The sequence below is a fragment of the Salmo salar genome, chromosome 19 (genome assembly GCF_965601325.2).
Source record: "Salmo salar chromosome 19, fSalSal1, whole genome shotgun sequence".
Taxonomy (NCBI): Eukaryota; Metazoa; Chordata; class Actinopteri; order Salmoniformes; family Salmonidae; genus Salmo; species Salmo salar.
This window is the reverse complement of record NC_138309.1, coordinates 20,088,025-20,222,951: the sequence shown is the minus strand read 5'-3', so window position 1 is coordinate 20,222,951 and position 134,927 is coordinate 20,088,025. Positions and strand designations below refer to the sequence as shown.

Here is a 134,927-nt window from a genome sequence, read left to right as displayed (position 1 = left end):
TACTCTAGTATTATGGGTGGAACAAGTAATTTACTCTAGTATTATGGGTGGAACAAGCCATTTACTCTAGTATTATGGGTGGAACAAGTACTTTACTCTAGTATTATGGGTGGAACAAGCCACTTACTCTAGTATTATGGATGGAACAAGTAATTTACTCTAGTATTATGGGTGGAACAAGCCATTTACTCTAGTATTATGGGTGGAACAAGTCATTTACTCTAGTATTATGGGTGGAACAAGTCATTTACTCTAGTGTTATGGGGGAACAAGCCATTTAGTGTAGTATGGTGGGTGGAACAGGCCATTTACTCTAGTATTAGAGTACACCCAACCCCAATAAGAGGTTCAATGGGTCCTGAGGGCCAGGACCAAGACACACAGCTCAGAGTTATACAGACAGTATGGTAGCAGATTCTCAGCAGGACCAAGCCATCCACACCATGGATGTAAATATAAATACATCAATAATAACAACAGAAGCAACAACACCAGTCAGGCAATGAATTTACAAGTCCAAAGGAGTCTGGCCTTTGTAGGTGCAATGAAATACATAATTTTTTTCCTTTTAATTGAATCCTGCAGCCATCGACTGTACTTGGGTGAAACAACTAATTTACTCTAGAATTAAGGGTGAAACAATTGATGAGATGATGGTTGAATTTTTAAGTATGCACCTGTCTTTCTTTTTTCTTTCTTTCTCCTCTTTCTCTCCTTTCTCTCTCTCTCTCTCTCTCTTTTTCTGTCTCTCCGCTCCTCTCTTTCTCCTCCCAACGATGAAGTCAAGGAAAGGCAAGATGCCCTCTCTCAACCGTAAAACATTCCAATGAAACACTTTTCTCAACTTTTATTTTCAAGGTTGAGGTTGGGCTGCAAGACATTTTCAGTAAGTCGTAATGGTGTGACTTTTGGTGTATTGCTTGCTTTATTCAAATCAAATTGTATTTGTCACTTGCGCTGAATACAAAGGGTGTAGACTTTACCGTGAAATGCTTACTTACGAGCCCTTCCCAACGATGCAGTAAAAAAAATTACAAAACTAAAAATAGTAACACAACAGGAATAAAATACACAAACATTTAGCTATATACAGGGATAACAGTACCAGGATAGGGTCAATGCACACAGTCCGGGTAACCATTTATTTAATTATTAAGCAGTCTTATGGCTATATAGCAGTCTTATGGCTTGGAGGTAGAAGCTGTCTCGGAACCTGTTGATCCGAGAGCCGATGCTCTGCCGGACAGTAGCAGAGCGAACATTCTCTGGCTTGGGTGGCTCAAGTCTTTGGCAATTGTTTGGGCTTTACGCTGACACCGCCTGATATAGAGGTCCTGGATGGCAGGGAACTCAGCCCCAGTGATGTACTGGGCCGTCAACACAACCCTCGGTAGCGCTTCGCGGTCAAGGCAGAGCAGTTGCCATACCAAGCGGTGGTGCAGCTAGTCAAGATGCTCTCGATGGTGCAACTGTAGAACGTTTTGAGGATCCGAGGGGAAGAGGCGCTGTCGTGTCCTCTTAACGACTGTGTGGGTGTGTGTGGACCATTTCAAATCTTTAGTGATTTGGACACCGAGGAACTTGAAGCTCTCAACCTGCTCCACTGCAGCCCTGTCGATGTGGATGGTGGTGTGCTCTCCCCCTTTTTCCTATAGTCCACGACCAGCTCCTTGGTTTTACGGATGTTGATGGAGAGGCTGTTGTCCTGGCACCACACTGCCAAGTCTCTGACCTCCTCCCTGTAGGATGTCTCATCGCCGTCGGTGATCAGGCCTACCACCGTCGTGCTGTCAACAAACTTATTGATGGTGTTGGAATTGTGCATGGCCATGCAGTTGTGGGTGAACAGGGAGTACAGGAGGGAACTAAGCATACGTACCTGAGGGGCCCCCATGTTGAGGGTCAGCGTGGTGGAGGTGTTGTTGCCTACCCTCACCACCTTGGTCCGGCCCATCAGGAAGTCCAGGATCCAGTTGCAGAGGAAGATGTTCTGTCCCAGGGTCCCGAGCTTGGTAATGAGTTTGGAGGGGACTATGGTGTTGAACGCTCAGCTGTTGTCAATGAATCCCAGTGTCACATAGGTGTTCCTCTTTTTCTGTTGAGACAGAGAGCAGCGTGAAGTGCAATTGAGATTACGTAATCTGTCGATCTGTTTGGGCGGTATGCAAATTAGAGTGGGTCCATGGTGTCTGGGATGATGGTGTTGATGTGTGTCATGACCAGCCTTTCAAAGCCCTTCATAATTACAGATGTGAGTGCTACGGGACAATAGTAATTTAGCCTGGTTACCTTGGAGTTCTTGGGAACAGGGACAATGGTGGTCAATTTGAAATATGTTGGGATTACAGACTGGGACAAGGAGAGATTGAAGACTAAAATGTAAACGTAAAATGTCTGTGAAGACGCCTGGATTATATGTACACTGAGTATATCAAACATTAGAAACAACTTCCCCCCTTGCAGTCCTTGACACAAACAGGTGCGCCTGCGGCCTGGCACCTGCTACCATACCACGTTCAAAGGCACTTACATTTTTGTCTTGCCCATTCACCCTCTGAATGGCACACATACCAATCCATGCCTCAATTGTCTCAAGACTTAAAAATCCTTCTTTAACCTGTCTACTCCCCTTCATTTACACTGATTGAAGTGCAGGTCTGTGTTGATAACCCACCTTTCCTTCCTTCCTTTCACACAATTTATTACAAGCTGTGTGTGATCATTTTGGATCCTCACAAAAGCCATTTAGTGCTGTAGAAGGTTTCTGTCCCACTTTCTGTCAGCGAAGCCATGAATTATTGGGAGAGGCAGGATTAGGCACCAATTATAGAACTCATGCACTGCTGAACTTCTATTTCCCCCCCGTTTACAGTCTTTATTATGAATAATAAACGAGAATATAATTGTAACATGTTTATTTCCAGCTAGCCCTTTGACAATGTTGTGTTATTACAGTCCTTTCCTGCTCTGGAATTTAAACGGTGGCTTCTGAGTTTCTTTACCCATACTCCCCGGCAGTCCCGTAACCCTTTCAGCACCTCTCCAGTCGGTGCTTGTAAAGTTGTGGGTGGTCGGGCTCAGCCTTAGTCAGGGGTTTGGACCCTGTGGTGGACGTGTGGATATTGAGCTGTGAAATTGCATTAAGTCGCCAGTTCTAAAGTCGTAATGGTGAGGCAGGGAGGCAAATGGCAATCCTTCCTTTAATGAAACCTAAGCTACTTTACAAAGCAGAGTAGAGGACCAAAGAAGGCCTGCTGGAGTTGGACAACTGGGACTTATAAGGGGGAAGTTGAATGGAGGGAAACTGCAGATATTCACATGCATTTATGCTTAATGTCAACTAAAATGAACAAGTACTTTATGACTAGGCAGACTACTGCCGTTATGTATTTATTTGGACAGTGAAGCTAAAACTTTTAATTTGGCTCTATACTCCAGCATTTTGAATTTGAGATCAAATGTGTTATGTGAGGTGACAGAATGTCACCTTTTATTTGAAGGTATTTTCATACATATCTGTTTAACAGTTTAGCAATTAATGCACTTTATGTATCTAGTCCCCTCATCTACATTTCTTTACTTTACTCTAATACAACTGTGGTTTGTCACTGCTATGCTTTCCCATTGTGGCCGATTCAATTGCAATCATTCTGTTACAGATTTTTCAGTCACTCTGTTACCGATTTGGTAACAGTGACACGTTTTAATCCCTTTCTAATTTATGAACAAAATTGTTATCAGTAAAAACACCACAACTAATTGATAGATCTACCTTTTCTTTTGACTTCTGTAAACTTTCATAATCCTCCCTCCTCATGAGGGAGAGAAATTAGAAAATATATTAAAAATATGTTTTTTATTTCACCTTTATTTAACCAGGTAGGCCAGTTGAGAACAAGTTCTCATTTACAACTGCAACCTGGCCAAGATAAAAACAACACAGAGTTACACATGGGATAAACAAACGTACAGTCAATAACACAATAGAAGAATCTATGTACAGTGTGTGCAAATGTAGTAAGATTATTTTTTTTTACCTTCATTTAACTAGGCAAGTCAGTTAAGAACAAGTTCTTATTTTCAATGACAGCCTAGGAACAGTGGGTTAACTCCCTTGTTCAGGGGCAGAACAACAGATTTTTACCTTATCTGCTCGGGGATTTGATCTTGTAACCTTTCAGTTACTAGTCCAACGCTCTTACCACTAGGCTACCTGCAGCCCCAATTAGGAAGGTAAGGCAATAAATAGGTCATAGTTGCAAAATAATTACAATTTAGCATTAACACTGGAGTGATTGATGTGCAGATGATGATGTACAAGTGGAGATACTAGGGTGCAAAAGAGCAAAAAAATAAATAACAATATGGGGATGAGGTAGTTGGGTGGGCTATTTACAGATGGGCTGTGTACCGGTGCAGTGATCGGTAAGCTGCTCTGACAGCTGATGCTTAAAGTTAGTGAGGGAGATATAAGTCTCCAGCTTCAGTGACTTTTGCAATTCGTTCCAGTCATTGGCAGCAGAGAACTGGAAGGAAAGGCGGCCAAAGGAGGTGTTGGCTTTGGGGATGACCAGTGAAATATACCTGCTGGAGCGCGTGCTACGGGTGGGTGTTGCTTTGGTGACCAGTGAGCTGAGATAAGGTGGGGCTTTACCTAGCAAAGACTTATAGATGACCTGGAGCCAGTGGGTTTGGCGACGAATATATAGGGCCAGCCAACGAGAGCATACAGGTCGCAGTGTTGGGTGGTATATGGGGCTTTGGTGACAATACAGATGGCACTGTGATAGACTACATCCAATTTGCTGAGTAGAGTGTTGGAGGCTATTTTGTAAATGACATCGCCGAAGTCAAGGATCGGTAGGATAGTCAGTTTTACAAGGGTATGTTTGGCAGCATAAGTGAAGGAGGCTTTGTTGCGAAATAGGAAGCCGATTCTAGATTTAATTTTGGATTGGAGATGCTTAATGTGAGTCTGGAAGGAGAGTTTACAGTCTAACCAGACACCTAGGTATTTATAGTTGTCCTCTGAACCGTCCAAAGTAGTGATGCTAGTCGGGCGGGCGGGTGGATGTGGCAGCGATCGGTTGAAGAGCATGCATTTAGTTTTACTAGCATTTAAGAGCAGTTGGAGGCCACGGAAGGAGTGTTGTATGGCATTGAAGCTCGTTTGGAGGTTTGTTAACACAGTGCCCAAAGAAGGGCCAGATGTATACAGAATGGTGTCATCTGCGTAGAGGTGGATCAGAGACTCACCAGCAGCAAGAGCGACATCGTTGATATATACAGAGAAAAGAGTCGGCCCGAGAATTGAACCCTGTGGCACAATATGTGGCAAAATGTGTTAAACAGAAGATGAATAATTTCTGCAAAACTAAATACAAACGTTGATATTAGTTGGCAGGGGGCTTTACTTCAATATTATTGTCACGCCCTGACCATAGAGAGCCTTTTATTCTCTATGTTGGTTAGGTCGGGGTGTGACTAGGGTGGGTAATCTAGGTTGTTCTATTTCTATGTTGGCCTGGTATGGTTCCCAATCAGAGGCAGCTGTTTATCGTTGTCTCTGATTGGGGATCATATTTAGGCAGCCATTTCCCCACTGTGTTTTGTGGGATCTTGTTTTGTTTATGTGTAGTTGCCTGTGAGCACTCCAGAACGTCACGTTTCGTTTGTTCGTTTATTGTTTTGTATTTGCTGAAGTTTCACTTTATAATAAAGATGTGGAACGCTACGTACGCTGCGCCTTGGTCCAGTTCTTACGACGACCGTGACAATTATTGTGTTTTGATGTATTTCTAATAGCTTTCAAGACTTTTTCCTAATAGATGGTTTTTAAGAAACATTTTCCATCTGTGTGACCAGAAATCAAAGCCATTGCTTATTCCAAATCTTTGGGATGGAAAAGTCTTTCATTTCTCAAAAATATAGACTCTTAGCTTTCATTTGACACCAACTTTGATATGCTCCTATAAACTTCACAAGTTGGTGCTTGTGGGTCCTTTCAGATGATAGATCAATGTTAAAGTATAAGGATGGAGGGAGATAGAGAGGAGGGGTCTGGAAAAATATCCTTCCTTCTGCTGTGTAACACCTGAGTAATCATTTTTTTCTCACTACATCTCCCTTCACAGGTATTATTTCATCCCAGAGCGATTTGAAACTGTGAAGATGCTTCCAACAATAACAACACCTTGATATACTGAGCTTGACGTCTTTGCAATATCTACGGGTGGCCGTTCCAGCAACAGCAACAAATGAGCAGTGAAATGCAACAAGCGCCCCAATAAACACAGTATAAATTTCAAACGGTGGTTTCCAGGGGATGGCTGTCTCTTTTGACAATCAGAACAGGGGGAAGACTGGGGAAAGGTTGTCTGGGGCTCAGCGTGTGAGGCACACGTACACAGAGTGTTGTACTGAGCGGCCAAGGTAAGAATGTATCTTGGATAGTTTGGTTGACAGACAGTACTATATTCAACCTGAAGTCAGAAGACCTCAGTCCCTCAGCTAATGACACAGTCAGTAGATTCATATGTCTGAGCTTTTGTGTTTGTTTAAGTGTGTGTAGAGGGGTGTGTAGAGGGGGGATGCTGGACTTGTCATGACCCTATCTGTCACATCTGGGCCTTTATCCAAAACCTTTTCCAGATTTCCAAGTCTCATCCTGTAGAGAAATAAAAATATGCATTTGAATGCTATTTGCAAATGAATAGAAGGTGGTGCACTCAGATGACCAGTACTGTACTGCAGAACTCCAGAACAATTTGTGAATGCTTCAGGGTTTCTTGTATTTTAGTTAGGCCCCGAATCTTTCCCTGACCCCTGTCCTGACTAAGATGTTTGGGGTGTGGCTCACTCTGAACAAGTGTGTCAGTCCGCTACTTCCTGGTGAGGAGAAAAATCCATAAAGCAGGGAGGAAGTGAGGTCATAACAGACAGGAAGTGAGTTCAGAATGACCAGACGTTTAGGAGGGAAACGGACCGAGATTTACATCTAGTCCTCAAAACATTGGACATTGTATTGTTGGTTTTGCAGGGCCTCCGTGTGTGTTGTGATCAAATGAATTGGTATTTGTCCTGGAATGTTCCTTTCCAAGGGTTGGGTTTGACTTCCTGAGAGAGACTCAGAATTTTGGTCCCAGAGTATGAGAATATGAGAGAATTTCAGGCAATATGATTTGTTTATTTGTATAATTTATTGTTTATTTATGTCAATCAATCTGGTAATTGATATGGTAAATTGATTCAAGTCTACATTGGTATTTTGGTACTAGTAACTATCATTGCTTATTAGTAATGGATCTTTCTATGATCAATAACCATCTGTGCCCCACCTGGGCTGCTGGGGGTGTGCAGTGCATTCTCTTTTAGTTTGTTATCTATCAGCTATCACTTCAGCTCTGAGTGTGATGTGGTGAGCTAAGTGCTGTGTTGATGCTGTTCTGTGGGGGATGTGTGTGAAAAGGAAGGCCTGGGCCTCACATTTAGCTGTGGTCTCCTGGGAGAGATTAGCTAGTTTAGGCTCTGGTCTCTCTCTCTCTCTCTCTCTTTCTCTCTCTCTCTCTCTCTCTCTCTCTCTATCACTGCCACACTCTCGACTGCTCGATGCTGGTCTCTCTTTGTTTGGAACCAACAAATGGTTATTCTATTCTCTCTTTCTCTCACTCTTCCACTCTCTTTTTTGCACTTTCTGTTCCTCTCTTTACTCTATTCTATATTCCTCTAATCTCACTTCCTTTCCTATTTTAACCCCCATTTGTCTGTCTCTACCTAAACTGTTTCTATTTACCTTTCAGTGTCTATTTCTCCTTTACTCCCTCATATCTCTCCCCCTTTCAGTTTTCTTGGAGTGTGCCAACACTCCCCCTTTCTCTCTTTACCCCCCTTCTCTCTCTCTGTCACTTAATTCAATTCAATTCAAAGGGCTTTATTGGCATGGGAAACATTATGTTTACATTGCCAAACCAAGTGAAATAGACAACTCAGTCAATCACCCACACAACTGATGCTCTTAGCTAACAGCCCAGGTGGCTTGGTGGTATTCAGGCCCAGACTGCACCCCTCTCTGCAACCCACCCCCATCAGGCCTCCTGTCCTGCTCCAGAGCCCTCTACTACAGGTCTGTCCCAAACGGCACCAGATTGTCTATATAGTGCACTACTTTTGACCAGGGCCCTGGTCAGTAGTGCACTATATAGAGAATAGGGTGCAGAGCCCTCCACAAATGGTCCCCAGGCCCACCGGCAGGTTGCTAGCCAGGCTCCGGCCTCCCTCTCTGGCTGGGGCAGTTGGAGCTCCACTGCACCACAGCACCACTGTTAGCGTTCATCTTCTAAACGATCCCAGCCCTAAGAGGATCAATACTCATTTTCAGGGAGCAGCATGATCCCTTAATGTAGTGGAGGAGGATTGCTTCTTAACCCCCCCCCCCCCCCCCAGCGCATGCAGCTAGAGCCAGCGCATGCAGCTAGAGCTGTACTTTCATTTCTCTCACCTCCTGGGGACGGGGTTAGTTAGGTAGTTAGTTAAAGACATTGTCCTTTTGTGTTGCTGATGTCATTATTTCAGTCAATTGTGTTATGCCGTGTAGGGAGAATTTTGATTTATGGGATTACTATATCACTATCTGTATTACTAGCTACAATTTTGGTTTTAGTCCTCTGTAGCAATTGTTATCAATTATATCAATGCATTGAAATTGACTTCATTGAACCATATTACTCTAGCTATAGGGTCAACTTGAAGGGTTTATGTATGGAACGGAATAACCACCAGCTTCCATCCAATTCCGCCAGTGTATGAATTTGCCCTTGTTCGAAATCCTAATGCTTATGCTGCCAGAGAAAATAGATGGTGCTGTTTTATTCTACTTGCTTTTAAACACATCAGAGAGTTCAGTTCTCCCTCTTTTCAGACTGTTTCATTATTGGTAGTCATATTATTATTATTCTTTGTTTTCCACAGACGTTCTGTTTGAAAAATGACTTCATGCTAACAGTGGCATGATCCAAGGAAAATGGAAAAGATTTGAGAGAGTTTCCATTGGATAACAACCATCTCTTTTTCCAGTCAGACGTCTCTGTACGGTTGGAGGGTATGAACAGGAACAGAACGTGGTTTAGCTAAACGCCTCATAATTGATCTTTGCTGATGTAGACTGTTTCTGGCCCTTTTTTCATCAAGGAGGGTGGGAGAGAGGGGAGAGGAGGAGGGGGGGGGGGGTTCAAACCATTCCTCTTTCTCACCTCCCCCCACCCCCTACACAACAGGTCCTGGCTGGCTATTGGCTGAAACAGGTTGGGAGGAACTCATTGGGTATGCTAAAGCTATTTTTCTCCGTCAGGCCAACCCAGGCAGCACCGCGTGGCCCTTCACTGTGGACTGACCGACTGACCACTCTCCTCTGCTAAATTATTCAGCCCGCAGTCCGCAGACCCACACCATAAACAGCCATCTTTTTTCTTCTTGTATGTAGGTGATAAGGGACTCTTCTACGAGTGTTTGACCAAACAGGGAACAATATACTTTTGCTAACATGGTAATAAATGACTTACAAGCTGAGCAGGTATCATTTCCTTGCTGTAAAAAAAAACATTTGCAAGTGAAGTCTGTGTTACGCTTAAAGCTGAGTGTTTTTTTTTTCTTTTAACTCTTGGCTCAAATACACTAAGTAGACATAATGACAAGCTCTCTCCACACAAAAGATATGCTTCAAGCTTGTACACAAGAACCCCTATAATAGTCTGTAGGTACAAGAATAGACTGGCCAAGCAACAACAGTTGCTCCTGTATGTGACCTATAATTGCCTGCCTATCATGGGATCTTAAGAAAAATAATCATTTCATTTTGTCCCTAGCTAGCTAGATTATACAACTTTTAAAAAAAAATTCTGGTCCATATTTTTACGAAAGCCTGGAATTCACCTCGCCAGCAACTAAGCATGTGATCAGTTCTTTCCATTTATCCAGAAGAGAATCTGTGCATCCTAAATGTCACCCTTTTCCCTTTATAGTGCACTACTTTTGACCAGGACCCATAGAGCTCTGGTCAAAAGTAGTGCTCTATATAGGGAATAGGGTGCCATTTGGGACGCAATCTGTGGGTGATAAGAGGTGTGTGACAGGTCTGATTGGATGCAGTCAGACCTGCTGATTGTTTTGGCATGCCCCTGTCTTCCTTCCGTATGCCACACCTGGGTTCAAACACTTCCAAATCTTTCAAAATACATTGAGCGTTCATTCTAGCCTGTTTGTGGAGTGCAAGATGGGTGGGATTTAAAGTTTTGGGACTATAATATTGGTTCATTAAGCCAGGCAAGCTCAATCAAGCACAGATAAAGCAGTTGAAGTGATTTGGAATAGTATTTGAACCCAGGTGTGGGCCCTGCCCTCCCTAGAGCTGCAGTAAAGCGTGTGCTACAGGAGAACAGCCAGGCCTTTCTTTAGGTAAGAGGCAGGAGGATTGAATCACCGCCGGGCTGGCTGGCTGACGGTCTCATGACTCTCTTTCTCTCTCTGCTGTCTCGGTCTGGTCCCATCGCATTCCTTCGTCCATCCCACATGCACTCTCTCCTCTCCCGGAGTTGGCATAAGATTTGTGGAGAGAAAAACTTGTTTAGATGCATCATACCGTTTCTGGTAAAAGTATCCCAATTTTGGTGAAAAACCTCTAAATCTTGTAAATGTATATTACTTTCTATATTTTTCTTTCTATAATGATACATAATGATATGATTTATTACTATATACATACATTTTCTCTATAAGTAGAAATGTGCTTTTTTAAATGTTAACCATGTTTTTAGGTAGATAAATCTTCCTCCATGTAATAGCCTAATTCAGTCCATGCAAAAAAAAAAAAAACGCCCGCAGAGGGTGATATACAGGTGCAAATAGCCATCTAAGCTCCACCCACTACTACATGTACGAGCGTTAGAGCAGGTTTCCCCAACTGGCAGTGGTTTTATTTGGCCACCCAAGTTTTCTGAGAAAAAATACAAATGTATACAGTATCAGTCAAAGGTTTGGACACACCTACTCATTCCAGGGTTTTTCTTTATTTTTACTATTTTCTACATTGTAGGATAATAGTGAAGACATCAAAACGATGAAATAACACATATGGAATCATGTAGTAACCAAAAAAGTGTAAACAAATCAAAATCAAATGTTATATATGAGATCCTTTAAAGTAGCCACCCTTTGCCTTGATGACAGCTTTGCAGATCTTGACATTATGTCAACCAGCTTCATGAGGTAGTCACCTGGAATGCATTTCAATTAAAAACTACATATAGCAACAACAGCTCAAATAAGCAAAGAGAAACGACAGTCCATTATTACTTTAAGACATGAAGGTCAGTCCATGCGGAACATTTTAAGAACTTTGAACGTTTCTTCAAGTGCAGTCACAATAACCATCAAGCGCTATGATGAAACTGGCTCTCATGAGGACCGCAACAGGAAAGGAAGCTCCAGAGAGGATAAGTGCATTAGAGTTAACTGCACCTCAGATTTCAGCCCAAATAAATGCTTCATGGAGTTCAAGTAACAGGCACATCTCAACATCAACTGTTCAGAAGAGACTGCGTAAATCAGACCTTCATGGAAAATTTGCTGCAAAGAAACCACTACTAAAGGACACCAATAAGAAGAAGAGACTTGCTTAGGCCAAGAAACACGAGCAATGGACATTAGACTGATGGAAATATGTCCTTTGGTCTGATGAGTCCAAATTTGAGATTTCTGGTTCCAACCGCTGTGTCTTTGTAAGACGCAGACTAGGTGAACGGATGATCTCTGCATGTGTGGTTCCCACCGTGAAGCATGGAGGAGGTGTGATGGTGTGGGGGTGCTTTGCTGGTGACACTGTCTGTGATTTATGTAGAATTCAAGGCACACTTAACCAGCATGGCTATCACAGCATTCTGCTGCGAAGCGCTTAGTCATTTGTTTTTCAACAGGACAATGACCCAACACACCTCCGGGCTGTGTAAGGGCTATTTGACCAAGAAGGTATCAAGGCACAAGGCGAGACCCAGATGCAGACACATGAGGTAGATGGTTGGAGTCTTACAACGTTTATTAATCCAAAGGGGTAGGCAAGAGAATGGTCGTGGACAGGCAAAAAGGTCAAAACCAGATCAGAGTCCAGGAGGTACAGAGTGGCAGACAGGCTCGTGGTCAAGGCAGGCAGAATGGTCAGGCAGGCGGGAACAAAGTCCAGAAACAGGCAAGGGTCAAAACCGGGAGGACTAGAAAAAGTAGAATGCAAAAAGCAGGAGAATGGGAAAACCGCTGGTTGACTTGAAAACATTCAAGACGAACTGACACAGAGAGACAGGAAACACAGGGATAAATACACTGGGCTAAACAAGCGACACCTGGAGGGGGTGGAGACAATAACGAGGACAGGTGAAACAGATTAGGGTGTGACAGAAGGAGAGTGATGGAGTGCTGCATCAGATGACCTGGCCTCCACAATCACCCGACCTCAACCCAGTTGAGATGGTTTGGGATGAGTTGGATCGCAAAGTGAAGGAAAAGCAGTCAACAAGTGCTCAGCATATGTGGGAACCCCTTCAAGACTGTTGGAAAAGTATTCCTGATGCTGGTTGCCAAGAGTGTGCAAAGCTGTCATCAAGGCAAAGGGTGGCTACTTTAAAGAATTTAAAATATAAAATATTTTTTTGGTTAGTACATGATTCCATATGTGTTATTTCATAGTTTTGATGTATTCACTATTATTCTCAATGTAGAAAATAGTAAAAATAAAGAAAAACCCTTGAATGAGTAGGTGTGTCCAAACTTTGGACTGGACCTGTATATACTGAACAAAAATATAAATGCAACATGCAACAATTTCAAAGATTTTACTGATTTACAGTTCATAGAAGGAAATCAGTCATTTTAAATAAATTCATTAGGCCCTAATCTATGGATATCACATGACTGGGCAAAGGTGCAGCCATGCCCTATGCCCTCCCGGGCCCACCCATGGCTGCGCTCCTGCCCAGTCATGTGAAATCCAGCCAATCAGAATACTTTTTGTTCCCACAAAAGGATTTTATTACAGACAGAAATACTCCTCAGCACCACCCCGCCCCCTCGTCAGACGATCCCGCAAGTGAAAAAGCCGGTGGCAGAGGTCCTGGGCTGGCATGGTTACACGTGGGCTGCGGTTGGATGTACTGCCAAATTCTCTAAAATGACATTAGAATTAGTTTATGTTAGAGAAATGAACATTCAATTCTCTGGCAACAGCTCTGTTGGACATTCCTTCAGTCAGCATGCCAATTGCACGCTCTCTCAAAACTTGATACATCTGTGGCATTGTGTTGTGTGACAAAACTTCACATGTTGCGTTTATATTTTTGTTCAGTATAACAGTACCAGTCAAAAGCTTGGACACACCTACTCATTCAAGGGTTTTTCTTTATTTTTACTATTTTCTACTTTGTAGAATAATAGTGAAGACATCAAAACTATGAAATAACACATATGGAATCATGTACTAACCAAAAAAGTGTTAAACAAATCAAAATATATTTTATATTTCAGATTTTTCAAAACAGCCACCCTTTGCCTTGATGACGACTTTGCACACTCTTGGCATTCTCTCAACCAGCTTCACCTGGAATGCTTTTCCAACAGTCAAAGAAGTTCCCACATATGCTGAGCACTTGTTGGCTGCTTTTCCTTCACTCTCCAGTCCAACTCATCCCAAACCATCTCAATTGGGCTCAGGTCAGGAGATTGTGGAGGCCAGTTGGAACCAAAAATCTCAAATTTGGACTCATCAGACAGCGTCACCAGCAAAGCACCCCCACACCATCACACCTCCTCCATGCTTCACCTTAGGAACCACACATGCGGAGACCATCCGTTCACCTACTCTGCATCTTACAAAGACACAGCGGTTGGAACCAGAAATCTCAAATTTGGACTCATCAGACCAAAGGACAGATTTCCACTGGTCTAATGTCCATTGCTCGTATTTCTTGGCCCAAGCAAGTCTCTTCTTCTTATTGGTGTCCTTTAGTAGTGGTTTCTGTGCAGCAATTCAACCATGAAGGCCTGATTCACGCAGTCTCCTCTGAACAGCTGATGTTGAGATGTGTCTGTTACTTGTACTATGTGAAGCATTTCTTTGGGATGAACTTTCTGAGGCTGGTAACTCTAATGAACTTATCCTCTGCAGCAGAGGTAACTCTGGATCTTCCTTTCCTGTGGCAGAAGGACAGAAATTCCACAAATTAACTTTTAACAAGGCACACCTATTAATTGAAACGCATTCCAGTTGACTACCTCATGAAGCTGGTGAGAGAACGCCAAGAGTGTGCAAACCTGTCATCAAGGCAAAAGGTGGCTACTTTGAAGAATCTCATATATAAAATTGATTTTGATTTGTTTAACACTTTTTGGTTACTACATGATTCCATATGTGTTATTTCATAGTTGTGATGTCTTATTCTACAATGTAGAAAATAGTAAAAAAATAAAGAACAACCTTTGAATGAGTAGGTGTGTCCAAACTTTTGACTGGTACTGTATATATATATCATTGTTGGACATAAAGACTGTAAAAACACCAGGAAATCAGCTCCAATTGATTTTAATTTTGGAAATCTGTTCCTAAGTATTCCAGCTTATAATACATAATAATAATAATATACATAATATAATAATAACATAATATAATACACTATAAAAGTATATGGACACCAGCTTGTGGAACATCTCATTCCAAAATCATGGGCATTAATTTGGAGTTGGTCCCCCGTTTGCTGTAATAACAGCCTCCACTCTTCTGGGAAGGCTTTTCATTAATGTTGGAACGTTGCTGCGGGGATTTTCTTCTATTCAGCCACAAGAGCATTAGTGAGGTCGGGCACTGATGTTGGGCGATTGGGCCTGGCTCGCAGTCGGCGTTCCAATTCATCCCTAAGGTGTTTGATGAGGTTGAGGTCAGGGCTCTGTGCAGGCCAGTCAAGTTCTTCCACACCGATCTCGACAAACCATTTCTGTATGGGCCTCGCTTTGTGCACAAGGTCATTGTCATGCTGAAATAGGAAAAGGCCTTCCCCAAACTGTTGCAACAGAGTTGGAAGCACAGAATCGTCTACAATGTCATTATATGCTGTAGCATTGAGATTTCCCTTCACCGGAACTAAGGGGCCTAGCCCGAACCATGAAAAACAGCCCAAGACAGTTATTCCTGCTCCACCAAACTTTACAGTTCGCTCTACACATTGGGGCAGGTAGCGTTCTCCTGGCACCGGCCAAATCCAGATTAGTCAGTTGGACTGCCAGATAGTGAAGCGTGATTCATCACTCCAGAGAATGCGTTTCCATTGCACCAGAATCAAATGGCGGTGAGCTTTAAACCACTCCAGCCAACGCTTGTTATCGCGCATGGTGATCTTAGGCTTGTGTGCAGCTGCTCAGCCATGGAAACCCATTTCATGAAGCTCCCAACAGACAGTTATTGTGCTGACGTTGCTTCCAGAGGCAGTGTGGAACTCGGTAGTGAGTGTTGCAACCAAGGACAAACTTTTTTACGCGCTACGCACTTCAGCACTTGGCGTTCCCGTTTTGTGAGCTTGTGTGGCCTACCACTTCGTGGCTTAGCCGTTGTTGCTATTAGATGTTTCCGCTTCACAATAACAGCACTTACAGTTGACCAGGGCAATTCTAGCAGGGCAGATATTTGATGAACTGACTTGTTGGAAAAATTACATCCTATGATGGTGCCATGTTGACAGTTATTGAACTCTTCAGTAAGGCCATTCTACTGCCAATGTTTGTCTATGGAGATTGCATGGCTGTGTGCTCGATTTTATACACCTGTCAGCGACGGGTGTGGCTGAAATAGCCAAATCCACTAATTTGAAGGAGTGTCCACATACTTTTGTATATATAGTGTACATGTGATCGTATACAAATGTAAGCAAGGTTTGAAATGATTGTGTTTTGGTCAAATATTATTTATGTTTGGGATTCTTGCGGTCAAATGGGCAGTCTACAAATGATTTGTAAATATGTTCTGGCCCCCGACCATTCACTCAAGAAATCTAGTTGATGATCCCTGCTCTAGAGCTGTGACACTGTCTGTCATCATGCATCGGTATAGGCTCTACTAGGTTGAGTGTGTTTTAGTCAATTACCTGTAGATTCCCGTAATGATATGGCCCCAACCATACCAGAAACTCAGAAGAAAATATTCATATTTTTTTCAAAATATAATCATGTATAAATGGTGCGATGATCAGAAAGAACGCATAGAGTAGGAGTTTAGGGTGGTCGGTCCTACGGTTTAGGAGGTGTAGAAGGTAATGTCGTAAAGCAGAGTGTCGTAAACCAGGTGCAGGGAGGGGAGGTGAAGCAGAGGGAGGAGGGGGAGTGGGGGCGAAAGAGGAGGTGACTCTCCAACAGCATTTAGACACAGCGAAAGGATCATGGCGGATGGCCCCAGGTGTAAGCGCAGAAAGCAGGCGAATCCGAGGAGGAATAACGGTAAGTAAAACTACTCCAATGTCCTTCTTTCGTGTGGTGAAGTGGACTAGAATGAGTTCTATCGAATTCTCGATTCTCCGAAGACTTTGGGTCCCCCGGAGTCGCGTTTTTAGTGGGTCAAAGTGCTGGAAAGTAGCAAGTAAGCGCACAATTATAGCCCTCTGTGGTGTACCGTTATACCTGGCTCGCGACTCTCCCACCGCCTAGCGGTTGAGTGCACCACCCTGGACCGTTATACGCACCTAATCTCGTCCCTGCACTCGCTTTTGTTCCCCGTTCAGTCCCTTTTCGATTTGATTTAAATCCTCTTTTCGTATTTTTTTTAGTTTTCAACTTGATAGCTTGTTTCACCTTCTCTCGCCTTCCATTTGGCTAGCTTTCTAAAACCGGTGTCTGGGAAAATAACCTTACCTGGTTGTTTTTGCGGACCACGGTAGTTTGTCACCTTCTTTATCAATATAGAAAATAGATTGATGTTCTGAATCTGAATTGAGTGAATATGTGTAAAAGTTGTAATTCCTCAATGCACTTTGGAAAAACTGAACTGTTTCTGTCGCTTTTCTATTCGTTGCACGCACCGTAGCAGGTTGCGCGAGCCATGATAGGACACTTGCTACATCGTGGGCTCGGGCCCACCATCCATGCATTAGAAAATATTTTTAATGTGAAAATTGTACTGTTCTGCTGCTTGATCATCTATTCAAATGAATGCCGTTATGTTATGTAGGCTACACATGCTACTATCTGTCTTATTTTTCGTTGTAAATCATGTGTAGTGGAGATGCACGCTTTTTCACAATTGACAATGGCAAGTGTGCATTAAAAAACATTCGAAAAGTTATTGCTAAGATAAGTAGAAAATATGCAGAATAAGATAAGGTTGTTATATAGTTAATAAACAGAAATGCAAATGAACGTCGAACTAAAAAACGTTGTTTCTGTAGCATGCATTGTTGGGTAATGTTTTAGAGACTGGGAAGGGTAGCTCACGCGCAGTGCGTGTGAACAAGGCACAGCCTATATAAGGAATGTGCGTTTACATCCACAGTCGCGCGCTGGGAATTCAGATTTTATAGGCTTGGTGCCGCGGGAGCGAAACTTACAGTTGGAACCAACCTGTTCATCCATTGTTTTTTATTAGATACATCTTTTTTTGTTGTTTTGTTTTTGTTTGTGTTTTGTGTTTGCGGTTAAAAAGGCTGCACTGTAGTGTTGGCTGGGTAGCCAGTGCGTTTTCTCCGAATCGTTTTTTTTCCCCTGGCAGTAATTTAATTAATGTAATAGTGAAGTGCTTTATCTGTAAATTATATTAAACCCGACTTGCAAAGATCATACTCTTCGAGGTTGCTTGTCATTCCGTTATGCTTTTTCATGTGTTCTCATGTTATATCATGTGTTCTCATGTTATATCATGTGTTCTCATGTTATTTCGTTATTACTAGTGACTTTTGTTTCACCATCAGAGGTGGGCGTTTTTTACGCATAGGAATAATGTTTGTTTTGTAGGCTGTTAGTATAGGTTTTCTGAAAAAATTGCAATTTTATCTTGACGACATGCGTTAGCCTATAGCCTCATGCAAGTAGTCAGCACAGCAGCGCAAGTGTTCGAGCCACCCAGCGGAGCCAGCAGGAATATAAGGGCATGTTTACTTGATCTGGAAAACGGGGCTTTGGTGTTTCTAAACACCCCTCAGTCAAAACAAACTTAAAATCTAATTTCTGGTGACTGAGTACGCTGAGTTAGAGAAGGAATCGTCTAACTGGAATCTGTCTTCCAAAGCAGTGGAGAGCGGCCTCTGTGCTGTGCGCTGCAGCAAATGGCAACTTGTGCAGGTAGAAAAGGCAACGGGTGTCTGTAGGCGCGGCATGCTGTCATCATGTCAATTTGTTATGATTTTTGTCATGGAGGAGTCGCTTGTTGTGCTTACTGTCATTGTTTGTCATTTTATAATATAAACCTAGGATATTTCGTGTGTGCCTTGTCTCTCTGCCAAGGTGTTGATCACAGATCAGTGCATTCCATCATGTCAGTGCTCGGTTGACAACGGTTAATTTGTGCCTTCACACTTTGTAGCGGAGCTGTTCTAGCGTGCATTTGCGGCTCATTCATGGTCCGTCGTGAATATTTACTGCATTCGAGTCACCTCAGAGAAATAAAGACGCACCTGGTAGGTGCTGACAGATGATATAATTTGTACACGGTTTAATATGAGGAATTTATATACAATTCTAGAAAATAATTCAAACGTATTATTTATTGACATTTTTGCATAATTTGTTTTCCTTTTTACACTTATTTTAATTTCTTCACTTATTTTCCATTTTGTGTAAATTACATGTCACTGTAGTGTTGCCCATTTGATGTTCATTTAAAAAATAAAGTGAGTTAGCCTATGTTTTATTCCTTATGTTATCTAATTTAGCATACACACTGCTTACCTCAACTGTGTTATGCTGGGTGTTCAGCCTAAAAATGGGTTGCCAGGTAAAAAGAAAACGCCTTTTAGAGGGGTAGTGATTTGATTGCTTTGGGACAGGACAGGGGGGACAGGAAACCAAAAGGTGTTTGGCGCCAGCCCTGTATTGGTTGTCTTACTGGGCCTGGGGCTGGGCCTGACAGAGCAGAGCAAGCTGAGATCCGGCCAGCAGGCAGGACTACAGGTGTTTGCAATCTGTGGGACACTGTCTCCCTTGGTCACTTCTATCCCGACCAGGACTAGTCCAGATCCCATCAGGAATAGCAGCAACCATTCCCCGGAATGGTAATTTAACACCGCAATTTGGGAATAGAGGAATGCGGGCCTGGTATTAACATTCTTAGCAAAAATAAACAGAGTCACTCTTGGCCTGTCTTTGTAAACGTGTGAAAGTGGAGGTTATTGGGCCTTCATTTCAAAGGAACTTTCCATATAGGTATTTATTTGAATTGATCAAAGGTTCTCTCTCTCTCTCTCTCTCTCTCTCTCTCTCTCTCTCTCTCTCTCTCTCTCTCTCTCTCTCTCTCTCTCTCTCTCTCTCTCTCTCTCTCTCTCTCTCTCTCTCTCTCTCTCTCTCTCTCTCTCTCTCTCTCACTTAATCATCCTAAAGAAGAGGAAGAATGGGTCTGTGGTTCTAGGTTTGGCTTCCGTAAAGCTGTGTGATGTAGAACAGGATGTTTATTTGGCTGGTAAAACTATAATTAGTGTGCTGGACTAATTTTTCCCCCTAAATAATATTGAATGTAACCACACGCTGTAAAGTTGTGTGAGAACAATAAAGAAACACTGTGGTTAAGCTACAGTTCTTAAGAAAATAAGATGTTTTGGCCTTTCCAAAGGCTTCAGGGGAAGAGCGGTGGCGTTCTGTGAGCCGGCATGCTTCTTTAGTGTTTTAAAAGCCATCTGTTAACATTTAAAAGGTGAGTGGAGTTTAGCAGAAGAGAACATTTTCATTTATCAGTTCTTTAACTTTTGAACAACTTCCTCTGCTGCTTACGAAAGTGCCAAGTCAGAGGAACATCCCCCGCCCCCTCGTCTCCTCACCCCTCCTCACCTCCCCCAATCCTTTATTCCGAGGGAAGACACAGTATCCAGGGGTGCTTTTGCTTACCCCCTGACCTAGGCACCCATGTGTGCCTCCACTATGACTTCACTTTCCCCCCTGTGCCATTGTTGGGTCCCTTCCAGCATGTCCAATTGTGTTTGTGTTTAAGTCCCTTCAATGAAAGGATCCCGAGGGGTATAAAAGCATGGGGGTTGGCTCTGGACTTTAGTCTCCTCCCCCTGCTCCCTCAATCCCTCCCTCCCTCCATTCCCCTGACCAGTACAGCCCCTCTGTCCTGTTGAGTCTGGTAGGGGAGGGAGGAGGGAAAGGGAGGAGGGAGGGATATGGGGGTGGGGTGGCCGTGAGAGCTGGCAGGGAGAGATGACACTGAGGTGCTGCTGGAGAGGAGAGCCAGTGGGAAGGAAGGTGGACACTCACTCACTCTGTCAAACACAAATGATCGCTCCCTTTACATGAGAATAGTCAGAGTGTTTCCAATGGAAAGGAGTGCAAAGGATTCATTTTGGGTAGTGAGGCAAACTAAGAAGTAGGATATGACAAGTTAACCACAAAACTCTAGTCGAGGAACTGGCTTTACAGCCCGCTTGAAGTTCTGTCTTGTGTTTTGAATAGGTCTAATCATGTTTTCTTCTTTTGTCATTTTTATGTTTCTCCACACGTTTTAAAATGTTTGATATGAAATTCTAATCTCTCCACCATTCAATGCACCATGTCACACATTTCAATGATTTCCCAGCAGACAATTCTGTTTGTGCCCATAATCTGATGACACTCAAACCCTTTCCCACTGTTGTTGAGGCAGCTTAATGATTAGCAAGCTCCTATAGAGGAATTGCATTAGCCTATAAAAATGTGCTCTCCCTTCTCTTAGAAAAGCAGTTTTAAACCCCAAGTCAGTTTCACTAACCCCCTTAACTACGCTTGGATGTCCTTTATTGGGGTTGTGTGTGGGATGAATGCTTAAATGAACCATTGTGTGTTAAAGCTTTGGTTGGAGGAAAGCCTGAGGAGAAAGAGCCTAGTTACCTTTGCAGTCTGCTCGCTCTACCACATACACTGTCAGTGGAGGAAGAAAAGGCCCATTGAGTGGGGCCGGCGTGGGGAAGGAGAGGCCTTTTCACACTCTGCTTGTGGGAAACTTCTCCCCATACTGGGCATGGCTATTTGCATATGACCCATTCTCTTCCCAGAGACCCCAATACTGACAGAGGAATCTGTGGAAGGCTCTGAGAATTCATCACAATCTCCCTCAGTCTCACGACACGACACTCAGGTTTTTGCGTTTGCGTTTTTTTGTTGTTGATACGCCAGCCTTTTTTGTTTTTCGGATGTGTTTTGTCCGTGTCATGCTCACTTTTTGCTGAAGGTTTGTCTATGCCTCCGGACTGTATCATTTTGTGTCGTGTTTTTCCTGTGTGTAGTCTAAGCCCTGTATTTAGTGTTAAACTGAGGCTACGTCCTACAACGTGCTCCAGCAGCAGGCTGGAGTTCCCCCCTATATAACCCAGATAGGGCCCACGACGGAGCTGCGTGACTGAGCAGCCTGGGCTGGACGTGCCGGGGGGCCATGCGGGGGCCAAGGCTGACATAATGAATGAGGAGGAATGAGGGATGGAGTGTCAATAATGTTGTTGAAAGGACAGAAATATCCTTGAGTTGTTCAGTTGGGGGTTGGCGGAGGAAGAGGGGGGAGGTTGGGTGTGTAAAGGGGGAGACTATGCACGTCAGGCCCAGTGAACTGAACAAAATCATGACGGGGGGGGGGGCTCAGAAAGAGCAAGAGGAAGACCGGGCCCCAGAATAGGCTTTCGTTGTAGCAAGATCAGGAGCCTTCCTCAGTGGCTCAGATCCAACCAGGGGACTGAGTATACAAACTTATAGATGGAATCTGCAGTACGGGGAAACAGCGCCACTGTCCGCCCAACAGCCATTGTTATTGGTTTTGGTTTTGTTTCGTTGACGTAACAGAGGTGGGGAGCGTAGGGGGAGCGTCACACATCGGGCTAACAAATAAATTGCAGTACATATGCTGCTGTTCTATCGCACGTGCAATGATGTAAGAGGGGAAAAAACTGTGTTCGTTGTTGGCAGTAACTTCTTTGTTGTTGTAACATCGCAAACGGATGTGGCAGTTTCACCATTGTCCGTCAGCAATGGAAAAAACGCATTGATTTGACCAATGGAACTTCTGCATGTAGTGTGTGCGCTCAGCTGTTTACAATACAATGGGCTTACAGTATCCGTATCCAGCACTGGGACTAGAGAACACTTTAGTGTGTTGTTGTGACCATACAGGAAGTGCCTCCAACCTACACTCTCCTCTTCCTCTCCTCATTACTGACTCCCCAGAGTGAGTCATAGACAGACAGGTGTGTTGGTTAGATGACCTCACCCATCCCACAGCCTCACAATTTATGTGTCGATTCGAAAGGGCAAGAAATGAAATGCCTTCCTCTCTTCATCTCGCTCTCTCCTTATCTCTCCTCCCTCGCTCTCTCCTTATCCCTCCTCCCTCGCTCTCTCCTTATCTCTCCTCCCTCGCTCTCTCCTTATCTCTCCTCCCTCGCTCTCTCCTTATCCCTCCTCCCTCGCTCTCTGTCCTTACATGGATATTGAGACAGGTGCGATAAAAATAAGTCCAAAAACAAATAAAGTGTCTACTCCTCCCTCTCGCTCTCTCTCTCTCTCATTATTTCATTCCTCCTACTGATACCATATTACATAGAAACAGGTGGGAGTTGAAATGATAGTCTGAAACAAAATAAAGCTTCTACTCCTCCCTCTCTTTTTCTACCTGTCCCATAGACCCCGCCATGTGAGAGCTGAAATGATAGTGTCCCGTTGTGTATAGTTTATAGCCGGGGGAGATGGCAGCTCCAGGATCAGTTGGTGTATAATTTATAGCCGGGGGAGATGGCAGCTCCAGGATCAGTTGGTGTATAGTTTATAGCCGGGGGAGATGGCAGCTCCAGGATCAGTTGGTGTATAGTTTATAGCCGGCGGAGATGGCAGCTCCAGGATCAGTTGGTGTATAGTTTATAGCCGGGGGAGATGGCAGCTCCAGGATCAGTTGGTGACACGTCTTTTTTAATAATGTGTTTGGTGGCTGCTCTTTAGGCTGGGCTAGTCGTGTTGGGAGTTGACAGTGACCCTACTGTCTGTTGCCTCAGCCTCCCCTCTCCTCCGTCTCCTCTTATCCCCCCTGTTCCTCTGTGTCTGCATCCTCTCTTCCCTCTCCCTCCTTCTCGCTCCCCTCTCACGCGATCGCCTCTCTCCTTCACCTGCCTTCCCCCCCCCCTCCTACTTTCATATTGCCTCAGCCTCCCCTCTCCTCCTCTCCTTCCTCCTCCTCTCCTCCCCTGTTTCTCAGTGGAGCGGTTAATGAAAGGTCTGTGTTAACAATAGACAGGCAGCAGGCGCTGAGCCGCCAGCCCTGATCATGCCAGTTTGTGGTCGGGCCACAAACTCATCAGTGGAATCTTTGTTCCTCACCTTTAACCTGACAATTCATTATCAGTTTCCCTCAAAACGTGACAGTACAAAGCCAATGGAGCAATATGGCGACTTTATGCTGACAGATCATAACGTTTCTTGTAGTGTGTCTTTTTGAGTCACTTATTATTGCTTATCATTATTACCCCCTGGCCTGCATGTACTATAGCTGTGATGATATCAGGCAAGACAGGCATTGGCTGGGGTCAAAAGTAGTACACTGTATAGGGAATACCGTGCTATTTGGGATGCGGCCCAGAGGGACGTGTGTGTCAAGAGCTATCCTAATGATGTAAAAATGTTGACAGAGTCTAAAACGGCTCCTGTGATGTCCCTATCCCCAGGCCACAGTTAGTGACTTACACAGGGGCCACACAGTCAAGTAGCTAGCTAGCACACTGCTTTAACAGAAACCCTAGTCACCTTGTTTATTAGTCAGGCAGAGAGGAGAGGAGGGAGGCTACGCTGAATGTCAGAGTCTGTAAACATCACAACACACAGGAGTAATGAGAGAGAGAGACAGACAGAGAGAGAACGAGAGAGATAGTAGGCTGAAAACAGAGCGTGGTAGGTAGGTAGGGAGGGGAATGGGACAGGCTGGAGGCTTGAGACAAGCGTAATGTCCACAGCATCGTCCCTGGACCCAGCGTCACTGAGCATGTGCAGCTGAGCTGGCCTGGCCCTGCTAGTGCAACATAGATATAGTGAGTGAATAGTATTGTTTCAGCAGAGCTCAGTCTGAGACAGGAGTGCTCTCACATTTAGTCATTGAGGCTTCCGCCCAAATGGCAAGATTTCCCCTATAACGTGCACTAGTATGGGCCCCTACAGGCCCTGGTCAAAAGTGGTGTACTTAGGCCTAATAGGGAATAGGGTGCCATTTGGGACACATCCCTGGGTGATGAATGAGTTTGGTCTGTAAACAGCTTTATAAACGGTTTATTCCCCTAGCTGTTACATCGCCACCACCCCATATGCTGCTTTCCCTGATGTCATTGTTCTCTGTGTTAAGTACACGTCTCTGGGGAGTTGGTGAGCTGTAAGCACATCTCTTTGGTGTTTTTTGCTCTTCATTACTGTAGGCCTGTTGGTCAAAGGCAGCATTGCATTTTCTTGCTTACTGTCCTCATTTGATCAGGTTTCTGTGTGTCTAGCTACCTACCAATACTCACCTGATGTCATTGACTCTAGACTAGAGCAAAGTACAACTACCTACTGTAGCTACCTCTCCAAGCTCCACCCCTCAGACTCTCTGTCAACTCTGGGAGCAGAGAACCCTGATCGAACCACTGACTACCCTTTTGACCTGTCCCCCTCGCCACACTGTTATCGTTCAGGTGTTTGGCCTCAGCCTCGCTACACACACTTCATCCGCAGAGTTGGGGTGGAGGGAGAGAAGGAGTACAAAAGTGGTCGCTATAGCCAGACAGTCCCACATCTGTCCTCCTCTTAGCCATAATGACATCATCCTGGCCGCGCTCATTACTCAGGCACCGAGCTTCCTGTCCCGCTCACACAGAGGGAGAGCCAATGAACCGTGGGTTTTAATTGATCATGTTTAGAGTCATATGACACCATTAATTAGTGCTTGTGGTTGTTTGTGTGTTTGTTTGTTGTTTCCTGCTGCCGGCTCGTGGTGTGTTCTAAACAGAGGAACAGGCATCATTAGGTGTCTCATCTGTTAGCCGCGCGCCACTGAGCTAACATCACATTATTTTGTAGCCTGGCACTGGTGGTGCGCTACCTCTCTCTCTCTCTCTCTCTCTCTCTCTCTCTCTCTCTCTCTCTCTCTCTCTCTCCGCTCTCTCGCTCTCTCTTGCTCTCTCTCGCTCTCTCTCTCTGTCTGTGTCTCTCGCTCTTCTTTCTCTCTCTTTCTTTCTCTCGCTTTCTCTTTCTTTCTCTCTCTCTGGCAGCTGCCAGGGTTCTCCCACTCCAACATGAGCAGGTGCTCCAGGCATGCAGGAACTCACTACAGCACTCATAAATAACACCTGACAGAAGTATTGGAGAGAGTAGGAAGGAGGGATAGAGAGAGAGAGAGAGAAGCAGAGAGAGAGGAACAAGAGAGAGATAGAGAGAGAAGAGTGAAAGAGATTTAAAGTTTCCTCTGGCATGAGAGCTATATCAAGGAGAGCAGGGCGTGATTCATGGTCAGCTCTGTTCCTCAGCCTCCTGCAGAAGGAGATGCTGCTGTTCACCGGGAGCAATGTGAATGAAGTGCCTGCCTACCCTGCCTGCCCTTCTCCAATGTATTTGTTCACTGCCTCTACTCCCTTTCTTCTACCAACTACCCATTAAAAATGTAAGCCAAATAACCCACACTTTCATTCTACATCAAATTATTTAAAAAATTAATTTTACAAAGATAAGGGCACCACACAGACAGGGGGTATTGTCATTGAGGTATCTTTTGCTGCAATTAAGAACCGAAGAGCTTCTGAACAATGCTAATTGTCCGGCACTCTAAAAGCAAATGAAGTGGTTAAACAGGAATTACATTTCATGCACAATTTAATAATCTCTCACTATAATGAACTTGTACCGCAAAGAAATTAAATAAAAATGATAATGCAAGAACATGCGTTTATAGCCTAGGCTACTTCAACTCTTCAGTCTGTCTTTAGCCACTTCAGGACAACGATCGATCACTCATTCAGTCAATCACTTCTCTGATTGGCTAACCTATGAACAAAACCAGGAAGTCTGTAAGATTACCCAGGATGCAACCTGAGCAGTCTTTATAAAAAATGGTGGGTAAATGAAGGTAGTTCACTCAGGCCGGTCTACTTAAGGGGGTGGCTCTCCCATAGACACCAATGTGATAGCAGCTGGGTCTGGTCTTCTTAGTTCATTAACTTCCATTGAAAGAGAAGAAATTAGGGAGTGGAATGTCTCGCTTCCTCTTCTGTCTCTGGTCTTTATCTCTGTCAAAACAACAGTGTTCCTTGCCTGGGTTGCGCCCCAAATGGCACCCTTTTCCATATTTAATATAGTACACTACCACTTTTGACCAGAACCATATGTGCCCTAATCAAAAGTAGTACACTGTATAGGGAATATGGTGCCATTTAGGATGCAGACTAGGTCTGGTCCTAATCAGCTAAAGGCAGCAACACCAGCCCCTGTGGAAGGCAGGGACCTATTTAAGGCTTCTTGTTGGGAGTTGGAAACAACATAAAAGACTTGGGTTAGGAGGACTAGCTGTGCTGCCATATAGTTTTAAAAGCTCTGTGAACCTAGCAGAAGAAAACAACTTTTGTGAGAACAGTATCAAAATGTTAGTTGCGTCAATTGAGGGGTACTGCAGGAATTAGAGGTCATGTTTTCCTCAAATAGCTGCAGACACAGGTTTATAAAAGAGGTCTGATTCTGGCCTCACACGGTATAGAGCTGCCATCTGTAACCTCAGTCTCAGTCCCGGCAGTGTTGAAGTGAGTTTTCCCTTTTCTCTTACATAGACCTTGGTGTGCCGACTCAAGATGGTTGGTTTTTATTTGGTGGAAAAAGTTTGTCATCATTTGTTTGATAGGAAATTGTCTATTAACCCTGTCACCCATTGCTTTATCAAGCCAAATTCTCACCCATTGAAAATGACACAATGTGTCCCATCCTCCTTTTTTTTGAGTGTGTGCCTCTGGCATCAAATGTTTCCCCAACACCAACCTGCCTTCAATACAAATGACCCGGTCCTTATTCTGCCATCTATGCTAACTGCCCTCATTCACTGTAGCGCCCTCCTGACTTCTAAACAGGGCTAGAAAGACGCTTCATTCAACCAGTAAAAAGCCCCTCGGCCCAATGTGTGTGTGTACCCCCCTGCACAGTGTGACTGTGGCCTTCCTTGTTCTAGTGCCAGGATGTAGCCAGTCTTCCTTGGCATCGTTGCCATCGTGGCACCATGTACAATTCACTGATAATATATCTGTGTTATGTAGGGTTATCCTATATTATAGGATGTTGTTACTGTATGTAGTGTTAAGTCTATTCGACACTGAAAAGAGAATGGTTCTAAAATGGTTTTTCCTCAGCTCTTACGGTTCCTTGGAGAACTCTTGCCCAATAAAGAACCTTTGAGTTAAGTGTGGGGTTCTTGATGTGGCATCTACGGTTCTTCAGAATTCTAAAAGGTTCTTGAAATGTATGGAAACCTGCAGATGTGTCCCTTTCATAGCACACAGTAAATTGGTCAGTGTTAACTAGTGTTGAATTTTCAGTGTAACATTAATAGTGGTGATTCAAGAGTTACATTAACACTTTAAAGATTTTAAGGTGCTACACATAGGATTGTTTTGAATTTAAGCATTGTAATTTCAGAAAATGTCCATATTATATCTGCCGCTAATAGTGGAATGATAGTGTGTCACAGTATTACTTACCCACCAGTGTTGTGATTGGCTGTGATATTCACCTATTGATTTCTACCACCGGAGCGGCGTCTCTTGTCAAACTAAGATGTTCTGACTTTGTGGCTGTGTTATGGAAATCGCTCTGTCATTTCCTGGTTGCTAAAATTCTACACTGTTCGCTCAATTTCAGTTTATGTGAGAAAACAAGCACTGAATAGTGTAGGGAATCATTGTACCATCTAAATCGCTTTGAAATATATTTTCGATAACAAAAAATATAGTTTTTACAGCTGTATAAAGTAATTTTTTCTGATCCTAGATCTGTGCCTGTATGGTCAACTTCACCTCTGGAGTGTAGAAACACCAGGGTCCATATTCACAAAGCGTCTCAGAGTAGGAGTGCTGATTTAGGGTCAGGTACTCCCTCTTATTTATTATTAAAAGACTAAACTGACCCTAGATCAGCACTCCCAGGCCTGAGAGGAGAGGCGAGTCAGGGTTAGTGGAAGCTCACTTCCTGTTGTTGACGCTGCCGTAACTTGTGTTGGGTGAACAAGGTGATGGTGCTGCCATGAGATTACTCGTGAAAGTCACATGGTCTGTCTGCATGTGTTCTAACGTGTATGTGTGTGTGTGTGAGATCTGGTTTGCTAGGCATTCCTGACCTCCACCTGAATGATGACCTGTGAATGAACTGTTTTTTTTCTGAGGCCACATGCCTCGCGCCTGCCACCCAGCCCAGCAGACCTGGGGGGCTGTTACTACCAGAGGTTTGGACCACAGCTGCTTTGCCCCTCAGTAACATGGGAAGGTATTTGTCCTCCACCAGACTTTCTGGAATGGATATTCAGATTTTTTCTGTGGGCACTTTGTTACATTATCCACTAATGTAAAATACCATCATAACTGAAAAAATAAAATGCTTTGCTTGATCAGATTCACAGACTGATCCATCCAAGACTCAGTCAGATTGCATTTTTCTATATATATTAATGTAAATCTTACAATATAAATGATTACGTAATGTTATTTTCCCCCAAATGGAAATGTCTTAATATGGTAAAGGCCAAGTAAGGTTTAGCATGGAGGACACTGACTTTCCACTTAGGCCTTAATTCCCTGGGTCAAGCAGCCCCTGTTTCCTCCCCCTGGCTGGCTAATTTAAAGCAGTGCCTTCTTAATCGAATGCCTGTCTAATAAATCAATTAGATCAAGAGGAATCTCCTAACTCTGACTGGCCTGTGGGAACAGAACGTTTCGACAGGGAGAGAGAATTTTGCTACGCTCTTCTGGAGTCAGAACTGAAGGCATCTTACTGTATCCTCTCTATCAGGAGACATGGAATGACTTGTCAATCAATTCTAGAATTGGAACTAAAGGAATCTTACCTAGCTACAGTATTCTCTGATTGTATCAGCAGTCATGGAATGAGTTGTAATTCAATCAACTCCACATAGCTGTATTTATAGCCTATGCATACCATACGAGTGCCCCTTTAAACCTCTGAAAACGAGGATACTTTTTTAAGGTAGCAGTACCTGTAGCATGTTCTCAAAATGAATTGTTTCTTTTTGCATTAACTGGGGGAAGAGGACCTCCTAATGCAAGTCTCTTGTAGGATTAGAATAATATACGATTATGAAGATTATATATGTGCCCCAATTGTATATGCTGTTGTAGATGATGAGTGTATTGAGATATTTTTACATTTTTTAATTTCACCTTTATTTAACCAGGTAAGCTAGTTGAGAACAAGTTCTCATTTACAACTGCGACCTGGCCAAGATAAAGCAAAGCAGTGCGACAGAAACAACAACACAGAGTTACACATGGAATAAACAAGCGTACAGTCAATAACACAATAGAAAAAGTCTATATACAGTGTGTGCAAATGGCATGAAGAGGTAAGGCAATAAATCGGCCATAGTAGCGAAGTAATTACAATTTAGCAAATTAACACTGGAGTGATAGATGAGCAGGAGGTGGTGTGTAAGTTGTGATACTTGTGTGCAAAAGAGCAGCAAAGTAAATAAAAACAATATGGGGATGAGGTAGGTAGATTGGGTGGGCTATTTACAGATGGACAATGTACAGCTGCAGCGATCGGTTAGCTGCTCAGATAGCTGATGTTTAAAGTTAGTGAGGGAAAAGTCTCCAGCTTCAGCGATTTTTGCAATTCGTTCCAGTCACTGGCAGCAGAGAACTGGAAGGAAAGGCGACCAAAGCAGGTGTTGGCTTTGGGGATGACCAGTGAAATATACCTGCTGGAGCGCTTGCTACGGGTGAGTGTTGTTATTGTGACCAGATAAATATTTAGTCATACTCCTGCCCTATAGTCCTATACCTGGATTGCTAATCTAATCTCCTAGAGATGCATATTAAAGGCCCAGTGCAGTCAAAAATGTGATTACCTGAGTTTTATATATATTTCCACACTATGAGGTTGGAATAATACTGTGAAATTGTGAAAATAATGATAAAGCCCATTTAGTGTAAGAGTTATTTGAAAAGACTGACTGAAATTTCACCCTGTTTTGGTGGGATGGAGTATTGGCCTGCATGGTGACGTCACCAGGTGGTATATTAGTTATTAGACCAATAAGAAAAAAAGTTCCAAACCTCTTTGCCAATAATAGCCAGTTTTCAGTTTTCCCTCCACACTCAGACCACTCCCAGATTCTTGCTTGCGAAATGGCAGTTTTTTCTTTATTTACCATTTTAATTGAAAACAATCGCAATAGGTACTTCATTGTTATCACGAAATTATTTGATATTGAGAGAAAAAACGTCTGTTTTGGAACTTTAAAGCCTGCTTAACCTACCAATATCATGATATAGGCTAGCAGGGGGCTACCCTGCTATTAAAATACAGATATGGAGGATTACTGTCTCTGTCTGTCTGTCCGTGAAAAGGCGATTAGTTGGCGGGGGGAGACAGATTGGATTTAATGTGTGTGTTAGACGAAATAATTGCTGCTGCATCGCAAAGCTCTCATGTAGGGAATGATCTGTTCGTGTCTGCCTCTGACCCCCCTGTGTGCGACGTGTGCATGCACAAACACACACATGCACAAACACCTCCCTTCCCTCATGCGTGGCTGATAATTACAGCATCATAGCATCCCTACTTTAGAAAACACAACAACAATGTGACTAGACAGATCAACATAATTCTATTTGGGATGAAGCTATGGTCTGGCTTCCCCCTAAATAATGCCTGTGACTCAGCATCCCGATTTCCTGTTGAAAAGAAATAAATAACCTCCAGAGATGTATTTATTAAGTCCTGCTTCCTCCCAGTGAGAGGCCTGTCTCTCCTAGATCTCCCCACTCACCCAGCTCTGCTGTAGGCCCCCTCTCTCCTGGACCTCCCCCTCTCAACCACTCATCTGGCTGTAACCAGGGAGGTTTTGACCTCCTCCTCTCAACCACTCACCTGGCTGTAACCAGGGAGGTTTTGACCTCCCCCTCTCAACCACCCACCTGGCTGTAACCAGGGAGGTTTTGACCTCCCACTCTCAACCACTCACCTGGCTGTAACCAGGGAGGTTTTGACCTCCCCCTCTCAACCACCCACCTGGCTGTAACCAGGGAGGTTTTGACCTCCCCCTCTCAACCACTCACCTGGCTGTAACCAGGGAGGTTTTGACCTCCCCCTCTCAACCACCCACCTGGCTGTAACCAGGGAGGTTTTGACCTCCCACTCTCAACCACTCACCTGGCTGTAACCAGGGAGGTTTTGACCTCCCCCTCTCAACCACCCACCTGGCTGTAACCAGGGAGGTTTTGACCTCCCACTCTCAACCACTCACCTGGCTGTAACCAGGGAGGTTTTGACCTCCCCCTCTCAACCACTCACCTTGCTTTTTTTGGTCGTATGTGTTGTGAGATTTTAGGCTGGTGAGAAAGGGAATGTTACGTGGATGTAGTGGGTGTGTTTAAGTGGACACACATGTAGTATCTCAACCTCCAGATGTCCTCCAGATAGGCAATGTGTGGGCTGTGCCCTTTACCTAAGAGATACACACCGTGTGTGGCAGTGTGTGCTTACAGTATGTGTTTGTTTGTTGTGTGTGTGTGTGTTTTCTGTGTGTGTGTGATTCCCACCTTTTGCCCAAGTCTGTCCCGAGCTTGTTTATCCCCAAGGGCGCCTCTTTGTAAAGCAGAGGTTTAATCATCTCACTGACACATGTCCTCGTTATCACCCTAGATTAATGAGCTCGCCATTAATGAAAAAAGCAGGAGTTGCTAACCTCCCTCCTCCCTCTCTCCTCCACATGTTTAACACCAGACTGGAGGAGAGAGGGAAAGCATGGAGGAGGTGGAGAGAGAGAGAGATAACAGGGGTTAAAGAGAGCGAGATGCTGTAGAGAGAGAGAGGGAGGGAGGAGAGAGGGGGAGTAGGAAGATGATGCTTAGCTCTCCCCAGGTGGGATGACATCACTCTGAGGGAGGTATGATGTCTATCAGCTCTGTTTATTATCCATGAGAGAGAGGGTGTGTCTGTGTATTACTAGCCCTTACTGTCTGTTTGTCTGGACACAAGCCTCCAGTCTCTCTTTGTATTCAGCCATCTCTCTCTCTCTCTCTCTCTCTCTCTCTCTCTCTCTCTCTCTCTCTCTCTCTCTCTCTCTCTCTCTCTCTCTCTGTATTGTTGAATGAAAATCCTATTCTCCTATTGTTGAATATCCTTTTGCTTTATGTATCTAGTGTGCTGATGGCTGAGTGAGGTTTCCTATGTGACAAAGCCGGTGTGATGACAGATAAGGGATGAATCCCAAATGGCACCCTATTCACTATATAGTGCACTAGTTTTGACCAAAACCATATGGCCCCTGGTCAAAGGTATTGCACTATATAGGGAATAGGGTACCATTTGAGAAGCAGCCAAAGCCAGTGGGTTGATTGATAAGGTGTGGATGAGACAAGGAGAGACGGGTGGCAGGTGCAGCTAACGGGGAGTGTAATCATCAGATACCAGAAACCAGCAACAGGAAATCAAGGTTGTCGTGGCAACCTGGCGTTATTGATTAAGTGGTCATCTCTGAGCTCATGCTGCAGCAAGGGACCCGGGTGGAGATGGTACTGGCAGACTGCGTCCTTTTACAAGCAGAGGATAGGGGAACAGGAGGAGTGGTGCACTGCTCTCTGTCTCTGGAGAGGGGCTAAAAAAATGTTTACTTCTGTGGACTTAGGCCCTAGTCTTCTCCCTCTCTACTCGTCTTTCTTTCTTTCTTTCTTTCTTTCTTTCTTTCTTTCTTTCTTTCTTTCTTTCTTTCTTTCTTTCTTTCTTTCTTTCTTTCTTTCTTTCTTTCTTTCTTTCTTTCTTTCTTTCTTTCTTTATCTCCCCTCTATCTCTCTCTCTCTCTTTCTCTCTCGCTTGCTCTCTCTCCTCTCCCTCACTTGCTCTTTCTCTCCTCCTTCCCTTCCCTCGCTCTCCTTTCTCTCCCTCCCTCCCTTCGTCCCTCCCTTCCTCCCTCGCCCTCCTTGCTTCTCTCCAGTCTGTGTGTCTCTATATAAGGCTGTGTACTGAGACGTTTCATTGGGTGTTTCCACAGCATTAACTCACATGGTTCAGTCTGATTTATGGGGCTGTGGCAGACAAGGACAGTTTGCTTTTCCATTTTACTAGAATAGAGAACAACTCGACCAGACCAGCCCTGCCCTGCCCTGCATGATCCCAGTGATTTAGGGCCATTGCTGTAAATGCACTGACCACTATGTAGCCTGTAGGTTATTGCCTATATTCATAATTAGCTGATGGCGGTGTATAGCGTACATATTTAGAATATTTCACAGTTTGGCTGACTTGACTTGACATTCTCGTGGTATCTTCTTTCAGTGTACGCCAGATCTTCTCCCCTCTCTCAGGACAGGCTCACTGGTCATCTCGCCCAATCCCAAATCCTTACCAGATGTCTCTCTTCTCCCACTGTCGACACCCAGTGCTTTGGTCACACCTGGCTCTGGCTGTGGAGTACTAGTCTATAGGACACTAAGGCAGTGTCTAATGGAGGAATGATGCATCCTGCAATTCTCTGCCAGATAACAGCTGGGCAGAAGCCTGAGGTAACATGGGGGAACAATGAGGAGGAGGGTTAAACCCCCTCTAGACTGCCCTGGGAATCCAGGGTTCTCCTCCTCTCCTGCTCTCTTTCCTTTTCTTAACTTGGTATAAATGGATCTTCCCTGTTGGGGAGTTTGACCTACAATATCTGGGGGGTTGAGGCTTTCTCTCTGTTAGGGAGAATTTCATCCTACGTAGGCAGACTCCATGATCGTGCGTGGGCTCAAATGGAAATCGAGTCTAGCGAGGCAGAGGCACTCCCTTATGCACAACTGAAAAGAGGGGATTTCCTGCTAGCCTTAACACAGGCCTACTGTGATGATCACAAGTGATTCAGCCCATCTTTCTGATTTATCCCCCCTTCAGGGGTTAGAGAAGATAGCAGCACAGGCTCCTTCTCCTTCCTCCTGGTCATGAGTGGTCTCTCTCTCCTCACACCCTCTCCAGTCACACCAGACTAGAAAACAGAGCAGCTCTCTGTCCAGGGTTCCTCTGTGTGACTCTGTCCTGTTAACCCATGACTGCTGAACTGACTACCAGCCCCCAATACAGTCACTCTTACAACAACGCTGAGAGATGGGTGTGATGGCTGGGTGAAAATCACCCCGATGAGTCACTCACTTCTGGAATGACTAGAGAGGTGAGTTATAGGCAGAATGGCCCCTAGAGAATGGAGCAACAGCAACACCTGAAGGGTCTACAGCAATGTAAACAGAGACCTCTGTCTGTCTCCTGCACCACACTGTAGATGCTTGTGAGTGTGCATGGGGAATGTACCGTTGTTGTCCATTCTGAGCTCAGTAGCACAGCCCTGTTTAATGACGCTATGTGTGACTCAGCGTTCATTAGATGAAGACAGCCAGACCGCATTCTCCTGGAGGCTAGAGAGGAAGCCAGCCAGTCGGTCGCTCTGAGGACGGTCGGTTAAGAGCTCGGTGTAAATGGTCAGGACGTACGAGCACCGCTGTTTAGCCAGTGTGTCGTTTCCCATTAACCTGGGCCAGGCCTGAGTGACAAGGTAGACAGCTGCACCTACGTGGGTACCATTTAGCCACAGTGGTCTTTGTCACAGACGAAGAGATTCTGCCTTACACGTTCATTTATAAAGTACGCAACTCATCTGTCTGTTTTATCGATGAGTGCGTGTTACTCGGTGTGGAAGCTGTGTGTGTGTGTACGTGTCTCCCAGAAATCCCCAGCGGAGGTTCCTAGAGGAATGGAACTGAGAACGTCTGGGTTGTGGCTGTGAGAGAGGGTGTGAGGGTCCAGTCTGCCCAGTTAGTCATTCCCCAGAGAGAGAGAGAAGAGCGAGAGAAGAGAGAGAGAAGCCGTCCGACTGCTCCGGAATGTAAACAGGGGAGGTAAATAAACTGCTGTGTGGGGCGGAGGAGTGCTCTGGGGAGAGAGAGAGAGGGTAAATTGAAATTGAATTGAGAGGGAGAGAGAGCGAGAGAGAGAGGAGAGGGACAGAGAAGGAGAGAGAGAGAGAGAGAGAGAGAGAGTTGACTGTACATTTTTATTGTTATTTCACTTGTTTATCATCTAGTTCACTTGCTTTGGCAATGTTAACATGTGTTTCCCATGCCAATAAAGCCCTTAAATTGAATTGAGAGAGGTTGGGGGAGAGAGAGACTGGAGCCCAGGGAGTTACTTCAGACCGGTGACTGAACCTGAGGGAGCATGGAGCAGGAGTTATGTTAAAGAGCACTAGAGGACTGAATATAGATATATAGAGGAACGGGGGGCCTGTAGAGGGCCAGCGGGAAGCTCCAACAAGCTGCCCCCTTCCCTCCTCCAAGCACCTTATCCACACCCTAAAATAAGATGCTCTGACAGACATGTGACACCTTGCCTTGTGACACCTTGCCTTGTGACACCTTGCCTTGTGACACCTTGTCTTGCGACACCTTGTCTTGTGATACTGGCCCCACAAGTTCTCAAATACTCTCACCCCTTTGAAGTACCTTAATGTTAAAGCAAGTTCCCCAAAGATGATAAGTGGCAGTAGTTTATATATCTTCCTTCAACAGGAGCAGAGGAATACCCTTACTGATGATTGCCCTTGCCTGAGACATGAAGACTTTGTTACCCTTTAGTTCAGCGGGCTAATACAGTCTGATGATAGCGCTGGTTGGTTGGACTTCAGAAGCAGTTGGCCCACATTACATTGTAGCCAGAGGTGAGGTTACTCTGCCGCCAGAGATGTCACAGGAAGAATCTCAAATGCATACTCCTCGCGTCCTCTGTTCCCTCCTTCTCAAAACCCATTGGAAGAGAAGGTCAGAGGGGAGGGACCTCTGTCTTTCTCGAAAGGAACAGAGGTGTTTTTTTCTTTCCTTTTCTTTTTCCCTTTTTCTTCCTTTTTTCGGTTGCCCTTTCCATGTGGAGCTGTTTTTATTTCTTCTCAAGGTGTCACGATCTTGGAAATGAGCGGACCAAGGCGCAGCATGAGTATAGTTCCACATATTTATTTAAGTGAAACTAACAAAACAAAATAACGAAACTTGCAAAGACAGTGAGGACGTAGTGCCCAAACACACTAACAAACAATCAATATCCCACAAAACACAGGTGAGGAAATAGCTACCTAAATATGATCCCCAATCAGAGGCAACGATAAACAGCTGCCTCTAATTGGGAACCATATTAGCACCAACATAGAAATAGACATACTAGATCACCCCCTAGTCACGCTCTGACCTACTACACCATAGTGAACCAAGGGCTCTCTATGGTCAGGGCGTAACACAAGGTAGATCATAGACAAAGGAGTACAAATTATAGGGCCTAGACCCAATGTCAACAAGCGCCCGCTCTCGACCTCCCTTTTCGGAAGGGCATTCTCTTGTAAGGTTCCTATTTGGCCATGGTTTCTTTAGAAATGGTTCTCTGCTTCAGTCTGCTGTACCAATTTGTCTTCTGTTCTGTTCCATTCATTCACCTTTAAATGTGAAGTTTTTAAGGAAGTTGAAAAGTTGTCCCTTTAAAGAGTCATTTCTCTGCTTCAGTTCGTTGTACCATTAAACTATGTTCTGTTCTGTTCTATTCCATCCATGCTGTGTTGGAGGTGATAAACACTACTGTCAGACCTGTAGGTGTCTGAGACGTCATCCTTTATTCATCCCTATTAAAACAGCAGGAGAATTGCCTTTGCCAGTTGTTGCTGTACCGCTCTCCATTAGACAGGAACATGCCCACAGAGAAGTACATTATTGATATGTGTTGAGTGGAGGAGGATGAGGATAGGAAGGGAGGATGAAATATGCATCACGGTGGTTCTCTTAGGGCCCCACTGAGTCGTGTTGGGGACAGGAGGGCCATATGCTGCCGAGGGCCCCAGTGGACACTAGTGGTAGACGACAAAGTTTTTACTACGGCTGGAGAGAGCCAGGCAATCTCCTCCCATTTCCCATCCCAACATGCAACATGCATGACTTGGCATGCACGCACATTTCAGGCACTGATGGACAAATTTGACATCTTTGAACTAATTAGGCCTACGGGTACAAGAAACAATGTCTTCTTTATTCAGCCTACAACTGGATAGGCTAAATCGTTTCACATCGGCGTGACGCCCCTGTCTGTGGTGATGGCGGACAGTAGTGTGTCTGTGTTTATTGGCCTTTCAGACCAAAAGGTTTCATACCATATACGATGCACCAGACAACATCCCCTTCCTACTCAGTAGTTACATGTGCCACAGGGGACTGCTAAAGAGAGAGATAAAGACAGAGAGAGAAAAGAACAGAACGGAAAAAAAGGTAAAGAAAAATGTAGATTGGGGGGGGTGGGGGGGAGTGCTTGGCCAGCGATTCTCCCTGAGCGGCTGACTGTGTTAGCTCGTTCCTCTGGCTGCTGGAATTCATGAGCTAAATTGAATCAGCACTTCCTGTTGGCTCACTCTTAGCTACGCTGATGGTGTCAGCGTGATATCCATCCCCTCTCTCTCTCTCTCTTTAACTCTCTCCTCCCCCCTCTTCTCTGCCCCTCCTCTTCCTGCCCATTGGTTTAATAGGATAGTGGTTTCAGGAATGAGGGGAAAACAAGCGCTGGTGTAATGTGTGGAGGATCTTGACGGCTGCTCCTTGAATTTGTGCGCTGTGGGCCTATTTAAGTGTGCATGTTCTGTGTGAGACACAATTGAGTGCGTGTGTGTGTGTGTGTGTGTGTGTGTGTGTGTGTGTGTGTGTGTGTGTGTGTGTGTGTGTGTGTGTGTGTGTGTGTGTGTGTGTGTGTGTGTGTGTGTGTGTGTGTGTGTGTGTGTGTGTGCGCGCGCGAGTGTGTGGGTTCTGCCTGTCCATGGAGTGAAATTGGACTCAACTGAGCACCTGAGCAGATTATCCTCCTGGTTAATTTAAGAGAGAGCGAGATCATTAAAGTGAGCCGAAAGGAAAGAGGTCAACTTTTTCCTTAATCCCTCTCTCCTCTCCTGTCCTGGCGTTAGAGTAGCAGCACTATTTGAGGGCTTACTTTGGATCGGTGCCTTGCTTAAACCCACCATGGAGTCCAATCTCTTCTGCACTATGATTCCATTCTATCAGAGATGGTGACGCCACTTTAACGTGGAGAGAGATATCAGGCCCTCTAATGCTACATACACACCCACACTCGCATGGGCATACACATGCGTGCAAACACACACACCTTGACACACAATCTGACCAAGTGGATGAGTGAAGGAAGGTAGTGCACTATTTGAGCGCAGACTGTGAGTGCTAGGCAGATATTAGAATCATTTGCTTTTGTTGATATGATAGGCTGGCCTAATGTTTTTCTTTTACCAATAACTTGTGTCAGTGTGATGTCAGCCAAGTTCCCTAATCCCCACTTCCACTTCAATTGGGTTTCTCAGAGGCAATTTAAATCGAAACCCTCTCAGGTTGATAAAACCCTATCTACCTCAATAGATCCCTAGATCCTACCTAGATCCTACTTCTACTCACCCACATGTCCCTTTGTTGTAGCCCTAATCACAATCCTACAGGCATTACAGAAAAGTAGCAGGTGTGTGGCCATCACAATACACGACACGAACAGGCAGGCTGCAGATTATTTGATTCTAATCCGTAATCTGTGATCCTACTTCGATCCTACTGCTTAGTGGATGACAGGTTTGATTGTGTAATAACCTGAGTGTCAGTTTTAAGAGGATGACATTGTGTCATACTTTAACCCTTCACCTTTAGTCATTTTGAGCAACGAGCTTCCTATTTTTGTTGTGAACTTTGATCTGCATGGCTACATGACTAGGAACCTGTTTGTTATCCTGTGTGTGTGTGTGTGTGTGTGTGTGTGTGTGTGTGTGTGTGTGTGTGTGTGTGTGTGTGTGTGTGTGTGTGTGTGTGTGTGTGTGTGTGTGTGTGTGTGTGTGTGTGTGTGTGTGTGTGTGTGTGTGTGTGTGTGTGTGTGTGTGTGTGTGTGTGAGAGAGAGAGAGAGAGCTGACACATTATTAGTATGATCCATAGTTAAAGTGGTCCTCTGCAACAATGACAAACCTTTTGGTCCCTGACCATCTGTTTAAGATGATATGGCTGACTGGTACATATTGTGGTGTGTCGGTGGATGAGGCGTTGCTGAACACTAGGAGGGATGGAGTGCTTTTCAAATATTATGTAAGGGAACACGGCTACCTCTATACGACAGACTGGAGCTGCCTTGCTTTTAGACACACGCACGCACGCACGCACGCACACACACACGCACACACACACACACACACACACACACACACACACACACCACATTGCTGATAGTGTCTATAATAAAAACCAGTGCAGCTAGAAGTGTTACAGTTACAGGTTTGATCCCAACAATTCATAAAACCAAGCCTCCATCACCATATAAATACAGGCCTGGGATCTGCTGACGCCTGCATTTACTGGGACTGTGCTATACAGCTAGCTAGGCAGTAGCCCTGGGCAGGGATAGGGGCTGCACTCTTGCATTTAGAGGCATGTCCACAAACTGTAGTTTACGAAACACCATTCACCATTGTGATGATAGGCTCTATAGCTATAGCTTACACTGAGTATACCAGACATTAGAAACACCTTCTTAATATTGAGTTGAACCCACCTTTTGCCCTCAGAACAGCCTCCATTCGTCGGGGCATGGACCACCAGGTGCCGAAAGCGATCCACAAGGATGCTGGCCCATGTTGACTCCAATGCTTCCCACAGTTGTGTCAGGTTGGCTGGGTGTCCTTCTGGTGGTGGAACATTCTTGACACACACAGGAAACTGTTAAGAGTGAAAAACAGCAGCATTGCAGTTCTTGACACAGAATGGCACACATACACAATCCATGTCTCGGTTGGCTTAAAAATCATTCTTTAACCTGTCTCCTCCCCTTCATCTACACTGATTTGAAGTGGATTTAACAGGAGACATCAATAAGGTATCATAGCTTTCACCTGGTCAGTCTATTTCATGGAAAGATTTAGTGTCCTCCGCATGCTGTAGTGTATGACACAGCTGTGAACTCAGGGCCCTGTAAAGGGACAGTATAGGGTAGTGATATACAGAGCAGAGATGTTCTATAATATAACAGGATGTGTATACAGTACTGTGTGGTAGCCAGGGTTATATCGACTAGCGTAGCAGTGAGCTCAGGATCTGGTGACTGCTGGATAATGTGGATGTGGTTTGGTAGTAAAAGTGCTGTACAGACTGAAAATGGAGCGAGCGGAACAGGGGTGGCTGACTAGCTGTGGCTGGCGACATGGCTCACGGGCGCCACTGTTTTTCTGTGAAAATAATGGACGGCTGCCATGGATTAGTTACTGTGACGCACCGCTAGTGGACCAGACTGCCCTCCCATGTGGAAGGGATTTATTCCAGCATCACTCACTCTCTGTGACTAGTTGGTGTGTGTGTGGGTGGGCGGTGGGTTGTGTGTATGTGTGTGTGTGTGTGTGTGTGTGTGTGTGTGTGTGTGTGTGTGTGTGTGTGTGTGTGTGTAGTACAATGTGTGTGTCAGTGGTACTTTACCCTGACCTTACACACCTACTGTTTGTGTTTAACACAGGAATGTTACGTCAAGGCCCCATTTCAATAACACGGACCACTTCAGCTCGTTAGCTAGCCTTCGGACTAAGTGAAGGAACGCTTGCTTGAGTCAACCATGTTAGTGGATCGACTTAGCCTAGACACGCTCCACCGTCCGCACTTCTTGTTGACATACAGGACATGGTTCACATTGACCAACACCAGTTCCCTTTACAGTGCTAGATGAAAAGGGTTCTGGTTCATACACAGCAGACAGATCTGGTTTGAAAAAAGCCAGCTCGATGAATCAGTCGACGCCCTCTTGCTTACCGGTTGCACAACTCGGTGAGTCGCTGTCGTCCGTCGGTCCGTCTGTCCGTCTGTCCGTCTGTCCGTGTCAGCTGCTGAGTGTGAGTCCAACCGGACACCCACTTCCAGACATAGCTGGTTGAGTAGTCACTGCCCTCCGTAGCTGAGCTGGCCATAGAGACATAGGCTACAGTATGTCCCAAATGGCACCCTATTCCCTATTTCTTATGGGCCCTGGTCAAAAGTAGTGCACTATGAAGAGAATAGGGAGCCATTTGGGACACAGCCGTGGGCTAGAGATGGCGACACTACGGCATCCTAACCCTCAGGTTGTGGAACTGTAGCATCAGCTCTCCAAACATCCTCCTGCTATGACCACTTCCTGTCCCAGTCCTGTGTTGGAATCCACTGCCTCTACAGCCTCTCACACTACAGCCTGAAGGGTAACGTGTGAGTGCTAGGCAGACTGGGGAGAATTTGGTTATGTTTATATGATAGGCTGGCCTACTGTTTATTTTTTATTTTTTACCAATTACGTGTTGACTAGATGTCAGCCGAATTCCCTGATCCCCACTTCAATTGGTTCTCTCAGAGGCTATCTATCTGTAATTTATCAGTTTCTTTATGTGACACTCGTTGTTGTCTTCATTTTGCCCTCTTCTCTCGTTCCCCACCTCCTCTCTCTCCCTCCCTCTTTCTCTCTTTCTCTATTTACGTCCCTGTGAGCACCTGAGAGGAAGCAGCTGGAGGTTCTGATTACACTTCTCCTTCTCCCACCCGTCCGGCGTGTCTCTTACGTCTTTCGCTTTTGTTTTCTCGCAGGTCACATTGTCTTATAGTGTGTTGGGTTTCCTATTATCCTCGGTGCCAGTCTTTACTCCCCAAAATAAATCTGTGGACAGGGCGGAATGAGGAACCAAGAGGTGGTTCCTCACACCAAAACACACTCACATCTCCTCATGTCTGTCTAGCCGCTCCCAAGGCTTTGTCTTTGTCCCTCTCTCAGTGTGTTTTCAGGCTGCGTCTCCATGTCAATAAAATGACTAATTCCCAGACACAGCTCATCAATATGGAGGACAGGACAGGGGCCTTTGCTTGCATGGATGAGCAGAGGGATGAATAATGTTAGCAAAGTGTCAATGTATACCTCCCCTCCCCCTCTCCTCCTTCTCCTCTTTCTGTGTGTGTGTGTGTGTGTGTGTGTGTGTGTGTGTGTGTGTGTGTGTGTGTGTGTGTGTGTGTGTGTGTGTGTGTGTGTGTGTGTGTGTGTGTGTGTGTGTGTGTGTTTACGGTAAGGAGGATCAGTGCTAGACCTACCATTAATCACTCCACCAGGGTCTTTCAGCACACCTCGCATACTGGGTTTATTAAAAGCACGAGTGTGATCGCTGATCTGGCTGACAAAATGCACACACACACACACACACACACACACACACACACACACACCACACACACACACACACACACACACACACACACACACACACACACACACACACACACACACACACACACACACCCCGCAGATTTACACGAGTGTCACACTCGCACCTCACGCAGCTGCAGCAAAACCTACACATCCACAGACTACCATCCACAGACTCACATCCACAGACTACCATCCACAGACTCACATCCACAGACTACCATCACTACTAGTCAGCCTCACATTGGCGTGACCGGTCTAGATGCTTGTCTTTCACTTTGCGTAGAACACTCTTTATATCCTGGAAAGGAAGGCCACTGTTTACGGTCACGTTGCCTCATGGAGTTCCCCTAGGCCAGGGACGTTCACTTCACACATTCAGTGCTCTGTGTGTTCATCGGCAGCCACCGTACTGACCTCCTGATAGAGGACAGGTGACATGGAGAAATGTAATCAGAACTGAATTTGGTTTTAGGCTAGATCAGTATTGATAGCTCATATCCTTGACTTCTCGATGTTTCTGTCAGGTTCTGTCAGATAGGTGAGGCCTGCATAGAGTAGAGCAAGGCACTCATTAATGGTTGGACTCATTAATGGCTGGGTCAGAGGCTGGCAGGGAGGCAGGCAGGGAGGAGGGAATGAGAGATCTGTGCCTATCGACTGCCCCCAGAGAGTGTCGATGCTCTCTTCGATTTCTGCCACAGAAAACGAATGGTTTCTCTGCCAGTGCTAAAGCCCCCCACCCCCTGCACACACACACACACACACACACACACACACACACACACACACACACACACACACACACACACACACACACACACAGAAACACACACACGCACACACACACACACACACACACACACACAGAAACAAACACACACAGACACACACACACACACACACACACACACACACACACACACACACACACACACACACACACACACACACACACACACAGAAACACACACACACAGACAGACAGACACACACAGACACAGACACACACACAGGCACAGACACACACACACCTCCATCTCCAGTGTGTAGTGCAGCACTTATGGGGTGCAATGGACAAAAGGCGGTTGTCAGTATGTCAATACCTGACGACAGAGCTTACCTGCTCGGTCAGCCATTTGACTGGGTTGTTCACATCAGCACCAGTCCAGGGAAAGAGGGAAAGGGCACTTAGAAGACAGTGTTGTTTCATTGTGGGGTCATTTTGTTTTTCTTGGTTTGTCATTCTAATGTTGAGAAATCATGGGGGTTTTGCATCACCTATAGACACCCACTGAGTACAGAGTGTCTTCAGTCACAAACACACACAGCACACAAGACGTCGTCAGGGAAAGGCTTTGTAAAGTCAACCCCGTCATCACTTTCTCTCCCACGCCTCTTTTAACAAGACAGATTTCCCCAGCCAGCCGACGGAGGGTTTAAGTGATGGTTGTCCTGGTCATTTAGGTGTAATGGTATGAGCTTTGCTGGTTGACCGCTCTAGTGATCGGGGCAGGGGTATATGGGTATAGGGGTAGGGTTGAAGGATAGGGTAGGCTGGTGCTGTTTGGGGCTGGAGGGGCTTAACCCAGCTTGATAGGCCAGTGAGGGGGCACTTGGCCTGGGGCAGAGTGGTAGGGAGGTGTGGGGGTCTGTGGGGGTCTGTGGGGGGTATGGTAGGGGTGACAGAAGGGCCCTTTGTTGATGAAAGTTTATGACCCTTTCTTACAGCTCTGCCCAATAACAAGTGGCTAATGTCACTTGACAGGAGAACAGCAGGACAGCTTGAAGCGTTGTGAAGGGAGGGGGCGGGGTGTGTAACTAGGAAGTGAGGTCATCAGATGGTCCTCAGCTGACATTCTAGAACCAAGAGAAAGGGGAGATTTCTCAGACATAAATAAAAAAGTTGTGTCTATGCAGTTTGTGTTGGTGTCAGAATTAGTTAACCTAGGATGTCCACATGAATCCTGGTCGTCAAGGTGTCATAGGTGTGCTGATCTGGTCATTCTAACGTGCAGGTTGCAAGGGTTGTAAAAATACAATTTAGCAGACAAACAAAGTCACTTCTGCTTAGTTATTTCAGCATTTCCTCCTGTGTCAGTATGTGTGTGTGTGGGTGAGTGTGTGTGCACGGGTGTGTGTGTTTTAGCGGCCTGTGTGTTGTGGTTGTGACCTGCCCCTGGGGCTCTGCTCAGCGAGGCATCTGTCATGCCGCCTGACTACAGCCCTGCCACCGCATCAACATCTGACCTTTAACTGGGGGACCAGGGAACCACAGAGAAGAGATGGACAGAGACAGGGTTACATGGACTGCCACCATCACTACAGCCACCCTGGCACTGGTGCTCTGTCTCTCCTCTCTTGTCTCCCAGTCTGTCTATCGTTCTCTACCTCCCTCTCTGGTCGTCGTCTCTCAGACCATCTCTCTCTTTCACTCTGGCAGACTATTTATTCTATTTCGTTTTTATTCTACTTTCTTTTTCTGTTCTTACTCTCCCTCTCTCCCTCTCTCTCTCCCTCTCTCTCTCTCTCTCCCTCCCTCTGCTTGGCAGAGCAGGGAGTCACAGGCTCTGACTGTTTGTGACACTGCCTCCCTCCAGGCTCAGATGAGCATTGTATCTGACAGGCCAGCTTTGTCTTTTTAAGTCATTAGCAGTTTCTTGGTGGATTCTCCCCTCCTCCCCTCCACCCCTTCCTCACGCCTCCTGTCACATAGCCCCCCCGCATCTTCCCTCATCGTTTTTGTTTTATCTCTCTGTCTCCTCTTTACCCTCCATCTGTAGCCAGCGCCCCAGGGGGAGATGGGGATAAACACAGGGGCAGGAGAGCTCGGCTCTGTGATATGGAAGTGATTTCAGATGTCACTTTATTAAGAAAACGACAGAGGTGTGTATGTGTGTGTGTGTGCGTGCGTGTGTGTGTGGAATCTGCATGTGTGTGTCCATGCCTTTTAACAGGATTTTCCTAGATCTGGCAGGTCGGTGAAGTGTGTGACTGCTCTGCTGACTGTTATTGCTTGGACTGCACAGAGCCCAGTAGTCTAGTACTGTACTGCCTGCTCTTCCCAAATCAACTGTGAACCTGTTGTGTTCCATTAGCAGGAGGGAATTGGCTTGACAGGGTGTTGTGGAGGTAAAGGACAATACTGATGACAATAGGGATGTGGGTTTGTATTTGTGTAGTGTACATGTAGTGTTTGCTGCTGTGGAACGGTGGCATCACACCACCTGCCCTACATACTTCTCACCTGACGTCCAAAGGCCTTTCCCCCCGCACCCACTGCCTTACTCTAGTCTACCTCCTGCAGAGTCCACCAACAAGGATCGTTGGGCTTGGAATGTTCAGACACCTGCTCATAGAATGCAACAGCTGAGTGCTAGCCTGGCCTAGCTTCACGCTTGAGCCATGTATAGATGGGTTAGCTGACGATGTCACGAAAACGATGTGTATGCTTCAATGGGGCAGAAGACTGTGTAGCTAGCAACAACGGCAAGAAACTGCCATGTGGGGAATCGTAAGTGGCTCGTTTCAGCTAGTTTTCTCTTGTTCTTCATACCATGTCTTATTTTGAGGTGTTTCGACTGATTTCATTTCAATGCTAATATGGCAACAACAACAAAAATTGCTAGCTAGCTAACCAACAACTGCAACAATGTATTTGAGAGACAAACACATTTGCACAACGAGTACTTATGTTATTTTATGTTTTCAATAAACATTGGAGACGAAATATAGTTTATACACTGTCAACAATCTAAGCCAACGCGGTCTGTTTTGCTCCATAGTTGCACACGCGTCGGGTTTTGATTCTAAACGACGAACCCGTCTATCAGGGGACAGGAACAGTGTATGGACGGACTATGGAGCAAACTCTATAGCTATTCAAAGGGGTGAGAGCAGAGCGTCAGTTGAAACAGCTGATCTGATGCTACTTGATGATAACGCCCCATGCATGTGTGTTCAGACAACCAACGACCCATCACTAGGGGCCTGAAAAGCCCCAGGAAGCTGCTCTAATTATAACTTCAGACTCCTCTGTCCTCTCGGGGGGGGGGGGGGGGGTGTCCAAAGGAAAAAGAGCATCGCGCTGTGCACTCACTGCCCCTGTCTGTCTCTCTCTGTGAGATCTCGGAGTGGAGACAACCACTGGACAACATCTTCTGTTGCCTCCTTAAGGTGGAGTGGTTTGAAGTAGTGCAGTAACTACCAGTGTCTTTAACTGCTCTGTCAGTGTCTGTGGAGCTGTGGAGGTGTTACAGTGAAACCCCTCCCTCTAGAGGTGTTGCAATTAAACCTATCCCCCAGGAGAGGAAGAGTTGTTTATCCAGGTGCGCTATCACAATATTTGGATTGCTGTGTTGCCGGTGTTGTTTTTAGTAAGTGGAGCCATCAGGTTTCTCTCCCACTGACTGACTAAACCAAATTCGCTGGAGAGGTTTTGAAAGGTAGAAAGGAGAATTCTAGAAAAGGAGAGGCAGAGAGACTTGGTGAGAGAAACAGAGCAGGCAGACCAGACGAGAGGTTGCTGGAGCGGGTCAGCAGGTACATTACCTCTCCCAGGCTACACCACCAGATGTTTCTTCTCTCCTCTGCATCTCACGGCTCTGCTAGAACCATCACACCTTGGCTTCGTATAGACAGGCTATAAAAGACAGGACAGTCTCCAGCCAGTACAACATTAATCAATGGAACGATAACATCAGACCTCAGTATGGACCTGCGTAGGAGCTGAGCTTGTGTGTGTGGGGTGGTTGTTTGCGGGGAATTTTCATATTCAGGTGTAAAGTGCTGGGCTTAGTGACAGGGTTGGCCTATAGGTGTACGTGTATGACTGCCCACTTCCTTGCAGCTTGTCCCTGCTGTTACTAACATGGTGAGGTCATGTGACTCAGCGTGCCGCATCTACTGCTGATAGAGGTGGAGGGATCTTTACATGGCAGGCGTGCCATTTATCAGTTTTGTGTAGGCCACGGAATACCGACATTCCCCCTGCCCGCGTACCGTAATGTACTGCCATACACACACATTCCCCCTGCCCGCGTACCGTAATGTACTCCCATACACACACATTCCCCCTGCCCGTGTACCGAAATGTACTGCCATACACACACATTCCCCCTGCCCGCGTACCGTAATGTACTGCCATACACACACATTCCCCCTGCTCGCGTACCGTAATGTACTGCCATACACACACATTCCCCCTGCCCGCGTACCGTAATATACTGCCATACACACACATTCCCCCTGCCCGCGTACCGTAATGTACTGCCATACACACACATTCCCCCTGCCCGCGTACCGTAATGTACTGCCATACACACACATTCCCCCTGCCCGCGTACCGTAATGTACTGCCATACACACACATTCCCCCTGCCCGCGTACCGTAATGTACTGCCATACACACACATTCCCCCTGCCCGCATACCGTAATGTACTGCCATACACACACATTCCCCCAGCCCGCGTACCATAATGTACTGCCATACACACACATTCCCCCTGCCCGCGTACCGTAATGTACTGCCATACACACACATTCCCCCTGCCCGCGTACCGTAATTGACTGCCATACACACACATTCCCCCTGCCCGCGTACCGAAATGTACTGCCATACACACACATGCCCCCTGCCCGCGTACCGTAATGTACTGCCATACACACACATTCCCCCTGCCCGCGTACCGTAATGTACTGCCATACACACACATTCCCCCTGCTCGCGTACCGTAATGTACTGCCATACACACACGTTCTCCCGCACGCGTAGCATGATGTACAGCACACACACTCACACTTCAACTCTAGCACTTACCGTAAGCGCTATACAAAGTCGGTCAGACAGGCCCATTTGTCCAGCATTGTCCTAGAAAAACACACGTACACACACACACACACACATGCTCCTACGCACACACAGAGCTCGTCCACCACCCACCCACACAGTTCATTCCACTCCTTTAGAAAGTACAGATGTAGGATATTAATTTGAGCCAGTTTGCTACAGCAGGAAAATAATCCTGCAACAATATGAAATGGGAATTATTATGTGGATTATAATGAATAGACATTTTTGTAGGGGTTGATACCTTTTTCTGAAGGGAAAATCAAGTCAAATTTCAGACTTAAGAAGCATTTTAAACCTGAAATACACTACAAGTTTAAAATGTCCTGTATTGCAGGAAAGTTTTCCTGCAACAGGGTGATCAAATCAAAACCCAACATCTGTATGAGCAGCTTATTAAGGTAAGCTGTTATTGCGGTGGCTAGGGCTGTCTCACCTCTACTGTAAACAGGCAGTATGTGTGTGAGTGTAAAGGTCTTGGCAGACAGGGGCATTACTGAGGAACGTGTCTGAGCTCTGAGCTGTGGGCTAGCCCAGCTAACCTCGCTAACACCAGTTCACCTGGCCTTATTTAGAAGAGTTCTGGTGAGCCAGTCACAGACGTTACTAGCTGAGAACAGAGACTGCGTCTGTGCGCCTGTGGCTCATCTTAATGTTGTGAGAGTTAGGCCATGTGTTCTTCAGTGATTTCATGTATTTAACCGTAAACACTTCATCGAATCGTTTTGTCATGTTCTGTAATGTCATGTCTTTGTTCTCTTCACCGATACAACAGGGACTTGTCTATTGTGAAAGGCCTTGGTTTTGTTAGCTACTACCTCTGTGGTATTGTGAGAAGTCATTCATTTCCTGGAGTTATTGTGAAGCCGATCTCCTCCTCGGTCACATGGCTCTACAGAACAATTACACCCATTAGCATCTGTGGCATAGCTGTAGCGCCCATCACGACTCTACCTGAAGAGATACTGTGGGAAGAGGATGTGACCTGCGGAGAGACTAATTAGCTTCTATGCTAAACCTGATTAGCGCCATTAAGATGACAAGAGCCTTTGTCTCCTCACTTCTCACGTGATGAATATGAAGGGCCCTCTCTCCCTCGGCAGTTCTTAGATTTGAATGATTAACTCCTTGATTTAAGCCCCCTTGGTGTCCGTGTTACAATTATGGCAACGTGGCGGTTATTCTTTTTAGGGCTAATATTAAACTTAGAATAGTGATTCAGACTTGTATGATTCTTTCTGTGTTGTGTTGGGTAGTCATGGAAAGAGACCTGATGCAGGATATGACTACACTCAGGCTATCTCCACTGAGTCTGGGGCTCTGATATGGCTGGGAGAGCCTACTTGTGGTGGAAGTGGGTGAATGGGTGAGTGTCAGGCTGGGAAGTAGTACCCTGAGAGCCTAGTGCCCTCTACAGCTGGTAGGAAGCTGTGCACTGGGTCATGGCTATAAGAAGGTAGAAGCTGATCGAGGGATCATGGATGCCCATATTATCCATGAATGGAACCAAGCTAAGCATTTTCATTTGTTTTAGTCTCCCTCGGCTCTTGTAGTGAACGTGAGAAAGCCTGAAATCGAGGCTCGTGGTGGTGAATTTATTTTTACCAAGTGAAGTGAGAGGGTGCGTTTAAAAGCTAGATTTTGTTTTGTGACCCACACTGTGTAGATGACCTTCCTGGCTGGGCTTTAGGGGGAGTGTGTGCTATTGTTCTAAATAACAGGAGCGTTGCCTCAGTCAAGTACAGGGTGTCTCACCTTGAGTCTGCATACTTGAGATTTTGAATGGCATGGCTTTGTTTTCATTTGGTTAAATTTTTTGTTGTTGTGGGTTCCGTGAGGAAAGCAAAGTAGCTCACGCCGCAGCAGACTCTGCGACGGCGCTGGTCTATTCTTTAGAGGGGGATGACCGTGGTATTTTCACCATTCGTTGGCTGCCTGGCTGCGGAGCTGCGTGGCCTGTGTGAGATAAATTGTACCTAATAATTTTGTGTGTGTGCGCGCGTGCGTGTGTGTGTGTGTGTGTGTGTGTGTGTGTGTGTGTGTGTGTGTGTGTGTGTGTGTGTGTGTGTGTGTGTGTGTGTGTGTAGAGTACCTCAGCAGAGGACTGTGTATCCTAGCAGGTTAAATTTAGAGGTGCACAATCACGTCTACAGCAGGATGTAACCTCTCCAATCACACACTTAACACTGCTCAGCGTCACACACACACGCACGCACGCACGCACACACACATACACATACACATACACACACACACACACACACATACACATACACATACATACACATACACATTCACATACACATACACACACACGCACACGCAATGCTGTAACAAAGGGCTCTGAACGTAACTCGGCTTAGTGTTCAGGATGAATGCAGAGGATTAGTATAGAGAGAGAGACACGCACACACCCTCAGATCTGTCTCTTTAAGGCCCAAACACTGTGGAGGTTTGACATTCCAGGCATAGTTCAGACACCAAAGTACAGTATGTGTAGAGCTGCAGGTTTCTGCACTCATCCAAATACTTTTCTTACACAGTATTTTCCAATAGGAATCAACTCCACTACTGTATTGGAGTATGTATTGATGCGTGTATTGTTTGAAATCCCAACTGGTTTATCCCCAGACTGTTCCTTCCTGAAGTCCTCTCTACAGACTGACCTAGGTGGGTAGGCCGACTGACCGTCCACCATAGAGCTAAGAAAATAAACCTGTGACATAACATCGGATCAGAATATGTAAGTCTGTTGAAGTGATCCTTCTACGATGGGGTTGCAGGGGCTTGGGAGGGCGTCAGTTAGAGCAGGGTGAGGTGATCCCCAAAGGATTGCCCACCCCCGTTTTTTACAGGCTTTTATTGGTTCACCTTGGCAGGTGTCACAACGGGGTTTCTGAGTACCAGTGGGTATGATACAGTAGTTATGGGGCATAGGCTGGGCAGGGCTGGCATCGGCGTGCTTTAAATAGGCACTTCCTAGGGATTCTGGGAAGAAAGGCTTTATCCGAGTTTTTTGGATGCGTCCAAATGGCGCCCTATTACGTTATAGTGGACTACTATAGGGCTCTGGTCAAAATAAGTGCACTATATAGAGAATAGGTTACCACAAGGGACACGCAATTAAAAAATGTTGGTCTGATACCTGACTGCTGGTCAGTACAGCAGAAAGGCGCGTGAACGTTGTAAAGGCGTTGTGTAATGGTTGGTGAGTGTAGTTCTAGTCAGTCAGAGCTTTACCGACACCAACTTGTTAGGTCTCTTCACCTCCTGCACTAAATACTTTGTGAGAAACACAGTTTTATGCATTGGGCTTTAGGTCAACTGAATTTAACCTAACTTAACCTAAAGTTAGCCAAGTCTCTGTGGAACAAATTTCCAGCTGGTTCTGTATTTGGAAGATACAGAGCAAAGGTGACTGTAAAAATACTTTTCTTTGTGGTATTAAGTTTAAAAGTGGTAGAGCCTCCGATGGGTCATGTTGTCCGTTAGCATGCTAGTGCTAATGAACACAACTGTCTAAACATTCAGCAGATCAGGCGTCCGCAGAGCGGAGAGGAGGGAGAGGGACTTCTGCTGTCTATTTGTTTTCCCTAGGTGTTACCTACCTACTGCTGTTAGAAAAATGCTCTAGGCTAGTAACACTGACCATTTGGCTCAGAGGAATTCACTTCCTGTTTAGCTAATGGTCAGTGTCTGCCTATCCCCATATAACTATATGTTCCATCTTTTTACTCTGTCAGTTTTGAGGTGAAACGAACAAACATGGCTGTTGTGTCTAGTGGGGATTTCTCTTTTTTCTCACTACCAGCAACATCAAACTACTTTGTTTTGTGTTGACTTTCGGTCTGTCATTTGTCTGAGAAAACTCGATCCGTTCTCAGTGGTGCTCCTGTGTTTTTACTGCTGACTTTAGCACCTGTACCTCCGTGACTATGGCCCTAAACAGCCTCTTGGGGCTTTAAATGAGTGCCTTTTGTTTGAGATTGAAGAGTCACTCAGCGCTTCTGCTACTCCAGCCAGAGGGTCTATACATCACCTGACTAAGCCTGACAGGATGGGGAGAGGGAGAGAGGGAGGAAGGGGGAGAGAGAGATGGGGGAAGGAGGGAGGGAGAGAGAGAGAGAGATGGGGAGGGAGAGAGAGAGAGAGAGAGTTGGGGGTGGGAGAGAGAGAGATGGGGAGGGAGAGAGAGAGAGATGGGGGAGGGAGAGAGAGAATTAGAAGAGAGAGATGATAGGTAGAGAGAGCATTTGGCCAGTAACCGAAAGGTCGCTGGTTCGAATCCCCGAGCCGGCAAGGTGGAAAAATCTGACGTTCTGCCCTTGAGCAAGGGAGTTAATCCGCAACAACAACTGCTCCCCAGGCACCTCTCTGATTCGGTTGGGTTGAATGCATTCCGTTTTACAACTGACTAGGTAATCCACCTTCTCTTTCACTAGCTGTGGAATTCTGCAGATGCAGAGCCGTGTTGACCCTGGTCCATATAACAGCCCCCCCTCTCTTCCTGAGCTGTGTGTGTCCCTATGGGGAGTCTCCATGAATATCAACCAGGTGTACTCTATGCAGAAACCTGACCTACCCGTGATTCTCAGTCAGCTCTGCAGAACTATTCTTGTAGATTCTAACAGAAGACGATTCCCCAGCCACAGGTTGCCGCGTCTCACAAAGGGGGGGGGGGGGGGGGGGGGCAGAGATACAGATGGACGGACAGAGATACGGACAGAGAGAGATATGGACGGAAAGAGAGAGATACAGACGAGAGAGATACGGACGGAAAGAGAGAGATACGGAAAGAGAGAGATACGGACAGAGAGAGATAGGGACAGAGAGAGATACGGACAGAGAGTGTGGTCTGGGGAGGTAGTGTGTGGTTTTGTGCAGTGTGTGTGATGTGTGATCTGCGTTTCAGCTCTGCAGCTTGAGCCCATTGCTGACTGGGCGCCTCTCAGTGGGGAATTGATTTGTCTTGAGAGAGGCACAGTGCTGTGAGCTGGGGAACAAAGAGATGGAGAAGGGGAGCGAGAGAGAGAGACAGTCACCACAGGTGGAATAGAGAGAGAGAGCGAGAGACAGGTTAAAATGATGAGAGGCCATATGAAGTGTGATTAGTCCCATGTCCCAAGCTCAATAGTACACAGATGCAAATACACATGCAAGCACACACACATCTGCTGCCGAGTGGCAGCATTATTTAATCATCACCTCTGTAGGCTGAGGCTCTCCTAGCGCTCCAACCCTGTAGCAGTAGAGAGTCACACACACACACACACACACACACACACACACACACACACACACACACACACACACACACACACACACACACACACACACACACACACACACACACACACACACACACACACACACACACACACACACACACACACACCTCTCTCTGACAGTAATGATGGAGAGGTAAAGATGTACACATGGATGGGGGAGGGGAGAGTTCAAGGTTTACTATGGAGGCAGCCTTGGAATAGGTTATGTCATCTATAGGCTATTGGCTAGCAGGAAGCACATGAGGCCCAGTGTATGAATGTTCCCCTTTACTTTACATCCCTCTTATGGGTCTGAACAAGGACTTCATTACACATTTACAACCCATACATATCACATTCATAAACAGTACATGTTCTCCTGCTGTATAATGTCAGCATGCTAGGCTAGGCTAGCACATCCCTTAGCATACAGCAGACGTGACACTTCTATCATGGTAATCGTTGATAGGCAGTGAAATGACCAACCCCTCTCTCTCTCTGCAGTAACCATCTACAGTAATGTGGTGAAGACCCCTGGCTCAGACTCAGATGATGAGGACAAGCTGCACATCGTGGAGGAAGACGGAAGTCTGGCAGACGGGGCAGACTGTGACAGTAATGTGCCCAGTGAAGATCACATCGGAGACCGCTCAGATGAAGGTTAGTTGATGCTGGTCGCTCACACACAAGCACACACACACACACACACACACACACACACACACACACACACACACACACACACACACACACACACACACACACACACACACACACACACACACACACACACACACACACACACACACACACACACACACAAAGATCTCTCTCTCTGTCTCTCTGTCTCCTTCTCCATGTCTGTTTCTCTGTGTGCAACATTTGGTGACTGTCTGCTGTTCTAATACAAATCTATGAATACTTATTCTTCCTTGCACTGAACTCAGTAAAGATGGTGTCAGTTAAGAATGCACTGTCACAGAAAACTGTAATTTTACGAATTATCAACAGTAAAAAAAACTCTGAAACATTTAACTGCAGCGTACTGTAAATGATGGTGCATTGTGGGAAAATTGCTGTATTTCGAATGGTACTGTAATTCCACACCAGCCTTGGAATAGTTTATGTTAACTGAAAACAGTGCCGTACCGTATCTTTGGAGAGCCAAAAACCTTTTGAGCACTAGTGTGTACATGGTATTGTTGTTTCTGGCTCGTTAACGTATTTTGAGGTGTGCCTTGTAAGAGGCTATATTTCTTGCACCTGTTAGTGAGAATGCTGTACCATTTTAACTCCTAGTGTTCCATCAGTTTAAAAAGTATAGGGGACAGATTACAGTGGCAGCAAGTCTTAAACCTGCAATATGTAAGTTTTTGGGTGACCTGACCAAATTAACATAGAAATGTGAGTTATAGATCTGTCATTCTCATTGAAAGCAAGTCTAAGAAGCGGTAGATCTGTTCTATGTGCGCTACTTTTATGCTTCCCGTTCTTAAGTTTCGTTCTTGCGTCTTTTACTTTCAGTTTTGTACACATTCTTCAAATAGCTGAAAAGACAATATTTTTGCTTATTGAAAAGATATTTCAAATCAAATTTTATTGGTCACATACACATGGTCAGCAGATGTTATTGCAAGTGTAGTGAAATGCTTCAAGGCGTTTAGATGGTACAATGATTTTCTACACATTTAGGCAAACTATCACAATTTTAGCATCTAAGAAATGGAAGAGCGATTTCTGCATATTGCACCTTTAAATGTTTGAACATTTTGCCATGTCCTTTTGGTCTGTTTTGTCCTGTAGTCACTGCCCGTTTGGAAGCCTTTTTTAAGGCCTCTATAAGTGCAAGTGATATAAGACACAAATATGAATTAATATGCTGTAATGTGTAAACACTTTATCAAGCAGCCAACCTGCTTGCACCAATCCCTTGTAATTACAGTAAAATACTGTATATCAATTGTATATCAATTCCACCGCAGACGTGGAAGGCCGACATAGGCAGATGTGGTGGATTGAGACGCAGCCCATGTAAAGAAACGGACGGATGTTGATGGGGATTTTTAAAATAATGTTACTTAGATTGACACACGGGTTCGCCAATAGATTTTAATAACTTCACCATATTCAATGTCTGCTTTTTTTTGTACCCATCTACCAATAGGTGCCCTTCTTTGTGAGGCATTGGAAAACCTCCCTTGTCGTTGTGGTTGAATCTGTGTTGTATGTGTGGAGTACAGAGAGAAGGTAGTCATCCAAAAATCATGTTAAACCCTATTATTGCACACCGAGGGAGTCCATGCAACTTATTATGTGACTTGTTAAGCACATTTTTACTCCTGGACGTATTTAGGCTTGCCATAACAAAGAGGGGGTTGAATACTTATTGGCTCAAGATATTTCAGCTGTTCATTTTTTTATTAATTTGAACAACATTCTTTTAACCTAATTCCACTTTGACATTATGGGGTATTGTGTGTAGGCCAGTGACACAAAATCTCAATTTAATCCATTTTAAATCCAAAATGTGGAAAGAGTCAAGGGGTGTGAATACTTTCTGAAGGCATTGTATATTACAGTTGGTGTACTGTACGCCACTGAGCCTCCTCTGTCTCTGTCAAAATCATGGCAACCCCTTTACAGTGAACCTTGACTGGGCTCTGCCTGTGTGTGACTGTGAGATAGTGAAAGAAAATGGGTACTACAGGCTGCAGGGTTAACACTAAGACAGGAAGCCTGGTATTTATGCAGGACAATGCCACCAGGGCAGAGTCCTTCAACTTACTAAAATAGACCGGTGGCAAAAGGCCACGTTGAGAGCTGTATGTTGCTAGTGGGCGTTAGAGGGCTGTACCGCTCTGTGACTGAACTGAGCTTTACTTTACGCACACACGCACACTCGCACAATCCTACATACAGACACACACACACACCTACACACGTACACCTACACACGTATACACACTTGCAAGTGACATCACTGCGGGAAGGGTCTGATGTCAGGTCCCAGAGCACAACAATGTGAGGTGTTAAAGGATGTTAACATTTCAACAGCCGCCCCAAGGCCATCTTGCAGGGAGCATTAGCTCATGGTGTGTGTATGTGTGTGTGTGTATGGTTCTAGGGCCTGTGCCAAGTGTGTAGTGTATATGTAATGTAACAGGTTTATTTAATGGTACATGTCGTTTACAGGGCTATTTAGTTTGGATTGTTGCTTATATGACACTGGTTCAGTTGGCTCGGTGTGTTAGCCAGTGGGAGGGACTGATGTCATGACAGAGTTGTGTTTATATGACTATGTAAACATACTTATAGAACAGTGTGTTCTTCGCAGGTTGACGTTTATTGTCATGACTCTTGCCCTGGAGGCAGAACTCGTCTGTTTCCGCTAGATGGGCTAGGTGCAAAGTCCAAATTGTCTATATCGTAAAAATTCATGAAAACAAACATTTACTTTTTGGTCTTCATTTAAGGTTAGGGTTAGGCATTATGGTTACCAGTGTGGTTAAGGCAAGGATTAAGGTTAGGGTTTTTGTATTACTTTGTGGCTGTGCAGCTAGTGACCACTCTGCAGAGCTGCCTCCATTACATGAGTCATCTCAATAAATGCCAACCTACGCGTTCTTCATTACATTTAGTTGGAAAGATGAGTTTGGTCATCAGTTTAGCTCTCAATACAAAACAGATTTGTGTATTATTTTATGTGGACTGCCTGTGATGTGGACAGTTTTGACGGTCTCAACAGCTCTCTCAGACCTGACTGACCTACTCCCCAGACATATCACTCTCATCAACATAATCCATATCCACCCCTCTCCATCTGCTCGCTCCCTCTTAAAGGGAAAGTTTGGGAAGAATAATGTCATTGGTTTTGGCCAGGTCATGAGAACATTAAACACTTCAAAAGCATGAGTTATACTGAAACGGCCTAAGCCCAAGGGAGCTGGCTTCTGGCCAGGTCCATGCCTGATCAGGCACTTTCCTTCTCCCTCCCTTATCTCTCTCTCTCTCTCCCTCTTAATTATCGCTCTCTCCCGCTTTCTCTCCTCTCCCTACTCTCTTTCTCTCCTCTCCCCCTTCTCTCTCTCTCTCTCTCTCTCCCTCCTTTCTCCCTCCTCTCTCTCCTCTCTCTCTCCTCTCCCTCCTCTCTCTCTCCTATCTCTCTCTCCTCTCCCTTCTCTATCCTTTCCCTCCTCTCTCTTTTCTCAATTACAATTAAATTCAATACAAATTGAAATAGAAAGGGAAATAGATAATTAATAAAAGTGATATAAACAATATAAAATGAACAGTAAACATTACACACAAAAGTTCCAAAGGAATAGAGACATTTCAAATGTCATTATATGGCTATATACAGTGTTAAAACGATGTGCAAATAGTTAAAGTACAAAAGGGAAAATAAATAAACATAAATATGGGTTATATTTTCAATGGTGTTTGTTCTTCACTGGTTGCCTTTTTCTTGTGGCAACAGGTCACAAATATTGCTGCTGTGATGGCACACTGTGGTATTTCACCCAATAGATATGGGAGATTATCAAAATTGGATTTGTTTTCAAATTCTTTGTGGGTCTGTGTAATCTGAAGGGAATATGTGTCTCTAATATGGTCATACATTTGGTAGGAGGTTTGGAAGTGCAGCTCAGTTTCCACCTCATTTTGTGGGCAGTGTGCACATAGCCTGTCTTCTCTTGAGAGCCAGGTCTGCCTACGGCGGTCTCTCTCAATAGCAAGGCTATGCCCACTGAGTCTGTACATAGTCAAAGCTTTCCTTAATTTTGGGTCAGTCACAGTGGTCAGGTATTCTGCCGCTGTGTACTCTCTGTTTAGGGCCAAATAGCATTCTAGTTTGCTCTGTTTTTTGTAGATTCCTTCCAATGTGTCAAGTAATTATATTTTTGTTTTCTCATGATCTGGTTGGGTCTAATTGTGTTGCTGTCCTGGTGCTCTGTTTGTGTTTGTGAACAAAGCCCCAGGACCAGCTTGCTTAGGGGACTCTTCTCCAGGTTAATCTCTCTGTAGGTGATGGCTTTGTTATGGAAGGTTTGGGAATCGCTTCCTTTCAGGTGGTTGTAGATTTTAACAGCTCTTTTCTGGATTTTGATAATTAGCGGGTATCAGCCTAATTCTGCTCTGCGTGCATTATTTGTTGTTTTACGTTGTACACGGAGGAATTCTGCAGAATTCTGTATGCAGAGTCTCAATTTGGTGTTTGTCCTAGTTTGTTAATTCATGGTTGGCCAGCGGACCACAGACTTCACAACCATGAAGGGCAATGGGTTCTATAACTGATTCAAGTATTTTTTGCCAGATCCTAATTGGTATGTCAAATTTGATGTTCCTTTTGATGACATAGAAGGCCCATCTTGCATTGTCTCTCAGATCGTTCACAGCTTTGTGGAAGTTACCTGTGGTGCTGATGTTTAGGCCAAGGTATAGTTTTGTGTGTTCTAGGGAAACGGTGTCTAGATGGAATTTGTATTTGTGGTCCTGGCAACTGGACAGTTTTTGGAACACCGTTATTTTTGTCTTACTGAGATTTATTGACAGGGCCCAGGTATGACAGAATATGTGCAGAAGATCTAGGTGCTGCTGTAGGCCCTCCTTGGTTGGGGACAGAAGCACCAGATCATCAGCAAACAGTAGACATTTTACTTCAGATTCTAGTAGAGTGAGGCTGGGTGCTGCAGACTGTTCTAGTGCCCTCGCCAATTCGTATATATATATATATATATATATATATATATATATATATGTACAGTTGAAGTCGGAAGTTTACATACACTTAGGTTGGAGTCATTAAAACTTGTTTTTCAACCACTTCACAAATCTCTTGTTAACAAACTATAGTTTTGGCAAGTCAGTTAGGACATCTTCTTTGTGCATGACACAAGTCATTTTTCCAACAATTGTTTACAGACAGATTATTTCACTTATAATTCACTGTATCACAATTCCAGTGGGTCAGAAGTTTCCATACACTAAGTTGACTGTGCCTTTAACCTAGTCAACAGCCAGTGGAATCGCGTGGCGCGAAATACAAATACCTCAAAAATGCTATAACTTCATTTCTCAAACATATGACTATTTTACCCCATTTTAAAGACAAGACTCTCGTTAATCTAACCACATTGTCCAATTTCAAAAAGGCTTTACAGCGAAAGCAAAACATTCCTAGGACATTATGTTATACAATACATGCATGTTTTGTTCAATCAAGTTCATATTTATATCAAAAAACAGCTTTTTACATTAGCATGTGATGTTCAGAACTAGCATACCCACCGCAAACTTCCGGTGAATTTACTAAATTACTCATGATTAACATTCACAAAATACATAACAATTATTTTAAGAATTATAGATACAGAACTCCTTTATGCAATCGCGGTGTCAGATTTTAAAATAGCTTTTCGGCGAAAGCACATTTTGCAATATTTTGAGTACATAGCCCGGCCATCACGGCTAGCTATTTTGACACCCACCAAGTTTGGCCCTCACCAAACTCAGAATTACTATTAGAAAAATTGGATTACCTTTGCTGTTCTTCGTCAGAATGCACTCCCAGGACTTCTACTTCAACAACAAATGTTGTTTTGGTTCCAAATAATCCATAGTTATATCCAAATACCTCCGTTTTGTTCGTGCGTTCAGGTCACTATCCGAAGGGTGACGCGCGAGCGCATTTTGTGGCAAAATATGTCAAAATATTGCATTACTGTACTTCGAAGCATGTCAAACGCTGTTTAAAATAAATTTTTATGCTATTTTTCTCGTAAAATAGCGATAATATTCCAACCGGGCGACGTTGTATTCATTCAAAGGCTGAAAGAAAAAAATTGAGAATTCTCATGAACGCGCAGCTCCAGTGTCACTGTTCCCAGGCTGACCACTCACAAATTCTCCTGCTGTTCTTCGCCCAGAGACAGCAGACACCCCATTACACTTTCTGGCGCCTTCTGAGAGCCAATGGAAGCCTTAGAAAATGTCACGTTACAGCAGAGATGCTGTATTTTCGATAGAGATGCAACTGAAGGACAACAAATTGTCAGACATGGCACTTCCTGTATGGAATCTTCTCAGGTTTTGGCCTGCCATATGAGTTCTGTTATACTCACAGACACCATTCAAACAGTTTTAGAAACTATAGAGTGTTTTCTATCCACTATAGAGTGTTTTCTATATGCATATTCTCATTTCTGGGCAAGAGTAGTAACCAGTTTAAATCGGGTATGTTTTTTAACCGGCCGTGCAAATACTGCCCCCTAGCCCCAATAGGTTAAACAGCTTGGAAAATTCCAGAAAATTATGTCATGGTTTTAGATGCTTAGTCATGGTTTTAGTCAATTTGAGGTGTACTTGTGGATGTATTTCAAGGCCTACCTTCAAACTCAGTGCCTTTTTGCTTGGCATCATGGGAAAATCAAAAGAAATCAGCTAAGACCTCAGAAAAAAATGTAGACCTCCACAAGTCTGGTTCATCCTTGGGAGCAATTTCCAAACGCCTGAAGGTACCACGTTCATCTGTACAAAAAATAGTACGCAAGTATAAACACCATGGGACCACGCAGCCATCATACCGCTCAGGAAGGAGACGCGTTCTGTCTGAGATGAACGTACTTTGGTGCAAAAAGTGCAAATCAATTCCAGAACAACAGCAAAGGACCTTGTGAAGATGCTGGAGGAAACAGGTACAAAAGTATCTATATTCACAGTAAAACTAGTCCTATATCGACATAACCTGAAAGGCCGCTCAGCAAGGAAGAAGCCACCGCTCCAAAACTGCCATAAAAAAGCCAGACGATGGTTTGCAACTGCACATGGGATGGAGAAATGTCCTCTGGTCTGATGAAACAAAAGTAGAACTGTTTGGCCATAATGACTATTGTTATGTTTGGAGGAAAAAGGGGGAGACTTGCAAGCCGACGGGGGTGGCAGCATCATGTTGTGGGGGTGCTTTGCTGCAGGAGGGACTGGTGCACTTCATGGAATAGATGGCATCATGAGGGAGGAAAATTATGTGGATATATTAAAGCAACATCTCAAGACATCAGTCAGGAAGTTAAAGCTTGTTCGCAAATGGGTCTTCCAAATGGACAATGACCCCAAGCATACTTCCAAAGTTGTGGCAAAATGGCTTAAGGACAACAAAGTCAAGGTATTGGAGTGGCCATCACAAAGCCCTGACCTCAATCCTAATAAAAATTTGTTGGTAGAACTGAAAAAGTGTGTGCGAGCAAGGAGGCCTACAAACCTGACTCAGTTACACCAGCTCTGTCAAGAGGAATGGGCCAAAATTCACCCAACTTATTGTGGGAAGCTTGTGGAAGGCTACGCGAAACATTTGACCCAAGTTAAATAATTTAAAGGCAATGCTACCAAATACTAATTGAGTGTATGTAAACTTCTGACCCACTGGGAATGTGATGAAAGAAATAAAATCTGAAATAAATCATTCTCTCTACTATTATTCTGACATTTCACATTCTTAAAATAAAGTGGTGATCCTAACTGACTTTAAACAGGGAATTTTTACTAGGATTAAATGTCAGGAATTGTGAAAAACTGAGCTTAAATGTATTTGGCTAAGGTGTATGTAAACTTCCGACTTCAACTGTATATATATATATATATATATATATATATATATATATATATATATATATATATATATATATATATATATATATATATATATTATATATATATATATATATATATATATATATATATATATATATATATATATATATATATATATATATATATATATATATATATTATATATATATTTGACCTTTATTTATCTAGGCAAGTCAGATAAGAACAAATTCTTATTTACAATTACGGCCTAGGAACAGTGGGTTAACTGCCTTGTTCAGTGGCAGAACGACCGATTTTTACCTTGTCAGCTCGTTGAAGAGGGTGGAGCTCAAACTGCATCCCTGTCTCACCCCACGGCCCTGTGGAAAGAAATGTGTGTGTTTGTGTACGTGGATTTTATAATGTCGTATGTTTTTCCCCCAACACCGCTCAGTACGTTGTTTTCACTGAGGAAATGTACAAGTCTTCTGTTAATGATGATCTCTCTCTCTCTCTCCCTCCTAATTCTCTCTCACTCTTTCTCCCTTTCTCACACGCCAGCTCTAAGGGACTCAACTGATTAAACATAATGCGTGTCTCAGCCCTCTTCCTTTAAAACAGTTTTCTGTACTGTAGGTCAGCGTAACCATTGAACGCTGCAGCTACCCGCTAATCTTTCCGTCACTCTGGCTGCCTGGCGCTCAAATTAAAGCCTTGACGCCAGTTCTCTGACCAAGTGAGGAGAAACATACCGTAGGGGTGGTTTTCACTCTGCTGAGCTCCCTCGCTCCCTCCTTCCATTTTCCCCCTCTCTACCTGAATCATTCTTCCTGATTATATGGTATCACCGGCCCCTTGCTCGCTGTCATTACTCATTTAGTTCTAAATGAATATCCACTGTAGCACCGCCAAACCCTGCGAGTAAAACACTGCCTTAACCACCTCAGTGAACAGCCTGGATGATTATTGTTACTGAGGACTGAGGAGGGGGAAGGAGGTATTGACTGACTGGCCATGTGGAAATAGGCAGGGTTCTTTCCACTCTGTGTGATTACTGTGTTAATAGGCATGGCATGTATCTGCTACGGCATGGCATCTATAACTATATAATAAACCCCAGAGTTTTTTCTGCTCACGTCGCAGGATTCGATACACAGTATGATGCCAATCACCTAATAGCTCTTCTGCAATGTCTCATGCGTTTTCCGTGAAGATGAGTCTCAGTAGTACATTTGAATGGGCCTTGACTCAGAATGAATACTACAGTAGGAGTCATAATACATTCCAGTAGGGCTTGTCATGAGTGGACCCTCAGTCATCAAGTTAAGACACCTTGGAAGAACAGGAAAGGAGAGGGAAACCGACAGACAGATAGAGTGCTGGGAAAGTTGTGTGGTGGATCCATCGTGACTGACTAAATCCTCCCAAACAGGTTAAAGAAGGATTTTTAAGCCTTGAGACAATTGAGACGCGGATTGTGTATGTGTGCCATTCAGAGGGTGAATGGGCAAGACAAAAGATTGAAGTGTCTGTGTCTTTGAACGGGGTATGGTAGTAGGTACCAGCGTGTCAAGAACTGCAACGCTGCTGGGTTTTTCACGCGTAACTGTTTCCTTTGTGTATCAAGAATGGTCCACCACCCAAAGGACATCCAGCCAACTTGACGCAATTGTGCGAAGCATTAGAGTCAACATGGGCCAGCATCCCTGTGGAATGATTTCGACACCTTGTAGTCCATGCCCAGACAAATTGAGGCTGTTCTGAGGGCAAAGGAAGTGCAACTCAATAATAGGAAGGTGTTCTTAATGTTTTGTACACTCAGTGTATAGCATAGATAGGATATACCTCACATTCATCCCAGGTTCCACCACACTGGCTTGCATCCTGTTGTTTCAATATTATTTTAATGGACTGGGTCTATGTGAGACTATCACTCACTCTCTGTTGTGAAACTGCTTATCTCTGAGACAGGTTGGCTCCCCCTCTCCTTCCCTTATAGAGGGTACCTAACAGGGCCAGGATGCACGGCCACAGGAAGTAGGGGTCAAAGGTGAGTCCAGTTCAACCAGGACAGGAAATGCTGACGTTGTCATCTTGTAAAGTTAGGAACATGGGATACTGCTGTAAGCTAGGATTTCACTTTTTATTTAAGCACAAGGTTAGAGGGTTTTTACATCAAGGTTTGACGCTGGATGTTGAACGGTATGTATAACAAAATGCATTTTGAATGAATCTTCTTTATAGTTTAGTCAGAACTCCAGAGTCTGTCCAGGTTTTCCACTCGTCCTTCAGTTCATTCACGTCCAATGTGTCAGCACACAAATGGTCTGAGAGGGATGTTTGCCCACTTTTCATGTACTGCCCGACTGGCTTTGAACCATGTAGCCTTCAGTTCTAATTTAGAGAGACAGCAAGGGGGCCTTAACCATAACAACCAGAGACCTGGAAGTGCCGACCCTCAGAGCGACCTCTCACACAGTCTCCCGGGGTAGCTGTGTGTGTTGGAGGGCTGTTACATCATTCTGAGAGCCAGAGTGAGGCAGGGATCAGGTAACTGTAGATACAGCAACAACAAAAAAAGCAATGCGCGTGATTGGGTAAACAGGCTGTTATTTAGCTGTGTCATGTTATTAAAAGAAAGTGGAAATCTTCAAAATCCATCTCAGTGAAGAGCTGTTAAGATGTTCCTGAATGGTTGAGAGAGAGAGAGAGAGAGATGGTTCCACTGAGGTCATGGGAAGTAAAGCTGTGGCTTAATGTGAGGGTTAGGAGGCCCTCATCTGTTTCTGCCTCCTCCATCCCTCCATTCTGTACTGAGGATGCATATAATCCTGCAATCTGACTTTCTCAGCACCTGGCGCTAGAGCTCTCTCTCTCTCTCGCTCTCTCTCGCTCTCTCTCGCTCTCTCTCGCTCTCTCTCGCTCTCTCTCGCTCAAACATACACTGTGTTGGCCACTCTCTTTCACTCACATTCCCTTTCACTCTCTCCTTCTCCTTCCTCTCCCTTCTTTGATGTGAGGCTGCGGGATGGGGGTGGTTCCGCTGAAAGTATTTAATCACCATGGTAACCAGTAACTGTGTTTACCGTGTGGTTGGCGTGGGGATGTGTGTTCCGTGTGTTCCGTGTAGTGGAACCGTCCATTTCTCACCGTGTCTCATCGCTGTTATAATGCACAGGAGAGCGTCAGGAGAGGGCTGGGCCCTGCAGGAGGAGAGCTGTTGGAATTTACTGGGCCTGCCGGGCTTGCTGAGTCACAGAGCGTACAAGTTCTCATTGCTCCCATCTGACACAGCAACACACAGCTGGGTCTCACTGTCAGACCTTTACAGCCCTTCACACTCACAGAACAACCTCAACCCTCAACCCAACACTAAAGAAACTAGCAGGAGAATTCAATTCCCCCGACCTACAGCGTCTGCTCAGTAAATGAAACGGTTGCATAATGTTTTATCTCTTTAGAGAGGTCAACGTTGTTGTTAGGTGTTTCATCATCGCCATCATCCTCTCACTTCCTTCGGTCCAACAGGATAATAGAACTCTCCCCCCCTTGTTTTCACTGGTTTTTAAGGGTTAATAATAATAATACTACTTAATAATAATGATGCTAGGTGTATTTCTGTGTTTTTTAACTGCTGACACACTGTACTCTGTTCCTGTATGTGCTCCAGGATGTGAGGCAGAGAGACGGAAGCTTTTCATTTCCTAACTGTGTCCTCAGGTTACACTGCTGCCTACAGCTCCTTAATTAGCCCTCATTAGTGGAGCGACGGCAGCTGATGTGATGCGGAGGAGAGAACATGCTCCCTGATAACGGATAACGGATCTCATTTACTGGGCTATTGGGATATTAGGCACCACAGTGGGAAAGTTGTTATTTCTTATCCAGAGAGGTTTATGCAGGCCTGGGGATTTAGGAGCTATGGGGATTGGTTGGTTCTGGGGGGTGCATTAGACTGTACTGACTTACCTGTGTATCTGGTTGGAGGTCATAGTTCTAATTAAGAATCATGTTTTTTAGATAGAAGGAACATGATAACATGATGTATTACAATGGTGAGGTCTTAGAACAATGGAGAGGTCCTTGATGTCCTTTCCTCATGTCCTTGTGTAAACAGTCGTCCTGTCTCTGTGGGTTACAGCGAGGGAGGAGTGTGGTTCAGACAGGGAGGACGATGGCAGGACGGATGCTCTGGTGGAAGAGATGCTGCAGCAGGGAGACACGGCCGTCATTTACCCAGAAGCCCCGGAGGACGAGCCACGCCAAGGGACCCCCGAGGCCAGCGGACATGACGAGAACGGTACGTACAACACTCACACCACCTGTTAATCTACTCTCCACTGTTCGACGCTGTACAGGGCCAAACTACTGCTTTTCTTTTCTCACTGGTAGTTCATTGATTGATACATCATTTAACTGATTAGCCAGGGGATTCCACTCACACACATAGCGTCCCAGGTCTGAACTAAGAACAGCAGAGCAAGAGCAGTGCACAAAAAAACAACAACACTGCACTCTTTTCTACCCCTACCCCCCAAATGTGGACTCTACACAGTAGCGCTTTACACACAACGCCTCCACCTCTGGGTCTGCAGGTTTTATGCCTCCAGGAAAAACCTTGTTGTTCTGACTTCCGTCTCTTCCTCTGAAGGTGTTAACCCCCCCCATCCATTAACACAAACACTCTCTCTGCTGTAAATGGACACACACTGGGCTCTTTATGAGTTAAGGGCTTTTGGCTGTTACCTGTCATCCTCACAGGAGGAAAAAACAGCAAAAAGCAACACGTCTGTGTGAGTGATGAGTCACTAGTACCTACCTGGGTGATAATGTGTGTGTGTGTGTGTGTGTGTGTGTGTGTGTGTGTGTGTGTGTGTGTGTGTGTGTGTGTGTGTGTGTGTGTGTGTGTGTGTGTGTGTGTGTGTGTGTGTGTGTGTGTGTGTGTGTGTGTGTGTGTGTGGAGAGAGAGATAATGTGTGTGTGTGTTCACATCCTGAGAGGTTCACCTGGCCAGCAGGGAGGTTTAATACATCACCTGTTAACAGGTAATACTTTACCTGTGTGGGACCCAGTGGAGCATACCAACCCTGGGGACCTGGAGCTGGGTGTTTTTTATGTCTTCTCACCGTGTTCTACCGTGTTTCCAGACGGATTTTATCCAACGTCTGGGCATTCATTTGAAACCAATGGATGTTTTTTTTTTTTTTAAGATATAGGCCTTGAATTCCAATATTTTAAAGACACATAGACTAGTCACGTTACTCATGTAAACTAGTCCAGTTGAGTGCACTTTTCCGACTCCGAGAGCAGGAGTGTTGTGACACCTGTTACGTTACTAATGAATAATCAACAGTATCCAGCCAGCAGGTGAGAGTATGTTGCAGCATCTGTCATGTAGTTAGTGTTTACAGACCCTCTGTTAGTCTTAACAGAGGGTCGGTCAGTACCTGGTGAAATAGGTGAAACAGCAGTCCAATCAACCACATCAAAGAATCCTTACTCTCTATTGACCCTCTGATTAGTCTACAGACCTCTCCACACCCACTCACATGCTTCCTCCCTCCCTATCTCTACTCCCCCCCACCAGGCACTCCGGATGCGTTCTCCCAGCTCCTCACCTGTCCCTACTGCTCCCGCGGCTACAAGCGTTACACGTCCCTGAAGGAGCACATCAAGCTGCGCCACGAGAAGAGCGAGGACAACTTCAGCTGCTCCCAGTGCAGCTACACTTTTGCCTACCGCACACAGCTGGAGAGACACATGACGGTCCACAAAGCTGGTAGAGACCAGGTACTTATAGACACAACCCTATACATAACACTTATAGATAGATACACAACTATACCTGCTGTTTGTTAACTACTAGCTACAGCACTGCGTAGTGTGTAGTAAAGATTATGTACACTCTAAAAAAAACTTGTTTTTACAGTAACTTAACTTAACTGTAAGTTATGGTTAAAAAAAAAGTACATTATGTTACCGTAAATTCCAAAGAAACTTACGGTAACATAATTTTTTACAGTAACTTAGGGGGTTCCTGAGTGGCGCAGCAGTATAAGGTACTGCATCTCAATGCAAGAGGCATCACTGCAGTCCCTGGTTCAATTTTTTTTAACTTTTTTTTTCACACCTTTATTTAACCAGGTAAGCCAGTTGAGAACAAGTTTTAATTTACAACTGCGACCTGGCCAAGATAAAGCAAAGCAGTGCGACAAAAACACTGGGATTGGGAGTCCCATAGGGCAGCGCACAATTGGCCAGCGTAGTCTGGGTTTGGCCGGGGTAGGCCGTCACTGTAAATAAGAACTTGTTATTAACTAACTTGCCTAGTTAAATAAAGGTTAAATAAAACATTTGAAAAAAAAAAAACGTGCAGGTTATTATTGTTACCAATTTTATATTTTTTTTTTTACAGTGTACACTCTTAGAAAAAAAGGTGCTATCTAGAACCTTAAAGGGTTCTTCAGCTGTCCCCATAGGAGAACCCTTTGAAGAACCCTTTTTGGTTCCAGGTAGAACCATTCTGGGTTTGATGTAGAACCCTTTCTACAGAAGGTTCTACAGGTTCTACATGGAACTCAAAAGGGTTCTACCTGGAAAAAAAGGGTTATCCTATGGAGACAGCCGAAGAACCCTTTTGGAACCATTTTTTCTAATAGTATAGATAAAAGGTGATGTGAACTTCGTGTCCGAAACACAGGAAGTGGGAAAGTAGGCTCATGGCATGTGCTCAGTGTTGATCACATCCATGATGAATTTAATATCCTGGTATTTAACCATTGTTTTTAGCCATTGTTTAAAGTGGTTGTTTCATGAATTGAAAGTAGCACAAAGTGCCTGTTTCCATGTGTGTGACTGAAGTGAACTGACCATCCCCCTCACCCTCTCTCCCTTTGTCTGACAGAGGCACGTGACGCAGTCGGGGGGCAACCGCAAATTCAACTGCACCGAATGTGAAAAAGCATTTAAGTACAAGCACCACCTGAAGGAGCACCTACGCATCCACAGCGGTGAGTGGACCCCTCAGTGTGTGTGTGTGTGTGTGTGTGTGTGTGTGTGTGTGTGTGTGTGTGTGTGTGTGTGTGTGTGTGTGTGTGTGTGTGTGTGTGTGTATTTTGTGATGTGGAAAAAAGGTTGGGGTAATTGTAGACGTGAGTTTCTATTGGCCACACCATCCGCACCAATGTTTCTGCCTCCATCCAACAAATATTTATGTTTAGTAACTCTGTGTATTCATGTGTCCTTGATTGTATTTCGGAGCATTGTGCTTCGTCCTAATGTGACATAATTGTGTTTCTTTTGGAGGCTCCGGCCAACAACTAGAGAGTATTTCCCAATGGACCCATTATCCTCAGCCTTTAAGCGTCATTGAAATGCATTAGTCCCTTTTTCCCCGAGGAGATTGATTCATTTAGCTCTGTTGCTAATGGAGGTCATGTGTGTGTGTGTGTGTGTGTGTTGTCTGTGCATGGCCGTCTGTCTCTACAGGAGAGAAGCCGTACGAGTGCTCCAACTGTAAGAAGCGTTTCTCCCACTCGGGCTCCTACAGTTCCCACATCAGCAGTAAGAAGTGCATCAGCGTGATCTCAGCAGTCAACGGCCGCCCCCGGCCCAGCGCCAAGGCGTCCCAGTGCCCGTCCCCAGCCATGCCTGCCTCGCCCTCCTCCACCACACGCACACAGATCTGGGATAAACCTTTACAGGAGCAACTACCCCTCAATCAGATCAAGAGCGAGCCAGTGGACTATGAGTACAAGGCCATGGTGTTGTCTCCAGCAACGACGGGAGGAAACGGTCATGGAGGAGGGGTGTTAAACGGGGTTCCCTCAGCCCCCCTGCAGGGTGCGGTGCAGGCTGTGATGCTCCCCACCATGGGTCTGGTATCTCCCATCAGCATCAACCTGGCAGACCTGCAGAACATCTTGAAGGTGATTTGTAAACTTGTAATAGGACTAAAGTGTACTCTGTATTTAATAATTTAATTGTAGTTCAAATGCAACTTTTTTTTTAAGGGGGTAGATCAGCTTTAACATTGAGAACAGATTGTAGCTGCCATCAATGTAATTGTCTGCATCATCAGTTCAAATACAACTTACAATTCATAAATACTTGTCATGAGCTGCTTGTTGCTATTTGTACAATTATTTGTTGAACAATGAACAAACCATTATCATATTCATCTTGAAGGTGGCGGTGGATGGTAACATGATCAGACAGATGTTGGAGAACAATGCCAAGGCAGCGGGGACCGGCACAGGGGCGACGGGTGTTCCTCACCAGCAGCTCATCTCAGCCATCAGTCTGCCCATCATCGGTCAGGACGGCAACGCCACCAAGATCATCATCAACTACAGCCTCGATCCCAGCCAGACCCAGCTCACTGCCCAGAACCTGAAGAAGGAACCTCAGACCCTGGCTACAATGCCAGGCCAGCCCCAGGCTCAGCCCCCGACCGAGGCTGCCATAGAGCCCTGCAGCAAGGCCCAGCAGAGACTCCCAGAGGACCTGACACTCAGCAGGCCCCCCAGGAACAAAGAGGAGAAGATGGAAGAGAAAAACGAGAAGGAGGAGGGGGAGGAGACCACTAAGACCTGTCTGCTCTGTGACGACTGCCCCGGCGGTCTGGACGTGCTCCACGCACTCGAGCACTGTAAGAAAGCCTCAGGCATCAGGATCAATGGTGACAAATCAGAGTCGGCCATCGCCTCGTTACTGTCCGAGGGGGTCGGGAACCAGCCCAAGAACCTTCTGTCCCTCCTCAAGGCCTACTTCGCCTTAAACGCTGAGCCAACCAAGGAGGAGCTCAGCAAGATCTCAGATTCAGTCAGCCTGCCCACCGACGTGGTCAAGAAGTGGTTCGACAAGATGCAGAGCAGTCAGGTCTCACTAGGAGCTCCGACACCTCCGTCTGAGGAAGAGGGACCCTTGTCTGAGAGTCCTGGGGCCACAGTTGTGTCCCCTAAGGTAAGACCAGAGCAGGACACAGAGGGTCCCACCATGATGCAATCCGGCCCAGCCGAGGCCACTCCGGCTGAGGTTAACGGCTCCATGCGCTCCCCGGCCTCCCCCACACCACTAAACCTGACCGCCGGGGGGCCCGTCCCAGCCAAACCCTCCTCCTCGGACAGCATTGATGGCCCTCTGGACCTGTCATTACCAAAGCCCACCCGAGACGAGGCCGCAGCCACCGCCACTTACCACGCCGCTGTTTACTCCCATCAGGACGAACCCCTGAACTTGACGAAGACTTGCACAACAAAGATAGAACTTCCGCTCGCCAGCGCCTCTGGCCACCACGTGACTAGTCAACCTGTGTCCCTGTACACCGCTAGCCCACAAAGTGCCAACCCCATCAGTATCATGACCACTCAGCTGCCCAGCGGGACCATTTATGCCATCACTGACCAGGGCCGTGCGGGCATGCCCTGCCTCCGGGCAGTTACCACCAGTAACAACCAGACTATCCTCATCCCACAGCTGGCCTATACCTATACCACTACAGCTACAGCCAACAGCCCTGCAGGGACAGAGACACAGGAGAAGACCACACTGCAGGTCAATGGCATCAAGGTTGGTTAATCAATCAATCATTCAAATGTATTTATATAGCCCTTTTTCACAGCAACAGTTGTCACGTTGTGCTTTTCAGTAACCCAGCCACAGGCGGCTGGTGGCACCTTAATGTGGGAGGATGGGCTCAAATATGCTGGAATGGAATAAATGGAACGGTATCAAACACAGCCTCACGTTATAGAAACAGGAGATGGGCTCTTGCTCCTATTAGCCATTCCGGCTCGCAAAAGCCAAGGCTTGTGTAAGGCCGCTTACTTACTTTACTTTACCATGTTCTTGATACCGTTCCATTTACTCCATTCCAGACATTGTTATGAGCTGTCCTCCCCTCACCAGCCTCCTGTGAACCCAGCCTTGACCCCCCCCCAAGGACAAAGCAGCGGGACAGTTTACATTTACATTTTGGTCAATAACAAAGGCCTAGCAGATGCTCTTTTCAAGTCAGTTGCAAGAAAAGCATCTGCTGTGTCTGTATGACTACACATAGAAAAAAGGGTTCCAAAAGGTTTCTTTGGCTGTCCCCATAGGAGAACCCTTTTTGGTTCCAGGTAGAACCTTTTTGGTTCCAGGTAGAACTATTTTGGGTTCCATGAAGAACCCTCTGTGTAAAGGGTTCTACATGGAACTCAAAAGGGTTCTACCTGGAACCAAAAGGGTTCAACCTGGAATCAAAAAGGGTTCTCCAAAGGGTTCTCCTATGGGGACAGCCGAAGAACCCTTTTAGGTTCTAGATGGCACCTTTTTTTCTAAGATTGTACTATGGGAATTTGTTTGTCAGTTAGAGAGAAAACTACATGAAAACAGTCTGGCATGAGTGGTATTGCAGGTGCAATACTGAGAATCATGTTTTCTTGCTTAGTCTCCCTGAACAGCACGTTGCTGTTTGTTCCTCTCTGACTGACTTGGCTCATGTTTAATGAGGGAGGATTTACTGGAAGAATAGGAAGTTCTCAGTATAATCATCCCTCCTATATCTCATTCTACCTGTTTCATCTGCTTTGAGTAAAATAGTAAGGCCTAGGACAGATCCCTCCCTCAACACTTCAGCGTCTATAGGCCCTTTATGGCTTCAGTTCTCTTGGATCTGGCCCACTGCAATTTAGCCATACTAAGAAGGTTAAGCTCCACCTATTGAGCTGGAGATATGGGAACTGTCCTCAGTCTCAGCTGAATGAGTTTCTCTCCTGGAGCTCTGGGTGGAGGCGGTGGTATTTTGGCACCGCTGTCTTTGTCTCCTGTGATGAACTGTTTAGTTTCAGCGCTGGGAGGAGGGGGGTTAAAGGTGGACTGGAGTACTCAAGGGAGGAGTTCTAGCGCTCCTCTCTTCCCTCGCTCTTGGGTGAAAGACGGAGAGAGAGGTGGAATAAAATTAAATTGGGTTTCAAGCTATAGTATACTCCCAACACATTTATTGCGGCTCATGATATGTGAATGTTCAAAATGTGAAATTAGTTAAACTATTAGTGTCAAAATGTTTTAAAAATGTCTAACATGCAGCTATACAACAGAGGAAAAATCCCGGATGCATTATATACAGAAAGTGCCATTCTGAATTCTGCCAAAAAACTCTCATGCAGTAGTATTAGAAGTAAGAGCCAGGCCACTTAATGATCCATAATGATGGATAGAAGAGCCATCACTCCCCCAGCCCAGCACTGTGCTGCTGCTGTCACCGAGCCAGAAGACATGAGGCAGCACTTACTGTAGAGACCTATTGATTGGTAGGAATCTGTTTAAAGGCCCAGCCTCCTGTCTCACCATTGATTTTTTGTTGTTGTATTATGCTTTCCTGTTAAGTGGACTGGCATAGAGCATGCCTTGTTAAAAGCCCTCACTGTACGTATAGGTATTATATATCAGTTCCTTAACGATGCTGATGCTACTGTGCTGTACTTCCTCTCTCTCTCAGTGTCTCAGTGTTGAATACTCAGTTGTAGTATGCTTCCGGAATGGCACCTTATTCTCTATATTAGTGTTCTGACGATAACTGACGAGTTTGGTCTGCTTCGTGTTGTCATTGTTGCCATGGAAAAATTATTATGATACCGGTATCATCCACTACCTTTTGTAGTGCACTACTTTTGACCAGAGGTCACTATAGGCCCTGGTCAAAAGTAGTGCACTATAAAGGGAATAGGGTGCCATTTGGGACAAATCCATATGCAACCTACACCCAGGAAGGGATGGGCGCAGTAAAGGGTGTTTCTGAGGGGTTTTTACTCACCATTGATGAGTCATGATGATGGGGATGACTGGTTTTCAGGGTCAACACCAAGGTGGGATGATATCATCGTGATGGTCTTTTTCACTCAGCCAATAAAAAGTGTTACTAGCCGTTTGGTTCGGATGAGGTTATGGTACCTTGAGAGCTATAGAAAGAATGTGGTATTAGTCAGCCTACACCATCACTTCATGACATGCCGTAGCACTCACGTCTGTAGCCATGAAGTACTTTGAAAGGCTGCTCATGGCTCACATCAACACCATTATCCCAGAAACCTTAGACCCACTCCAATTTGCATACCGTCCCAACAGATCCACAGATGATACAATCTCTATTGCACTCCGCACTACCCTTTCCCACCTGGACAAAAGGAACACCTATGTGAGAATGCTATTCATTGACTACAGCTCAGCGTTCAACGCCATAGTGCCCTCAAAGCATATCAATAAGCTAAGGACCCTGGGACTAAACACCTCCCTCTGCAACTGGATCCTGGACTTCCTGACGGGCCGCCCCCAGGTGGTAAGGGTAGGCAACAACACATCCGCCACGCTGATCCTCAACACGGGGGCCCGTCGGGTGCGTGCTCAGCCCCTTCTGTACTCCCTGTTCACTCATGACTGCACAGCCAGGTACAACTCCAACACCATCATTAAGTTTGCCGATGACACAACAGTGGTAGGCCTGATCACCGACAATGACGAGACAGCCTATAGGGAGAAGGTAAGAGACCTGGCAGTGTGTTGCCAGGACAACAACCTCTCCCTCAATGTGATCAAGACAAAGGAGATGATTGTGGACTACAGGAAAAAGAGGACCGAGCACGCCCCCATTCTCATCGACGGGGCTGCAGTGGAGCAGGTTGAGAGCTTCAAGTTCCTTGATGTCCACATCACCAACAAACTAACATGGTCCAAGCACACCAAGACAGTCGTGAAGAGGGCACGACAAAACCTATTCCCCCTCAGGAGACTGAAAAGATTTGGTATGAGTCCTCAGATCCTCAAAAGGTCCTACAGCTGCACCATCGAAAGGATCATGACTGGTTGCATCACTGCCTGGTATGACAACTCCTCGGCCTCCGACCGCAAGGCACTAGAGAGGGTAGTGCGCATGGCCCAGTACATTACCGGTGCCAAGCTTCCTGCCATCCAGGACCTCTATACTATGTGATGTCAGAGGAAGGCCCTAATAATTGTCAAAGACTCCAGCCACCCTAGTCAGAGACTGTTCTTTCTGCTACCACACGGCAAGCGGTACCGGAGCACCAAGTCTAGGTCCAAGAGGCTTCTAAACAGCTTCTACTACCAAGCCATAAGACTCCTGAACACCTAATCAAATGACTACCCAGACTATTTGCATTGCCCCCCCCCCCCCCCCTCTTTTACACTGCTGCTACTCTCTGTTGTTATCATCTATGCATAGTTACTTTAATAACTCTACCCATATGTACATATTACCTCAACTAACCGGTGCCCCGCACATTGACTGTATATCTACCCCCTGTATATAGTCTCGCTATTGTTATTTTACTGCTGCTCTTTAATTACTTGTTACTTTTATTTCTTATTCTTATCCGTATTTAAAAACTTTTTTTTTACTGCATTGTTGGTTAGGGGCTCGTAAGTAAGCATTTCACTGTAAGGTCCTGTTGTATTTGGTGCATGCGACTAATAACATTTGATTTGATTTGTTTTCCTTGAGAAACAGAATGACAAACCAAAAAAACACGTCCACCAAATCACTTCCATCTCTAAATTGCCTGTATTATTGTCTTGCACATATTGTTAACCGTTATAATCCGGGAATGACACTTCATGACACTTCTCCTGGCCTCTCTATAACTGTATTACTGTAGTACTGTTACAATTGATACTTAAAAACAGTAAACATTATATTACATATATCCATACATATTAGATCTGACATAATACATTATAAATTATATATTCTCATGTATTGATATTTGTTGTTCAGGAGGAGCGTCAGGACACCAGCTCAGAGGGTGTGTCCACCATGGAAGAGCTGAACGACTCAGACTCCGCCCCTTCCAGGAAGAAAATGAGGAAAACGGAGAGTGGGATGTACGCCTGCGACCTGTGTGACAAGATCTTCCAGAAGAGCAGCTCTCTGCTCCGACATAAATACGAACACACAGGTACATCAGGGACTAGATCAATCAGACCTGGGTCATGTTCTTTAGGATGCAACATGCAGCGAATCGCTTTGCAACTGAAAAATAAAATGCTCACATAGTACCTCCCCATTTTAGACAGTTTTCTTCCATTTCATACCTCCTGAACATCAGCCTCACTGCACCTCCCCAGAGAGACCTCAGGAAAACATGAGGCGAAGTGAAACTGAAGGGGGAAATTTCAGAAATCACACACTGACTGCAATGTTGTTATACCAGTGTATATTGCAGAAGGGCGGTGGACACCACCATTCCAGCAACTATTACCCAATAAACACACACACGCACTCCACCAGAACTCCCCCTGCCAACCACATTACCTTCCGGTATGAAATGTTGAAGGGATGTTGCATCAGAGCTCTGTTAGTAATTTTAAATGAGAACATGGGTAGTGTTGTGGCCAAGCACAGGTCAACCCACTCTGAGGCGTTCTGTCTTTATGACTTTGATACCTGCCGTAGAACCACCGTTTTTACATCCAAATTCACTTTGTCCTGTTTTTGTGTTGCATTGTTTGCAATATTTACCATGGATACGTGATGATAAATAATATGGGTTTCACCGACCTTTGGCGCAATAATCAAAACCATTTCACGAGCACAACAGTCTGGGGAATTACAACAGTTTGACCTGTACTTTTCAAGGAGGGTGCAACTCCTGTTACAAGCCCATACGGTGTTACTCTGTGATTTCACTCAACAATAATCCTGAGCCTGAATGTTTTATCACTCTGTTTCAGATACCTTTTTATTGACTGTTTATTTTCTCCCCTGCTACAGGCAAGCGACCCCACGAGTGCGGTATCTGCAGGAAGGCCTTCAAACACAAGCACCACTTGATAGAACACATGCGTCTCCACTCTGGAGAGAAACCCTACCAGTGCGACAAGTGTGGCAAGCGCTTCTCTCACTCGGGCTCCTACTCCCAGCACATGAACCACCGTTACTCCTATTGCAAGAAAGAGGCGCAGGAAGGAAGTCAGGGAGGTATAGGGGAGGAGGTGCTGGAGGAGGAGATGGAGAGCCCTGTGGGGTTGGCCCTGGGCCTCGGAGGGGAGCAGCAGGAGCTGTCAGACAGCAGGCCCACCTCCTCCCACCTGGACTCTGACGAGCGAGGGAGCAGCACCAGGGAGGACGAGGAGGAGAGCGAGGAGGAGGGAGAGGAGGAGGACATGGAGACAGCGGCAGGGGAGGAGGTGGAGGGGGATCCGGACAGAGTTCTGGATATGGATGATATACAGGTGGTGCGGATAGGAGACGAGGGAGGGGACGAGGAGGAAGAGGAAGAGGCGGAGGGGGAGAAGGAAGATGACACTGGTCGAGAGGAGGGAGAGAATGAGGAAGAGCAGGGAGTGGAGAGAGTAGTGGTGGGGGGTGAAGGGGAGGAAGGAGAAGAAGAGGAGGGGGTAGTGGGGGTTGAAGTAAAGGAAGAGCAGGAGGAAGAGGAGGTTACAGGGAAAAAGGCAGACACAAGGCAAGAGGAGGTACAGGAGAACAGGGAGAAAGAGGAGGAACATGGAGGTGAGAAGGAACAGGCTGAGGAGCAGGTGGAGGAGAAGCTGTCTGAGAAGGAGGAGACAATGGACAAGGAAGAGTCAGGGTCGAGGGCGGCGGAGGAAAGTGAGGTCATGAAAGAGAATGAAGGTGAAACAAACAGGAACACTGTTTCAGAAGACAAGAACCAGACACCGACAGGAGAGAAAGGAGATCCGAATTAAAACAGGGAGGAACCAGACCCATGCTTCTTCCTTAATGAAATGGAAGGATCCTTTTTCCCCATGACATTGGGGGAGAGGATAGAGAGCTAAAGTTTGGATTGATCTGACGGACGCTGCATTTCAGTTCACTACTGTGTATGAATCCAGGTGTGCCTGAAAAAATACTAGTGGCTTTTTCCACAGGAGGAGAAACATTTTCAGTGTTAGAAAATGTATTTGTAAAAAACTAAAACACAAAGTTTAACAACAAAAAATGCATTATACGGACTTTGGAAGCTAGAGCCGACACGTTTTAGATAATGTTTTATTACTAAATCAACCTTGGGTCATTTCTTTTTATCAGTGTTACTAATTTTATCCCTCATATTTTAACCTTTAAAAACCTGTACAGTTAGGAGAGATTTCTATATCTTTTTATTGCCAATGAACAAAAAAATATCAGTATTTTATTAAGTTGGAGGAAAAAAGATCCTGTGCACTACAAGTGGCTTGGTTTACTTACGGCACTAACAGTTGTGTTGTCTACCCTTCAGTGTTATGGCACTAGACGTACAGTATACATCATCAGCATGTTAGCTGGTGATGTTAGCATACCTTTTGTTGTACATGGATTGTGAGCCTTAAAGAAGAAAATGATTGTGAGATGAGTTCATCCATGATGATATTCCAGTAGTTGATTACCTTATAGATGAAGAAGAAGACAAGGGGAGTATCGAAGGAGTCTGCATTGATACATTGTTCTAAAATGTTCTGTTCGTTCGGTTGTTCATTTCATCAATCGGTTATCATCAGTGTTACATGTACAGAATCAGATCAAGCAGAATAAGAAAGAAGAACAATCGTGAGATCATTTGCCCCCTGAATCATATTCCCACTCCCAGCCTTATGCAAAACAAAAAGACATGATGCGTATCAAAAGTGCCATTGAATACTGCTGTTTTTCCTTAGCAGCTGTTGTCAGGTTGTTTCGAGGCCTAGATTTGATAGCAGCTCAAACATGTCAACTCTTTCAGCCGATATCCTGTTGATTTTGGCTCACTACCACTAGTCCTGATGTTGTAGATTATAGCGTTACCATGAATTATAGTTTAGACATGAATTACATATTTGAGATAAAAGATCTGCCTCTTTTATAATCAGAGCAATCAAAGACTAAAAGGACTTACAATGCACATGTTTTAACGGAACGATGAAACATGATTTTGAAATATTTCCTGCCTTGAAATGTATAATTTTCCCCAGTCCAGTTCCAGTGCACTTGTTTAACACTTGTGAAACGCTCGTGCTCTCTTCAGGTAACAAAAGTAGGCAAATATGATCCCATAATGGTTATTCAGACAATATTTTTTACCTGTCAGTATTATTTTGTTGTTTTGTTGTTGGATTGTTCTGTATGTTCATGTTAAAATGTGTGTACTGTATGTTTTCAGAAAAGGCAGTATTTTTCCCATTCCCAATGATATGGGTTATCTGTTTAGTTATAGAAACATTTTATATTTATGTGTATTTTTTTTATTTTATATTTCTTTATAGTTATTTATTACACAATGTAGTGTACAATACTGTAGTTTGTATTAATACAATAATATATTTTAGTATGAAAATCATTTCAAATGTAAGCTGACTACAACAAAGGTGGGAACGAAAAAAAAAAGCTCTGGCATTTTGAAGTATGTTTTAGAATGAAAATACATCTAAAGTTGTCAACACACCCCACAAGCCTGAAATTGGAACATGTTACCTTTCTAAATCCATTCATTCTCATGTTAGAATTTACCTTTTGCCCACTTTAATATGAAGCTACTGAAACCTTTTGAGAACTAACTGTGTCTAATAGCATGAGTGTGCTGTTGTATTGAAGGATGACCCTTAACCATGAACCTGTCCTTTTGCCAAGCCAAAATAATATTGAAGTTTTTGTGTTTTATTTGTGCCAATTTGTTACTTTGTATGTATACTACGTCAAGGCCACAACTTCTTTTATATGTATTTGTTTTAATCCATGATCATTTTTATAGTGATAGTTTTTGTTTCTTTTTTTCTATGACTCCCCATCTCACAATAAAATACATCAACTACATCCCCCTGGTTTGATCATCTATTTCTTCATGTATTTGCTTGTGTAATAAAGCTTTAGGCCAGCAATCAATCCGATCGTGCTTGGAGACAATGCGGCTGTTAAAGTTTGCGGAGATCGTATTTCAGGTAAACACTGCAGATGTCGGCTCAATTGGAAATTACCTTTAAATGTCAAATGCACTATAGTGCGGTTTCGGATTGAATCCCGCCCTTAGGGACATAGGCAGAATTTACCGTGAATGCAGTCTCCGCAAACGGGGGAACAATGCCTTTAAATTTCAGTCGAGCAATAACGCGGATCTTCCTCAATACTTCTTGCGATACGGATTGAATCCAGCTCCTAATAAAACTCAGGATTCCCTTCTGGGGTGTATTCAGTGAGGTGAAACATTCAGACCGTTGCAAGCAGATAGAAATGTAATGAATAGAGCTAACATGATCCCCCTATTTACCTGACATGTACAGTATCTCACAAAAGGGAGTACACCCCTCACATTTTTGTAAATATTTGAGTATATCTTTTCATGTGACAACACTGAAGAAATGACACTTTGCTACAATGTAAAGTAGTGAGTGTACAGCTTGTATAACAGTGTAAATTTGCTGTCCCCTCAAAATAACTCAACACACAGCCTGTAACGGTTGTCGTCGGATAAAGCGGACCAAGACGCAGCGGGGAAATGTGCACTCATCTTCTTTTTTATTTAGTTGGCAAAGAAGGTGAACCAAAAATAAACACGTACACAAAAAGAAACAACGACGAATAACAGTCCTGTAAGGCTTGAAGCTATACACAGAAACATCTCCCACAAAACACTAATACAAACACATACCTATATATAGGACCCTCAATCAGAGGCAACTAAAAACACCTGCCTCCAATTGAGAGTCCAACACCCAATTACCTAGACATAGAAATACAAAACTAGAGAGAACATAGAAATACAAAAAACATAGAACATAACCCAAAACCCGGAAATACTAAATCAAACACCCTTCTAAACAAACCACCACCCCGAACCACAAAAACAAATACCCCCTGCCATGTCCTGACCAAACTACAATACAAATAACCCCTATTACTGGTCAGGACGTGACAGTACCCCCCCCCAAAGGTGCAGACCCCGGATGCACCTCACATAAATAAACAAATACCCCTGTCATGACGTTGGCCTCTTTTGGTACAGGGAGGACAGTTGACCCGCTCCCTTTTGCACCACCACCCAACCTACCTTCCCCCCAATCCACCCTGTGTGTAAAGGGTTGTAAAAACTCTACAATTCCAGGAGAGTCTCTGGCCACATGGCCCATAGAGAGACACAGGAAATTCTTCCAACTCATAGAATTGGAGAGCCAAGCGACATTTTGTGTTCTGGAGAAGGTATGGAAGATTGGTGAAGAATCCAGCTACGAACTGATCCGCTTGGTACAATTTTGTGATACTCAGAAGAGACAATATAGCCATATTACCATAAAACTGTTCATATAATAGCATCTTAATGGTTGTATAGAATGTATTAATAAGGATAAAACTTTTGTAAGACATTGAGATGCTATGTACTGATGTAATGTGATAGAATTGTATTTCTGTAACCAAGTCTAGCTCAGTCATGGGCACGCCCCCAGGGACCCATACAGGACCAGGCGTCATTTGACAAGCCTGTTCGATGGGCACTATAAAACACCCCTTGATTTACATTACCCCAGACCCGGCCTCCACTCCATTGCGAGTTGGCCCATAGGTTTGACCATCCAAGTACTCTACTGAAAGTGAACTATACCACGTGGTTAACTTTTAGACTATTGATACTGACAGAATAAGAACAAGTCTTTGATATTAATTATTAGTCTGCAGCTAAGTAAATTATATCATTGAACGCGAAGACCAACGAAACATCCATTCTACAACGACATTAATGAATGTCGCTTTGAAAGATCCTTTCTAACCGAGAGAGAGACTCTCCATCAGAACTACTCTCCAACAAGAATCAGAACGACACACTGAGCGTAAATATATATTGATTGCAATTGTTCCTGAATGAGTGAGCCTTCAATTGTCAATTTTTAATATTAATGAACTCTGTGTGCCACAGCTGACCTTTTATGATCCATTGTTCAACAGGCCGACCTGCCTGTTTAGCCCACAAGGGCACATTCCTCTACCAATCCTTTGTAACGATAATTACTGTTTGTATGTTTTCTGTTAATTACTTAGTGTAGTAAATAAATGATTTTAAGACAATTGATGTATGGATGATTTTAGTAAAGACTGGGTTCGTGCAGATACAACAATTTACGACGTTTGGAATGAGACTGGACTAGAGGTAAAATACACCATTTAAACCAGAAGATAATCGGCCTATACTATAATAGAATAGAATATTATAGTACAGGAAAGTTATATTAGGAAAATTATAGCTTTGTAATCTGAATATTCTCCTTGGTGCCCCGATCTCCTAGTTAATTACAATTAAACGATTAATCAATGTAATTGCGTGATAATAATTACAGGGAGCTAATTGATAAACATATCTTCAGTTTAATGGTACCCCCAAAGACACGACACCCCCCAAAACAAAAAAAATCCCCCTAAACTAAAGGGAGGGGAGCCACCTATACTGGAGGTGGCTCAGGTTCCGGTCTACTACCCCCACCCAACCTGTCCACCCCTGCAGAATACTCAGGGCTGCAGAGCGTCTCTGGGGGCTCCGGACTGTAGACCGACTCTAGCTCCAGACTGCAGGCAGACTCACTCGGTTCCGGACTGCAGGCAGACTCACTCGGTTCCGGACTGGACGCTGTTGCCTGATACTCTGGACTGGACACTGTTGCCGGATACTCTGGACTGGAAACTGTTGTCGGAAGCTCGAGACTGAGCTGACGCACTGGAAGCCTGGTGCGTGGGGCTGGTAGTGGAGCTGCCAGACTGGAGACACGCACTTTAAGGCTAGTGCGAGGAGCGGGAACAGGCTGAGTTGGACTGGGCTGACGTATTGGAGGCCTGGTGCGTGGTGCTGGTACTGGATATACCGGGCCGTGGAGAAGCACTGGCGGTCTCGATCGCACCTCCTGCACAACCCGTCCTGGCTGGATGGAACTAGTAGCCCTGTACGAGCGGAGTGCTAGTACAGGGCGAACTGGGCTGTGCAGGGGCCTGATGGTTGCCGTGCGTAGAGCGGGCGTAGGGTAGCCTGGACCTAGGAGGCGCACCGGTGGCCAGATGCGCTGCGCAGGCATCCTCCTACCAGGCTGGATGCCCACTCTAGCACGGCATTTGCAAGGGGTTGGGATCACTCGCACCAGACTGTGCGTGCGTATGGGCAAGATCGTGCGTACTTCCGCATACCTAGGCGCTCTCCACTCCATACGTCCTTCCCAAAAAGCACGGGGAGCTGGCTTAGGGCTCACCCTTGGCCTAGCCAAACTACCCATGTGCCCCCCCCAAAAAAATGATTGGGGGTGCCTCTCGTGCTTCTCCCTCAGCGCATACAAAGCCTCGTACCGACGCCTCTCCGCCTTGGCTGCCTCTATTTCCTCCCGTGGGCGACGGTATTCCCCAGCCTGATGCCAAGGTTCAGCCCCGTCCAAAATTTCCTCCCATGTCCAATTCCCCTGATAGTCCATATAATTGTTCCCTTGCTCCTTACCCCGCTGCTTGGTCCTTGGTTGGTGGGAGATTCTGTAACGGTTGTTGTCGGATAAAGCGGACCAAGACGCAGCAGGGAAATGTGCACTCATCTTCTTTTTTATTTAGTTGGCAAAGAAGGTGAACCAAAAATAAACACGTACACAAAAAGAAACAACGACGAATAACAGTCCTGTAAGGCTTGAAGCTATACACAGAAACATCTCCCACAAAACACTAATACAAACACATGCCTATAGAAGGATTACTATATCCTATCCCAGGTATTCCTTAAAGAGGTGGGGTTTCAGGTGTCTACGGAAGGTGGTGATTGACTCCGCTGTCCTGGCGTCGTGAGGGAGTTGTTCCACCATTGGGGTGCCAGGGCAGCGAACAGTTTTGACTGGGCTGAGCGGGAACTGTGCTTCCGCAGAGGTAGGGGGGCCAGCAGGCCAGAGGTGGATGAACGCAGTGCCCTTGTTTGGGTGTAGGGCCTGATCAGAGCCTGAAGGTACGGAGGTGCCGTTCCCCTCACAGCTCCGTAGGCAAGCACCATGGTCTTGTAGCAGATGTGAGCTTCAACTGGAAGCCAGTGGAGTGTGCGGAGGAGCGGGGTGACGTGAGAGAACTTGGGAAGGTTGAACACCAGACGGGCTGCGGCGTTCTGGATGAGTTGTAGGGGTTTAATGGCACAGGCAGGGAGCCCCGCCAACAGGGAGTTGCAGTAATCCAGACGGGAGATGACAAGTGCCTGGATTAGGACCTGCGCCACTTCCTGTGTAAGGCAGGGTCATACTCTGCGAATGTTGTATAGCATGAACCTCCAGGATCGGGTCACCGCCTTGATGTTAGCGGAGAACAACAGGGTGTTGTCCAGGGTCACGCCAAGGCTCTTAGCACTCTGGGAGGAGGACACAATGGAGTTGTCAACCGTGATGGCGAGATCATGGAACGGGCAGTCCTTCCCCGGGAGGAAGAGCAGCTCCGTCTTGCCGAGGTTCAGCTTGAGGTGGTGATCCGTCATCCACACTGATATGTCTGCCAGACATGCAGAGATGCGATTCGCCACCTGGTTATCAGAAGGGGGAAAGGAGAAGATTAATTGTGTGTCGTCTGCGTAGCAATGATAGGAGAGACCATGTGAGGATATGACAGAGCCAAGTGACTTGGTGTATAGCAAGAATAGGAGAGGGCCTAGAACTGAGCCCTGGGGGACACCAGTGGTGAGAGCACATGGTGCGGAGACGGATTCACGCCACCCACCTGGTAGGAGCGACCTGTCAGGTAGGACGCAATCCAAGAGTGAGCCGCGCCGGAGATACCCAACTCGGAGAGGGTGGAGAGGAGGATCTGATGGTTCACAGTATCAAAGGCAGCAGATAGGTCTAGAAGGATGAGAGCAGAGGAGAGAGAGTTAGCTTTAGCAGTGCGGAGAGCCTCCGTGACACAGAGAAGAGCAGTCCCAGTTGAATGACCAGCCTTGAAACCTAGTGTTACAAGGTCTCAGGTGTGAATGGGGAGCAGGTGTGTTAAATTTGGTGTCATCGCTCTCACACTCCCTCATACTGACTGGTCACTGGAAGTTCAACATGGAACCTCATGGCAAAGAACTCTTTGAGGATCTGAAAAAAATTATTGTTGCTCTACATAAAGATGGCCTGGGCTATAAGAAGATTGCCAAGACCCTGAAACTGAGCTGCAGCACGGTGGCCAAGACCATACAGCGGTTTAACAGGACAGGTTCCACTCAGAACAGGCCTCGCCATTGTCGACCAAAGAAGTTGAGTGCACGTGCTCAGCGTCATATCCAGAGGTTGTCTTTGGGAAATAGACGTATGAGTGCTGCCAGCATTGCTGCAGAGGTTGAAGGGGTGGGGGGTCAGCCTGTCAGTGCTCAGACCATACGCAGCACACTGCATCAAATTGGTCTGCATGGCTGTCGTCCCAGAAGGAAGCCTCTTCTAAAGATGATGCACAAGAAAGCCCGCAAACAGTTTGCTGAAGACAAGTAGACTAAGGACATGGATTACTGGAACCATGTCCTGTGGTCTGATGAGACCAAGATAAACTTATTTGGTTCAGATGGTGTCAAGCGTGTGTGGCGGCAACCAGGTGAGGAGTACAAAGACAAGTGTGTCTTGCCTACAGTCAAGCATGGTGGTGGGAGTGTCATGGTCTGGGGCTGCATTAGTGCTGCCGGTACTGGGGAGCTACAGTTCATTGAGGGAACCATGAATGCCAACATGTACTGTGACATACTGAAGCAGAGCATGATCCCCTCCCTTCGGAGACTGGGCCGCAGGGCAGTATTCCAACATGATAACGACCCCAAACACACCTCCAAGATGACCACTGCCTTGCTAAAGAAGCTGAGGGTAAAGGTGATGGACTGGCCAAGCATGTCTCCAGACCTAAACCCTATTGAGCATCTGTGGGGCATCCTCAAACGGAAGGTGGAGGAGTGCAAGGTCTCTAACATCCACCAGCTCCGTGATGTCGTCATGGAGGAGTGGAAGAGGACTCCAGTGGCAACCTGTGAAGCTCTGGTGAACTCCATGCCCAAGAGGGTTAAGGCAGTACTGGAAAATGATGGTGGCCACACAAAATATTGACACTGGGCCCAATTTGGATATTTTCACTTAGGGGTGTACTCACTTTTGTTGCCAGCGGTTTAGACATTAATGGCTGTGTGTTGTGTTATTTTGAGGGGACAGCAAATTTACACTGTTATACAAGCTGTACACTCACTACTTTACATTGTAGCAAAGTGTCATTTCTTCAGTGTTGTCACATGAAAAGATATACTCAAATATTTACAAAAATGTGAGGGGTGTACTCACTTTTGTGAGATACTGTATGTTCTAAACAATACATTTCTATCTGAACGTTGTGTAACGATGTGTGACATTACACCCTGCTGAACAGAGCCCAGACCAGCCCACCCAAGGTCATTTCTATTGATCCCGATCAGGTTTCCTTCAGGGAGAGGGAGGGTCCACCCTTAACATGAATTAGTAATGGTATGGACCCAAAATCTATAGTCTGATGAGGAGCTGAACATGATACAATACTCTAACGTCTGTTACTGTTACTCTTCTCCATCTCGGGACTGGAGAAGGGATCCTTTCTGAAGGGATTTTGGTGATTTGGTCCATGTCTAGATCCTCTACATCTTTCTCTATGGTAAAAATTGAGAGCAGGTGTGGGTGTGTTTGTGTGGGAGGGGATTCAACAATTCGCCAAGCCTCTCTTTGTCTATGTTGATAGTGGGTATGATGAATGTGGAAAAGAGAATGTGTGTGTGTGTGTGTGTGTGTGTGTGTGTGTGTGTGTGTGTGTGTGTGTGTGTGTGTGTGTGTGTGTGTGTGCCAGAGAAAGTAATCTGTCACATATTTGGCAGTGTTGATTGTGTTGAGTAGGTGGGGGAGGGAGGGAGGTGGAAGGAGTGCTAATGTCTAATAGTACCACACTACCGTAACATTATATACCAACCCTCACAATTTCACATGTGAAATTTTAACATTTTGTGAAATAAAATTTCACACGAAATTCCACACAAAATAATTATATGAAACCATGTTTTTGCAACATTTCAAATGAAGTTTCACCTGGATTTTCACATGATCACCTAACCTTTTACAAGTGGATTCTAATTTTCACACACGATTTCACAGATGATGCCCTGCAAACAAAAATGAGTCGTTAGGACACACACGCAAACAGTGTGTTTTCAACGTACATATATATTTTTGGTACTTCTACCCCTTTTTCATGATATACAATTGGTAGTTACAGTCTTGTCCCATCGCTGCATCTCCCATAAGGACTCAGGAGAGGCGAAGATCGAGAGCCACGTGTCCTCCGAAACACAACCCTGCCACTGCACGCTTCGCCCGGAAGCCAGCCACACCAATGTGTCAGAGGAAACACCGCACAACTGGCGACCAAAGTCAGCGTGCAGGCGCCCAGCCCGCCACAGGAGTCACTAGAGCGCGATGCGACAAGGAAATCCCAGCCGGCCAAACCCTCCCCTAACCCGGACAACGCTGGGCCAATTGTTCACAGCCTCATGGCTCTCCTGGACATAGCTGGCTGTGACACAGCCTGGGATCAAACCCAGGTCTGTAGTAACACCTCAAGCCCTGCGATGCAGTGCCTTAGGCTACTGCACCACTCAGTAGGCTATTTTTGACACACGTTAACATACATGATTACATTGTGTATGTTTATTTATACAGTAATTATTATTCAACATGTCGTCATCTTGGTTCAGTGCAATGTTCCCTCTAAGCTGCGTGCATGCTTAGCCGTGCACCTCCACCAGGACTGCCGCACAGAAGAAATGCCAGGCAGCACAGAGGTGCAAGAGATTGAACTTCACTGAGTTCGCCCAATGAGGTTGCACTATATAGATCAGGGGTGCAACTTTCATTGGGGACAGGGGGGACATGACCCTCCCACATTCTGAAATTGCATTTTTGTCCCCCCCAGTTTTATCATTGGCATGTGATACAAAACGAGGCAACGGTGTGCTTTAGGACTATGCGGACACCTCCGAGCGGTCGGGTATGCTGTAATAATAATTATGTCCCCCCCACTTCTAAAACCAAAGTTGCGCCCCTGATATAGATCAACATGTTTTCTATGATCTAGTCAACATTGTATCCGCCCCTCTTTAATGCAACAAACCAAAACAAACTGCAAGATTGAGTCAGTGATTTTGTTGTAGGCAGAGCCAGAGCGCAACTGAGTAGAATTCTATTGGTGAGGGTAGCCCAGGAGCAGTCTTTCAATCACCTGTGAGTGAATGAGCTTTTCAGATCAGTACAGATGAGAGCGCAAGGCCACGCATGTGCACATTTATACATATTCTTTGCTAGTTAGTGAGTTATTAGCCCAGTTATAGATAAGTATAGGTCAGCAATGTGGAGTTACTGCTTCCTACAAGAGCACAACATTTGTAGGCTACATTTCAAGCAGTCTTTGAAAAGCCAATCAGGTAAAAATCTAATCTCTTAATTTAAGGGGCAGTGTTGTATATTGAGACAGGCTTGAATATGGAAATAAGCTAATAGGCAGAGCGGTAGCCTACATTGTCTAATTATCTATATGGTAATACTAATGAATTGTCTTTCGTTAAGTGGTTTCTTGCATCATACAACTTAAATACAATGCCATTTACTGTCACCTATTTGGCCCATGGTGTTACAGACCAAGTAAAAAAATCATTAATTAATTAATTAATCCCTTCATAATGTATATATTTTTTTAAAGTCTCATGCAATGTAGGCCTGCATTGAACACCACCTATAAGCTATTGTAGGCTATATCATAGAAATCAAAAGCTATTTCCATGTGAAAATGTTATGGGATTTGCTCCATTGGTTTTGTTGGTAGGCCTACATTATGCTCAAATAGCCACAATAGCCTATTGACTACTGTGTAAAACTGTAAGGGTACAGCCTCAGTGTTCACTGTTAATGTTGAGGACAGACGTTCCGCTAGCAGAACGCCTAGCCAATATCCAATGGAACAGCGTGGCACGATATACAAAAAAACTCAAAAATCCAATCATTTCAATTTCTCAAACATACAACTATTTTACACCATTTTAAAGATACACTTCTCCTTAATCCAACAACATTGTCCGATTTCAAAAAGACTTTACAGCGAAAGCAAAACATTAGATTATGTTAGGAGAGTACATAGTCCAAAATAACCACACAGCCATTTTCCAAGCAAGCATATATGTCAATAAAACCCAAAACACAGCTAAATGAAGCACTAATCTTTGATGATCTTCATCAGATGACACTCCTAGGACATTATGTTACACAATACATGTATGTTTTGTTCAATCAAGTTCATATTTATATCCAAAAACAGCTTTTTACATTGGCGCGTGATGTTCAGAAAATTTATTCCCACCAAAAACTTCTGGTGAATTTACAAAAATACTCATCATAAACGTTGACAAAATACATAACAATTATTTAAAGAATTATAGATACAGAACTCCTTTATGCAACCGCTGTGTCAGATTTTAAAATAGCTTTACGGAGAAAGCACATTTTTCAATATTCTGAGTACATATTCAGACACCTGTCAAGTTCTGGGCAACCTAAACTCAGAATTAGTATTAGAAATATGCTCTTACTTTTGCTGATCTTCGTCAGAATGCACTCCCAGGACTGCTACTTCCACAAGAAATGTTGTTTTTGTTCGAAATAATCCATAGTTATGTCCAAATACCTCCGTTTTGTTCATGCGTTCAGGTCACTATCCAAAGGGTAAAGCGAGCGCAATTCGAGACACAAAAAGTCAAAATGTTCCATTACCGTACTTAGAAGCATGTCAAACGCTGTTTAAAATCAATTTTTATGGTATTTCTAATGTAAAATTGAGAAAATATTCCAACCGGACAATAGCGTATTTTTTCAAGGAGAAAAAGAAAAAACAGCGTGCTCGCAGGAACGCGCATGTCCAATCCCTTTGTTGCCAGGCAGACCACTCAGTAACTGAGCTCCTATACTCTGCCCAGAGACAGGAGAAGGCTCAAACCACTCTCTGGAGGCTTTAGACAGCCAATGGAATCCTTAGAAAGTGCAACGTAACAGCACAGATACTGTAGTTTCGAAAGGGACTAGAAAGAAGAACTACAATTCTCAGATCCTCCACTTCCTGGTCAACTTTTTCTCAGGTTTTTGCCTGCCATATGAGTTCTGTTATACTCACAGACACCATTCAAACAGTTTTAGATCACATGAGATCACATGTGAAACACGTGTTATCACGTGAAATTCATAGGTTTTTTCTGTAAGGGAACATATTATCACATCAAACTGCCTTCAGTAAATTAGACCATTTTGAATCAGTTTTACGATTTTGATATCAATAGCAAACATAAAATGTAAGCCAGTAAAATCACAAGGTATCAGATCAGGATGTGCCGGGCCATTTCATAAAAGGATTTCAGTCATATCTGAGACTTACCAAGCTCAGGTATTGCCATAGGTCCAGTTCTGCTGGGCTCAAAGAAAATGTCATTTAAGAGTTATGTCTGCATCCCAAATGGCCCCCTATCCCCTACATAGATCCCTATACACGTAGTACACTATATAGGGAATAGGGTGCCATTTGGGACGCATCCATTAACTGCTAAGAGGATATGGTGTGCTAAGGGCAGTAATGGAGCAAAAGCCTGATGAACTTTCATAGCTGCTTAGTGTCTGACTTGGAGCCAAACCCAGGCTGAGTGTCTGACTTGGAGCCAAACCCAGACTGAGTCTCTGACATGGAGCCAAACCCAAGGTCCAGCGTCCCCAGGGAAATTTAAAGAGAAGCCAACAGGAGAAAAAAATGGTGCTCAGGAAATAGCACAAAAATATTATGTCCATTTACTCAACCACTACATACCGGAATGTATGGTATACAATGCCATGTGTGTGTGTGTGTGTGTGTGTGTCTGTGGGTGAGTTTAATCATAGTAAGTGCAACTGCTATAAGACGGGCAGATTGTTGATAGAAAATGAACATTTAAACTGTTGAAAAGGAATCAGCACAGTCAGACCACTATCTCACTGGCTTGGACTAAAGGTTGTATCCACTCCCTTCTCTACAATGTGGTCTGTCAATAGAGGGCATTTACATGTGTAATAGATTATAATGTACATTTACATGTACAGTGCCTTCAGAAAGTATTCACACTTCTTGATTTGTTCCACATTTTGTTGTGTTACAAAGTGGGATTCAAATGGATTTAATTGTCTTTGTTTTTTGTCAATGATATACACAAAATACTCTGTAATTTCAAAGTAGGGAAAAATTCTTACATTTGTTTTTTTTTAAAAGTCACTCGGAGCTTTTCCACACCTGGATTGTGCAACATTTGCCCATTATTATTATACTGTCAAATTGCTTGCTGATCATTGCTTGAATACCATTTTCAGGTCTTGCCATAGCTGTTCAAGAAGATTTAAGTCAAAACTGTAACTCGGCCACTCAGGAACATTCACTGTCTTCTTGGTAAGAAACTGTAGTGTATATTTTGCCTAGTGTTTTAGGTTATTGTCCTGCTGAAAGGTGAATGAATCTCTCAGTGTCTGGTGTAAAGCAGACTGAACCAGGCTTTCCTCTAGGATTTTGCCCAAGCTTAGCTCCAATCCATTTCTTTTTTATCCTGAAAAACTCCCCAGCACCCATAACACGATGCAGCCACCACTATGCTTGAAAATATGGAGAGTGGTACTCAGTAATGTGTTGAATTGGATTTGCCCCAAACATAATAGTTTGTATTTAGGACAATTTTTTTTGTTGCAATATTATTTCAGTGGCTTGTTGCAAACAGGATTCATGTTTTAGAATATTTGTATTCTGTGCAGGCTTCCTTCTTTTCACTCTGTCAATTGGGTTTTTATTGTGGAGTAACTACAGTGTTGTTGATCCATCCTCAGTTTTCTCATATTACAGCCATTAAACTCTTTAACTGTTTTAAAATCACCATAAGCCTCATGGGGAAATCCCTAAGCAGTTTCCTTCCTCACCAGCAACTACGTTAGGAAGGACGCCTGTATCTTTGTGGTGACTGGGTGTATTGATACACCATTCAAAGTGTAATTAATAACTTTAACATTCTCAAATGGATATTCAATGTCTGCGTTTTACATTTTTACCCATCTACCAATAGGTGCCCTTCTTTGCGAACCATTGGAAAACATCCCTGATCTTTGCGGTTGAATCTTTGTTTGAAATTCATTGTTCGACTGAGGGACTATACAAATAATTGTATGTGTGGGGTAGAGATGAGGTTCAATAGTCATTCAAAAATCATGTTAATTACTATTATTACACAGTCCATGAAACGTATTATGTGACTTGTTAAGCAAATTTGTATTCCTGAACTGAATTAGACTTGCCATAACAAAAGCACATTTATACTCCTGAACTTATTTAGGCTTGCCATACCAAAAGGGTTTAATACTTATTGATTCAAGACATTTCAGCTTTAAATTTTTTATTAATTTGTAAACATTTCTAAAAACATAATTCCACTTTGACATTGGGGTATTGTGTGTAGATCAGTGACATAAAATGTCTATTTAATCCATATTAAATTCAGGCTGTAAACACAACTAAATGTGGAAAAAGACAAGGGGTGTGAATACTTTCTGAAGGCACTGTATGCACACAAGTCATATTTGTTTCATCATAGCGGTCATTGTCTCATCAACAGAGGTGGCTATTTGAAGAGGACCTCTCGCTTCTAATATGTTGATGGAGATGAGGGCGATTGGATTGTCATTGTGCTGTATTTAACTACTGACCCCTTGAAGGTCCCTCCCTCCCTCCCTCCCTCCCTCCCTCCCTCCCTCCCTCCCTCCCTCCCTCCCTCCCTCCCTCCCTCCCTCCCTCCCTCCCTCCCTCCCTCCCTCTACCTCCCTCCAGGAATACATGGAATACATGGATTGTGTAGTAGAACAATCCATTGTTATTATGACTTTGTATCTATTAGATGATGTATAGTATACTGTCTGTACGCGTGTCCTTGTTGTAAGTGGTACTCCCAGGAATCTGATATCACACACTCACACACACACACACAATTATAGAGTTTGATATGATCTGGTGAAATTTAGCGAAATGTAATTTATGCAGGGTTATAGAAGGCTTTCTGCCCATGCTTGTCATTGCTCAGAGGCAATATTCCTTTTAATATAGACCACATTGCTTTATCTCTGCTACTTGCTAGCTAAGACATTTAAACAGCTACTGTCTCTTGCTCACCCGCTCTTTGGTAATATGTATGAGAACAAGAGAAATTCAGTAAATGTATGTTTCTCTGTCTGTTTGGTGAGTGCCTGTAGTTTGCCAACCCTCCTGTATAGAATACTTTATAAAAGCCTTTATTGCACTTGAGAGGACGTTTGTCTTGCGCATATGCAAAATCCACTGGCAATAGACCATAGCGCACACAGACATGCATAGTATAAAGCATACCCAATACATGGGAACTCCAGTAATAGCATACAGACCAGACCGTCCTCCATACTCAGGGTCTGATAAACGATGCAGTGAGTTTGGAGAGCTGGACAGTGATACACTGATACAACACATCCACTCTGCTCAGCTCGCACCATCACTCTCACTCTACTCATCCATTACACTTACACTCTTCACACGTGCTCCATCCATTTTGGGGCTCCGAACCAGAACTGGCATTTCACCACTTCCCCTGCAGTTACCAGTCAGGGACTTTTAAACTGTTAGATAAACATTACAATTAACACAACCACCCTGCAACTCTGACTGACCTAGTGGTGTGGGGCCTCCAGAGTCTATCCAGCTCACCCAGCTCACCTCTCTCTACAGTGTGTGTGTGTGTGTGCCTGTTTGTATGTGTCTGTCTGGCTCCAGGTGTGTGTCTGCTAGGACTAGGACAACACAGTAGAGCGCTCAATCATGACTGGAATAAAAGGCACTGCAGCTCTGCAGAATTCAATTAAATGTTCTGCCCCTTTAAAGGGTTTACCACACACACACACACACACACACACACACACACACACACACACACACACACACACACACACACACACACACACACACACACACACACACACACCATGGATTGCATCTGTCCTTTACTTGACATCACTTATTCACCTTCTCATCACCTTCTCTCCCTCCTACCCCATCCCCTTCTTCACTCTACCCCTCTCATTTCCCCCTCCATCTCCTCCCCTCTCTCCTCCCCCTCCTCCTCCCCCTCCTCCTCCTCAGGGATGCTAAGACCTTAGTATGTCATCTCTGTCCCTCCCAGCTTATTGGTGTGCTGTAGGTCAGGGGATAATACCATAAAAGGGAATGGCATGACAATTATGTTCACTCCCACAATACCTCACTAACCCTCCTGTCCTCTGTTCAAATTGAACCCTATTCAATATAAAGTGCACTTCTTTTGACAAGGGTCCATAGGGCTCTGGTCAAAGGAAATGCACTATATGGAATAGGGTGCGATTTGAGACGAAGCCTGATAACCAGGGCGGTTCTCAACAAGCTTATGTACTCACTGGGCCAATAGGCCTGGAATGTCCACATCCCGGTTCAACCCTAACCATAGCCTCAACCCTAACCCTTACCCTTTGACCCCCTGCAGAATAAGCTCTTTGTAGTCATGTATGACAGCATCAGACCCTTTAATGCACTGGTACTCATTGCACGGCCCAAACCCTTAATTTGCGGTTCGCGGTGATTTTCCGATTTTCCATTCTTAATACATAATAATGATACAATTTCAATTCAATGTGTTTAATGCAGCCCTGAGTCACTTCATTGAATATACACTAATAAAACAAATAAAGGGAACACTTAAACAACACAATGTAACTCCAAGTCAATCACACTTCTGTGAAATCAAACTGTCCAGTTAGGAAGCAACACTGATTGACAATACATTTCACATGCTGTTGTGCAAATGGAATAGACAACAGGTGGAAATTATAGGCAATTAGCAAGACACCCCCAATAAAGGAGTGGTTCTGCAGGTGGGGACCACAGACCACTTCTCAGTTCCTATGCTTCCTGGCTGATGTTTTGGTCACTTTTGAATGCTGGCGGTGCTTTCACTCTAGTGGTAGCATGAGACGGCGTCTACAACCCACACAAGTGGCTCAGGTAGTGCAGCTCATCCAGGATGGCACATCAATGTGAGCTGTGGCAAGAAGGTTTGCTGTGTCTGTCAGCGTAGTGTCCAGAGCATGGAGGCACTACCAGGAGACAGGCCAGTACGTCAGGAGATGTGGAGGAGGCCGTAGGAGGGCAACAACCCAGCAGCAGGACCGCTACCTCCACCTTTGTGCAAGGAGGAGCACTGCCAGAGCCCTGCAAAATGACCTCCAGCAGGCCACAAATGTGCATGTGTATGCTCAAACGGTCAGAAACAGAGTCCATGAGGGTGGTATGAGGGCCCGACGTCCACAGGTGGGGGTTGTGCTTACAGCCCAACACCGTGCAGGACATTTGGCATTTGCCAGAGAACACCAAGATTGGCAAATTCGCCACTGGCGCCCTGTGCTCTTCACAGATGAAAGCAGGTTCACACTGAGCACATGTGACAGACATGACAGAGTCTGGAGACGCCGTGGAGAACGTTCTGCTGCCTGCAATATCCCCCAGCATGACCGGTTTGGCGGTGGGTCAGTCATGGTGTGGGGTGGCATTTCTTTGGGGGGCCGCACAGCCCTCCATGTGCTCGCCAGAGGTAGCCTGACTGCCATTAGGTACCGAGATGAGATCCTCAGACCCCTTGTGAGACCATATGCTGGTGCGGTTGGCCCTGGGTTCCTCCTAATGCAAGACAATGCTAGACCTCATGTGGCTGGAGTGTGTCAGCAGTTCGTGCAAGAGGAAGGCATTGATGCTATGGACTGGCCCGCCCGTTCCCCAGACCTGAATCCAATTGAGCACATCTGGGACATCATGTCTCGCTCCATCCACCAACGCCACGTTGCACCACAGACTGTCCAGGAGTTGGCGGATGCTTTAGTCCAGGTCTGGGAGGAGATCCCTCAGGAGACCATACGCCACCTCATCAGGAGCATGCCCAGGCGTTGTAGGGAGGTCATACAGGCACGTGGAGGCCACATACACTACTGAGCCTCATTTTGACTTGTTTTAAGGACATTACATCAAAGTTGGATCAGCCTGTAGTGTGGTTTTCCACTTTCATTTTGAGTGTGACTCCAAATCCAGACCTCCATGGGTTGATAAATTGGATTTTCATTGATTATTTTTGTGTGATTTTGTTGTCAGCACATTCAACTATGTAAAGAAAAAAGTATTTAATAAGATTATTTATTTCATTCAGATCTAGGATGTGTTGTTTAAGTGTTCCCTTTATTTTTTTGAGCAGTATATATATTGTTCCCTGGATGGCAGATAGATGGCAGCATACTATTTTTCATAAAATTGTAGTTATCTTAGCAAGCTGAATTGTTTACCAGTTGCTAAGCAGTTGCTAGGGACTCTTTTGGAAGAAGCTAGCTAGCTAACGAAGAACAACAAAGAATATCTAGTTAACAGAAGAAAAGAAAGAGAAAATCAGGACAGAAGAAAAAGGATATCAAAGTGAAACAGTTCTCTAAAGACACAGGAGACAATAATACAAGAAACAACACTTCTGTAGCTTGTCAACTATGTGTCTGTCTATCCCTGTTCTCTCCTCTCTGCACAGGCCATACAAACGCTTCACACCGCGTGGCCGCTGCCACTCTAACCTGGTGGTCCCAGCGCGCACGACCCACGTGGAGTTCCAGGTCTCCGGCAGCCTCTGGAACTGCCGGTCTGCAGCCAACAAGGCTGAGTTCATCTCAGCCTATGCTACCCTCCAGTCCCTAGACTTCCTGGCGCTGACGGAAACATGGATTACCACAGATAACACTGCTACTCCTACTGCTCTCTCTTCGTCTGCCCACGTGTACTCACATACCCCTAGAGCATCGAGCCAGCGGGGTGGTGGCACTGGAATCCTCATCTCTCCCAAGTGGACATTCTCTCTTTCTCCCCTGACCCATCTGTCTATCTCCTCATTTGAATTCCATGCTGTCACAGTTACCAGCCCTTTCAAGCTTAACATCCTTATCATTTATCGCCCTCCAGGTTCCCTTGGAGAGTTCATCAATGAGCTTGACGCCTTGATAAGTTCCTTTCCTGAGGATGGCTCACCTCTCACAGTTCTGGGTGACTTTAACCTCCCCACGTCTACCTTTGACTCATTCCTCTCTGCCTCCTTCTTTCCACTCCTCTCCTCTTTTGACCTCACCCTCTCACCTTCCCCCCCTACTCACAAGGCAGGCAATACGCTTGACCTCATCTTTACTAGATGCTGTTCTTCCACTAATCTCATTGCAACTCCCCTCCAAATCTCCGACCACTACCTTGTATCCTTTTCCCTCTTGCGCTCATCCAACACTTCTCACTCTGCCCCTACTCGGATGGTATTGCGCCGTCCCAACCTTCGCTCTCTCTCTCCCGCTACTCTCTCCTCTTCCATCCTATCATCTCTTCCCTCTGCTCAAACCTTCTCCAACCTATCTCCTGATTCTGCCTCCTCAACCCTCCTCTCCTCCCTTTCTGCATCCTTTGATTTTCTCTGTCCCCTATCCTCCAGGCCGGCTCGGTCCTCCCCTCCTGCTCCGTGGCTCGACGACTCACTACGAGCTCACAGAACAAGGCTCCGGGCAGCCGAGCGGAAATGGAGGAAAACTCGCCTCCCTGCGGACCTGGCATCCTTTCACTCACTCCTCTCTACATTCTCCTCTTCTGTCTCTGCTGCTAAAGCCACTTTCTACCACTCTAAATTCCAAGCATCTGCCTCTAACCCTAGGAAGCTCTTTGCTACCTTCTCCTCCCTCCTGAATCCTCCTCCCCCTCCCCCCCCCCCTCCTCCCTCTCTGCGGATGACTTCGTCAACCATTTTGAAAAGAAGGTTGACGATATCCGATCCTCGTTTGCTAAGTCAAACGACACCGCTGGTCCTGCTCACACTGCCCTACCCTGTGCTTTGACCTCTTTCTCCCCTCTCTCTCCAGATGAAATCTCGCGTCTTGTGACGGCCGGCCGCCCAACAACCTGCCCACTTGACCCTATCCCCTCCTCTCTTCTCCAGACCATTTCCGGAGACCTTCTCCCCTTCCTCACCTCGCTCATCAACTCATCCTTGACCGCTGGCTACGTCCCTTCCGTCTTCAAGAGAGCGAGAGTTGCACCCCTTCTGAAAAAACCTACACTCGATCCCTCCGATGTCAACAACTACAGACCAGTATCCCTTCTTTCTTTTCTCTCCAAAACTCTTGAACGTGCCGTCCTTGGCCAGCTCTCCTGCTATCTCTCTCAGAATGACCTTCTTGATCCTAATCAGTCAGGTTTCAAGACTGGGCATTCAACTGAGACTGCTCTTCTCTGTGTCACGGAGGCTCTCCGCACTGCTAAAGCTAACTCTCTCTCCTCTGCTCTCATCCTTCTAGACCTATCTGCTGCCTTTGATACTGTGAACCATCAGATCCTCCTCTCCACCCTCTCCGAGTTGGGCATCTCCGGCGCGGCCCACGCTTGGATTGCGTCCTACCTGACAGGTCGCTCCTACCAGGTGGCGTGGCGAGAATCTGTCTCCGCACCATGCGCTCTCACCACTGGTGTCCCCCAGGGCTCTGTTCTAGGCCCTCTCCTATTCTCGCTATACACCAAGTCACTTGGCTCTGTCATATCCTCACATGGTCTCTCCTATCATTGCTATGCAGACGACACACAATTAATCTTCTCCTTTCCCCCTTCTGATAACCAGGCGGCGAATCGCATCTCTGCATGTCTGTCAGACATATCAGTGTGGATGACGGATCACCAGCTCAAGCTGAACCTCGGCAAGACGGAGCTGCTCTTCCTCCCGGGGAAGGACTGCCCGTTCCATGATCTCGCCATCACGGTTGACAACTCCCTTGTGTCCTCCTCCCAGAGTGCTAAGAACCTTGGCATGATCCTGGACAACACCCTGTCGTTCTCCACTAACATCAAGGCGGTGACCCGATCCTGTAGGTTCATGCTCTACAACATTCGCAGAGTACGACCCTGCCTCACACAGGAAGCGGCGCAGGTCCTAATCCAGGCACTTGTCATCTCCCGTCTGGATTACTGCAACTCGCTGTTGGCTGGGCTCCCTGCCTGTGCCATTAAACCCCTACAACTCATCCAGAACGCCGCAGCCCATCTGGTGTTCAACCTTCCCAAGTTCTCTCACGTCACCCCGCTCCTCCGCTCTCTCCACTGGCTTCCAGTTGAAGCTCGCATCCGCTACAAGACCATGGTGATTGCCTACGGAGCTGTGAAGGGAACGGCACCTCCATACCTTCAGGCTCTGATCAGGCCCTACACCCAAACAAGGGCACTGCGTTCATCCACCACTGGCCTGCTGGCCCCCCTACCTCTGAGGAAGCACAGTTCCCGCTCAGCCCAGTCAAAACTGTTCGCTGCTCTGGCACCCCAATGGTGGAACAAGCTCCCTCACGACGCCAGGACAGCGGAGTCAATCACCACCTTCCGGAGACACCTGAAACCCCACCTCTTTAAGGAATACCTAGGATAGGATAAAGTAATCCTTCTAACCCCCCCCCCCCCCCCTTAAAAGATTTAGATGCACTATTGTAAAGTGGTTGTTCCACTGGATATCATAAGGTGAATGCACCATTTTGTAAGTCGCTCTGGATAAGAGCGTCTGCTAAATGACTTAAATGTAATGTAAATGTAATAGTGCAGCTGATGAACAGAAAGGCCGAAATAGAACGTTTGCCGAAATAGAATGCAACTGCTCAGCTCCAGCGGCCGACACATATCAGTTTGCTACTAGCTAATTTTGCAGTGTGGTAGACTGGTAGATTTATTGTAAAAAAGAAACGTGAATCTATTGACAATGTAAATGAGGGGGAAGAGCTGGAGAACAACGTGACAGCTATGAAAATCAGGAAGATGGAGGCGGGGAAATGCTGCTAGCTAACGTAGCTGACGTGGCTCCGGTGGCTAAGAGAAGTATACGGTCGATTCAAGAAGAACACAGAAAGTTCCAAGAGAAATGGACAGACAAGTATTTTTTTTATACTGCATGATGGGACTAGCTCACTTTGTCTTATTTGCCAGAAGGCAGTCAATTGTTTTAATCGAGCAAATTTAGAGCGACATTTCCAGTCACACCATGCCCCCTTTGACAAAACATATCTGCCACAAAGCTACCTCAGAAACAACTAAATAGCACAACTAAAAGGAAAGATCAAAGGACAACAACAAATGATGAACAGATCTAGCACTGTTGCAGAGAAAACGACAGAGGCAACATTTGCTTGGATACTCGAGAGAAACAGACGCGGAGATTGTCAAATGATGTTTTTTTTGGCCTCAGCCGAAATATTGTATGCTGATTTCTCAAACAAGGAAGCTATTTTAAAGCAAATTAACCTGTTGGGGCTAGGGGCCAGTATTTGCACGGCCGGATAAAAAACGTACCCGATTTAAACTGGTTACTACTCTTGCCCAGAAACGAGAATATGCATATAATTAGTAGATTTGGATAGAAAACACTCTAAAGTTTCTAAAACTGTTTGAATGGTGTCTGTGAGTATAACAGAACTCATATGGCAGGCCAAAACCTGAGAAGATTCCATACAGGAAGTGCCCTGTCTGACAATTTGTTGTCCTTCTGTTGCATCTCTATCAAAAATACAGCATCTCTGCTGTAACGTGACATTTTCTAAGGCTTCCATTGGCTCTCAGAAGGCGCCAGAAAGTGGAATGACGTGTCTCCTGTCTCTGGGCGAAGAACAGCAGGAGATTTTGTGAGTGGTCGGGCTGGGAACAGTGACAATGGAGATGCGCATTCATGAGAATTCTCAATTTTTTTCTTTCAGCCTTTGAATGAATACAACGTCACCCGATTGGAATATTATCGCTATTTTACGAGAAAAATAGCATAAACATTTATTTTAAACAGCGTTTGACATGCTTCGAAGTACGGTAATGGAATATTTTGAATTTTTTTGTCACGAAATGCGCTCGCGCGTCACCCTTCGGATAGAGACCTGAACGCACGAACAAAACGGAGCTATTTGAATATAACTATGGATTATTTGGAACCAAAACAACATTTGTTGTTGAAGTAGAAGTCCTGGGAGTGCATTCTGACAAAGAACAGCAAAGGTAATCCAATTTTTCTTGTAGTAATTCTGAGTTTAGTGAGCGCCAAACTTGGTGGGTGTCAAATTAGCTAGCCTGTGATGGCCGAGCTATCTACTCAGAATATTGCAAAATGTGCTTTCGAGGAAAAGCTATTTTAAAATCTGACACTGCGATTGCATAAAGGAGTTCTGTATCTATAATTCTTAAAATAATTGTTATGTATTTTGTGAACGTTAATCGTGAGTAATTTAGTCAATTCACCGGAAGTTTGCGGTGGGTATGCTAGTTCTGAACATCACATGCTAATGTAAAAAGCTGGTTTTTGATATAAATATGAACTTGATTGAACAAAACATGCATGTATTGTATAACATAATGTCCTAGGAGTGTCATCTGATGAAGATCATCAAAGGTTAGTGCTGCATTTAGCTGTGGTTTTGGTTTTTGTGACATATATGCTTGCTTTGAAAATGGCTGTGTGATTATTTTTGGCAGGGTACTCTCCTGACATAATCTAATGTTTTGCTTTCGCTGTAAAGCCTTTTTGAAATCGGACAATGTGGTTAGATTAACGAGAGTCTTGTCTTTAAAATGGTGTAAAATAGTCATATGTTTGAGAAATTGAAGTTATAGCATTTTTGAGGTATTTGTATTTCGCGCCACGCGCAAGCGTCCCACCTAGCCCAGGGAAGTTAAGGGACTGCAACTCTCAGACTTGACCATAACAAGACACATAGAAGACATTGACGAGGACATCGATAAGCAATTCATTACTGATATATCTGTGGCGCCGTGTTTTAGTATTACGCTTGACGAAAGCCCTGATCTAAGTGACATTTCCCAATTATGTGTTTGGGTCCACTTCCCTCAAATTGAGTTGTTCAGAGAGGAACTTTTATGTTTACTGCCCCTTCAGGGACCAACACGAGGAGAGGATATTCTGAAAGTCCTTGTTACATTTTTTGCTGATGATAATATTGACTGGTCAAATCTGGCATCTGTGTGCACTGATGGCGCCCCAAACATGCGAGGGAAGGAGAAGGGACTCATAGGCTTGATAAGAAAGAGAGGATATTCCCGAATTTGCTATGTTTCATTGTATCATTCATCAGGAAGCACTTGTGGCTAAACTCAAAGACTGTGACTTACAGAATGTGATGCAGCAAGTCGTGCGCGTGTTGAACATTAATATTGCGAGGACACTGAATCACCGGCAGTTCCGCGAGTTGCTGTAGGAGCACCAGACAGAATACTGCGACTTGATATTTAACAATGAGGTGAGATGGCAGTCTCGTGGCAAAGTTTTGGAAAGATTTCTCTCTCTCCTCCCTCAACCCATGAATTTGTTGTAAGCAAGGGGCAAGAGGAGCCAGAGCTGGAGGATCCACAGTGGATATTAAAGCTGGCTTTTTTAACTGTCATCACCTGCCACCTGAACACGGTGAATCTCCAGCTCCAAAGGAAAGCTAAAACGCTGAGGGGAAATACTGCATGTGGTCACAGCATTTAAAAAGATATCACCACATTGTTCATACCTGACAGACAGTTTGTTCATTTCCTAAAACTCAGAGCAGTCACCACATCCAACCCAGACATACTGCAACATTTTAACTATGATGCATTTCTGTGTGTGTTGGAAGAGTTAAAGTTGGAGTTTGAGTCATAGATTCAAGGATATCAAAATCAAATCAAATTTCTAATGTTTAGCATATGTTATTGCGAGTGTAGCCAAATGCTTGTGCTTCTAGTTCTGACAGTGCAGTAATATCTAACAAGTAATCTAACAATTCCACAACTACTGTACCTAATACACACAAATCTAAGTAAAGGGATGAAATAAGAATATATACATATAAATATATGGATGAGCGATGACCGAGCGGCTTAGGCAAGATGCAATAGATGGTATAAAAATACAGTATATACAGTTGAAGTCGGAAGTTTACATACACTTAGGTTGGAGTCATTAAAACTCGTTTTTCAACCACTCCACAAATTTCTTGTTAACAAACTATAGTTTTGGCAAGTCGGTTAGGACATATACTTTGTGCATGACACAATACATTTTTTCCAACAATTGTTTACAGACAGATTATTTCACTGATAAGTCACTCTATCACAATTCCAGTGGGTCAGAAGTTGACTGTACCTACATTTTGGAAAATTCCAGAAAATGATGTCATGGCTTTAGAAGCTTCTGATAGGCTAATTGACATCATTTGAGTCAATTGGAGGTGTACCTGTGGATGTATTTCAAGGCCTACCTTCAAACTCAGTGCCTCTTTGCTTGACATCATGGGAAAATCAAAAGAAATCAGCCAAGACCTCAGAAAGAAATTGTAGACCACAAGTCTGGGTCATCCTTGGGAGCAATTTCCAAATGCCTGAAGGTACCACGTTCATCTGTACAAATAATAGTATGCAAGTATAAACACCATGGGACCACACAGCCATCATACCGCTCAGGAAGGAGACGCGTTCTGTCTCCTAGAGATGAATGTACTTTGGTGCGAAAAGTGCAAATCAATCCCAGAACAACAGCAATGGACCTTGTGAAGATGCTGGAGGAAAAGGGTACAAAAGTATCTATATCCACAGTAAAACGAGTCCTATATCGACATAACCTGAAAGGCCGCTCAGCAAGGAAGAAGGCACTGCTCCAAAACCGCCATAAAAAAGCCAGACTACGGTTTGCAACTGCACATGGGGGCAAAGATCATACGTTTTGGAGAAATGTCCTCTGGTTTGATGAAACAAAAATATAACTTTTTGGCCATAATGACCATTGTTATGTTTGGAGGAAAAAGGGGGAGGATTGCAAGCCGAAGAACACCATCCCATCCGTGAAGCACAGGGGTGGTAGCATCATGTTGTGGGGGTGCTTCAGAAAATAGATGGCATCACGAGGGAGGAAAATTATGTGGATATAATGAAGCAACATCTCAAGACATCAGTCAGGAAGTTAAAGCTTCGTCGCAAATGGGTTTTCCAAATCGACAATGACACCAAGCATACTTCCAAAGTTGTGGCAAAATGGCTTAAGGACAACAAAGTCAAGGTATTGGAGTGGCCATCACAAAGCCCTGACCTCAATCCTATAGAACATTTATGGGCCGAACTGAAAAAGTGTGTGTGAGCAAGGAGACCTACAAACCTGAGTCAGTTACACCAGCTCTGTCAGGAGGAATGGGCCAAAATTCACCCAACGTATAGTGGGAAGCTTGTGGAAGACTACCCGAAACGTTTGACCCAAGTTAAACAATTTAAAGGCAATACTACCAAATACTCATTGAGTGTATGTAAACGTCTTACCCACTGGGAATGTGATGAAAGAAATGAAAGCTGAAATATATCATTCTCTCTACTATTATTCTGACATTTCACATTCTTAAAATGAAGTGGTGATCCTAACTGACCTAAGACAGGGAATTTTTACCAGGATTAAATGTCAGGAATTGTGAAAAACTGATTTTAAATGTATTTCGCTGAGGTGTATGTAAACTTCCGACTTCAACTGTACATATGGGATGAGTAAATGTAAGATATGTAAACATTATTAAAGTGACTAGTGATCAATTTGTAAAAATGGCCAATGATTTCAAGTCTGTGTGTAGGCAGCAGCCTCTCTGTGTTAGTGATGGCTGTTTAACAGTCTGATGGCCTTGAGATAGCTTCTATTTTTCAGTCTCTCAGTCCCAGCTTTGATGCACCTGTACTGACCTCGCCTTCTGGACCCTCTGGAGAGCCCTGCTGTTGTGGGCGGTGCAGTTTCCGTACCAGGCGGTGATACATCCCGACAGGATGCTGTCAATTGTGCATCTGTAAAAGTTTGTAAGGCTTTTAGGTGACAAGCCAAATTTCTTCAGCCTCCTGAGGTTGAAGAGGCGGTGTTGTTTCCTACCTTCACCACCTGGGTGTTGCCCGTCAGGAAGTCCAGGACTCATTTGCACAGGGCAGGGTTGAGACCCAGAGCCTCAAGCTTAATGATGACCTTGGAGGGTACTATGGTGTTGTATGTTGAGCTGTAGTCAATTAATAGCATTCTTACATAGGTATTCCTCTTGTCCAGATGGTATAGTGTGCAGTGTGCAGTGTGATTGCATTGTCTGTGGACCTATTGGGGCAGTATGCAAATTGAAGTGGGTCTTGGGTGGCAGGTAAGTTGGAGGTGATATGATCCTTGACTAGTCTCTCAAAGCATTTCATGATGACAGAAGTGAGTGCTACAGGGCGATAGTAATTTAGTTCAGTTACCTTTGCCTTCTTGGGTACAGGAACAATGGTGGCCATCTTGTAGCATGTGGGGACAGCAGACTGGGATAGGGAGAGATTGAATATGTCCGTAAACACACCAGCCAGCTGGTCTGCGCATGCTCTGAGGACGTGGCTAGGGATGTCGTCTGGGCCGGCATCCTTGCAAGGGTTAACATGTTACATTTCTTACTCACGTCGGCCACAGAGAAGGAGAAGGAGAGCCCGCAGTCCTTGGTAGCGGGCCCCGTCGGTGGCACTGTATTATCCTCAAAACGGGGAAAGAAGGTGTTTAGTTTGTCTGGAAGCAAGACGTCGGTGTCCGTGATGTGGCTGTCTTTCTTTTTGTAGTCCGTGATTTCCTGCAGACCCTGCCACATACGTTGTGTGTCTGAGCCTTTGAATTGCGACTCCACTTTGTCCCTATACCGACATTTTGCTTGTTTGATTGCCTTGCGGAGGGAATAACTACACTGTTTGTATTCATCCATATTCCCAGTCATCTTTCCATGGTTAAATGCGGTGGTTCGCGCTTTTCTGGTTAGGGTAGGTTTTAATAGTCACAGTGGGTACAACATCTCCAATGCAATTCCTTATAAACTCACTCACAGAATCAGCGTATAAATCGATATTATGGAGTACAAGGAGTTTTTCAACTTCATTGAGAACCTTTCATGTGCCAGTGTCATCTCTGACCCCAGCCATCACGGCCTTCTGTCCTGGCCGTGCTGGAATAGAAAGTGAGATAGTAGAGCTGCAGGCAAATGACACATTGCAAGGTAAAAGATCAGGTGTTACCCATTTCTGGAGCCTTTTATCAGACACAAAGTGTCCACTTCTGAAGTAGTGTGTGCAAAAGGTGACATCACGCCTCAGCCAGCTCATCAGGCTCCCATGCCTCAGCAGGCTTGGCAGGCTCCCATCGCACGTCATACTTCAGCCGGGTCGTCAGGCTCCCATGCCTCAGCCGGCTTGTCGGGCCCCCACGCCTCAGCCGGCTCGTCGGGCCCCCACTCCTCAGCCGGCTCATTGGGCTTCCATGCCTCGGCCGGCTCCCATGCTTCGACCGGTCCGTCAGGCTCGCCCAGGTGAGACACCGGTTGGCGCCCCTAGAGAGGGGGTACTGTCACGCCTGCTCCTGCTCCTGCTCCCCCTCCCCTCTCTGGCGCTCGAGGGCGCTAGACTGTCCATCATTATGCACACCTGTCACCATCATTACGCGCATCAGCGCTTCATTGGACTCACCTGGACTCCTTCCCTTCTTTTGATTGCCCCCTCTATATCTGTTTGTTCCTCAGTTTGATCCCCGTGTCAGCATTAATGTTGTTTTGTTTCCCCTGTCCAGATGCTGTTCATATGTTGTTTCATGTCCATTATTTATTAAATGTTCACTCCCTGTACTTGCTTCTCATCTCCTAGCGTCTGTCCTTCTACCAATCAACCACAAACAATTTACAAACAAAACCATCACCCGTAGAAAGGAGTACAATAGTCAGTCAGTCCCTTAAGGGGTAGGTGGTACAAATTCACCCCAGCTACAGGCAGCCCCAGCCGGGCAGACAAACGCTGATACACCCCTGGCTGGATTTTACCCAGGCTCATGGGTAGGCCTGTGCTGACAGGCAGCACCGTGGGAACCATATTGCTGCTCTGTGTCACCAGTTCATCAGGGACATTTAGGGATCCAAGGTGGCTCATCTATCACCAACGTTAGATTACATTTACCATCCCATTTCTTCTGCCAAGTACACTTCGCCAGGAGCTGCTCTTGTCTGTTGTTGTTCGGTATCATGTCATTTTGTATTTTTTTGTGGACCCCAGGAAGAGTAGTTGCTGCTTCAGAGACAGCTAATGGAGAACCTAATAAAATACTAAATACTAATAAAACACAACTTGATACATTTTGGGCCATTTGCATTTTACCCCAGGTAATATATGGATGTTCAACAGAGGAAGCATGGAAAACAAAAAGGTAATACTGTGGGCCTTGGCTAAACGTAGTACACTACATAGGGAATACTATTCCAGACGCAGACCAAAATTAACCTCAGAAGAACCTGAGGATCTGGAGTCTGGTAGTTTCGTTTTGGGCTTCAGCAGTAGCACTGGCAGACTGAGGAGCAGACCAGGGACCTCAGAGGTGGGAAATACCCCTAAAGATCTTCCAAAAACAGCCTTTCCTCCCATTTCATAAATCTTTTGATCTTTCAAAGCGAAAGGCAGCTTTGATTCATCTGCCTGTACTGTACCTGCTTTAGTATGTCCCTCGTGTTGCCGACTACGTCTCTTTTCTCAAATTAGATTCAGAAGAACCTCTGCTTTATTCACAGTGGGATCGACTTCAATGCCTCGCTATCTCTTCCCGTGGCAGAAAGTACAGAGAGAGAGAGGAGAGAGAGAATGAGAGAGAGAGAATGAGAGAGAGAGAGAGAGAGAGAGAAGGAGAGAGAGAGGAGAGAGAGAGAGAGGAAGAGAGGGGAGAAGAGAGGTGATGGAGAGAAAGAGCCTTCAATACTGCCAATGGCTGGACTGTCAGAAAGGCCTTCCCTGGATGTTCATCTTATTTCCGTCACACTGGTAGCCTACTATTCCCCTGAGTGCCTGGGTGTTTGATGGGATTTCCTGAATGAAATGTATATTTTATTACATCATCGTAAAGGGCTTTCATCATGACATAAGTATAATATGTTTCTATATCACACAAAGTTTGGGGGTTACAATATCACTCAATCAATTTGTTGCAGATTGGTTTCATTGTACTGTACATTGTACATTCATTGTACTGTACATCCATCTCCCAAATGGGAGAATATATCTGTGTTGGAGGTCTGTGCTGAGACCTCAAGAGATGCATCACAAACGGCACCCTATTCCACATATAGTGCACTACTTTTGACCAGTGCCCTTTATAGGGAATAGGGTGCCATTTGGGACATAACCAAGGTGTTGGTGATTGGAGATTATGGAGTGGAACCCTGAGGGGACATTTTGCATTTGTCTGCTGAAGGAGGTGAAGGAGGGATGGGGGTGAAGGAGGTATGGAGGTGATGGAGGTCATGGAGGTGAAGGAGGGGATGGAGGGCTCCATCTTTTCTCTCCTCACCTGATCAAATGGCCCTCGTCAGTCTGACAGCTCCTTGATTACTGCTCTTGATTCAAGCCTTTTGGGGAAAATTAATGTGAGGGAGAGAGAGAGAGGGGGATGAGAGAGGAAAAAGAGGGATGAGAGCGAGAGGAGCGACAGAGTGGAAGGGTGGAGGGGACATGACACCTCTGTTGAATAATTAATAGCAGACCGCGAGCCACAGGGAAGAGATGTCCTCTCACAAAACACTCCACCTTTCTGACGTCCCTCCCTTCCTTCATATAGCCCTCTCTTGCTCTCCTTCCTTCTCTCCTTCCGCCGGTGGAGAGAAGTGTGGTGAGGAGGAGAGGGGGTCAGAGTTCAGCCTGGGCGGTGTTTCTCAGGGGGACGAAAAGGACAGACACTCCTCAGAGAGAGAACAAGACGAGACACTATAACTCACTTAGCCACCTGCCACCTCAAAAAAACTCTCCATCCCTCCTCTTCCCTCATCTCCTCTCATCTCCCCCTCCTCCTCTCAGGTGAAATTGATTAGGCAGGTCCTTAGTCACCGGCCCTTCAGCAACTAGTCAGTCTGCCAGCAGCTCACCATTAATCTACAGTCACTGCTGTAATTTGCCACTCACTCACCTCACCTTCCATGTGATTCAAAGTTGCACTGCAGCAGATGCTCAGTCCGGCTGTTTTTACTTCGCTCTCTCTGGGGAACAGGAGTGTGTCATCACATCATCAACATTGTTGTCATCATCATGATCATCATCCTCATCTTTGTCGTCATCGTCATTCCAGGATATGCTCTTGTTTGGCATGTCAGTGTGCCATATCTGGACCTGGTTCACCATCCTGGTCACTGACTGTTGCTTTTTTTGAAGACCAGCTCTAAAAATGTCTCCTGTTTTTTTAAATCTCATTCATGTGATACAGATCGTTGTTGCTTGACACTGATTGTTGCCCTGAGCTAGCTTTTGTAGAGACAATAAGCTCCCAAACAGGCAGCAGAAAAGTAAAGCCAACCAGTGCCAATGTTACATATTCATAGCTGGCATTCAAATAAGAGAAGATGGCTGAGAAACCTAACAATACAGCTGGTTACATTGACCTTGTCTTTGGAGTTGTTGAATGAGAACTCTGTGGTCGATTTATTAATTCTGTATCTGATTGTGGAAGAGACTGGAAGTCGTTGGCTGCAGCGGGCTGCTGGTTGGTTCCATGTAGCAGCATACACACACATGATCTGCTCTCACACACACACACACACACACACACACACACACACACACACACACACACACACACACACACACACACACACACACACACACACACACACACACACACACACACACACACACACACACACACCCCCCCGATCTGCTCACACACATGATCTGCTGACACACACACACACAATCTGCTCACACGCACATGCAGGCACGCACAGCCTCCATCCATCTGTTGCCGCTTGTGAAAGAGAGCGATTGAAAACACATTTCTGTAATTTGGCATGTTCTTTCAAATGGAAATAATCTGCAGTCCTGTTTTTCTTTCCAAAGGGAGGCACCCACCTCTATCGTCGGGCGGCTTTCAAGGTAAGATTAAGAGTTTTTTATTGCTCAGGTTTAGCTATTTTCCTGAGGTAATTTTTCTTCCCCTCTCAACTTGATTTTGAAATGTTCGGGGCACAATGCATTTATAAACCTCACTTCTGTCTGCTTAAGGCAACATTCATCATGCAACGCAGGGAGGGAGGGAGGGAATTTGCAAAACACTTTTCTGTCAGCCCTCCAGAACAACAGGATTACAATAGGGTAGAACAAGGCCCTAATCAAACAATAAATAATACATTCCGTCAACTCCTCCCCTCCCTACATCCATTTAGTAGTCCTTCCCTCCTCCTCCTCTATAGATATAGAGGACGGTGTGATCCAACCTCTACTGTGTGTGTATGAGTGTGTGTGTGTGTGTGTGCGTGCGTGCGTGGGAGCGAGTGAGTGAGAGACTGGATTTACATTTAGTTACTAGCCAACCACACCTCAGTGACTCAAGAAAGGACAATGTCATGTCATGCATATTACAGTGTGGACATGACATCGCATTTGCTGACCCATAGCATTGACAAATTGCAGAGGTCAAGTTTTCCCTGAAGAGAACAACATGTTAACAGTGTAACAGTTTCCAGCAGTCTCTCCTCAATCAATCAATTAAATGTATTTATAAAGCCCTTTTTTATATCAGCAGATGTCACAAAGTGCTATACAGAAACCCAGTCTAAAACCTCAATCTTTACTGAGGACATGGATGTCTTTTCTTTAAATGCAAGACATTGCATTCCACTATGTGTTCAAGCCTCGTCTGGGACAGGCTGACATTTAGAAGCAAACATGGCCGCTCGTGCTGTTCAACGTAGTACTGTTCAAGTACACACAATGGCAGACCCAAACACACAGATGGCTGAGAGCGAATATTAATGCCTCATATCGTCTAACACAACTCGATCACACACACACACACACTGAACACATCATCACAAAACGCACAGCTCAGACCGTAGGTTCTGGCAGAACCGTCCAAACTAGAGTTGAGTTCTACCGAGGTCTGACTGGCAAAAGAGAGAGAACCCAGACTCCAGCCGGTTCTAATCATGGTGGAACCGATGTGAAACTGACAGAACCGTGTTACTCCTGCTCTGTTCTGTTTCTCCTCTCATAGTTGAGATGCGATGTCCACATCAGAAGATTGTAAATCCTCTTCTGTGTGTGTGGCACTCCGGACACTCTTTGGGGAAATGTAGGTAGTTAACCACCCTACTGTGACCGTGCTATCCTGGCAGGTTAGTGCGTTGTCTGAAGCCCTCCTCCTCTTCTAAAGTGTGGACAGGGGGACTGGCAGTGTCGGGGGGATATCCACTGAACATGATCATTTGGATAGCCACGCTAGCTTCACCCTCATGAGGGTCCTAGCAAGCTACCAATCATGCTAGGTACACTGCTAGGTATCAACAGCCAATCCAATAGGGTCCGGAAGCTATAGTATGCTTCGATTGGTCAACTTAGGTCCCGCCCTGTTCATATCCCCCCGCCCACTTCATTTCCTTCCATTGAAAATGAATGGGCTACCATTGTTTCATCACCCTATGGGCCCTGGTCAAAAGTAGTGCACTATAGGAGACTGGGTGCCATTTGGGACATAGCCCTCGCTGTTATCCTGGCGGCTAGTCAGCCACGCGAAACGGCCAACACAGCAGAATTCTCCCTCACGTCTCTTCACATCATTTAGCCTGTAGCGCTGTCCGTCGGCTATCTGGGTTTTACAGCAAAAGCACTATTTTCTCATGTTCTCTCTGAGGCTGAAGTGTGCGTGCGTGCGAATGTTCAGTGTGAGACTAAAGATGACAGACGGAGTCTCTTACGTAGTACTGCTCTGTCGTCCCAGCATGCTCGCTGAGAGCAGGTCACCCTGGCTGTGAGAGAGTGTGTTTAGCACAGACAGCCCAGTGTGTGAATGTGTGTGTGTGTTTATTTGAGTCTGCAGGGCTCACGCCCATCGCTGTCCTGTGGTGAGCACAGACAGGCCAACACTCCCTCTCATCACTCTCCTCTGCTGAGTGTGGGCGCTGTGTGTGTGAGGGCAGAGAGGGAAAAGGAGAGCAGAGAGGGCAAAAGAGAGGGAGCGAAGGAGAGGGAGAGAGATAGAGGGATAGAGAGAGGAATAGAGAGAGGAGATAGAGAGAGGGAGCGAGAGACGTTAGAGCTAGCTGGTGGCATCTGAGTTTCTCGATTATTTCACCGCCACCCCACACGGACATAGGAAAGAAGTGACACACCAGGCAACGGCATAATACTGTGTAACAGTAACACAGTGGGTGGGAGCATTCTGGCATAGGTTAGCACCTAGCTAGGGCTCCAGTCACTAGCGGGGCTCCAGTCAGTGCCCCTGTGACAACAATTTTGGTCCGCCTTGTGGCCCCCCCTAAATGTGGAGTATGAAATCATCTTTACATAACTAATTTTTGCTATCGTCCTTTTTTTACATCCGTTATTAGACAATGGCAACGATGATGATTATGAACATGGTCTTTTGCTTGCTAATGCCTGCAATGCAGTGAAGAAAACGATATGACAACAATAACGTCTAATGTAACTGGCCCCTCTAACAGTACAACAGGCCCCAGCTTGGCCCCCCCCAGTTGAAAGGGTCTAGAACCGCCACTGGTTCCAGTCCTCGCCCACCATAGACCTCTTACAGGGCAGTGCTTGGAAGGAGGTCGCTTTCTTTAAGGTGTACTTAAATAAAAGATGACGTTGTAGTGCAGCATGGCACGAGAACAGGCTCTACTATTTCCTTTTCTATGCCAGAGAAAACGGAATCAGTTTTTGTTGTAGCCCTTTGCACTCGTACCCGCATACGGGTTGAAAATGGCAGATTTATGCAGAAGTTGCCCCCATCCCTCCAGCTAATTGGGCACATTTTTTGTTGACTGAATGTTGTACATTAAGAGGACTATGTATTTTGACAGATGAGACGTTGAGGATTATAATAAATACCGCTTTGATGTCATACAAGCTAGCCAAACACCTGTGAGTCCAAATCTGCAATTCACAGGATGTACATGGCGTCAGACCCTGGGTTGTTCAGAACAGAATGAGCCTGTTTGTTTATTGTGAAGAAAATGTGCAGCACCCGAATGCACTCATGAAGGCCTATTCCCATGAGTGTGAAGGGTTAATGGTTATTACATTCCACATGCCTGTTTTGACCTATGACTAAAAATACAGATAAAGTTTGAGATTGCTTTGACAACTGAAATGATGCTTTGTGTTAATTTAGGTATGCTTTTTCAGAACCACTGCTTTTTATAAAGCAACACATTTCCCCTGACATTATTCACTACTCTGTATTTATAGAAATTGACATATTGTGGAAATGAATTCCCTTGACTAAATATTTTAATAGTATTGATGTCACAGTATTTATATATAACCCGAGAGTTTTCTCTTGGGTCATGCATGATATATCTGTAATGTAATGTAATGCATGATATGTGTAATACATGATTGCATTCTTTGATAAGGATTGCATTACAGCCTGAATAAACAATATTAACAATATCTATTATTATGGGTGTTTTCATCTGTTGAATCGAAAATATCCAAGTGACATTAAGTCAAAAATGACTGAGGACTGAAGAAAATATGCTCCACATGACAAGAATCTTGTATATTTTGGCCAGAGGTGGACAATAGTAGCACACCTGAGCCAGCACCAGTCTCTCCCAATTAACCATTCTGACACACACAGGCATTATAACCTCAGTACCATCTGAACCAACGAGGATCCGATTATTCTCCGCTTTTTGTTCTCTTTTCCATCATGGTTTTCATTTCCTGAAACTGCAAAGAAAAAAAGTCTGGATGAGACCATGGAACATCACATGTTTTTGGTTTACACAGGAAATCAGATGCAGTTGTGGGGAGGGCACAGATTTAGGAAAAATAGGTACTTTAATAATTTTTATGGGTAGTAGGAGTTTACTGCCTTTCTATATATTGATACTCTGGCCAGTGGTGTTGAGGATAAATCATACTGCTATCAGGCTATCAGGATGGAGGGAAGAGGAGAGAAGGGATAGAGGCAAAGCCAGACTGCATAAGAACAGGCAAGGTAGGTTGCACAGTTAAGATAACGTTGGTCAAGTTTCATATTATCCTCAAATATTGACAAGAATGGGGACAAAAATAGGTCATCGTGATTTCCAGTATGATCACGCTGCTCGGCCCCCCCTCCTCATCTTCCATTGGCTCATTTCATTTAAGAAACACGACCAGGCTGTTTTGAAGGTACGTCCTCGTTACCTTCCTTATTAGAGACTAATTAAGCATCAGACAGAGACCATCTGTTTAGCACTACACCATGTGTGTGTGTGTGTGTATGTGCATGTGTGTGTGTGTATGTGCATGTGTGTGCTTTGGGGGGAGGTGAACTAGGCCATAACAGCAGTGGTAAATGTTAGCGGCTTGAGGGGGTTTTCCTCAATGCTTTTTACAACCAAATATTGAGTCACTCTCCTCATGGTGTGTTGACCGCCAATGGAACGGAATAACAGGCATCAGTTTGAACCTCGGGTTTTAAAATAAACAGCAGTGGTCGGTTGGACCTTAGGATCTAAAGTTGGGATCACGTTTTTGTTTCCTTGGCTCTGGGCTGTGTGAGAGAGAGGGGAGGGAGAAAGAGACAGGAAGAGCGAGAGGAGGATGAAGAATGATCTGGGCTGAGTCACTCTCTCCATGGTAACATAGCTCTGTGATTTAGTTTCTCCCTGTGCGTCCCAAATTGTGCACCTGACTCCCTCTCCCTTCCTGAAAACACACCAAGAAATCTGTATTGTCAAGTGAATTTACTTTGTTTACACTGGTGAAATGATCAAGTTGTTCCTCCTCCTCTATGACCGACTGGCATATCTTAGAAGAAAAACACATCTGTCCAACTCAGAGATCATTCAACCTCTCCCCAGCCATCCATTAACATTAAGGTCTGTTTGTTGTTGTTAATAAAAAGAAATACATGTATCGTCCCACACACAGGATAGGTACAGTGGAATGTGTTGTTTTTCAGGGTCAGCCATAGTAGTATGCCTCGGGAGCAAATTTGGGTTAGGTGCCTTGCTCAAGGGCACTTCAATAGAGTTTTCAATTTGTTGGCACGGGTATTACAACCAGCAACCTTTCGGTTACTGGTCTAACGCGCTAACCGCTAGGCTGGAAGCAGGGTCTGTAATGATGCCAGGTGGCAGGCAGTGGGAGGGCAAAAGCTCTTGACTCAGGTCCAACTACTGAATTTACATCTCTGTGTGGCACAATACACACACACAAATGATTAGATGGAGATCTCAGTACTGTCTTTCGTTGTGCCTGTGATGTACGTTGACTGACCTGTAGTCACAACGTATGCCTGCTAATTAGCCTAAAACCTTAGCCTAAGACCTACAAAACAAAATGGTGGAGGCTGAACTGAAAGACAAGGGTGATGTCCCAACAACAGGGCCCCAGGTCAAAAAGTAGTGCACTACATAGGGAATAGGGTGCCATTTCAAATGCAACCCGAGTGCACTGCTCTGTTAGTCACAAAGGGAACTACAACAGGCAGGAAGGAGGCTAGTCTACAGTCAGTCTCCATCCACTTGGCATAAATCCAGTCAGGCTTTATGTACTCCTCTAGGATAGAGACTACATCTGGGTGAATAAGGACAGCTCTCCAGAAGGACTGACTGAGGACTAAGCTAGTTCCCATAAATCATTTTAGCTTTTCACCTCAACGGTCTTTGATGATGCTTTTCTTCAGCTGTATCCCAAATGGCACCCCTTTCCCTATATAGTGCATTACTTTTTACCAGATCCCATGGCACTATATAGGGAATACGGTGCCATTTGAGACACACTTTTCAGTCCCTGGACAGGAAACTCTGGCTCCAAGAAGCGTTTTCTTCCCAACCAGAGAGTGAAGGAATGAGAGAAGGAGACACGAAATGCAGGAGGAGAAAATAAGAAGAGACAGGAGAGAAACATAGCTCTTTTGTGATGCGAGGACGAGCTCTGGAATAATCTCAAACATAAATAGACACTTGAAGAACAAAACCGAAACAGAAGAATACATGCTAAGCCTTATTACGCTTGTCATTGTTCTGAGTTTGTGGTCTTCTATGGATTCTGGAGAGAGGGATGCCATGAAGACAGGGAGGAGAGGCAAGGAGTGTAAGAGAGAGAGAGGGAAGAAAGGGAAGAGGGAGAAGGAGGAGGCACCAGAAGGACAGGAGAGAGGCAAATGCAAAATGCAAATATTGTGAAACAAAAGGTGCTAAACCTAAACTGTGCCACTTCGCACCTTAAGCTTGAATTAACACTTATCGTAAACATTATGTTCCAGTGGAAAGGGCCTAAGCAACGACAGATGGTTGAGAGCATTAGGGAGATACCTTCCAAATCCTATCTACGTCCCAAATGGCACCCTATTCCCAAAACACTGCACTACTTTTGACCAGAGCTCTATGGGCCGCGGTCAAAAGCAGCGGACTATAACGGGAATAGGGTGCCATTTGGAACACAATCCTTGTATGCACAGTCTGACAGAGACATACTTTGAGATAGAGACATACATACTTTGTAGCTTAGCCTACAGTATATACAATCACTGTACAGAGTATCCAGTGCCAAATCCACAGATACAGTATTCTGTATTAGTCCTCAACTGGCTATGCCATCAATAGCAGCCACAGGGAGAACATGGACGGACGTGAAAACATAATCATATGGCACTTCCTTTGGTAACACTTTATTTGGATAATCTGCAGAGCTACAGGCTATGAGTAACATTTCAACTATCTACTAACCCTTATTTTAACCGTAACCGTAGCAAGCAGTACCTATCCGGACTATCCAAATAAAGTGTGAACTGTTCTTAGGACCTTTTCTTCCTTATCTATTTGACCAGGGAATGTAGAAACATTCCCTTTTCACATATAGTACTGTATGTAGACACTGGTATGGTGCTGGAGATAATACATTTAACGTTAAAAAGTGGTGCATTTTGAAAAGCGGATGCAAAGAGTGGAATCATTTGATCAACTTGAGGTAACGATAACGTGCATTGCAGGCAGTTGCTCGGTTTTGTTCCATTCTACTGGTCTGATGTATAATTTACTCCAATTCCCTTACCCTGAGACAGACTCTTACCCTAAGCAGCTTGACATGATGTGAACCTTGATACCAAGACAGACTCCCTGGCTATGATACAAAAAGTCACTCACGCATAAGAGACCTGCATTAAGACGGATTGGATGAGCAACGATGCTACCCGGACCTGGGACTACCTACAGCTCTTTTTTGCCTGTCTCTTTCTGTCTTTCGGCACAATAGTACGGATTATGGATGGTACACAGGTAAACAGAGAAGATATTGAGGGAGGATAGTTGGGAGGAGGAGAGAGGGGTGAAGAGGAAGAGAGAGGGGAGAGAGGTGAAGAGGTAAAGAGAGAGGATAGAGAGAATCTTAGTGAGTGGGTGGTAGAGTGGGAGGTATGGCAAGTCGTATATCAAAGCCCTTAGAAGGTAGACTGGGACAAGCTCAGTAGACTTCACAGACTGGAGATTTGGAGCTGCTACAGTTCATCGAACAATGTGGCAGGCTAGTAGACACAGTAGCACTAACATTGTTGTATTCAGCACTGTGTGTGTGTGTTGGTGTTTGCGCGCGCATGCATGTTTGAAGAGACAGCGAACTGTGCCACTGAATACAACAAATCAAACTGAGGAGACATCGGTTTCTTTTTGGGGACATTTCAAAGACAGAGATGGCGAAAGCATGAACTGAAAGACTTCCTGCCCTCCCAGTGAACACAACAGAACGGTGTTGGATCCACAATGAGCAGAAGCAGAGCCAGCAATACTAACAGGTTGTGGTGCATGTTGTTCTTCTGTGACTGTAACCAACTTCATATAGCCACCAAGAAGAAAGGCACATGGAATCTCACACTTCAGGTTGTCTTGGTTTTTATCTGCTCTCAGGATATCCCTCTCAGACACAATGCACAAAGTGATCGTATAGTTTAAATGCGTTGTGTTTAGAAAAAAACTAAAATACAGTAAAGCATACCTGCAGTAAAATATATCAAACAGTGATGACAGGACGGTCACTGCCACGCGTTCACTGGTTAGGTAGAACACAAGATATCTTTTAGATAGGAGCAACAGTAATGATACATGCCCTCAATGTGAAGTGACATTAATCCATAAATACAGAGCACAAGTACAACCCTTTTCATATACAACTTTTAAGGTAGTAAGAAAATAAACATTCACTTAATATTTCAATAAATCACCTGCTAGCAATAGCTAGCGTGGCATTACAGTGCTTTGACTGACGGTGCAAGTTAGCTCGTCATTAACACGGCTAGCTAAACCAGCAAAAACTTGGTTAACTTGCCGAAATAGGCTTTAAATACATTAACGGCAACATAAATATATACATAGTCACATTTGCAATTGACTTTGGGATATATGAACCAGGTGTGTTATACAGTTTTAAACATTTTTTTTTTTTTTTAAGTCCTGAGGAAGGAGACACAAACCTGTTCTCAGAATATCTCTCTCAGACTGAAGAGCAGGCACACCAACTTTCCAAATAGGGGAGAAGCACTCAAAACCCACAAGCTATTCTTTCAAGGAAAATAATACAAAAATGGTGAGTTTGAAGATCTCTCATATTGCCAACCTTACTAAAATGGAAGCAAATATATTTTTATGAATGTGACAACGTATAATAAAAGGAAACTTTATTTATAATCACACCTTTTTTCTTAAGTGAATGGTTTTGCTCACTACTCTGCCCGCGAACTGCGGTGTTCTTTGATATCTACATTGACTGCAGTGCGGGTGAGGTTGATGGAAACTCAACATTTTCACAACTGCACCAAACGTCATCTATGCACCGGGTCGAGAAATGGTGACATGACAGTTCAGATCTTGACATCCAAAATAGAAACAAGCTTATTATTACATCGTCCATTTTACAAACTGTCACTGTATTAACATTCAGCACCACTGACCCCACTAAACACAGCGGTGGTGTTTGAATAACTGTTATCTTTAAAAACATGGACACGTTACCCGGTAGAGCATTTCAAGTGATAGGGAGAAGCAGCCACAAGAGTACCTGACCTTTAATATCCATTAAAAGCATACATAAAAAAATCCCTTGGCATATTGGGCCCTCACAGGGTAGTGGGTCCGAGTCTGTGTGTGTGTGTCTGCATAAGCAGAGCTCTGGGACTGATAATGACAACAAGGCCATGTGATGACATTCAGAAACATGGTCTAGTCTGGTCTGTATGCTTGCATGGCACTGTGAGTTTGAGTGATGAGACAATCATGATATACACTATATATACAAAAGTATGTGGACACCCCTTCAGATTAGTGGATTCGGCTATTTCAGCCACACCTGTTGCGGACAGGTGTATAAAAGCGAGCACACAGCAATGCAATCTCCATAAACAAACAATGGCAGTAGAATGGCCTTTCCAACAAGTCAGGATGCCACCTTTCCAACAAGTCAGTTCTCTAAATTTCTGCTCTGCTATAGCTGCCCCGATCAGCTGAAAGTGCTGTTATTGTGAAGTGGAAATGTCTAGGAGTGGTAGGCCACACAAGCTCACAGAACGTGACCGTGTAAAAATGTCCTCGGTTGCAACTCTCTCTACAGAGTTCTAAACTCTGGAAGCAACGTCAGCACAAGAACTGTTGTTCAGGAGCTTCATGAAATGGGTTCCCATGGCCGAGCAGCCTCACACAAGCCTAAAATCACCATGCGCAATGCCAAGCATCGGCTGGAGTGGTGTAAAGCTTGCCGCCATTGGACTCTCGAGCAGTGGAAACGCTTTCTCTGGAGTGATGAATCACGCTTCACCATCTGGCAGTCCAACGGGTTTGGCGTTTGCCAGGAGAATCTACCTTCCCCAATGCATAGTGCCAACAATACAGTTTGGTGGAGGAGGAATAATGGTCTGAGGTTGTTTTATATGGTTCGGGCTAGGCCCCTTAGTTCCAGTGAAGGGAAATCTTAACGCTACAGCATACAATGACATTCTAGACAATTCTGTGCTTCCAACTTTGTGGCAACAGTTTGGGGAAAGCCCGTTCCTGTTCCAGCATGACAATATCCCCGTGCACAAAGAGAGGTCCACGCAGAAATGGTTTGTTGAGATCGGTGTGGAAGAACTTGACTGGCCTGCACAGAGCCCTGACCCCAACCCAATCAAACACCTTTGGGATGAATTGGAACGCCAACTGCAAGCCAGGCTTAAATCGCCCATCATCAGTGCCCGACCTCTCTAATGCTCTTGTGGCTGAATGGAATCAAGAACCCGCAGCAACATTCCAACATCTAATGGAAAAGCCTTCCCAGAAGAGTGGAGGCTGTTAAAGCAGCAAAGGGCGACCAACTCCATATTAATGCCCATGATTTTGGAATGAGATGTTCGACGAGCAGGTACTTTTGGTCACGTAGTGTATGTAGTCTGGAATAATAATATTTAATACAGAACCTCAACTTCATAGTAGGTAATTGAGGGTGTACTCCTCAGACCTCACTTTACTCAGTAACATCATTAGTTACATGGGCGAGCAAACTGATCACAACAAAAAGAGCAACATTTTCAGCACCCTAACATGACTCAACAGCAACCCACAGATCCATCTGGGGGTTTCAGTAACACCCTCTCCATTGTAGAGGTGACAAGAACAGACCTTATTATCAGTCTTTCAGCGCCCTCTGATGGAGGAAATGTGCAACATACCCTTAAATAAAGCATATCAACATATACAGAACAGAAACAGACGCAACATGCAACAATTCCAAATATTTTACTGAGTTACAGTTCATATAAGGAAATCAGTCAATTGAAATAAAATAATTAGTCCCTAATCTATGGATTTCACATGACTGGGCAGGGTAGCAGTCATTGGTTGGTGTGGGAGGGCATAGGCTCAGCCAATCAAAATGAGTTTTGCACCACAAAAATACTTTATTACAGACAGAAATACTCCAGTTTCATCAGCTGTCTAGGAGGCTGGCCTCAGATGATCCCGCAGTTGAAGAAGCCAGATGTGGAGATCCTGGGCTGGCGTGGTTACACGTGGTCTGCAGTTGTGAGACCGATTGGATGTACTGCCAAATTCTCTAAAACGTTGTTGGAGGCTGCTTCTAGTAGAGAACATTAATTTATCTGGCAACAGCTCTGGTGGACATTCCTGCAGTCAGCATGTCAATTGCATGCTCCCTCAAAACTTGAGACATCTGTGGCATTGTGTTGTGTGACACAACTGCACATTTTAGAGTGGCCTTTTGTCCCCAGCACAAGTGCACCTGTGTAATGATCATGCTGTTTAATCACCTTCTTGATATGTCACACCTGTCAGGTGGATGGATTATCTTGGCAAAATGAGAAGTGCTCACTAACAGGGATGTAAACACATTTGTGCACAACATTTGAGAGAAATAAGCTTTTTGTGCAAATGGAACATTTCTGGGATCTTTTATTTCAGCTCATGAAACATGGGACCAACACTTTACAAGTTGTGTTTATATTTTTCTTCAGTATACATATCATACAGGTACTGGATATACACACGCATAAACATACGTGTTATTTTATCTGAGAGAACAACGTACTGGACTTACCAGTTTGCTGCATGTCATTTTCAGAGTTTAGGCATTGTATGGAAGCACGTGTCCCCCCCCCCAAATGGTACCCTATTTTGTGCACTACTTTTGACCAGGGCCCATAGGGTTCTCTACTCAAAAGCAGTGCATTATAGGGAAAAGGTTACCATTTTGGGACATCATTTAGACAAAATGTCCCATTTCAGGTGATAAAGAGGCAAAACAACTTCCTCAGATTTACTTTAAGTGTTTATTTCTCCAATATACTTTATATCACAAAGGGAGTCTTTATAACACAGACTACCGTCTTCCTGTATATAAAGTGTACATCAAAGCAAGGCACTATACATTGTTGAATTCAAATAGAAAGATCCTTCTCCTTTCTCTTTTTATTTCTGTCAATTCATGCCCGTAAAATAACACTTCTCTTCAATCTGAGCACCTGACCGATGCAGGACATCCTCATAGCAATAACAGATACAACAGAATGTACTAGATACAGGATTTCTTCAATAAAATGGCGACATGTACAGTCTCTGGGGGGAAAGGAGCATTATTGTCCTACTACTTAACATATGACAACCTCAACATATGACAACCTCAGCATGAATAACACAAACATTTATTTCATTTCTGAATACTCAAAAGGCTTTTAATTCCTATTATATATGTCAATATAAATATAAATTATTTTTGGAAAGACAAACACACTAACGAAACTGCTTCCAGAAAGAGTCTGTTTGGAGTGTGTCGAGCAGAGTGGTTTTCCTGCTCTCAGAACAACTGACAGACCCTGCATGGTTGATACTGTAAAGGCATGGTCACACACACACACACCACACACACTGTGTAGATTTAACAAGCCGGGTGCTGACATTACATAAACATCCACTCAAGAGTCCATTCACACACACACACACACCTCTGAACTATCTCCATTTATAATACAAATCAACAATGGGAACCAACAATACAAATAAAAGAAAAGACTACAAGAGGCTTGCACACCTCCGCTGATCTTTCACTCCCTCCACCCACGGCATCTCTCCTTCCTCCCTCCATCGTGGAGAAGGGAACTCAGAAGAGCCTGTTTCCGAGCTCTCTCCAGTCCAGAAGTGAAGGCGTTCTTGGTCAAACTAAAGAGTTCTCAGTGGTGGGTCCTCGTTCCAATCGGACCACGATGCACCTCAGCGACCGACCGTCGCTTGCTGATGATGATGCTGTCCGGTGGTCAAGCGTTCTGTCCAACGTACTAAAACAATCCTTTGGCTTTCTTCACATTCACCTGCTTCCAGCCTGGCAACAGCTCATACTCATCCCTTGACATCTCCAGCCCTTTCTGCGAACATTGTGAGCACACAATAAAGACGAAATCTACCAACCACCATAACAACTCCTGTGTGAGATCACTTCAATATGTGAGCTGCAAAAAACAAATACATCATTCATAGGCCACACCATGATCAGTGGTCCAGTTCATCACTCCAGCAGCTTCCTGTATTGAAAATCCACACAGCTATTACTTTGCGAATGGAAACCGACCAAACCGTGCAAGAGAGGTTCAGAGTGAGAGATGTTGTTGAGCCACACACACAGTGAGGAGGGATGTGAGACAGAAAGCAACACACACAGGATTATGATTATGGGTGATCTAGTTCATCAGTCAAAGTGAGGATGCTGTGTATGTGTCTGGGGCCAGTTGTGCTCTAAATTTAAAGAACTCACCTTCCCATAAGCCCCTACACCCTGGAAGGTGAAGTGAAGAGTTAAACACATGATGAGTCAGAGAGAGAGGACAGAGAGGGATGAAGGAGGACACATTTACATAAACAGACAAAGTTAAAGACTGAAAAAAACTTTTATGGATTTTAGAGAGGTCCGTTTTAGACTCGTTTCCCTTGACTACCATTGTACAACGTTCCATTGTGATCCATTGTCACTCACACACTGGAGAGGCTCATTATTGTCCGCAAACAACACAGAACCACAGACTAAGTGGACATATAACATGATGGAGCCAAGGCACACCTAGAGAGAAAGCAGTCATAATTCTCCAGGGAGTTGGTGGTAGGTGTGGGAGTGGCCTCACCTCAAAGTCATCATTGTCTAGGTAGATCTCCAGGCGTAAGGGGTCCACTCCCTCGGGTAGGGGCCGTGCCAGCAGGTCCGCCAGGGGGTAGGTGGTCTTACACAGCCGTGCCAACACGTCCTCTACCAGGATGATTTGGTTACACACCTCCGCCTCCTGGGGGACACAGCGATATGAATAGAACGTCACGGTCAGTACACACACTTTCCAAATCAATCCCATTGGGGTTGGCAGTAGCCTCGAGGCAGGCCAGTACCCCGAGGGCTGCCGGGTTCGAAACATAGGGCTGACCAGGGGACAATCTGTCTGAAATAAGCCGTCAACTGGAGGAGTTGGTGTCAATGTAGAATCAGAGTTCTAATGGCCATTGAGGTTTATTTAAGGTGGGTGTAATATGTATGTGATGGGCGACAGCCAGGTGACCTACCCTTTCAGTGATCTCAGCGATGTCCTCTCTGTGTTCCCAGCAGGGGAACATGTTGGTGAAGGTTAGAGGTTCAAGTCCCGCATGGATCAGATATGACTTGGGAGGCTTCTTCTCATTCTTCTCTGTGTGGGGGGGGGGGGGGGGTGCAAACAATTTAATGGTTAGTGTCAAATCAAACAATTCCACATTTCCACCCTCTAGAGGATATGCCTAGAACCACTAAGCCAACAGTAACACTATCTTATAAGGGCTTATTTGCTTTCATTTGGCATCTTGTCCACCCTTTTCCATTATGTTTTTGGAAAATATGTCCATAAAGCAGTGTAACTAACTACCACCTGACAGCTGTGGTGCCCAATACCTGTGCAGTACTGCAGCACCGTCTCCATGGCACACTTCCTGTCCGCGTCCCAGCGGATACGGGCAGAGCCGGGGCTCTCGCCATCCTGGGGCCACCAGCCCTGCCACAGGTACACCTCGTGGTGGTTGTCTACCAGGAACAAGCCTTCAAGAAGAGGAAGTGATGTCAAAACAGGGCTACAGGAAGTGATGCCGTGATATACACATACAGACAGAGGTCAAACCTATGTGGATTGTAGTAGTACAGTCTCTAGTCATGCATTACCTATGTGTGTGTGTGTGTGTGTGTGTGTGTGTGTGTGTGTGTACGGTACAGTACCTGGTTGTGAGGCATTGTAGAGGTCCTCCTGTAGGAAGGGCAGTGAGTTGACTGCCTCTGTTACTCTGGCTGGGTAGAAGAACTCCACGGCTACAAACTCTCCAGACGTGCTGCTCAGCTGGTAGAGACGAGGGGTGAAGTTGAACTTCCCTGGATCTGGGGGTCAAAAGTTCATCAAATCACAACACTTTCCCATTGTAGTAATGCTATTTCTATGGGAGAATATACAACAATCAAATTATTACAGTCTACAAGCAAACGAGTACATCGCCAATTACTCCATTGGAATTCAACATCAAAGACAGATTTATGAGTAAACTCAGAATGAAGTCATAGGCTTTCCTGTGCGCGCGATTCCCACTAACCTTGTATCATGCAGTCGTAGGCCTTCCTATCTCTCCTCCCCAGAGCCTCCCAGAATCCCGTAGGCTCCGTCCCCTCGTCACACTCATGGATGGTCACCTTGCTGCTGCTGTGGAGCCCCGCCTCCAACGGACACCTGCAGACACAGGCACATGGACCACTGCCATCATACTGTTAGAAACACTTTTGACACCATTCTGAACACTGACTCATACAGAACATTGTTAAACCTACTGAAATTGATCAGCAATAATACAATTCTATACACTTCAAAACATTCCTGATCAATAATATCTGCCCTTATATTGAGCCCTTTAACATCTCACATTGGCATGGCATGCCTTGACCCCTAACCCTAAAATCAACTGGACAGCAAAATGTCTAGGACATAAACATGTCTTCTTATGCCTGCTGCATCTAGTTATGAATGTGTCACCGCTCACTGCTCTTTGATCTTGTTGGCGGTGGTGCTCCCCACGTCGCGGGTGTGGAGCTGAGCCTTGCAGCCGTGCCACAAGTACATGGTTGCCTTGGAGACACTGAGCAGTACCATAGAGGTCCGGGAGCGCAGGCTGCTGCAGTGACACGCTACCTCCAGCAGGTGGCCCTCCACAGGGACCTCACCACGCACACAGTACAACCGCCAGTCATCTGATGGGGCAAGAGGTCAGGTCAGACAGATAACATTTCTCTCTATGATGAGAGAACAGCAGGAAGCAAATGGGACATAAATCATGCATTTGGAGAAAAACATGTTTTCATGGGATCCATTGGTGTTCCACACCCAACATACTCTTTCAAACATGTCATCACACACACACACACACACACACACACACACACACACACACACACACACACACACACACACACACACACACACACACACACACACACACACACACAGAAAGAAAGAGAAGGAAGAAAAGAGTTGGATGATGGCAGGAGAAAGGACGATAGTATTGATGAGAAGGAGAGGTAAGGATGGTGAGAAAGTGGATGGTAATGATTTACCATCTTAATTTGACCCTGCTTATCACAGCAGGACAATAACAGAAAATGTTAATGATGTGGATTATATTGAATGGACATTTTGTAGGGGTTGACACATACTGCATTAAGGCAAATCAAGTCAGCGATTTTAAGGGGAAATTACAAACTTTAGAAGCCTTTTTAAATCAATTGAATACACTCCAATCAGCATTTTCCAGCTCCGCAGGAAAATTCTGTGACAACAGAGTGATCAAATGATGATAGCAGATCTGTACGTAATAGATATGGACAGTGCAGCTTACTCTGAGAGTTCACCTCCTCCTCTTCTCTCTTCCCTGCATGGACCACCATCCCTCCATTAAAGCACTGCAGGAAACATGGAGGCTCCTTCCCCTGCTGCACCTGGACCTGTAGGAGCAGAGGAGAGAGTGGTTACACACACACGCACACACACACACACACACACACGCACATGCACACATGCACACACTACCTGTGCTCCTCTCTCCTCGTCCAGTTCGACAGTCATCAGAGCGGACGTTCCCTTCTCGTTGACGGTAGAATTCCGTCCCTGCCAGAAGAAATAGGAACACTTCTCCTTCCCAGCTCCTGCACTCCTCACCGCGTCCGGATTATGTCTCTTCCCAACTAGGATCAGACAGACAGACAGACACACGGATTCACAAACGCCGATGAACAACTTTTCACATCATGAATAAACACCAGGGAGACCTATAAACAGCTGTGACACTTCTGTCAAACCAATAAATGATGGGGTTTTGAAAAAAAAAGAAGTGGAAACAAAGCAGGGAGTTTTGCAGTATTTCCTGTCTGTCTGCATGTATGTATCGGTGTCCTATGTAAGGAAATGTGATACCCCATTGCTGTAATCAGCCATCCTCTTCTGCAGCCCATACACTGACACTCTGTGCAGAAGAAAAGTAGCCGTACTGCTGCTAACCAGTAGAACTCATCCCAGCTTCTCATCTCCACTTCTGTCCTACTAGTAAGGATATTAATGATTGTTTGTTTGAAGTCTGAAAGAACATGGATTCCTACAGCGAGCGAGGCTTTGGAACAGCACAGTCGGTGTCTATGAGTTTAGGTAATGGTTAATTATTACCCTAACATAGTGAGGTGGGGGGGAAGGGTGACAGGGGATCTCTCTTTACATGGTCTTCACATGGAGAAGATGGGTGTTTAATATCAAGGAGGAATGTCCCTCTGCTAAATAACGTAAAATCCCTACCTGCACTGCTTTAAGTGTGTCATCAGAGAGGGAATAAGCACGATGGAAAGAGTGATAGCAGCAAAAGAGAGCGAACGATAGAGAGCGCACGCTCTGTGGTGTGTGACAGTGTTGAGATGTCGCTCAACGGTGGCTCGAAACTAACCTGCGGTGCTCACCATGTACTTCCATTTCACCACGTAAGTGTCTTCCTCATGGAACTGTCCGATACTCTGCTTGGGCAGCCGGCTGTAGGATATAAGATAAAGTTTATTTCACAGTAAACAAATTGACAGCAGAATTTCAGCATGCTTAAAGGGAAGGACACTCAACAAGCACAGCACTTACACAAATGACTGATGATTGGCTGAGAGAAATTGATGATAAAAAGATTGTGGGAGCTGTCTTGTTAGACTTCAGTGCAGCTTTTGACATTATCGATCATAGTATGCTGCTGGAAAAACTTGTGTTATGGCTTTACACCACCTGCTATAATGTGGATAAAGAGTTACTTGTCTAACAGAACACAGAGGGTGTTCTTTAATGGAATCCTCTCAAATATAATCCAGCTAGAATCAGGAATTCCCCAGGGCAGCTGTTTAGGCCCCTTGCTTTTTTCAATTTTTACTAATGACATGCCACTGACTGAGTAAAGCCAGAGTGTCTATGTATGCGGATGACTCAACACTATACACGTCAGCTACTACAGCGACTGAAATGACTGCAACACTCAACAAAGAGCTACAGTTTCAGAGTGGGTGGCAAGGAATAAGTTAGCCCTAAATATTTCTTAAACTAAAAGCATTGTATTTGGAACAAAACACTCACTAAATCTTGTAATAAATAATGTGGAAATTGAGCAAGTTGAGATGACTAAACTGCTCGTAGTAACCCTAGATTGTAAACTGTCATGGTCAAAACATATTGATGCAGCAGTAGCTAAGATGGGGAGAAGTGTGTCTATAATAAAGCAATGCTCTGCCTTCTTAACAACACGATCAACAAGGCAGGTCCTACAGGCCCTGGTTTTGTTGCACCTGGAATACTGTTCAGTCGTGTCGTCAGGTGCCACAAAAAAGGACTTAGGAAAATTGCAATTGGCTCAGAACGGCTGGCCCTTGGATGTACACAGAGAGCTAATATTAATAATATGCATGTCAATCTCTCCTGGCTGAAAGTGGAGGAGAGATTGACTTCATCACTACTTGTATTTATGAGAGGTATTGACATGTTGAATGCACCGAGCTGTCTGTCTAAACAACTGCACACAGCTCGGACACCCATGCCTACTCCATAAGAAAAGGCATAAGAGGTTTCTTCACAGTCCCCAAGTCCAGAACAGACTGTGGGAGGTGCACAGTACTACATAGAGCCATGACGACATGGAACTCTATTCCACATCAAGTAACTGATGCAAGCAGTAAAATTAGATCGAAAAAACAGATAAAAAAAACACCTTATGGAACAGCGGGGACTGTCAAGCAACAAACATTGGCACAGACACATGCATAACACACGATAACATACACACTACACATACACATGGATTTAGTACTGTAGATATGTGGTAGTGGTGGAGTAGGGGCCTGAGGGCACACAGTGTGTTGAGGAAATCTGTGATTGTATGGTAATGTTTTTTTTAAATTGTATAAACTGCCTTCATTTTGCTGGACCCCAGGACGAGTAGCTGCTGCTTTGGCAGCAACTAATGGGGATCCAGAATAAATACAAATACACTGAAATGTGTATTGTTCCTTTATCACAACCCCACCACGACACACCTATTATGCATCCCAAAAGGCATTGTATTCCCTATACAGTCCCTATAGGCCCTGGTCAAAGTAGTGCACTATGTAGGGAATAGGGTGCCATTTGTATAGGGTGCTACACACCCACCCACCTGTAATCGAACTCCAGGATGTGCCATACGTCCACGGCAGTGGTACTGATCTCAAAGTGCCTGCGGTCGTCCCCCGCCACAGGGCCGTAGCCTCGACCCACGTCCACCCCATCCAGCACCGTGCGCACCGGGGTCTGGAGTAACGGCAGCATCAAGGACGCATCGTAGGACCGCGTTGTATTCTGTTCCGAGGTCTGTTGCTCCTGGAAGGGAGGGGAAAGCGACAAAACGGGTTAAGGAAGCCATCGGGACGTTGAGATGCGTGTGGTGGAGGAGAGGAGTAGAGGGGGAGATGGGGAATGAGGTGTTGGAATAGAGTGAGGTTTTGTTCCCTGTTGTCTAATAGTGTATAATTTGGCAAGTCTTATAAGGAATTCTTGAGAAGCTACAGAATAAACAATGAAGAGGAGATGAACAAAAAAACAAAACTATTAAAAACTATTTGGCGCTGTACCTTGGGTTCGTTGAGGTGTTCGTGGCCGTTTTTGGTTGTGCCTTTCTTCTTGGAGTCTGTCCAGTCCAGGAACTTCTCCTTGAATAGGGTGGTCTCATTGTGTTGTGTCAACCTCCCAAATACAGCCCAGTCCGGACGGCCCTGGCCTTTCCTGCACACCACAGATGGAGAGAGAGGAGAGGTAGAGAGGTAAGAGCTGTTCGGAGACTTTTATATTATATTTTATTAAACCTTTATTTTTCAAGGCAGGTCAGTTTAAAATTGTTTGCAACGACCATCTGGCAAGTCTGTTATTAAAGAAGCAAACTGTCCATGGGCATAGAGGCAGGTTGTTTAGAGTAGAGCAGAGTGATGACATCCTGCCCATGTAGGGCTTGTGTTCTGCTGAGCCTGGCCTTAGAGCTGTTTACACATACTGTAGTGGAATACTTAGCTAGGCTCTCCATAGTAGGGAGGTACATGGTGTTATGGAAATGGCCCACCTGCGCTAACCGGAGCGGTTTTAATACAGACGGTTTGAAGTTACCTCGCAACTCAAGTAAAATCCTAACCCTCACAGGGTCGTGGAATCACACTCTCAACCATACATGAGAAATGTGTTACGTTACAGTACGTGCAACCTACATATCAGGATTTATTGTCAGTACTGTGTATGTGAATTGGATGAATGGGATGGTGCTAAAAGAGAAGGCTAGCTCACTGTATGGTTTGGCTTGTGTGTTGTGTGTGTGTGTGTGAGAAAGAATGTGTGTGAGCCACCCAGTACCTGGGTATGAGTGAGTTGCACTCTCCAGGGTCCAGGGGGTTGATGTCACAGCAGGTGTAGTCGAAGGTTCCGTTCCACAGGTGTTTGGCCAGCTGGAAGGCTACTTTCCTCTGGGCCAGAGTCACCTCCTTACCGTGCCAGACATACACCTCACTGCCAAAGTCCAACACCAACACCTGCAGGCCAGGGGTCACAGAGACGGCCAGTCAGCACCAGTACAATGATGTACTTTCACCTTCAGCTCAAAATGGTCATTTGAAAGTGAGGAACTCACAAGTCAGAGTAGTGTACCCGTCATTGTCTAAATCTTGACTTAGGAGATCTCAACCAGGATCAACCAGGTTTCTTTTTCCATCTCGGTCTTAACTTGATTGGAAGAATGAAAATCTATATCCTCATACCAAACAATGTTAGTAGTAATGTCTAACCTGTTTGGGGCTGAGCAGGGTGCATCGGGGAACCTTCCCCCAGAAATCGTCATCGGGGACCAATTTGTCATCCACTAGGCGGTAGATGCAGTTGGTTTCTACGATGGCGCTCTCATACAGCTCATCCTCGTCTGGCGTCCCCGCGGCTACAGGAAGTGTTAAAAACTGATGATGCATTCAAGGAATAACTGGGAATCATTTGTGGGTAACATTTCAGTTGAGGGGACCCATAACACATTAAAAATTTAATTACTTTTACCTACATAGCCATGAATGTATCATGCCAAAAGAAGGGACCCCAAAACATGACTGATTGAAATATGTTTGCCAAACTAACAGACAGTTAGTACGCTGGTAGCTGGTACTGGTAGGTAAAATGTTAACTCCACAGTTATAACCCATTAACTACTTCATCCTTACACTGGTAGCTGGCCTGTCCGCCCAGAATCTTCCAAAACTCCTTGGCAGCATAGCTGTGTGTGTTGATGCCCTCCTCGATCAGCTCTACGTAGTTGGCACGGCAACCCAGATCTCTCTTGGTCTGAACAAACTGGGCCAACTCAGCAGCCTGAGAAGGAAAGACAGAAAAGAAGCAAATTGTTAATTCTAGGCCCAAATCAAGTGCAATTCATTGTGCTACATATTTAATAGCTCAATGATTCTTGAAAGGGACAATCTTTTTTCCCACAAATATCTGTCTTAATATTAACATTTGAAATATATATTTTGACAGTTTGAGCATATGTTGCAGAACAGGGATTAAAATATTTCAGAATATTAATGATAGTGATACTCAAAAATACATTTTTGCCTCTAAAAATAAAAGATCAATACAAACATTTGTAAAATACGGAAAATTGTTCATTTGAAAATCCCCAATAAAAATTATAAGTGTTCTAATCAGATCTTTCAGCACTCTGATGGAGTGGACGTGGTATATGGTACATTCAAGTGGTATACACAGTAGCAATTGAGTTATTCCTTAGTTGATTTGACTCTAAAACTGAATTAAAATGAAACATATTTGAACCAAAATGCATATTCTATCGGGCAGATGGAGTTGACAGATCACGGTTGAAACCATGGTGATTCCAATATCGTTTGTTTGAATCCATCAAAAGTAGAGAACTTTCCAGACTATGAGTGGTCTTGTTGGACTACATGTAATGAGGACATGAACAAGGGGTCCTTATGGTATAGCTGACCCTTCTCATTCCTGATTCATTTAGGATTTTAGACTAATCTCAGGACACATCTTTTAGGAATCACAGTTTTGGGAGAAATATTATTTAATGTCAGAGGGATAGTGCAGGAAACTACATAAGATTATTTTCAGTTAATATCCCATTACTTTTTAGTAGAGTTTGAAATTGGGATCTTTTTCTCCAGACAAGGGCATTTCCAGGCATAGAAATGAATCGTATTTTGAAAATTCCCAAAACAAATATTTTCCCTTATAAAATTCCCCTAAATGTAATTTTTAAGCTCAAATAATGCTACAAAATCATTTGTTAAAAAAAAAATATAAAAAAAAAAATTCCCTGCCGCACAAGGATTTTCCCGACTTTCAAGAATTCATGGGCTATTAAGAGTGAGGTGAATAGATGTAATCTTAAAAAACATATCCCGAGACAGACCTGTTACGCAAGTGTTGTGAACAAATCCCCAATGGGTTTTTATAGTCTGAATGATCATTTTTTTTTAAATAGAATTTCAGAATCAGGTCAGTTTTCTTCCTGGCCAATCAGAGCTAGAGTCTGTTTGAAACAACAGCTTTAGGTCTGCGTTTGTGTCTCGGTGAGAGTCTTCCTGTTACGGCAGCTTTTCTCCCCACACACACACACCACTTCCTGTGTTGCTACGCCAACGCTACTTCCTCCCAAGGCTGGGTTTACTTCCTGCACGTGACTTGAAGCAGCACACGCCTAATAACAACAGACCTTTAAAACCCACTGACAGACAGGGTTACACGTGTTCATCTGAGCATACCTACACAACGCTAACACCGTGTGGACAGCACTGCTTACAATTACATGTAACCTATGACAATGTGAGTGTATTTGATGCGTTTGTGATGGGTATGTATAACTGCTGAACATAGCAACAAGATCAACAGACTTACCTTAGCCTTCTCGATGACGTTGGCAAACTCTCCAGTCCAGACAAAGCAGTGATGAGGAGTGATGAGCAGAAAGCAATCCCCGCTGTTCAGAGAGGACGCTCTGGGCTCCACTAGTCTGGTCTGGACATGCCGTCGGCCTGGTTAATATAACAGACGGACACGGATAGATATGGTATATTAGTGGTTGTTTTGAATGGCAGTTAAGAGGCAGTTAAGAATACTTAACTTTATACATGAAGACTGTGTCCAAAACTGTTAATTGGATTTGGTTTTCCCAGGGTAGAGAGAGGTGACCTAGGTAACATGATTAAGCATCACAGCTGCATGGAAGTGGCCTTCCCTGTGGCTCAGTTGGTAGAGCATGGTGTGTGCAACGCCAGGGTTGTGGGTTCGATTCCCACGGGGGGCCAGTACAAAAAATAAAAAAAATGTATGTAATGTATGTATTCACTACTGCAAGTCGCTCTGGATAAAAGCGTCTGCTAAATGACTAAAATGTAAAAATGTAATAATGTGTGGAGGCCTAAAGGAACCAAAATAACTACAACAAACACTGTCTGTTCTTAAAATATCCTCTGGAAAGGAAAGGACACCCTGGAAGAGCATCCTTCGTGGCTGTGTGTAAAAATGCCAATTAGGCTATTTTCCTCTGTGGACCTCAGCAGCACTAGGAAATGGGTTACTGTTGTGACAGATACTGTATGCCTGACCCACATGCAATAAGCAGCAAATAGGCACAATGCACACAACAGTTTCTTCCTTCCCCAGACTAAAAAACTGCCAGAAGAAAATAATAAGCTAATTTAGACGATAAGCGTGCAGCAGTCAGACAACGGAAGCACAACCAATTCCCTACACAATGGACTACTTTTCACCAGGGCCCATAGGGCTCTGATGAAAAGTAGTGCACTATATAGGGAATGTTTTGCTGCTTACTGTTCTGGATGGTTAGTCTTAGCATGCTCGTTACAGGCTACAGTGTGTCTCCGCGATTCATGGAAGACAGAGGTCTTTCCTCGTCGGTCTATTCCAGGAGGCTGCTCTCAATATCGGTCTAATCTAGGCCATCCGGCATCCCAAAACGGCACCCTATTTCCTATATAGTGCACTAGTCAAAAGTAGTGCACTACATAGGGAATAGGGAGCAATTTGAGACACAGACCAAGATATTGGTCTCCTTACTGTGACAGTACGGTGAGAGAACGCACTGCCTTCCTTCTTTGTGAAGGCAAACCATCGTCAGTATGCTGCAGATAAATGAGTGTATATTGGAAGCGATTGTTGTTGCTGTAAAATACTGTCAGAGAGACTGCTGTGTATAATGTATTTGGGCTTCCAGCTTAGCGCTTAGCCTATTACACTGTTCCGTTTAGCATTGTTGATATGCATGTCTCTCCTAAGAACTACTAGC

General features: G+C 44.9%; 2 protein-coding genes across 17 annotated transcripts in view; one reads left to right on the top strand and one right to left on the bottom strand.

Annotated features, from left to right (window-relative positions):
- Window positions 1-16,415: 16,415 nt before the first annotated feature.
- On the top strand, window positions 16,416-80,181 carry LOC106578557 (zinc finger E-box-binding homeobox 1). Its single transcript, XM_014157535.3, has 9 exons — window positions 16,416-16,518; window positions 54,312-54,467; window positions 66,535-66,693; window positions 67,981-68,183; window positions 69,298-69,403; window positions 69,882-70,321; window positions 70,581-71,963; window positions 76,168-76,348; window positions 77,164-80,181. Exons 1-9 carry the CDS (start codon window positions 16,461-16,463, stop codon window positions 78,099-78,101), a joined length of 3,624 nt encoding a protein of 1,207 aa, XP_014013010.3. The 5' UTR covers window positions 16,416-16,460; the 3' UTR covers window positions 78,102-80,181.
- A 42,117-nt stretch (window positions 80,182-122,298) lies between these two features.
- svila (supervillin a) overlaps window positions 122,299-134,927 on the bottom strand; it is a 144,477-nt gene continuing 131,848 nt past the window's right edge. For 15 of the 16 annotated variants that reach the window (XM_014157531.3, XM_014157529.3, XM_014157528.3 and 12 more), the window contains 17 exons: window positions 133,517-133,653; window positions 131,815-131,962; window positions 131,395-131,540; window positions 130,967-131,142; window positions 130,201-130,351; window positions 129,747-129,949; window positions 128,013-128,095; window positions 127,112-127,266; window positions 126,921-127,026; window positions 126,069-126,276; window positions 125,628-125,761; window positions 125,263-125,418; window positions 124,945-125,088; window positions 124,584-124,705; window positions 124,157-124,312; window positions 123,793-123,813; window positions 122,299-123,406 (listed from right to left, as the gene is read on the bottom strand). In XM_014157531.3, coding sequence (XP_014013006.3) covers window positions 123,320-123,406; window positions 123,793-123,813; window positions 124,157-124,312; window positions 124,584-124,705; window positions 124,945-125,088; window positions 125,263-125,418; window positions 125,628-125,761; window positions 126,069-126,276; window positions 126,921-127,026; window positions 127,112-127,266; window positions 128,013-128,095; window positions 129,747-129,949; window positions 130,201-130,351; window positions 130,967-131,142; window positions 131,395-131,540; window positions 131,815-131,962; window positions 133,517-133,653 — 2,333 coding nt within the window. In that variant the 3' untranslated portion in view covers window positions 122,299-123,319. The remainder of the gene's footprint in view (window positions 123,407-123,792; window positions 123,814-124,156; window positions 124,313-124,583; window positions 124,706-124,944; window positions 125,089-125,262; window positions 125,419-125,627; window positions 125,762-126,068; window positions 126,277-126,920; window positions 127,027-127,111; window positions 127,267-128,012; window positions 128,096-129,746; window positions 129,950-130,200; window positions 130,352-130,966; window positions 131,143-131,394; window positions 131,541-131,814; window positions 131,963-133,516; window positions 133,654-134,927) is intronic. The other variant, XM_014157516.3, reaches the window with a different exon arrangement.

Bases quoted from the DNA above. Each gene is read 5' to 3' on its own strand.
- LOC106578557 (XM_014157535.3), top strand. From the start codon at position 16,461: ATGGCGGATGGCCCCAGGTGTAAGCGCAGAAAGCAGGCGAATCCGAGG. The intron at 70,322-70,580 runs GTGATTTGTAAA...TTCATCTTGAAG, and splicing joins ACCTGCAGAACATCTTGAAG to GTGGCGGTGGATGGTAACAT. The intron at 76,349-77,163 runs GTACATCAGGGA...CCCCTGCTACAG, and splicing joins ACATAAATACGAACACACAG to GCAAGCGACCCCACGAGTGC.